Raw genomic sequence first — 144,179 nt, 5'->3', positions numbered from 1 at the left:
CTGAAGTAGGGTGTCCTGTTCTCAGCTGTAAGAGTACAAGAGATGGAACTACTGGAGAAAGTCCAGCAAAGGGCCATGTATATATCGAGGGATTTGGAGCATGACCAATAGGAGGAAGTGCTGAGAGAGCGGACGCTGTTTAGGTTTGAGAAGAGAAGGGTTGGGTCAGATCTCATTGACATGTACGAATACCTGAAGGGAGGCTCTAAAGAAGACAGAGATTGACTCTGAGGCAGTGAGCACAAACCAAAATGTGGGAGGCTGCTGCTGAAAAGAAGGAAACCTTTTCCGTGGTGAGAGTGACCAAATGCTGGTACAGGTTGTGGAGTCACCATCCCTGGAGGTATTCAGATACTGCCTCGACATTGTCCTGGACAACCAGTTCTAGGTGGCCCTGTTTGAGCAAAGGCCACCTGCAGAGGACCCTTCCAACCTCAACCACTCTGTGATTCTGTGAAATGTTTTATTTAAGAGATTGGGGCAAACTCAGTAGTGGAAGTGTCTGATTTCTTATTTTTTCTTCTGTTGCCTACTTTACTTGACAATTATTAATGAGCCATGACCTCTTCACCTGATTATTTTTACTTCGCTTCCATTAAGATGACTACACACATGCATAAACATGCACACTTCCCTGCAGATACACTACTAACACTCTTTCGCAATATTGTCCTTGAGTAGAATAATTTATACATTTTTAGAAACTTCATAAGAAAGAGGACAAAAAGAAATAGAAATGTTCTATGTCATATTACAGATTTGTTTCTACTTTTCCATAGGTCTTTTCTCATTTGGTAAGCCATTAAACCTATTATCACAAATATTATCCATCAGCCTACTTACATTATAGAAGTTAATGTATCAGCTGGTAACTAAACTTACAAAGCATATATTCAGACTTCACACCTTCAGTCTACCTGAAAAGCATCCTTAGACCAATGTGTTTTACAGATTACACAGAAAATCAGCAAGTTATGAGTGTATTCCTTTCTCCTTCTGCTGCTTTACAAATCCAACTTTAAACACTATGTTCAGCATGTAAATAAGACATTGAGTGGAAAGTGCATTTTAACTTGCATTTATATTCTCCATCTCAATGCAAAAAATGTTCTTTTGCTGAGTATTATAAACATTTGCTTATAAGAATGTACTTAATATTTATACTGGGGGAAAGGGCAGGTTGTCTGATTTTATTTTTGTAGAAAAATATAAGGGGGGGAACTGGAGCTTACCAGTTCTTTTTCTGTTACAAATATTTTTGCAACATAGCTTATGAACATTTGCATGTTTTGTTTGTATTCCCATTTGTTTTGTCATCTCTGTGCAATTCGAGTGCACATAAAATTGCTCCAACACTTTCTAAATTCACAGTATAATTTAATTTCTTGTGTAAGTTCATACATATCTCACTATGAACATTGATTACAACAAAAGGAGATGATACAAAAGATAGTGATAGGAAGGTAAGAGTATATATGAAGAATGTGACTGTGAATATTAGCTGTAGTCTATCCATATTATTGACATTATTTCTTTTTTCTGAGTACTCTAGAGAAACACAGACAAAGCTGAAGACAACCATTCATGGAGGTTTGGTATTGAACAACTTCAAAACAAACACTGATACGACAGTGGGTGTAAATATTCAATACAGTTTCACCTTTGTAAGGAACAACATGGTGTGCTGGAAAGAAAAGGAAAAAAAAACCCCACCATAACCGACTAGCAGAAAGAAAAGTAAAGTATTTAAAGTACAACAAAGGGTGAATAAGACTATAACCCAAATTTACGTGTTCTTAGTTCCATCCTTAATTATTGTCAGGGGTTTGTTAAAAAAAAACAAGGAGCAACTCAGAAATATCAGACACTGGAGAGAGGAAAACATTTAGAGGAGAAGAATGAAGATAAAGTGTTTTGATATTAAGTCAATTCAGATTCCTCATACTATCTTACATATGAGAAAGACTTCAGAAGGCTAATCTGTACTTGACAGACATTTGTCTCTTCTGCTTAAAATTACATCAATAACAGAAGGTCAACAGATTTCTTTGGCACAATTACTCGTTCTCCATTCACTTTTCCTTATAAAAGTGTTTTCTAATAGCTTTTATATGAGATAATGAATATTTTTTTCTTGCCATTTAAAGCCATTACTTCTTTTCTGATACACATAAAATATTATCCACTTCTTTGAAATAGTCTTTTATTTTCTTGAAGTCTTATATTGTATCCTTCCTAAATCTTCTCTTTATTCTGTCTTGCCTTGGAGGTCATAACCTCAAGACCTTTAATCAGTATTTATACTCTGATTGGCACTCCCACCAATTGGTACCTACTTATTATAAAGCATGGGAGAAAAAGTTTTCACATAGTATGCAATTCTATTCATGAATACTGAATTTAATAAAAGGCTAACCATATATCTTGTTGGCTACAAGAAATGTTTTAGCATAATATCCATTTTTAAAATTTTTATTTTAACAATACTGTGATGTTGATTACTTGGGATGTTGGGACTTTCGAATCCTCACTGACTTGGAGACCTGCAGAACTTTTTCATAGGCAATTGTTCCCTAATTTGTATGTGTGCAATTTATTATTTCTGCCTATGTGAGTATCTTCCACTTGTCTCTATTGAATTGCATCCTATTATTTCAAACCTACCTCCAATTTGTCAAAATTATTTTGAATTCTATTCCTGTCTTCCAAGACACTTGCAATCTCTCCTGAGCATGGTATTGTATATAAATATTTTCCATTCCAGAATGCAGGCTATTCATACTGATACTCCAGAATGGCCTCTTTAGACTGCTGAAGCAGTCCTCTTAAGAGTAGTACACGGAACAGAAAAAGAAAACTAGAGAAATGCAGTATACAAAGCAAGTGTATCAGTAGGGAAAAAAAAATAGCAGAATAAGAATCAAAACAAGTCTATACATAGACTATGCTGCAGGGGAAGAAGTGTGTCTGGATAGGTCTATCATTAAGTAAGATGATCCCTAGTAAAAATCAATAGGGATCATTTTTATTTGTTTGTTTGTTTGTTTTCATAAATACTAAATCTGCAAAGTCACCTTCAGGCATCTTTATGCAGAACAACTTTCTCTTTGTCCTGAAGATTTTGGATTATCCGTGTATATACAGATTCTTGCAAGACAAACTCACGTGTTCGAAAATTCTATGTAAATCAAAGGGAGAGCCCAGTGACTGACACAGTAATCTCTGTTTCTCCTCACCTAGTGTGACAGATCATCTGATTCTGTTTGTCTTTTCCTAGCTTTAACCTCCACAGTGAATAGATATCAAGATGTTACCTCCCTTAGCTATAACCACAGCAGTAAGGAAATATGGCAGTGCTACTTTGAATTTTATTTCTTTCCAGTCTTCTTCCTTTCCCAGTTTTGGGATATTTGCATAGCTGAAGTGGAGTACGATTGGAATGTTAATGAATTAAATGCAGAATAAATACAAATATGCTATGGTACAGTCAAGGAATAGTACTCAAGCCGGTCTTTTCTATCTCCACAGCTCTTCATTTTCCTCTCCAATCTGTAATCTTAAATGGCTTAGGTCATGTTATATTATATTGTGATAGTATCACAAACAGGTATGAAAGACTCTCTTAAATAGAGAGCAGATATAATCAGTTCTCTAAGGCTACTTAAAAACTGCCAGCATTTTGACTTGAAAAGACAGTGTATTAACATCTGTTATTCTTGTTTAGAGCTTTCCCTGATGCTTGTCTGTATATGCAGTTGTGTATGTGCCAACATGCCTGTGTGCAAAGGTGTGTGTATATGCACCCATTTTGACTTGGCTGAAGCAAAATAATACTAGTTTCACTTTATAGAAAGAAAATATAAGAAACCCTAGATCAGGATTTTGTCATCTTTCATTGACATATATATTCACTAAATACATGTGTATTCTTGTTTACATTTATAGGTTAAAGCTTTGTATTTAATTGCGTAAAACAGTATCTCTAAACTGCAGTTAAATTCTAAAATGAACAAGAGATTAATTCATTGTGATTAGAGTCCACGTCCCGAACTCCCATGCTCATAAAAAGGGATTTACATTTCACTTTTTAAAAACTGTGGGTATAAAATCTATTTTTCATCCCCAAGAATGGTGATGTTCACAGATAGTAAGATCCTAAGACTATTCTCAAATTAGTACATATTTTAATAAGTAAATGTAATTTTTATGTTTATTTGACTAATACATAGTGACTAGTTTTCTATTTTGCGTAGTCATTCTATACTGAGTTACAATGAGATTTTTTTCTAGCATGAATATATAAGATTTGGATTTAAGTTTCTTGAATGACTTAGAAAACCAATTCACCTTTGGCAATCTGTTGCATATGCTTGAATATTTTTCTATCGACATCACTTTAGTAAAGAGATGAAAAGGTAAAGGTATTAACTGCACAGAACATTTGTTTAGATTATGTAGTTATTTGCTTTACATGTAATTTTTTAATCACAATTCTCACTGAGAACAACAAACCTTTAAGAGTGAGTAACATGAGCAGTAAAGTTTTTTATTTTACTTGTTAGAATTTCATAGCAAAGAATGAACTTTTGAAACTTTGAATAAGGTAGAAGGCAGACGCAAAGAAATAGGAAGAAATATGTAATATTTCAAGTACAATTTCCTTCCTGCTGAACTACTCTTCTTATTCCTACTTTCTTTCACTTTAAAATGCTAGCTTTAGTCCTGATTTTTCTTGGATTTTAGCACAACAGAAACTTCAATAAGCCCTAAAATTTTCTTCAGTCATTAAATCAATATTGATTTTCTGTATCAGTTTTCTAAACAAAAGTGGATTTTACTACTTGTATCTGTAATTCTAAGTAGAAACAAATGGCCAACCATTTTTCTCTGTCTTTTTGATCTTTCTTTGTTATGAAACCTTTTGTAGGAAAAATATATGAGTAATTTCTGATTTGACTGTATAGTTTCAAAAGGCAATTCAGATACATTAGAAGGTTAATGCTTCCCATTTGTCTTCTGACATATTTTCCTGCCCTCTATTTGTTTCTGATTTCACATGTTATTGTTTTTCAAAATTCTGATTGGCTTCTTTCTCTCATAATACTTTATAACTCCGGTTTTGATGTCCTATGTATTTTCCTTCATATGTCCATTTAATCTCAAATAATTAATGAAAACAATCATAGCTCTCTAGATACTGATTTTGGCATGTAACCTTACTATTAGCAATCAGCTTACAAAATGTAATGCTCCTATGAGAGCACTTTCAAAAAGTCACACAATTCAATTATTCACTTCCGTAGAGCAAGAATCACAATGTGTTAATACTTTCCTATGGTGGATTTTATGTTTTGGCAAGCGATCACAGTAAGGCTGCAGCTTTCCAAAATCTGGCAAAGTAGGGGAAAGTCACCAGATGGAGTCCTCAGGTAACATACTGAAATCAATGTAGTTTATTAATACAGAAGTGTTTGGATAGACTGTGTATTAATTTCAGCCTTCAAAAGCAGACTGACAGTGGCTTGCCAGATTTTGAAGTTCACAGGAAGAGAGACGCTTGTAACTGATGAACTTATTTCACAGATTCGCCTAGATATATTTTAAAGAATGTATGGCAAGTTTATCCACCATGTGCCACTCTATTCCTCTGTCTTCCCAGCCAAATAGATAGAGTTCAGCCTAGCCATTTAAAAAGAACCCCGGCCGAATAATTACATACTCCAATCGTTCTCCATCTGCTGCTTGCTTGATCTACAAATGCCTTTTCTTGTACCAGGAAGCAAACAGCAGAAGCTCAGCTGTTCAGAATTTCCATCTGGGAAACTGCAAGTTACTATGTTCCTGTACCTGGAAGAAGAATCTATTCCTACACATTGTTAAGTATAGATTAAAATGCATAGGAAATGGAAGTAACTTAAAAATACAAATTAACTAGTTTCCACTGGACTGACACAAAAGGGCAAGCAGAAAATCATGTTGAAGATAAGCTGCCTCTGACATCTTTTTGTAAGCCAGAGCTCTGCAAGTTAAAACATGTGCTGTACCCTTGAAAGTGCGGATGATAGTTACATTATATGGTACTAGAGAATTCCAGGAAACATTTCTTAAGCTCAGGTTTATATTTTCATGTGCTCCTACATTTTTAAATGAGGGGCCTTTCTTAAAACTGCTGAGTAACACCTACATTTTAAAAGCTAGCTTTACAAGGAAGTAAAGATTGTGTGTTGGAACAAAGTAATACAAATCTGATTTATTTCAAATACATATTTGACGTAAAACAAATATCTACCACCAGAAATACAACTATATTTTTTTCTTTATGTTGTCAAAGTATGTAATGACAAAATTTTCAAAATATAAAGTTTTACAGTTTCTGCTTTTTACAATTTAATATAATTTGTTATTATTTTTTATTATGGAATATATTATCCTAATTGAAATAAATATTTTGCTTTAATTAAAAGAATATAAAGTGAGGTTATTAGTAGCAACATTGATTTTTTTTTCTGCAAAACCAGCAACTTTCCAAAAGAAATTATTTTCACAACTAAAATTTAATCTTGTTCAGAAGAACAAACTTATTTTAAAATCTACTTTGAATCTTTTAATATGTTATAGTTTGAAATATATATATGACTGCAAAGCATATGGAAGCAAAATCTTTTAGAATGAAAATTTTCTGAAGGACAGCAAAACCACAGATGTGTACACAGAAGGAAGAAAACAAAAACCCACCTGATACTCATTATGTAGAAAATAAAGCAAGACAAGACAAAAATGTAGTTGAAGTGATAAACACAGAGAAATAATATATATGTTAGATCTTATCTTTAGTAGAGTATATATTTTATGACTGATTTTTTTGTCACACTTGTGTAGACTATGCTACTCTTAAACAACCAGGAATATCATTGAATTAGCTGTCTGTGCCTGGATGTTGGTAGCAGGGGCTGCAGAAAGTGGTTTCTGTGAGGACAGGCCACAGCTGCCCTCTGCCAGGCACAGCTGATTCCAGCTGTTTCCAGCGGACTCCAGATGACCCACTGTAGGTCATGGCTGGTCTCTTCAGCCAACATGGTGGTGCCTCAGGGAAAAGAGTTTTAGGAAAGGGCAGTAAACACTGCAAAAGTCTAAGGAAGGAAGAAAAAGTATAAGAAATATTCATGTGAATACTAAGAAGGAGCAGAAATTTTTCTGGAAGCTATGTTGAGGCACATGGATGCCAGGGAGATGATTAGAGACAATATGCATGGCTCCACAGAGGGTAAATCATGCCTGGATAATCTAGTGGTCTCTTATGATGGAGTGATGGCATTGATGGATAAAGGAAGACTAACAGATGTCACCTACCTGGACTCCTGTAAGGCATTTGACAAGTTTTCACAAAACATCCTTGTTGCTAAATTGTAGATCATAGAATCATAGAATCATAGAATAACCGGTTTGGAAGATACACACTGGATCATCGAGTCCAACCATTCCTATCAAACACTAAACCATACCCCTTAGCACCTCGTCCACCCGTGCCTTAAACACCTCCAGGGAAGGTGGTGTGGGAAGGTGGGTGGTGAGATATGTGGGTTTGATTGACATACCATTTGATTGATAAGGAATTGCCTGGACAGTCAAATGGAAAGGGTGGCAGTCAATGGCTCTATGTCCAAATGAAGATCAGTGACAAGTGGTGCCCCACAAAGGTCTATAACGAGGTTGGTACTTTCAATATCTTTGTTACTGACATAGACTGAATGCACCCTCAGCAAGTTTGTGGATGACACCAAGTTGAATGGTGCAGCTGTTATACTTTAGAGAAGGGATGGTATTCATAAAGACCTTGAGAAGTGGGTCAATATAAACCTCAGGAAGGGGGTGAGACACTGGAGAAACCCAGAGATACTGTGGATGCCTCATCCCTGGAAGCATTCAGGGTCAGTTTGGAGGGTTTTTTAGCAACCTGATCTAGTGAAAGGTGTCTCTGCCTGAAGTAGAGTGCTGGAACTAGGTGATCCTTGAAGGTCCTTCCAACTGAAACTATTCCCCTGTAGCCTGTGGAAAGATTATAGTGGAGCAGGTATCCACACTGCACCTGTGGGAAAGATCTATGTTGCTGCAGGGAAATAGTGTGAGGAAGAAGGTGTATCAGAGAGAAAATGTTATGGACTGATCATAACAGTCTGTTCGGCTTCCCACCTGCACCACTTGAAAGGGGTGTGTAGAGGATTCAGGAATAAAACAGTGAAGTTTAACCCAGGAAGATGGATGGAGGAAAATGCTTTAGAGCTTTGGGTGTAGTTTTTTTTCCTTTGTTTCTCAGAATCTTACTCTTTTTTGCTTGGTAATAAATTATTTTTCCCCAAGAAGAGTATATTTTGCCTGTGACTACAACAGGTAAGTAATCTCTCTGTCTCTATCTTGACCCATGATGTTTTTTGGCTTGTTTTTTTTTGTTTGTTTTTTGTTTTATGTCCTTTCTCTGTTGAGGAGGGGCACCTAAAGACAGGCTGTATGAGAATTTGACAGCCAGCCAAGGCCAGCCCACCACAATACGGCATTTGGGACATGGTAGGCAGTATGTATAATTTCAAACTGCTTCCTGTATCAGCCTCAGTAACTCTTGCAGCAGGATGCCTGTATTGTCATGATTAGGAGAGTGCCAGCATTCCCTTTGCGAAACCTCTCTATTCAGGGGATTAGAATAACATGGTATTAAAAATTCTTTCTGAGCTGAAGCTAAGCATACAGTACTTAGGCAATAACGGCAATGCCGATGTTGTGTGAGGCTCTTGTACTATGACTACTAACATGAATTTCTCAAGCATTCAGTTCTAAAAATCTTAGTGCTAAGACTGGCAAAATTCCATGGGTACTGGTAAGACTGAGCTTTGCAGTGCCTTGCTTCCGCAGAGGAATCCACCCATCGAAGCAATGTGCCTGGGCTCCTTGTATGATATAATAGGAATTTAAAACACTCTGGAGAAGTATCTCAGCTGGCAGCATGCTGAGCAGAAAACTACCAAGCTAATCAGCAGGAGACACTGCAGAAAGAGTAACTTCTGTCTTTCAAGTTACACAGAAGGTATATTTTTAAAATAGTTGTGGTGGAAGTAACAGTATTAAAGTTGTCATTTATTCATTTGGACTTCTATAAGAAATTGCTTTTAATATGGCAATTAAATAAAACCTACTTTTTTTTTCTTAATCTTTCTTTTTTTCTAGTAAAGCAGGAATTTGGCCTCCATGGAATTTTTGTAGTAGATGGTCTCAGAAGGAATAGCTTGATAAATCAACTTTATTGCAGAAAAGATTACTTTCAAAAGTTTCCTCAAATAATTTTAATTTGAGTACATGACATGAAGTGTTGATAGGAGGTTTGTTACAGCTATTTTGTCTGTGGTTTTCTCAAAGACAATCTTTACTTTTTCTTGAACCTCTGTAGAATTCTTAAAAAAAAATTGCTTGAAGTGAAAACAAGACAAAGAAAGTTTGATTAAGGTGTTCATAAGAGTTGTTGATACATGGTGAAGGTATACTAAAGATAGTAATTAAAGTGTTCCATTAAACTTGTTCTCTGTTCGATGTCTTTCAGCTTGTCAGGAGAAATTACCGCTACAGGTGTTTTCATTTTAAGAATGAAATAAAATGATGAGGGATTAGAGAACAAAATCCTTGTGGGAATGTATCTTCTTGCTGTATTGATGTTACTGCTGTCTGCTGTGTGATGCAGCAGATGTAAATTTAGTTGCTGTATTTTTTTAACAATTTAAAGAACTAATCACTATGACAGGTAGTCTTAAATACATAATACTTGCCTTTCTGTCCTTTTAGAGTAATGTATAGAGAGTAGAACTCCTGCTGAACATTCCCAAATAGAAATAAATAATAAGAACTTCAGTCATGGCATTATGTGAAACAGTCCTTCACACATGATAAGTGCTAGGGAACAAAATATGGTATAAATAGTTTTTATGCTACTTATGTCCTGCTGCAAAAGAATAATCTACAATAGAACAACTATTAAATGTATCATAACATGTCATTTTTCTAGACTTTTTTTCTCACCTATTTGGGACCGTAAGTCACTGCTTTGATAGATATGATAAATTGGTTACAAAACTGAGAAATTATTTTGGATCAAATCCAGTTATCATTCAAGTTTTCAAAAAATAAACCGACAATTTAAAAAATCTACTACTAGCAAAATAGATGTTCTGAGGTATATGAAACACAGAGCATGCAAAGCTCAGGTTCAACAAGGTTCAGATCTCTCACAAGTTCCTGGCCAAATCTCACTGTGTCCAGCAGCTGTGCAAAGTCATGGGTAGCTATGATCATTGATTCTACTGCAGCTCTCAAAGAGACATTATGTGCCCTTTATGTTCAGAAACATATTAGCAATTAACAAAAAAGCCCAGCTCCTTCTGTGAAAGAAATAGATTGTCACAAACAAATTCCATTTCTCAGTTTGTGGTCAAACAAGTACCATGCAATTATTTGGATCCTATGTTGTTGATTGAAAATGTCACTTTCTTTTAATGTGCATCACACTTAGCTGTATGAAGACTCAGCTCCAGCCTTTGAAAAAGTGTTACTAAGCAAAATTTGGCTCTTGGCATGTTTTATACTCTGAACATCGGTCAAGCTGTGGGTTTCAAAAAAGGTAGCTTTGAAATTAATTAATGTGGACTTAATAATTAAAAAAGCAGTATCAGCACCCAGTAATTTCTGCTACATTAGTCAGTTTGCGGAGTTTATTTAGTTTATCTGAATTAATTAATTCTCCCTTCAGCACAGTCATTTATTTTCAAGGTAACTGCTGTTTTGAACTATTTAGCTATCTCAGTGAAAAGAATTCAGTATGATATTAGGGAATTATGTTGCACCTCTTTTTTATCCTAAAAGGCTCTAAGTATGGGTGGTGGCTATAATAGGAAAAAAAAAGTGACTTTTCCTAATAGAATGACATTTCCTAAAGTATATTTATGTGGTTGTGAGCAGTATATTGCACCTTGTATGGCAGAAGCCATTAAAACTGGCCCATCAAAAGGTTTGCATGTATTTCTTAGCAAAAACTAGTGTTGTTAATCTCTTTATAACTCCAGATTTCTAAAGACGGCTCCTGATTTACTGGACTTTCAGTTGTTTAACTGAAAAGAATGCAAACAGAATGAGATCTTGGCCATCCTTCAGATCTCAGGGATGTAGGACACCTAGTGCTATGTAACACTGAGCATAACATAAGACACTTGGAATTTTTCTACCAGTCAAACACATTCCTAAACGTCTCCTACCATTACAAACATTACAAAATTAACCAATAAGCTCAGAAAAATAGGAAATATAAATCTGCAGTTGTAATGCAAAGCAATAAATCGATATATCAGTGTCAGTATTGTAAGATATGGAATCTTTAGCAGGCCTTAAGTGGACTAAGGATGGAAAGTAAGTTTAAGTCTCTTTGCAGCAACTTTTCATCGAAATCTCCATGAAATACTAATTCACAAAAAAATATCCCATTAACCAATCATTTCTTGTTGATCCCAAAACAGAAGAGAGAATTGAAATGAAGATTTTAACTTCTTTACAGTTTGTTGAAACAGATTGTTCTTGCCACCAAAACAGATCTAGAAAGAGATATCCAGTCATAAACTCTGAGAATAAAAGAGGCAGAGAACAGAAAGGAAGGTGACACAGAAAGATTAATAGTATGAACATTCATACTGTCCGTTGAGGACCTAGATATAAAATGGAGGTCTTCTAAATTCTCATTTAGACATCTATTCACAATTTTAAAATACTTTCAGAATTACTAATATATTGATATATCTTTCAAAGTAACTATGAAAAACTGACTAAATTTTTGACAGCCAAAACTATTGTATCTTCATATGTGAATAATGTATTTTTCATTACTGTAATAGTAAAAAGAAAAATAAAGAAAAAACCTCAAAATTTTAAATATTTTACATATAATACATGTAATTACTTAAATTCATTCTAGAGTGCAAAAAAAAAAAAAATTGCAGTCCTTCCATATAACGGCTGACATTTTGATGTGAAAATAGTTTACCCTACAAAAAAAAAATTTAAGCGTTGTCTTGTAAAGAATGTCAATTTCATTCCTTTCAATTGATGTTTTTAGTAAACTATATAAATAACAGGTGAAATAAATTTGTGAGCTTGTCCTTGATGAAGCACAGAAGTGTTTCCATCTGGAATTGATTATGCTTAATTTTCTGGATTACAGAGGGATAGTAATCTAAAAGAAAACAGCAAATAATTGTGTTACCTTAGTTTAAGCCTGTATTATCTGTGTTATGGAAAAATGCAGATAAATAGTAGAAGATAGCTCAGCTCACATTGTACAAATAAATATTTCTTGATAGGAATGAAGTGTTCCTTTTTGGTCCACTGCCATTTTTAGTAGCTGGAAGGTTAACAGTTTCAAAGCAGTCTTAAAGAGTGAATGACATTGTTCCTTTATGTCTCTTGCAAAATACGTTGTTTAAGTGATTTTCAAATAAATTCCACATTCTAACCTTCAAGAAAGGTTAGAATTATGTTTGAGAGTAAATGTTTTCTCCTTCTGTTTTGGTTTTGTTTTAAGGACCTATATCAATAACAGAATCACATAAATGGCCCTGTACCGTAGTGAGGAAAAACATTCCAGTTCCACACTGCTAATTGAAAAGATCAGCTAGGTCACCAAGGTCATAGTACCTTGAACTATCATCACTTTGTGCATAATTTTTACCTCCTGACAAGCTTATCCACAGAGCTCCATTTACCATGAAATGTCCTATCACTGTGAGTGGGAGATCTGTTGTGAGAGATCTGATCTGATTCCCAGGACAGCTAAAAGGGGTTGAGCTGATGAGCAACATTGAGGAGAGGGAAAGGGAAAGGGAAAGGGAAAGGGAAAGGGAAAGGGAAAGGGAAAGGGAAAGGGAAAGGGAAAGGGAAAGGGAAAGGGAAAGGGAAAGGGAAAGGGAAAGGGAAAGGGAAAGGGAAAGGGAAAAACAACAGAAGAGGCATAGAAATAAAGACATGAAGAACCGATTTCCACAGAAGTATAGGATTATGATACATAATAACCACAGGTATGCCCTCATGCTCAACTTTGCTAAAATTTATCCTTCATAAACGGTTTTTGTTAGGAGCTACCAAAACCATTGCACTCTTTTTTCTTTGTTCTATTAACCTCCAGAAGGATCCAAGTTGGGACGTACTGATACTTTGGTATAGGAGGGTTCATTTCAACTTTATATCAGCTAATTATTCCCATATTAGATTATCCTTAGTGGAGGTAACGATTTAATGTGAGGGACATTAAATTCTATGGTTCCAACCTGAAATTCAGTAAAATTGTTTAGTCAGCATTTTCCCAATTCAGACTTTGAATGAGCCTAAGTGATCATAGTCATAACATTTAACTGTTCCTACAGAGATACATAACTCTGGTAATTCAGCAACTATAAAATACTGTGCTATGGTATGTCTTGTTGTCCCAGAAAATAAAGTCTTTCTGTCAGTGATTGCATTTGTGTAGTGTTAGGGGAAGGAAAACAGTTTCATGTCGATAGTCTAAGCTACCTTTCAATCCATCTAGTTAATATTAGACAGGAAAGACCCTCACAGACACCCATGTCTCCAGAGAATACACTAGAAGAAGGCGTATACCTGTTTGGGTCAGATGCAACATTTCTAATCCATTTCAAACTGCAGATAAATAATGCAATGAGGATTTATACTAACCACAGGCTTGAGTTTCCTACAGAGGTATTCCCTGGGGGTGACTTGGCTGTGGGTTTAGTATGTGAAACATAGCTAATGGGTGTATTTGAATTTCAGCCCACGCCCACACTCAAGATTTATGTTGCATAGCCTAAGTGCTACCCCAACACATCTTATGACACATTCCTAACCTGTTTTGACAACTGATGTTTAATAGCTTCATTACAATTTTACAAGCAGACATCATGGTTGACAGGGAGTTGAATGTAACCAGGCAACTAAACAGTAAAGATCTGATTTGGTGTATATCTCAGTTCATAAAAGGAAATATTACACTTCTGTGTTCAACAGTTCTTTGCAGATGTGGTTGTCTTAAACCTCCTTAAAATCCATAAAAATATCACACAAGTTTTGTATCAAGTTCTTGTATCACTAGTACAGTCCTGTGCAAAGTGCTGCCATTACTATGTATCTTCATATTTCTTAAAATTTCATGCATATTGGTATCACCAGATTTCCAGATAACAACTAATTAAATACCTGCACATTAAAAATGTTGTCATACATGTAAAGTAGACATAAAAATTATTTCTGTAGTCAATAACTTCTTCCCAATTCCTGTAGATTATGTGGATATTTTGCATATTTTTTTAAATATTTAACCATTAAATAAGGTATAGTTTTTGTGGCTCCTTGTTCCAGATTCTAAACCAACATGACTTTTTTGTTTCTTTGGTTTGAGTTGGTTTGTTTTTTTTCAAAAAATAGTGCTACAAACCCATGAAAAGAACAGAAAAGAAATTTTTGGTGGAAATACTTTCAGAGCTTCAGTCAAAGAAACTGTGACATTGTTATGTAAGAACTAAATAAATGTACCTTCTCTCTGCATTGCATACTATGAAATTCATAATTTCCAGATGGGAGTTTCAACCAGATCACTATCAGGTGTTGGAGAATGTTCAATGATGATGTGAGAAGTGTTCTCACATCACAAGACCTCCTCATCAATCCAGAATTTTAAAATCCTTTTATGTCAGGAAGCCATTGAAGTAGAACTAGATTTTTAAAAGAAGAGTTGATATATACAATAAAGTAGATGAACATATTCCACTAAAGACTAACACCACTTTTACAGTGTCATTTTTTTCACATTAAAGCATTTCAGTAGATTATGAAGGCTAAAGCCATTCCACTTAAGTCATGATAAGTGGCAACAGTTTACAGTATTTGCACCAAGATTCCTTATTAAATTTTTCAGGAAAAACATCAAGCAAACCAATAAAGGCGATCTATGCAGTTTCAGTTCTAAATGTTTTAAATGCTAGTGTACTAAAATAGAGCCCAGAATTCCAATCTGAATACTGAATTATCTCATCTAGGCAATATATAAATAACATAAGCTGAGACAGTATAAAAATGAAGGTAGTTTCTCTACCACTGCGACATGTGCAAACACAAGAAATGATTAGGGTACCGTATATAATCCCGATTGAGTTGTTTAAAAGATTATTTTACATCATCTTAGTAAAATAAGTCGTTGTACTTAGACTTTAACACTATTTCTATCCAAATCATAATGGATGAAATCATGGAAAGGGTTCAAGTGAATCTGTGTCATTTCAATTTAAACAGAAAGAAGTATACTTACGGTTACTCACAGTGTTTCATCCAAGGGAGCACCTAACAGCTTTAACAATGCACATCTGGTTAGTAAAGATGAGAAAAGCAAAAAAAAAGAAGATAAAAAAGAAAAAAAACCCAAAAACTTGGCACAGATGGAGAAGTAAAATTTTCTTGATCTTTCATCATTTTGTGCAAAAGCAAATACCTAAATATAGTTTTTTTGGGATTTTTTTATTAGGTTTAGGTCATATCCAGACATTGTGTTTTATTTTGTTATGAGATTGACCCTTTTTTTCCAGACAGGTTTTTGTTTTCACATGATAACATTATAGGAAAGAGTTCTCCACTCTAATATGCTTTGTGGAACAGTTTTTTCTTTAGTTTCATTAAAAATATTAGCTGCTTGTTCTCATTTGGAATCATCCAAGTATTACATAATAAATTTCCATTCCTATCTATATTCTGTATCTCATACACTATATCATGCACCCCTGTTATGTCTTCCCCTTTTTGCCAGCCTTAGAAGTCCAACATATTTCATGGTTTTTTGTACAAAAACTGTTTCAGACCTTTCCTCATCTATCTTTGTTGTGTGGTTTCACTGCATATACTTCTATTGCATAATATGCTATGCATATTTTACATTTATATGTTAGAAGAATAGACAGACATGAGGTCATCAGATCTGCATACAATATTCAAAGAGTAAGCATGTATTAGCTTATAATGGCATATTATGTTCTTCTCTGATTTCTCATTTGAGTAGTTTTCATAATCTGTGTTACAGAGGAGTAAAAGGAAAAATAAGAAGGCAATAAATTGTCCCACAATTTCTAGATTGATTGCACTTATCCAACAAAAATGCCAGCATTCTGCAAAACTTCCACATAAGTTTCTGCCTCTTGCAAGGGGCAGCCAAGATCTTCTTCTTCTGGCATGGATATTTATGCTTCAGTCTCTGAAATTTATAATGATTTTAATAATCCTGTACCTGTACTCTTGTCTTTACTCAGTAGCTAATAGTGGATTATTTCATGAATTAGCTAGCTCACATAAGAAAAATATAAATTTGAAGAAATCAAACCTATAAAACCTACCAGAAAATAAAACAAGATAAAACTTAACTTTCTTCAACATATAATCTCATAACAATTTAGTCAATCTTAACCAATCAGTACAAGTAGGACATTTTTTTTTTATTATCTTGGTCAGATTCCTACATAAATTTTTGAACAGAATGTGATCTGCCCTGTCCATAAGTCAGCACTGCCTCTCAATGTAGTTTCAGAATCTGTATGTTACCAGTCTCCCTGAATATTATAAAAGCTAAAACGTTTTTCCCACTGCAAAAACTTCAAAGAAGTTGAAAACTTCATTAGTCCAGACTTGTGAACTTGTGTTAATTATGCCTTCTGGCACTCTCGTCCTGAAAATATTCCTTGTCTCAACAATTTAGGCAGGACTACAGGAAGCAAATAAACAAAAATTCATCTGTCATAAAGAACAATTATACAATAGTATCTGCATATTCCACACTTCCAAAGTATCCACAACTAAAAACTTTAAAAAGAGCAACTTGAAGTTAAGAGCTATGAAAACAGACAAATTCCTAATCTAAGCTTTGGTTCACAGATTTGGAGTTCCTGGGCACAAAATATTACACTTGGAAGCAGCGTAAGTAACACATTCAAATCTGTAATCCTCAGAATATCCTGAGAAGAGATTGCTGATGCATAAGATTGCCCCAGGAAAATTCTCAAGATGCTTAATAAGATGCTGCTATGAATTACCAGGACTGTTGCCATCTTTGCATGGCTGAACTAATACACACTTGTTTTATACTTAGTCCCATTAGTTTTCGGCATTGTCATGCTTTGCTCAAGGCCTCATTTAGAATTGGAGATATTCTTTAGTACAGCTAAAATACTGGAAAAAGACAGGTCAGCACGACATTCAGCAGCTGTTTCTATTCTCATTGACACATGTGGAAGCAAGGACTGAAAAAAAGAAAGATATGATTATCCTTATTAAATACCATATCATATTTGTACTCATTCAGAAACTGGGAGACCCAGCATCAATATCCTTCTTAAGAAAACATGTTCAAACTCAAGTTCCCATCCCAAGGTGGAAGTCACTGGAAATCAACAGGTTAATTCATTACATACTTCCGAAGAACCTGTGGTGATGAGGAGTAAAGAATGCCACAGTGTTAATTCAATTTATAAAGCTTTCGATTTAAAACCAGCAATCTAGTTTTGTTTTCTAGTCATATAGGATGACTGGAAAATCAATAAGAAATAAGATTATGAGGATTCCCACAGAAATAAAAGCATTATTGTTTTTATCTGTGATAAATTTGGCAAATCAACTTTCTCTCTTTTTCTCCATAAACATTTATAGTTTTATACACTTTCTAAATCCTTCAGCTAACAAATATTTACTTTTCTGATTCTGAACAATAATCTTGAACAACTTGTATCTAGACTGTTTTTGACCATACTGTAAAAATAGTAAGCTATTCCAAGCACTTATATAGATTGCTATGTTCTTATTGTTTCCTTGGCATCCACTATTAAACACATTTAGTACTATGATACTGGGCTAGAGGTCTGGCACAACTATTCTTATAGCTTCACAGAAAATACTTTTCAACTGCCTGAAAGTATTTATTGATGCACTACAGCTGGTACCCAAAGGACAGCATTCATAGAAGCAAAAATGTGTCTTTTTTTATTTTATTTTTCTGCCTTGACAGTTTTGCTAAGTTGTTTAATTAAATATGTGCAAATTATAGGGATATTCTTTTCAGTGGGTATTGATAGATTTTATAAATCTACATCTACCATGATTGCTGTATTTGATGTATCTTTCTCCATCAGAGATAACTGGAACTGACATTCTGACTGAATGGATTCTGTCAGGATTTCCTCCACAATCTTTACCTGGTCCGATTGCCATAATCTCATTTCCCCAGAAATATCAATGGAACTTTTGGCTTGTCTTTATTAGTTGCTTTGATGAGGCCACATGATAGTTTATCAAACATTTTTAATCTTTGAAGTGATGCACTGTGAATTGGCAATCAGTACTTTTATATTTATAAATTGCAGTTAGAAATTAGTTGTTGGTTATGAGGAGCATCTGTTCTTCCTATATTTGGCATAGCTGTAATTGGGATAATGTTTGCTAACCAAAGAAGACAGGGTAGATTACAGAAGAGCAATTCTGAAACGATACTAGATGTCAAGCTGAGTTATATACCAGTTTTCAGTGTCATTGATCTTTATATGAAACCTCCATCACTCAGCAGCATCACTAGGAAATGCAACTAACCTAAGAAAAAATAATGCATATCCCTCTACCACTTTTTTTCTTCATATTATGCGTAGTAGAGAAGTGTCAAATTGCTGTATTTGTAGATGCATCCACAAAGCACACAAGTTCACCTAGTATGAAGGTTCAGAATTTAGCATATTGGTAGGCAATAAGTTTGTGTCAGCTACGAGCAGTCCAAGAATGCCTTGCTGATATTTCATTTGTTTCTTTCAATGAGAAAATTTCTTTACATTCACCATAGGTTCTCCTAAAGTAGGATTAGAAAATAATTACTATTAATAATATTATATTATTATTATATCTTATATATAATTAGTAATATATTTATATTTAAATATATTTTTTATAAATATAAAATATATATATGATATATTTTATATTTATATATATTTATATATAATATATTTATATATTTTATATATTCCTGCCCAATTAGTAATATATTTTATATATTATATATATTATATATATTTTATATATAATCAATTTTGTCTGATTAGGTGATTGATGTCACCAAGTACAAAGTAGAGAGTGTAAAGTAAGTAACAGGACCATATGTCATGCAGGTACACTAGGAAGAAAAGAAGCATTAATTACATCAGCACTACGAAATGAAATTATGAACATAAGAAGAAATTTAGGCCAGCAATTTATATCCACATTTACTTTAGAGTATATCTGTAGCTAAGCAGGAGATATTTACCGTTTTCCTTATATAGCCCATTCTGAGACTCCTTAAAATACTACCAGGTAGACACATGATAATTATGCCTTGTAGGGATGATCCCACAGACAGCTAGTCAACCTGCGATTGGTCACTTCAGATGCATCAAAATATGAGGTGGCTGGTTAGCTTAGTGATCACAGTGTAAAATGGACTATAACAGAGACTATAATAAAGGGCATCATGCACATAAAGAGTTTGTACTGGATTGACCCACAGTCCCACTGGGACTGAATCAAAGTACTGGAATGAACAATAATACTGTAGGCAGGATGAAAGTTTCAGTTCAAAGGGTATTTCAGGTATAGCCATGTGACTCTCCCACTCTAGCCTGGTTCCTACAACTCAAAACAAATCTAAGTATGAATACTGCCCAATTTGTTTATCACCTTCATCCACGTGTGAGGTAGAAAGATAAAGACTAAGTAGACAGATGTAAGTTTTCAATATCCATAGCTAAACTGATGAATGAAAAGATGTGAACAGCACTGTGTCTTACAGATACAAGCTGCCATTTTGAGTCCTAAGCTATATATACACACACTTCAAGTCTAAAAAAAACCAAAACAGAACATTTTTTGCCAAGTGACATGGTTCATACCACATAGCCAAATTTTGCTCTTTCCATTTGTCTATTATAGTGAATAGCCACATCTACAACTTCTTAATATTAACAGGATCTGAAAGGCACTTCGCTAGGAACTGTGCCAAGGTATTTTCTGGAAAAGTGCTGAGTGAAACAGACTGTAGCTTACAAGAAGTGTGATAATGATTCAGCTAATGTTTTGAGCCTCCTTTATGCAGACACCTTGATTACTCATCCCAGTCACAAACTAGTAAGTCCAGCTATAGTTTGTAACTCAACTGTAGAAATGTGAATAAAGCTTCCTTTGAAATAAAGCAAATACTGATGAAACTTCTGATCATAATGAGTTTCTGGCATTTAATACTGTAGAAGAATTAATGCTTTCTGAAACCCGTGTATCTGCGGTAGGCAAAAGTCTGTGGTCAAACGAAGGCATATGAAATCTGCTCAATAATATGGTCTAAATGGGGTGAGAACATCACAGAGAATTTCTAATTTTATTTGTAAGCATATGAGTGGAAGTACCAGCAGAGAAAAATTGCAGAAAAATAGTCATAGATAAGTGCAGAAGCCAAGTAATAGCGGTAGAATTCAGTGGGGTAGAGGGGTGAGTCCCACGTTTGAATTATTACAGAATCACTAGGTTGAAAAAGACCCACAGGATCATCGAGTCTAATCATTCCTATCAACTACTAAAACATGCTCGTCAGCACCTCATCCATCCATCTTTTAAATACTTCCAGGGAAGGTGACTCAACCACCTCCCTGGGCAGCCTGTTCTAGTGTCCAGTGACCCTTTTCCATGAATTTTTTTTTTCTGATGTCAAGCCTGAACCTCCCCTGGCGGAGCTTGAGGCCATTCCCTCTCATCCTGTCCCCTATCACTTGGGAGAAGAGGCCAGCTCATTCCTCTCTACAACCTCCTTTCAGGTAGTTATAGAGAGCAATGAGATCTCCAGTCAGCCTCCTCTTCTCCAAGCTAAACAACCCCAGCTCTCTCAGCTGCTCCTCGTAAGACTTGTTCTCCAGCCTCTTCACCAGCTTTGTTGCACTTCTCTGGACTCGTTCCAGAGCCTCAACATCCTTCTTGTGGTGAGGGGCCCAGAACTGAACACAGTATTCAAGGACCGGTCTCACCAGTGCTGAGTACAGAGGGAGAATAACCTCCCTGGACCTGCTGGTCACACTGTTTCTGATACAAACCAAGATGCCATTGGCCTTCTTGGCCACCTGGGCACACTGCTGGCTCATGTTCAGTCGGCTGTCAACCAACACCCCCAGGTCCCTCTCCTCCAGGCAGCTTTCTAGGCAGACTTCTCCTAGTCTGCAGCACTGCATAGGGTTGTTGTGCCCTAAGTGCAGGACCCGGCATTTGGCCTTGGTAAACCTCATGCTGTTGGTCTCAGCCCATGGGTCCAGCCTGTTCAGATCCCTTTGCAGAGCCTCCCTACCCTCCAGCAGATCGACACTTCAACCCAGCTTAGTGTCATCCACAAACTTACTTAGGGTGCATTCAGTCCCTTCATCCAGGTCATCGATAAAGACATTGAAGACATATCTTCTTCTGGTAGAAACAATGCACTGAGTCCTGAACTTTGACTAGCTGCTAGGGTCAAATGGGATTACATCATAATACCAGGTGTCTACCAAAACAATCTATGATTCCCCTTCTTCAGCTGGACAGGGAACAGAAAATACCACAAAGTTTCGTGGGTTGAGATAAGGAGAGATCACACAGCAATTACCATCATGGGCAAAGCAAGACTTGACTTAGGAAAATTAATTTAATTTATTGCCAAGCAAAATCAGATTAAGTTAATGAGAAATAAATCCAAAATCTGGAAATACCTTCTCCCCACTCCTCCATTCTTCCTGGGCTCAACTTTACCTCCTCCCCCTAAGTGGCACAGGGAGACTGGGAATCGAGGTTGCAGCCAGTTCATTACACATTGTCCCTGCTGATCTCTCCTCCTCACACACTTCCCATGCTCCACTGTAGAGTCCTTCCCATGGGTGACAGTCCTCCACAAACTTCTCCAATGCGAGTCCATTCTATAGGCTTCAGTTCAGTGCAAACTTTCAGGAATGGATTACTCCAGAATGGGTATGCCATGATGTCACAGATCCTAACAGCAAACCTGCTCCAGCATGGGCTTTCCATGGGGTCACAGCCTCCTTCAGTGACATACACCTGTGCAGCATGGGGTCCTCCATGGACTGCAGGTGGATATTTGCTCTGCCATTAACCTCTGTGGGCTGCAGGGGGATGACCTGCTTCACCAAGTCTTCTCCACGGTCTGCAGGGGAATCTCTGATCCAGCACCTGGAGAACCTCCTTATTCACTGTCCTTGCTGTCTGCAGAATTGTTTCTCTCATAAATTCTCAATCTTCTCTCTCAGCTGCCAACGTACAGCAGGTTTTTTTTCTTCTTAAGTGTATTGTCCCAGAGGTTCTACCCCCGGCACTATTGGCTCACCCTTGGCCAGTAGCAGGTCTATCTTGAATCTGACTGGCATTGGTTCTGCCACACATAGGGGAAGCTTCTGGAATCTTTTCACAAAAGCCACCCCAGTAGACTCCCCAGTAGCAAAAACTTGCCACACTAACCCAGTACAAGGATGATTCTTAAGCATTTTTCAAAAGCCATGGTATTTAAAAACAAGACAACAAGTGAATAGTGGAAGTTTAGTGTTCTGCCGTGAAAGTGAGCAGATTATTAATTTGAACTTTATTTAAAGTAAGATTATTACTGTAGTATATTTGCTGATTTAGGACAATTTGAATTGGAAAAAAGTGGTATCCAGAGGTCTGGTGTTATGAGTGAAAGATCCCAAAAAGTTCACATAATTTCTCTCTGTTTTCTGCCCACAGCACTGGAAACAAATATTGTTAAGTACAATACTATTTCTGTTATGATCTCTCCACTGTCCTCAAAGACTGTCATGTTTCTGGTATCAATTTCTTGTTATGTCACTTCCTTGCAATAAGTCTTTGTGCCCTTTTATATACTCAACCTGTTCATCTACATTCACAACTATGGACTTTCAAGACTGGAGGGATGACCAAGAACAATAGTTCTTCCTGAAGGTCTAGTCCTGTAGTAAGAATAAAGACTATCTTATTTCCTGAGAACCTGAGTCTACTTGTACACTAGGGTTAGACTTATTCTTTGTAAAATTTGACTTACTCTCAGTAAAATTCAAAATATCCAAATTACCTACCCCTCATGTATGCATTCCCTCATCTTGGTTTTGTTCTGCTTTATGCAAAAGACTACCACTCAGAGTCTCTGAGGAACAGGGAATGGATTGCAGCCTCAGTAAATATTAACACCAATAGAAAATATACCTGTATTATTATTATTACTAACAATTATTTCTATAAAACTGTAGGATGTGCTGTGCTTTATGAAGAAAGAAAAATGCTAAGCTGCCAAAGTTACTTAAGCTAAACAAGAGGCAAAGAAAACTACTGCAAAACAAAGCACAGAACAATTCTCGTGAAAATAGAGAAGCATTAATTTTCACAAAACAAGGAGAAATAACTTATAACATGTATTAAGGGAAGTCTTAAAAAAACCCCACAGATAAAGACAAGGTTCATTTTAATTGTACAGATGCACTATGTACAGTAGGTGATTCTTACCTCCAGTTTGACATGTTGACCTCAATTAATCTCATCTAACTTTAGGTACAAAGATATCTTTTTTATTAAAATAGATATACATCTGTAGGTTAGTCTAGTCTCAAAAAATTCCAGAAATTTTTTTTTTATTTAGATGGAAAGCCTCAGCTAATCTTAAAAATATTGTTTTACTATATTTTCTCTTTTCTTCTAATGTTTATATGCTTACACCTATATACAATAAGCACATCATACACTTCGGTCTGTATAGCAAAACAAAGAATTAACTAGGTCTATCTATCTACCTAAAAAAATGACTATGGAGGAATCTAGACTGCAAGTCCCCATACTTATCTATTATTACTCAGTCAACAATTCTGAATTTAACTCCGGCCTAGTTTAGCCAGAGTCTTCTAGAGATTTTGCTTGTATTCCAGTACATTACTACAAAACCAAAGTTTTTTTCTTGGTTTCATCCTCTAACAACATTGTTACAATTTGTTAATTAATCAATCCAACAAAATATTTGTAAGAGGTTTAACCTGTTCTTGGTACTGAAGTTGAAATTTATCCTCATCCTAAAAAGTAAATTTCTGAATATATTTCATGTTCACCATAAAGTGCATGATGCTATTTTTGCTAACCAATAAAAATTAAAAACAAATTAAAATACTTGGACACTCCAAGCTCATAATTGTGTATGCATAAATAATACATAAAGTGAACTATATGCATATATTAGATTTATTATAGCTAATAGCACTGAAAGTACTTAATCACAGTTGACTCTTCCATGGGGGTCTTTATGGGTGTAATTAAAATCATGTAAGAAGATTAGTTCTGGACTTTATTACATATGATTTTAATATACACAAGAAAAAAAAGGAGAATCTGAAGAGATTTGTGTATCTCTGATGAGTACCAAGATGCTCTACTCAGCAGTCAGCTTGCTCAAAAGAAAACATGTTATTTTGCTACTTTTTGTGAAAGTCTATAGAAGTTGCTTGTATTCCTATACTCTAGTCCTTTCCCACATGCAGACACATACTATGCACATTCCTGCACAGACTGCTTTGCAAAGATAGTAAAAAATAATCATATTAAAATTCAAGAGTGAACACATATATTTTTCAAAAATTTGAAGAAGAATCCTAGATTTTGTTCCAGGTGCGTTTCTGACAAGGCAACCATCAGTGGGATGCAATACCTGAACCACTTTCATAGTATTTTAATATTTTCTTGAAAACATTTTATAGTATTTGGTACTATGAACCCCTCCTGAAACAGCAGAGGCAAATTTTATAAGATGCTGCCATCAAAAAGATTAAGTATCATTAATAAATCTCTCCTCATTCTAAAAATGAAAGAGTCACACATGTGCATACAGAAAGATACAGACTTACTCTACATTTTTTCCAAACTAATTGGCTATGAACCAGCCTCACTTTAGAAGGTCTACAGCAATATCAGCCCAGAATATTGACTCATTAGAGCACAGAGGAACTTGCATCTGTCTGCACATATCCATACAAAAGTGCTTTCAGATATTTTCAAAATCTAATTCACACAACAGGGAAGAGTGAGGAGTATGATGTATCTGAAAAGATACCTGGATACATTTTATTGCTGGATAGGTGAGGGTAGCCAGATTTCACCAGCCTTAATCTCCTCCTGGAACCAGGCATGAAAGCCCTCTCTTTGGAAGACTGGATGTTCAGTCCTTTTTCAAGAATTCAAATAATTCCACTCCACTTCAGCCTTCTTTCTTTCCTGTAGGCCAGTGTTGGGATTCTTCTGCTCTAGCTTGTGTTTCTAAAAGTCAATGTCTTGATCCAGCTGTTTGTTTGCAATACCATTAAAAGTGTGGTTGGCTATCCTGTCTGTGTTCCTGTTGCTGTGCAAGGACATGGATTTCACACAGTTCCCAACGCATATTTATCATCCATATGTAGACGTCTTGGATACCCTCGAGCATTTGAAACAGTGATAATTTTTTTTGTGTTGGATATTTAAGTTCTGAGAAAATCACATCCAGGTTCATTTAGTTTCACCCTAAACTTGGTGTCAAAATTGGTGTCTCATGCTGTTCAAATCGATGCCACGTGACAATTATTTCTCTCCATTGATTGATTGTACAGGGAGTTTAAGGGCCCACAAATAAACACCTTTGGAGAACTTAGGATATCCAAAACATCCAAAATGCTTCAGTAGATATGTCAGAAGACCTGTGGAAAATGTACATCTGCTTGACTCTGTAGGGTATGCCTGGCAGCCAGGCCAGTTGAAGAGCATCACTAAAGACATTTGGTGAATATGTGTGTGCACTGAACTGGTCACCAGAAGAACTACCTAAGACACAGATTTCTAGCTTTAAGATATCAAAGGCAGAGTTTAGGCAACATAGGCACCTATTGCCACTATAACATCCAAGACATCCGCAAAAGCTAGCAGATATGATGCAGCTAGAGGTGAAGTGAGTTCCATGGGGCACTGAAAATGGCATAAGACTCCTGTACAGGAGTAGATGAAATGAAGATATCTTTAATGTGAAGCCTAATGGCTCCAAATTCCATTTAATAATTTGACTTTGGGATCTATCCTTAATCATTAATCCTTAATCTCCTTATCTGATGCAGTTGTAAATACCCCAGAGTACTTAGAACATCCAAAAAAGCTGGCAAATAATACAGGGAGAATACAGGAGGTATGTTCTAGGGCATTTTAAGGGACGCTAAATGATAACAGTTAGGCATGTAAAGTGTATCCCAACAAAAGCACCTGAGATGATGCTAATCCAAGGAAATCCTGATGATACCTACCAGATTCACAATATTCTTTCTGGAGCTGTGTTAAATGGTGGGTCCATGATTCATCTGATCTTGATGCAGTTTTAAAAGCAGATACTTGAAACTTCTGATCTGATTCTCCTGTAAGTAATGATCCCATTGAACTAGTCTGTAGCCTTTGAAGGTTCCATAATCAGTTTCACAAAGTGCCTGGCAGAAAATTCCTTGGCAACTGTCCACTGAGTTCATAATGCTATTCAATGATATTCTGGCAAAGAGCCCACCAGAGAGGTTCATAGTATAGATGCCCATTACCAATACCAATTTCTACGATCAACGCCTGTAGAAATTTTTCCAGTTGTGCCAACGTAGTATATGTTAGCACACTTAAAACTCTGAACTTATACCAATGTATACCATGCTAACATTTTGTACTGAATTAAGCATGGCTTTTTGGTTTACCTAATGTTTTTTTTCTAGGCAGCAAAAGAAATTACTGTTCTGTGAATGAGAAGATATTTCAGAAACTCTGTGGAGTACTCTTTGTAAAGCAAGAAAAAGGCAAAACTAAACAATTTGTAAGTATAGTTTTCTGAACTGAGATCTTTTGCCACAAAGCTTGGTGAGAAAGATGTTTAAAAAACACTGCTTTTGTATCTGATAGAAAGGAAAATCTAATAAGGAAAGATAACATAAGAGATGCTTTGTATTCCAGCAGCTACAAATTGCACATTCCTTTTGGCATTGTAAAGTCTTCCCAAATGCTTAGAATCCATAGAAATGGCTACTGTTATTTAAATATGGAATTATACCAATTTACATTACTTTCAAACACTAACGAGTAATTTTGGTTTAAATTACTGACTTTCTAAATTTATGTGTAGACACTAAGGGTAATTATGAAGTGTATGTTATTGTGATTATAAGATTATATAATTACCATTAAAATTATTAACTGTAATTAAAAAATAAAATAATCAAAATATGTAATAACCATTCCCTACTAACTGTAGTAACATTTAGAGAATGAAATAGCAACTTTTTCAGCGTGAAATTAGACTGATATTGTGTACGTGAAAGGTTTATGTGACCTAGCTGCCTTATATAAACATTATCTTTGGTCAATATACAGAACTCAAATCTTAACAGAATCTTGAAGTGTCATCTGAGTTCCTCTGACATATCCAAGGTAAAAGATAGCTGGCAGATATAGCACAGAATCCATGAGATACCTGCAGAGAAGCTGCTTGTGACGGCTGGGGATACCATTGGCCGTTGCAAATGGTAGTATGATTACTTAGTCCATTTGCATAATTTCCCTTCATTTTGGGAACTGGAGAATGAAATATAACTTCTAACTTAACTGTAAGATTTATTCTATAGGTGTGTTTAAACAGAATCTGATATTTTACATGTTTATGTCAAGTAGGCTTTTATTTCTATTTTTCCGTTGTACCATGAGAAAGTTGGGAATATAACTTTTTATCTAGATTCAAAGAAAATAAGTATTTCTGAATATTTATATCAGAAAAGAACTATGGACTGCACTTGTTTTCAAACACTGAACAATGTTATTTGAATTGTAAAGAAGAACAAGTAAGTCTTTGAGCTGCCAGAATGCAGATCACCAGGTTGGGGCCGTGGGAAGTAAGTACGTAAATATTACCAGAAATATTAAGAATGTCAGGTGAATAAGAATTCTGTTTCACATATATAATGTCAAGAGATTCCTTAATGTATTTTAACTTTCCATCAGAGTAAAACTGGAATTTGTCATAAAGCAAACAATCTTTTGAAGTTCATGAAAGCATGTAGGGTATTTGCTTGACATTAGGAAAAGCCATATTTAATTCTTGTTTTAAATAACTTAGTGTAGACATCAAAATTTTGCTCAATTTGGGATGATTAGCTGAACCACTAAGCTTGTGGCTTTTCTGTGGAGCAGCTGTCTATAATTATTAATTTCATCCTGAAGCATAGAAAGTTTTATTGTAAATAGTATTTTCCATGAAAACCTTTTACTTCAATGAAGAAGCATATATCTTGCCAATAAAAGAAAAAGAGAGTCTTGACAAGCTGAAGTGGAAAAAGATTAGGAGAAAGGTGAAAGAAATCTCTAGCAACAGTTATAAGCAAGCAAGAAGAAATGAGTACCTGAGCTAAACATCAAAACCTTTTGGTACAGTTTAACTTCTGTTGCAATATGGATGTATTATTCCCACTGGCTAACAAACTTCTGAAGATTGACACGAACTGTGACCGGGCTGAAAGACCTTAGTTATCACAGCTCTACATGGCTAGTCTAATGATACTAACCACCTCTGCCAGAGGAACAGATGACGTTCCTATGATATTTTAATCAGATGGTGTCTGGTGAGAGTGCTTCTTCTTTCTAAGGGCTGCATTTAAGTTTCTACAGAGAATGAATCCTTTATGGAGCTCAGATGTTCTTTTATAGAAGTGGAGAGCTGGTTGTTACTGAGCATGGAGAACAGAGCAACCTGCTGAGAAAATTTAATAAGTACCACAAGATTAAGTATCATAACTGAGTTGAGTTGTAACATTTTGGGGAAATAGAAGCAATATTTCTGCTGGGCATGAAAAAAGGGTCTTTTATAAACCTTGAGGTTTCCTGTATTTTGATATAAAATGAACATACAACAGAGGAGGGAGGAATGCTAAGACAATGCTATAGATGAGTTTCATTTGAAAACATACACAAACATGTGTACACATATTGGTTTGGGTTATTAATTTTGAATTTTCAAAATTCAGTGTGCTATTCCTTGCTCCTTGTCCTCTTCCAGGGTTTGGTCTGTGTTTTTCTTTCCTTATTTTATTTGGGTTCTATGCTGAGAAGTTAAACCACCTCTTCTGTTGGTCTGTTCAGCCTGGAGAGACTGAGGGAGAACCTCATAGCAGTCTGCTGCTTCCTCACAAGGGAAGGAGGAGGAGCAGGCACTGATCTCTTCTCTCTGGTGACCAATGATAGGACCCAAGGGAATGGCAGGAGATGTGCCAGGGGAGATTGAGGCTGGATACTAGGAAAAAGTTCTTCACTCACGGGGTGGTGGCGTACTGGAACCAGCTCCCCCCGGAAGCAGTCATGGTGCCAAACCTACCAATATTCAAGAAGCATTTGGACAATGCACTCAGTCACATAATGCAGATTTTGGGGTTGTCCCGTGCAGGGATAGGAGCTGGAGTTGTGATCCTTGTGGATCCCTTCCAGCTCAAGTAATTCTGTGATTTTTTGTTTCATATTTATCCATACGTAATATACATGTATATAAATGTAAATATTTATACTTTGACAATGATTTTCTTCAGTTTCTTGATGAACACTAGACTTAGTAGTATCTGTTAAGCATTATGGGAATGGCAATATTTTAATCAGGTGTCTCATTGCTGAAGCAGACTCCTTTGTCTTTAATTATCTATGATACTACCAAGTCTAGTCTTCATTAAGAAGCTGGAGAAAATTCAACCAATCCTTTTATTCAGGAAATCTCCTTAAGTCACTATAGCTATTGCCATTGACTAGATCACCTGAAATAGTACTAATGCTAACTATATAGGATTTCCATCCTATTACAAAGCATGTCTAAATCATATAAATGTAGAGAGCTAATTCAAAGCTAGAGATAAAAGTGATCATGTATAAGCATCAGAAAGATATACCTTCAATTTTGTCAAGTTAAAAAAACTGTAAAACTCAGATTTTTTTAATCTTATTAGAACATTTCTTAAGAAACATTTTATGAATAAATGCACAAAATGAAATTGAGAGATTAATTTTTAGATAAAGAAGAAAGGAATAGTAATCAGTCTGAGTTTGTTTTAGATTTAATAAAGAAATCATTAATGGAATAACATTTTATAGAATTAAACTTTTTCACTAAGTGTTTTATAACTCTATTTAACACTTTTTATATGAAAATGAGTAGCCTTGGCATCACAGATAAAAATAGTTGAAAATATATGTTGAAAAATAATGATATATGGAAATGAAAAACACAAAAAATTCCTAATAACAGGGTTTTTTTTCAAGTTACCAAAGACCTAAAGAATACACTTGTAGTAAAAAATGGAAATTACATGGTGTATCCTTATTGATCTTGGTAAGTTACACTACAGTATCTTTCAGCAGAGAATTGCTCTACAGAGCTGAAGGGAGGGAACCTAATCAGAATTACTTTCAGATTAAGAAATGTGTAATTTTAATCTAGGGAATATGGCCATTGACAGATAAAAGAACTCATGTTTTTAATTACAGTACTCTGAAAACTTTTAAGAGAACACTTTACTTCCATTGCATTACCCTTAATAAACTGAACCAGGAAAATAATTGATGAGGTGAACTGTTCTACCAAATTACTGAATGGTTTTAGATTTACTATGCCTTTGCTCTTTTCTGTCAAGATTCTGCTATTAGCAGTCTGTGGCAGATAACAGGTTAGAATAACAAACACATAAGAATTATAACTATATTCTTATCACATTTGTTCTGCGCAGCTAACCTTGATGCTTATTTCAGAGAAAACAAACTATGCTCACAGGCTGGCAGTGATAGACTTTTTATTCTGTAAAACCTAATCAGCTATCTTTGAACTGCTGATTTGAGTAAAGTTTTCTCATTTTTGCTTATTCATGCAAAAAGCAGGAAGAACCTGAAGTTCTGGAACCTTTGAAATCCACATTTCTTCCAGGTCCTGTATAGTAAGCATCTAAAGGAATTAAATCAAAGGTAGGGGATATATAATACTCACTCTTCTGCTTAGAGGGCAGGAAAATTTCTACTAAGTGCAGTTGTATTCCTTACCATATAAAAATTAGAATTATGAAAGCTATCTCAAAGGAAGAAAGAGAAATGAAAGTAGCATAAACACAATAACAATTTTAAAGTAAATAAAAATAAGCCTACATAACTCCTCAAAAATAGTACTATTCTTGTATCAAAAAAATGACATTAAATGTAATTTTGAAAAGTAGTAGTTATTCTTTCATGGGACTGAAGCAAAATTCTCATTTATGTGTTAAATCTGAAAAAAAAAAAAATCCTAAAATGAGTATTAAGATAATAGGTAATGTCTGCATAGCAGCTATTGGTGAGATTTTGCCGAGAAAACAGATCTGAAGAACTACTTTACTATTTAGAAGATTTATGTCAAATTCTAATAGAAAGTGCTAAATTTTTAAACTGATTTTCAAATTAAGTTATTTAAACCATTTTGCTTGTAAATTCTAAGACTTTATTCATACTCAATATCAGTGTAATTTAAGGGAGTATATGGTGTACTTTAAACATAACAAGTACATTCCTGCTGTAAGTGCAAAACTAGCCTTCATTGTGAAGACACCATCAGTGCATTTCTGCTTTTGTTCTTTCCTTTGTTTAATTGACTGGGAATGCGCACAGGGGAGGAATGGAAAAGAACAAAAAACAGATACGTAGTTGATTTACATTTTAAAATGTAAAATGGTGTAAAACGACAAGTGGTTTCCCTCAGGGGCCCATATTGGGACCAGTGCTGTTTAATGTTTTCATTGATGATATAGACAGCGAGATTGAGTGCACCCTCAGCAAGTTTGAAGATGATGCCAAGCTGAGTGGTGCACTTGTCACACCAGAAGAACAGAATGTCATGCAGAGGGCCCTCAGGAGGTTCAACAAGGCCAAGTGCAAGGTCGTACACCTAGGTCAGGGTAACCTACGATTTCAATACAGGCTGGGGGACAACGTGAATGGGAGCAGCCCTGTGGAGAATGACGGGGGTGCTGGTTGATGAGAAGTTTGACAAGAGCCAGCAATGTGCACTCACAGGCCAGAGGACCAACCATATCCTAGGATGCATCAAAAGAAGCGTGGCCAGCAGGTTGAGGGAGGTGATTTTCCCCTTCCACTCTGCTCTTGTGAGGCCCTACCTGGAGTATGGTGAGGCCCCACCTGAAATACCCAAATAAGAAGGATATGGAGCTGTTGGGACGGGTCCAGGGGAGAACCATGAAGATGATCAGAGCACTGGAAAATGTCTGCTGTGAGGACAGGCTGAGAGAGTTGGGGTTATTCAGCCTGGAGAAGAGAAGGCTCCAGGGATGACTTATTATGGCCTTCCATTGCCTGAAAGGGGCCTGCAAGAAAGCTGGGGAGGGAGAAGGGCATGTGGTAATGGCTTTACACTGGAAGGGAAAAGATGTAGATTAGATACTAGGAAGTTTTTCACGATGAAGGTAATGAGGCACTGGAACAGGTTCCCCAGGGAAGTTGAGATGCTTCCTTCCAGGAGGTGTTCAAGACCAGGTTGGATGGGGCCTTGGAAGCTTGGTATAGTGTCTGGTGTCCCTGCCCATGGCAGGGTTGTTGGAACTAGATGATCTTTAACGTCCCTTCCAACCCAAACCATTTTATGATTCTGTAATTATATCTATGTATTATATCTATTATATAAATCCTAAGCAAAATCAGACTAGAAAGCTAAGAGCATTTTACTTCTGATAATATCCAGTAAAGAATAGTTAGAGATAAACAGACAACATATTGAATTCTTATTTCTTTGAATGTTCCCCTATTCTGGTTAGAAAGAGAGAAAAATAAAAGCTTTATATGTTTAATTTATTCTTTATGGATAACTTTACAGTATTTAATTTTCCTTTCATTTTTTACAGCCTTCAGTCTCTTTTCTTTTTTAACTACATGCAAAGGTATATGGGTGGTAAATTGACCAAACATAGGCACATAATTTTATTCAGAGTTAAGTTCTTTCCAATCACATTTAAACAGCCCACTCCCACAAGCCTTCATTCTTTCTTTTCACCAGTTAACTGTCATCTAAGAGAGGTGTAATTAACAGAGAGATGCAAAGACAGTGCACACCACAGAGAATAAAACACTCAAGCATAAACAGGAAAAGTGGCATTTTAATATGTACGTAGAGATTTTGTTTATATTTTAGTTATACTGTAGAATGATAAACATTTTTTATTTTATTTTATTTTATAAATGGGGTGGGAAGGAAGATAAAAAGAAATCATTGCTATAATCCTCTAGGGGTGCCTCAGGCTAGATAAATAGAAATACTTCCATCAATGTCCCCTTTCTGTCCTTAAATAATAAAAGAACTGCGATGGTAGTGTATATCGTGACTCAGAACATGTGTCGTGCACAAATAATAGGTCATCACTTTTAGAGAGAGAGACTCATAACAGAGATACAACAGCTGGTATCCTAGACAATGCATCTTAAAATGAGAAAGGAAAAAAAAGTACTTGATAGTATTTGCAGAATTGCTTGAATAAAAGAAGTTTCAATTTTCCACGAGGCGTCACCAAAGTCTTTATACAGAAAGTTTCTACAACTTACAGAAGACATGAAAACTGAGTGGTGTATTGCATTTATTATGAAGGCACTTTGTGTGCAAAGTTGGGATGTTTGATGTTTAACTGATCTAGAAAGCCACATTTGTTAAAGGAACCACTAACACTGTGTTTGTGCTCTGAATAACGTGGAGTAATTTAGTCACTGGAAAGGTGGTTTTGATGTGCATAATCTGCACTTTATGTTTCAATTAGCAAGACTCTGTGACAACTACATACTGTAATAGGTCCTGTACTGCTGTATAGAATAGAAATATGTCAACATCCACTTTTATTTAGTAAATTGAATGATGAAACTAAAGACTTTTTTGAAAACCAAGGAGTTCAGTTAATTTTAAAAGCTGGGCAAGGCTTTGATTTTAACCAAATAACAGAAGGCGGACAGCGAGTGAAAGATTAGAAGTGTGTTCCCCTGTGCTGTCTGACTGTTACAATATTTGGTGTGCGTCTGTTATCTAACTGAAGCAGTTACGTAGCAACTTAGGTGTTCTTACCATAAAATCACATTCAAATACATAGATTTGGTTTACTCACCTTCACATAATACTGACAATAAGTAAGAACTAGCAAGTACAAATTCTTCTCACCTCTCTACTTCTATGCAGAAATTGTATCAGTAAGCTTCAGTTTGGTCTTCCACTGATATTCATCGATTTTACATGAAGTAGTTAACACATGATTTTTTAAAATATAATAAACATAATAAGCAGAAGCTCTTACCTCAGGATCTAGGAAGATCACAACAATTAAAAATTATTGAAGTAAATATATAAGAAAATTAGGCATCTATTTAAAATGTATGATTGTATTCAGTCAAGTCTAGATGATAATTCTCTATACATTTAATTGGTGATCGCAGTGGTTGTCTATCAATATAAATGTATTGAAATAAGCCATCAGGATACTCTGGGAACTTTTTTTTTTTGAAAAAAAAGAAAAAGAAAGAGAAGTAAATCTTGGCCTGTTTTAGCATTTTTTTAGAATGTTTTTAACTTTAAAGAGAAAGAAGTTATACCACAATCCTGAAAAAGCTCTAACTTCTTTATTCCTTCAGAACAGCAAGTTCTTGTTTTATCCATGTGCACAGAAGCTTGTAAGTACCTGTCAGTCCAGCTGTCTGTCCAGAAAAATATGTATACCTGTATATAAGATCCTACTTATGTACTCACAACATGTTGTTGCATGTCCCATTTTAAAATTTTGCTTGTTTTTCTTGTGTCTTTTTTTCATTATTTTTTTTCTTATTTTTCCTGTTTTAGAATAAAAACCCCAAAACTATTTTTATACATTCTGCACCTCTTGAGAAGAAGGTTACTTTGCTGCCTTATTTTTCTTTTCTTCTGGATCAATAATCATTCACCTGGGACTTCAGGTAAAATCTTCCTTTTAACCTCTAAAGTCACAGAGGGACTGCCACATCTGAACAAATACAGCCTCTTGGGAATGTAAACAGATTCTTAGATTCTCATTATCTCTTTATTTTCCTAGCTTGACTGATTTTGCCCATGGTAGTGGGAAATGAGATCTCAAGATCTTTTAGAATTTGTTCAACTCTTTATTCAAAATGCCATGACCTAAAGCACAGAACAGCACTTACTTAAAAACGCCTGAAAATTACTTACCTTATGGTACATATGACTCTTTAAAACATTTTCTTAAAGAGTCTTTACTGTTTGCGCATCTGTCCAAGACTGTTTTCCTCATGAACTACAATTTCTACCATACAGTAAGCCTTTGACACCTCTTAGTACATTAAAAAAAAAAAAAAATCAAAGTAGGAAGAAAGCTCAAGGAAGTAGTTATTGTAAGAAAAAACATTCTTATTTCTTTAAGTGACAGACCAGAGAAATTCCTTCTCTGTTAAGCAGTATATAATTCTTTCAGCAAGTTTTAGGTTAACTTCATTTGAAGAAAAATTACAGGACAAGCCCATTAAACTAAAGCAGATCTGCAGTTCTAGACCGAAAGCATAGGGAACTTGGCAGAGAGACCTGGTAATGGAACCTGGAGGGGATAGTCTAAACCCACAGTTTGACAATATCAAACCCACAAATATTTCAGAGAGAGTTCATGAATAGTATCTCCCTCTCTGAATGTGTTTTTAAATTACATTTGCTGTCAGACCTTTGGTACAAGACAGTATGTTTTAAAAGACCTTATAACCAGTTTATAGGAATATCACAGGACAAAGAGGCCATGAAAGTAGGAAATATTCCAATGACTACCGTAACTTTTTGAAATGTGCATTGTTTGCAGTATATTTTACTTTATGTTTGAAAAATCAGATATGAAAATTATCTTTGAAAGACATTGGACTCAATGATCTAAGAGGTCTTTTCCAACCTAGTGATTCTAGTGATTCTATGACATGAGGGATTTAGAAGAAATATACCATAATTCTCTCTTCACTACTACTTCTTTCTTTTTACCTGGCTCTTGAAGAAAATACTGGGCATTTGGACCCAGATTCCTTTTGTGCAATTGGAAAAAAATACTTTAAATTAGAACCTTAGTCATAATTTTCTCCAAAGAGAGTAAAAATTTTTCAGAAATGACAGCTAGAATTGGATATGAATTGAATATAGAATTGGAATTAATATGTTATAGTCTTTCAATGACTGTAGTAATAGCTTATGGTGACTGCAGTCCTAAAAATAGGATAGAGAGAGTCTAGAAACACCTGAATCAGATATCTGAATGGCATAGAATAAGCACCACCTGGGTGAAAGCACCATTTTCCCTTTTGCTGTGTTTGTCAAACAGAAACTAGCGATCTTGCCTATATGTGGTCAATTGACCTGATAAACTCATTTTTAGTTTGAAATTCTATTAAACTTTGTCACCAAGAGGTGATCTGTTACTTTATGCATTTGAGGAAATGCAAGCTGGTTACAGTATTCCAGAAAAACGAAACCTGGATATAAGAATTACCAAAGTCGCCTTTTTTTCCGTCTTCTTCGAGGAAAAGGACAGGGATATGTGGAAATAGCTAGATCCTGACTACTGTCAAGGAAGTTTCATACATCATCATCACAAGGAACAGAAATAAGGGTGTCTTCAACAATAATATTGTTTCCTCTTGAAAATACTACCATTGTCCTCCACGTGTGCATGTTTCAGGACCTCTTTTTCCCCTGTACATGTGGAGACTCCTCTCATAGCCCTCAGCCTGGCCATTTTTATTTCCTTCAATTGTTACATTTTCATTCTTGTAGATATTTTGAGAGTAGTTCTTTGTGAAGTAGTTCTTACCCTGTAGATCTCTGTGTGATTCTCCTCCCCTTTTGCTGCAACGTTTTCAAACTTTCAGCTTTCCAGAGGCAACTATTGTACAAGAGTTCATAAAGGTGTGGAAAAGTAAGTGTAAGAATTGAATACATACAGGATGGTTTCCTGAGGAGAAAATACCTGATTGTCTGACATGCAGAAACTACAGGGATATGTAGATACACAGATTTGTATATCTCAGTGGTGTTTATCTCTTTAATGCATGGCAAACTTAACATTGCAGAGGCACAACACAGTGTATATATCTCATGACACAGTGTATACATAAACCAAAAATACTTTTGAACTATAAAAATCATCTAATTCTTTAAACTGATTAGAATGAAAAGGTATTGCTATGATAAGAATTGAATATGTTTGTGTGATAGTTCAGGCTGGAAGGATATCTGGAAGTCTGTGGCTGAAAACAGTGTTAGCTTTGAGTTTGGATCATTTACTCAGGGCTTCATTCAGTCTCAATAATCAGTTGTAGTCTTGTGCTATTTTAACAACTCTTTTGATCAAATAGAAAGTAATTTCCAATTGAATCTGGTTAAATTTTTTAACTCAATAAAGTTACAGAGAAATATAATTTGTAAAGTTTAATACTAGAATCCAGAAAGCCATAAAATGGGCTTGGACATAACCTGGTATACCAGCATTATGAATTTGAGCTGCACAACTATCAGAAACATTGTATCTTTTAAATTTAGTTCTGCAGAGATTCATGTATGAGCACAATCTTCTATCTAACGCAGCCATGGAGAAGTCATTTGTAATAAATGGCTGGGTTGTCCCAGATGCCTTGTATTTTAAAGTCTGGTGCTTTATTACTTAAGTACTCATGCGTGTTATTCTCTTTCCCTCTGAATTGTCAGTGAACTTGAGAAATAAATCCATTCAAATGGAAAACAATTTACAGCATAAATAATAAGCAGTTTTTCATCTGAAAACAGGTAAAATATGTCATCTATTGTATTAGTAGTTATGAAATTTCTTTTCTTTTTCTGACATTTTAATACACTTTCCTGGTCAAAAATCCAAGAGTCTAAAAAAGACAAGAAAAATATCAGATCAGAAACTAGAACAGGTTGCTTTCTTAAGGTGTTGAATATCTAAGCTAGATTAATGAGTAAAGAGGTTAATGCTCCACTCTAAAAATACAAAATAATCAGAACTCAACTTCAGATTTCAACACAGTGTAACCAAAACAATAATACTATTGTGTAAAGAAGTCTAGGAGTCAGAGTATTTCCGTGACTCTACTGAAGCTTGATATGCAGGATTTTGTTGACATGGCAGTGAAACTGAGTGTAAAATCCTTCTTTAAACGTGTATAGGATGGAATTGACCCTACCAACATAAGATTTCTGCTAAGTAGATATCCATATGAACTAATCATACAGGCTCCGTTAAGAATTAAAGAGGAATTTTCAGGATGTACTTGATTTGACTTATCTTAAACTTCTACCTCAGTAGTAGAAAAAAGTGTTATCTGGAAAAAGTCTTCAATCCAGACTCATGACAAAACCAAAACAATCTCCACAGTGGATGCATTTGGGTTTAATTCTCTCTCTCTTTCTCTCTCACCTCCAATTCTCTACACATGGACACCCCAAACAAAACCCCAACAAAAATCAGCACAAAATAATTAGAGGGTTTTTTCCTGATTTTTAGAAGATGTTTACTGCTTTGTATGTAACTACCATTTAAACATGAATTTGTGTTTTTAATATATGTACTATTCTTTTCTGTTCTGTCCTCATGAATGTTAAAGATTTCTGCTGGCAGCTATTAATACAAAGGCTCACACATTTAAAAAAAAAACTCATGCTAGTCACATTGTGGTATAGGTACATAGAATTCAACTCCAAACTAAAAATGAGTATTTGGAAAGTGACTCAAACTTGGAATCTAGTGATTGCCATATTAGATCTCCAGTGACTCCACTCATTTCTAAGTTCGTGAAGATTAGAAAACATTTTTATTATACTGAAACTCTTAGCAGTGTGCTTTTTTTCCATGGGAGTCTAATTTGTTTGTTTCTCAGCCACAAGAAACAATATGTATGCAAGTTGTTTAAACAGTTTCATTATATTTATATTGGAACAAATGTCTGTGTACACCTGAGTGATGCTTTGCTTCAGAAAAACATAATACCTTCCATCATACCTCATAAAACAGGATGTGTAATATGGGTTACAAAGCTGAGTAACACCATGGAGGTTCATAAATTTATTCAGCGACTACTGATTCTGTGGTATATCCTGTTAATATCAACCTGCTATTGTATGATATGGAAATCAAATATAATTGTTCAAATTAAAAATAATTCCTAGATCTGGCCCAGTAAAAAGTCAGCTCTTTACACCCACTCAGATATATTTATTACAAATGCATGTATAAATATATATAATATTAATATAGATTTTATAATGTGCATTAATAATTAATTAGCAGTTGCTGATATTAAAATGTAATATTAAGTGAAATAATCCTAGAAAAGCCAGATCAAATGCAAGCCAATACAAAAATCTCTAGTTATATCAAACATTCTGAGCCAGGAAGCATACTGTAATGTCAAATGTCATTAAATACCTTTTTTTCCTCACTGTGAATAAACTATAAGCAGGAAAACATTAAAAGATAATTATTGATCAGAAAGGCTAAAATGAATTGAGTGCAAAATCTATTAATTTACATATAGGTAGGCTAATAAAAGCACATTGCATTTGTTTATCATGTATGTATCGTTATGTAGTAAAGTTCATCTCCTATTCATGTAAATGAATTTACATCACCTATTAGTATTGACATTTTTTTCCTCTCTTCTCAGATCCAGTAAAGGTATTATTATGTAAGTCAGATGAAATTACATTCCATAGAAAATATATTGCTTCAAATAGATAAAATCTAAGTACAAAATTTCTGTCACACATGAAATTCAATGATTGTACACTGGAAGATGGAAAAACTTTCTTCATTTTTTCTTTTTCCAACTCTCAGTAATGTTTTCATCATTATCACTTTAATTTTCAAACATGTTCTCTGATACATTAAAGTGTTAAAGCTCATTAAAGCAGCTTTTTAAAATCACACTTTTGTGTAAACATTGATGCTGTTCAGAAATTAACCAAAAACATCATTAAATTAACCTTCATGTCATGTTATGTAACTTTAAGGCTCCTGAAAATAAGAAGCTTAGGCTGAAAAACAGAATGCATGTCAACAGAGAAAAAGATGTGCTTCCAGGGCACAAGTTTTAGTATGGGATGTGTCTGTCTTCCTAGAGAGATCTCTTTTCATCTGTTTTATAGGAAGCATGGACACCTAGTTTAGGGTAACTTCTTATCTTTCAGGTATCTGATGTTATCATGCTGAGGACACATAACCTGTTTGGAACAACACATTAGGTTTAGGCATTTATATCTTCAGCTCACGTCACTGTCTACTTACTTGTGACTGTTTACAACACAAGTTACTCCCTCTTCAAGGAGAGTGACCATTCTGTTTCAGAAAAGCAGTAGTCTGCCTTACACTGGCTCAAAGTTTGGGTGGCTTCCCACCAGATTAATTGACTATGCAAGATGATACTGATGTTTTTTTAACGAATCCTCATTCATAAATCACAGTCCAGCTGTTTTTCACAGTAGGATGACATATTACTGAAGAGCTATTACCAGGCTGGCACCTGCCCTCGTCACTTTACATTTTACAAAGTCATTTTGATTACAGCTACTTTCATTTATTTTTTAAGTCGTGTACATGCAGAAATGATATGCAGATGACCAGAAAGGTCTTCTGAATACTCAACTATTTCTAGTCATATTATGTAGGTCAAGGAACTATACATATGTAAAACTCTTTGCAAATACTCAAAAATCCTTGCTATACCCAAAAAATAATGAGTAAAACAGAACAGTTTAACATAGAAATTAGTCAAAGACTTCATTAATTGCTGTTTAATTATTGCTTTTGTATATTACCAGTAATTGATAAACAACTGATTCACTTGCCAATGATTTTTTTATATCAACTTAAGCAGCTTGCAATCTTAAGGTTTAAAGTGCATATTTAAAATTGAATACTTCCTTTTATGATCTCTTTTACAACTTTACATTTTACATGGAAGACAGAAGAATCTGGGGCTTTTGTAATCCCTAACAACTATCTTTATAGTTCATCACATGACTTTTTTTCTTATGTACATACATGAAGGACTAAAGTTATCCCACCTAATACTAGAAAACTAAGCTTTACATTTGTAACGTAGTCAGTGAAGAAAGGCACATATCTCTAAGTGATCTAGAGTCACGAAACATCAAATAGTTCTTTGATATTATATCAGCTAGAAAAGAACTGTAGGCATTCTTGCTTGGAGCTCATCATTAGACAAAAAGAACATAAGCCAAGCATTTGTAAACCTGCATCTAGGCTGCAGGACATGTGAGATTCATTCTCCTGACAGGTGAGATTTGCTCTCCTAACCAAAGCAGATAAAAACAGACACAATTTGGATCACTCCTGACTGAGCGCCAAAGGTATTTTTACAAGAAAATCGCAGAAAGGAACAAGGAAGCTGCAGACTTGATTTTGACTTACAGTCATTTTACAGTATCCTGACAGTATAATACACATTAAAGAAACCCATAACTAGTGTTCTGTCTTATGCCAGCAGGCAGATAAACACCACACAGCTGTTCACTCACTCCACTGAGAGTAGGATGTTGGAGAGAATTTGAATAAAGTTAAGACACATGGGTTGAGATAAAGACAATAGGACAGAAAAGAAAGGGCTAGTAACAATAACAATAGCAATAATAACAATAATGCACAAAACTAGTAATGCACAATGCAATTACTTACCACCCACTGAATAATGCACAGGCTGTTCTCAAGCAGCAGCTGCCACCCCACAGATTTTTTTGTTCAGCATGATGTCATAGAGTATGGAATATCCCTTTGGCCAGTTTGGGTCAGCTGTCCTGACTATATACTCAATTTTCCACCAAAAAAAATGAACAAGCATAATTTTATTTTTTTATAAATCCTTGATAATAAACACATTTTTGCGAAATATGTGCACAATACAATATGATTTCTAAAAAGAAGAATCCCAAAACTCCTTACAGCCCACTTGCATAAGTATGTAAACACTTTATATTGTTTAATTCTTATAGTGGAATCCTCTCAATCAGTAGAGTCTTGTTTAACTTCACAGTGAACAGAAAATTGCAGGAGGACTATTTTTATTATTATTTCAAGTAATTTAGACAACAATTGCACCTAGTCATTTACCACTGTTATTTTCTTTCAGTTTAGAAGAAAAATAGTTTGACCTACAATACAGATTCTCTTGGTATTTTGTCAAATTTATTTTATGCCAGCAGCAGTCACTGATTTTAATTGAATGGAAACAACAGCTCTCATCCTCTGTGTCACATTGCTGGATTTTGAATCACTGAATTTCAATCTGGTTTCACGGGGACCTGCCAAGTGTGGCTTATGCCAACCTCTGAGTCTCCTTGCTAGACTCCTTTCCAGGGCAGCATTGTTTGCCTTTTGTCTGCTCGCTGATTAAATTGACACCATTTTACCTTTTGTGACTCCTGTGTCATTTTCTGTTGACAGCATCTGGTAATGGTAACAGACCAGTGTCCTTGTGGAAGGGGCAGAAACCATTGATTGGCTGGGTGTATTAATGCAGACCCATTAAAAGTCATGCAGACGCGGCTTTGTGCTAACTGTCAGACGAATAGGGGCTAGTGAGAGATGCTATTAACCACAGATAACAGTCAGCACCCTCTATTCACTAGCAATGTCACTTTGTACCCTTTGAGGAACAGATAGCAGATTTTTTTAAAGCAATTCTTCCCCTCCTGCACACATCTTGAACTGAAGATATTTAAGGGAGAAGGGTGAAAATAGTGTTGCAATTAGGCTGATGATGGTAGGATGCTCATATAATTTCCAGGGAGCTGAAACACTTAATACAATCCATCTGCATTTCACAGCTAAAATCTCTTTAGGACAAGAAGATAGGCCCTACTGACATGAGAGGTTAAATGTTTACCATGGATAGGGAATTTATAATTGCCTTTTCAGAAATGAATGATTGGAAGTGGTTACAAGAAACACCTGGCTATATAAGTCCTATTCATAACACACAAGAGAGATGTAATAACTATGTCAAATCCTCCTACTATGATAATTTTAAATGGGATAGAAAAATGAAAATATAAAACCTTAAATTAAGAACTTTACAAAATACCTGCATTTAAAAATAAAGTGTCTAAGAAATGCAGAATGTTTTTTGTTTAAGTTTATATGCTGAACATGAAGCACTTATGCAGTTCCACCTCTGTTCAGCAATAGACTTGTTTTTGTCATATTTTCAAGATTTACATGCAAATTCCATTGTTTTTTCTAGATTAAGGAATTCAACAAGGGTTAAAGTAGAAACTACAGTGGGAAATTTGTCTTCCTTCATTTTAATGAATAACATAAACTAACCAATGTAATCTGAATTTTCATCAGCATTCCAAAAATGTAACTGTCCTTATATTTTCCCTAGAAATTGAGCACTTCATCCTGGTTCTAAGTTATCCTATGTACAAATTTAAATGCTGATAAGAGGTCAACATTTGTGAGAAGATGTTATATTGTATACAGAGATACACTAGCTCATGCACAATGCCACATCAAAGCAACTGTGGCTTCCACAATATTGCTGTCTTGCATCCAGCACCTCTAAGTACTACTGGAATAAATTCAGCCTGTCTGCATCCACCCTTTTAAACATTTACTATTTCTTGCAACATGCTGCAGGAGCTGCTGTGAAATGCAAATCCCCATTGATTCTTGTAAAATAAGGAGGATCCATATATACATAAGCAGGACCTACAAATAAGTACTGTCATATGATTAAACCAAAAGATGGTATGTGTTGTATATTATTATGAGGACAATTAAAATGACACCTGCTGTGACATTACACATGCACTATTCCATAAACTCAGTAGAATGATATTTACTTTATTGAGTGCTTTTCTTCCCAACAGTTATTGTTTTGCTCCACTATTGCAAAGTGCTGCCTGCTTAGGTTATTATTCACTACCTATGGTCCCCAGAAAGATCTTTCCCATTATGAACAGTAAAATAGTTTTCCTTTTTTTTTTTAATGTAAATACAGATTTTTTTTTTTATATGTGGTAATGAAAAATCAAAACAAAAGAAATACTATATCCTTTGCATTTTTATTCCCCACAATAAGATTGATTCCAGTATAGACAGGGTGCCTTGCCATTTATCAGAAAAATATGTGGCAATATACTGCAGTTCTGTATACATGATCATAGACTATTACTAGACTATTACTAGAACACTATTGTAGAAGAGCTCTTTGATATGCAGCAGCTCAACAGAAGGGATTCTCAAATGAGAATTCAGTGGTATGCATATAGACTGAACATGTATGTGAAAAAGCAAGAATTCAGAGAATAATTTTAAGTAAACTACATCATTAACCAGGCCTTTGCATGTTGATGTTTTTTGCTGCTGTGTTTTAAATACGCCTTTAGATATCTAAAAATAGATATACGTACAATAATAAGGATATTGAAACATTGTTTGGATGTTTGGATGTCATAAATGAAATAGCATCTGGTTGCAATCATAACTGACATAGAACTATCAAACTAGCTCCTGATGTCTGCTTTTGTTGCTGTGCTTCCAACTTCAAGAGAATAGTGATATCTATGACACTCAGAGGCTGCTGTAATTAAACTCTGTCCATCTGTGCAGAAGATTTTATAATTTTTTAAGGAATAGAAATTTTTCAGTATTTCTACATCTTTATTTTAACTTGTCAAGGAATATATTGTCCTGTGTATCTTTCAAGAACGATTTGTAAGGAAGTTTCTTTCAGCAACTACCTTCAGCACTTTAAGGTTAACTAGATTTATTTTTTCCCTTTAAAACACCTATGTGCATACTGCAAGATGCTTCTTTCATAAGAATTAGTAGTAGTACTAGAACATAAAGTAGGGCAGAAAACTTTTTTATTTTCCCTTTCTTCTCCAGCATTAAATATTCTATACCAAAAGTGTAGGCAGTGAAACTACACTAGAGCTAGAGGTCAATGAATTGTAAAGACTGAAGAAGACATGGGAAAAAAAGAGTTTATAGTCTCAGCAGATAACAGCATTTCACTTTTTGAGTGAGAAATCAAGTCAAGAAAGATGTATTGCTGCTTTCAACAAATGTAGCAAAAGATATTTTGCAGTCATGAGTTGGTAGATACATACAGAAAGTCCTCAAAAAGACAGAAAACACTTTTGGACCTCAAATAAGAGTGTATGTATGCCAAATAATTTTCAATGAGCCTTTAAAGGAAAAAAATACAAATCAAGATTTGGAAACTACCCAGAAAGTAGTGCTGCCTGGAGAATGATAATTCCATTTTCCCAGAAACTTTTAAGGTCTCAGTATCTGTTTAATCTTATATTTGAAAACAAAACAAAACAAAACAAAACAAAACAAAACAAAACAAAACAAAACAAAACAAAACAAAACACACAAATAAGAAAACAAATAAAACCACCACCTCACTCAAAGAAAAAAAGAAGTGTTATATCAATAGTCAGTGCCAGCAATGTAAGATGTTACCCTATAAAACATCTTTCTGAGCTTCCTGTCTACATAATTCAGTTCAACACCTTATACTATGTCATTCAGTCTTTTGCTTCTTTTTGTAGTAAAATAGATTCAGGAAAAAATAGAAAGATTCTTACATCAAAGGAGAAAGGCATTTTCCTAATGAGAAGATTAGAATCAGTTGAAAAATGTGACGGCTCTTTTGTTGAGCAAAGAAGTGATGGACAGGGATCTTTCAAAAAATCAGAAATAAATCTATTTTAACATTTCTAAATACTTTGTCAATAAGGTAATGCATTCCTGAATATAGGTGTTTGAAATTCATTAGCAGATAGCCATCAGTCTGTGAATTGTTTGGAGGTCTATAAAGATTTTTTCCTACATCACTAACCCATTTGTGCTCGCTGCTTCTGTGTGCTGACTGGCACTCCAAACTTCAGCTGCTGCTTATTGTTGCAGCTGGTTTTGAGTTCTTCACAAGATGAAGTTTTGCACAGCTGCTGGTGTCATCATCCATCTGCCACTAGCTCTTGGAGCCTTGTGTAGTTGGTCACTTCCTCCACATAATTCAGTAAAGGGAAGGAGGAATTAATGTGAAAGAATTTTATTATCTGAAGACTGGGAGCTACAGCCATCACTGGTTTGTCATTCTGTATCCTACTTATCAAAAGGCCACGCAGCTAATGAGAAACCAGAATTTATAATGAAATATGCACAATCAATTACAAGCTGGAAATTATGTCCCTAATTTTTAAATAAATAACCAAAAATAAGTGAGGTATTTTTAAAAATAATTTTCATAAGCAATCTACAGGAAGAATTACTGACATCAGTTCCCAGCAACTGATTTAATCTATCTATTTAATCACATTTTCTCTTCATATTTTAGGAAAGTGTATTCCACTGAGGTCTCACTAGTTATTCTGCACTGTAGTTGAACATGTTTTTAATATCATCTATAAAGTAAAGGTATTTATAACAGTTTTTCAGGTATGCTGTATTCTGGTAAATTAGTAGAACCTGAAAGTACAGTAAAAAGTACAAGAATTAAAAAAAACAATTCCCATTGGATCCTCAGGATATTTTGGATTTATTAAATTACATCACAATATGGCAAGAGGTGAGAGAGTTGAGTTAAAAAAACCAACATAGACAAAGAAGGAATTTAGGAACGCAAAATTAGGTTTAAGCTTCCTTCATTTACTTACAGAAATATAAGCTGACACTTTACTAAAGGCTGCTGTACTTCATAAAATTATAAGCTTAGAAGGGAACCCAAAAGATAAGGTTTTCCATCAAGTAGATTTAGTCCCTACTAGCACATGTTTGTCTGCCTTTCAGTTAAAGAGGCTTTTAAATCCCTGGAATAATCCATTCTGGGGTTTAACATTTAAATTACAATTTTTTTCCTGGTGCCCATATTTCCTTGGTGCAATTAAACTTCACTACTTCTTGGCCTATACTGCTTGGAATAAAGAAAAGAAAATTCTTATGTTCTGTCTTACAGATGGCCTTTCAGGAAGCTGTTTACAACATTCAATCCTGACCCTTTCTTTTCTCTTTTTAAATTGCATGTTGCAATTTGTTCAGGGTTTCCTCATTCCATCCCGTAGAACAAACATTTGATGTTTAATTAATCTTTTAACTCTTTCAAGATTATTCACAGTTGCCACACTATTTCTAGAAATGAGGGGCCCAAAACTGGAAGTAGTATTCCTACTAACATTGTAGTACACAGAAAGCAGAGAAATTGTTTTGTATCTTCCAATTTACACTTTGTGGTTTCATCTATTATGTCAACGTTTTTATTATCACCTTGCCCAATTTGAATAATATTTTACTAAAATTAAGTTATATGTTACCTTCCTTTCTTCTTTGTTTACAATACCTCCATCATTTTATATATAGAAATGGTTTGATTCCTAGTAAATACATATTGACTGTAATTCATCTTGTTTCCTCATAGGTGTCTCCAAACATTTCTTTCAGTATTTGTCCTGGGTGTCAAAGTTAAACTAACAGGTGTACAATTCCCTACTTCCTTTTTTTTGAATATGAGACAAAACTGCTTTCCTCCAGACTTTTGATAGAACATTATGTAATTTCAAAAAGAGTTTGTGAGTTCTTAAAAATAATTGCTTATAGTTCTCAGATTCTATTATCTTAAATAATGTGTGCTGAAACTCAGTCCCAGACAATCTGAAAATCTGTAATTAATTGAAATTCTCTTTAACCAGTTCTTATTTATTCAAGGATGAAATCTGATCTTGTGCTGATGTTGTTGACAGACTGCATTAACCACATGGTAATAGCCACGATTTTTGTTAAAACAAATAGAAGCCCCCACAACTTCCCATCCACATATCTGCTACTAAATAGGGCATGGAACACCTATTGTTCACATTGATAGTTGCTTACATGTTGTTTGGCGCTGGTTTTGCTCACCATGCATGAGGCAATATGAAGGCGCAATTCAGTAATTTAAATGTAATTTGAATAAGACTGTACTAAATTTGATTCTCAGTTTTCTACAGTTACCCCAAACTATTGTAGGAAGTTTTACACTGTCCATCCCCACTACATACCTCACCCTTATAACATACATTGTAGCCAACAGTGCATATCTTCAGGCTGTGTCTATAAATTCATCTATGCATCAGACTAGTCTCAGTCACTGGAACATTATTCTCTGTGATCACAAACTGCTGGAAAATCCTCTAGCAGGGTTTTGGTGCATTCCAGCTAGCCCTGGCCATTCCTGAGCACAACCTGGGAGCTGTAACTTTCCTGGAGCCAAGTCTGATAGAGAATTCACCATCATCCAGAGTTTTGGAAGCTCAGTTTGCAAGCTATGCATAAGCTTTATGGTTTCTGTTGATATCAGTGCCAGGAAATATTCTTGGCCATGTTTACTTTGCTGTTGTAGATACAGCCTTAGTTTCCCACTGCAACAGGGTCTTTGTATTATATCAGATCCAGAACTAAGTGCTGTATATTACTTATGTGGCCAGCTTGTTAGTGAAAACCAGAGAACATTTACTGGCTCATTTTAATTAACAGTCTTTTATTTAATTGCTTAACTTTTGTTATGTATTTCCATCCTTAAATTTTCTTATCAATAAGACATTTCCCATTTTGTTTGAGTTCAGTTAAAAGTGTGTATTGTAACCACATTTGTCACTTAGAAAAGTTCAAACTTTCCTCTACAAGGTGACGTAGCATGTGGGAAATCATTCATACATTTTCTTCCTTCTCTTCAAGCCTGCCCTCTTCTTTCAATTCTATTGTTTTTCCTCTTTCCAGTTCTGAAGACTATGAATGTAAACATCTCATATTTAGTCTACTTAACTAGATTCCACCTCTATATTCCCAATCAGTTCTTCTGTATTATTTAGAATAAAATCTATTAATTAGAAGATTTTTTCTGTGCCTTCTATACAACTAAATTGTTATTAATGCCTTCCAAGAATCTGTGAATCAGTATGGCCAGGGGATTCATCTCATCCAGCTGTTGAATCAACAATGCAAACTAAGAAATCTTTCTGTGTCATTCAAAGATTCAATTATAGTCAATGGAGAAAAAAATAAGCACTTGGAGTACATCATTCATCTGCTGCATACAAAGTGAGGACTGCTGTTACTCATCAATCAGGCCAATCAATTGAGGGAATAATTTTGTTGAGGGAATGGATTTGGTCTATTCACCAATTGAATCTTAAAAGAACTACAGCTGTTTTCACCACAGAATTTGTGAAATGACTTTTCAGTACACATAACTCTAGATTGCTCATTGAAAAACAGTTAAACAATTTAGGATTTTCATCCTATTGTATCATATAATAACTTTTATTTACCTTGTTTTTCTCTTAAGTGTCATTGTACAGAGACACTGATCACATTTATCTTTGTTCAAATTTGTATATTCACATACTTTTAAAAAAATTGATGGTGACTGTTATTGTTCTGGTTCTCTCATATGTTACACCATTAAGTTTAAAACATTCTAGTTACAACATTTCTGGAAATGGTTTAATAGGTTTTTAAACAGCTGAACATTTTTGTTGTCCTAAATGTCTACAGTGGAAAAGAGTACTTGATTTTCATTTGAGAAAATGCCAACTGTGAAAGCAGGCAATAAAAGCAATTATCCAAGGGGGCTTTGACTTTTATTTTTAACTATTTGCTAATGAATCTACCACCCACAGCCTTCTCTGTGGGTGTATGTGCATGCATAGGACATCTTTCAGGGCTGCTCAAATACTTCTACTAAGATAGCATAGGAATAATGATTTTTATTTGCTTATTCTTTTATTCTCCTGATCTATCCATTAGAAGTTCTTTAAAAAATCACAAAATATACTATATGTTGAGATTAGGAATTCTAGAATGCTTCTGTCTTTTTATTAAATGAAGACTTATGTAGCCTGTAGTTGAGGAAAGCTTATCTAAATAAAATCAGAAATTTGTCTATTCAGTAACAGACTTTTGTCCAATGGCAGTGGATCAGCACTCCTCAGCCTTTCTAAATTTGCTGTGTATATTTGGCCTGTTAGAAATTTTTACCAAGTTACAACACTCTACTATATGAGGTGCTCTTCTAAAATGATAAGTTTTAGTAGCTAAATAGCACTCCAGTATTTAAGTTCCGCATTGATTTAATAAGTGTTGGCATTTTTATAGGCTGGCATTTTAAATGGTATGCTAGATCAGGTACTGATACCTGGATTGGTGGGAAAGAAATGACAATAAATATTGTTATTTTCACTTGTCACATTACCAAGAAACTACAAGAAAGTCTACGTCACTAGCAGATATCTCTAATCATCTAAGAAGAATAAAACAGTACCATGATAAGTGAGACTTAAAGGAAAAATTTCCAAAAGTTTTAAATCTCACTGTTAATATGTATTTCTACCTATAATAAATGTAACCCTATGAAAATAATAGACAAAAAATAGACCAAAATCAGAAAAAGTCAAGATGGCTATAAACTAGTTGCAGAAGTCACTGAATGAGATTATATGGTCCATGTTATATAAGAGATCAGACTAAATGACTGTGAAATTTTCTGAATTTACAAAAATAGACGTTGTCTTCTATAGAATAGAATTATAATTTCCTAAAAATATTTCCTATTTCCCTCACTGAAAGTTTCTTGTTTTCAGACCTTAAGACAGCAATTGATAACTTTTTTTCCTTATACCTTCCATCTTTGAGTATATTATTATTTTTTTTGTTAAAAGAGTGTGTGAATTCATGTACTGGACTACTGATTGGCCATCCTGCTTCATTGTTTTAGTGGGATGACCATGGCCAGCTGCCAAATTCCCACCGAGCTGCTAGCGCACTCCTTACCACTTCAACATGACAGGAGGAGAAAATTAGACTAAAAATCTCTTAAGGTGAAGAAGGGCACACCCCTTGCCAGTTATTATCACAGGTAAAACTGACTCAACTCCGAGAATACTCAATTTATTGATAGTTTACAACAGAATAGGATGGTGAGAAACAAAGACAAAAACTGAAACACATTCTCCTGTGCACACCTTCTTCCCTAGTTCAACCTCACTCTTTTATTCCTGAATCCTCTACCTCCCCCTCTAAATTGACACAGGGGAGATGGGGAGGGAGATTGTCCATAACAGTTTCTCCCTGCTGTTCCTTCATCCTCATGCTTCTTTCCTGCTCCACCATGGGTCTTTCCTGTGGGTTGCAGCTTCCTTCATGGTATAATCATCTGTTGCAGTGTGGGGTCCTTCACAGATACCTGCTCCACTGTGGCCCTTCATTGGCTGCAAGGGAATCTTCTCTCAACTACGTGAAGCACCTACTCTCCACCCCCTCACTCAGCATCTATACCCCATGCAGTCATTAAAATCTTCGCTAACTGTTTTGAAGTGTTCTAGATTATTTATCTTTTTAGAATGACCTGACTAATGAGAGATGAGACTTGGGATGCCACTGGAGCTCAGAAAAAAAGTACCATTTCTTTGTCTTCTTACATTTAGCTGTTGTCAAATATTGTTTTTCCAGTGTTATGGCTATTCCATTCTGTTCTTATGGTTAATAGCAGGATGTGATGTAGTTAATTAGCACATGTTCTGCAGTCCTTTTAAACCATCGTTGTATTTAAATAAAGTAAAGTGAGTAAATGAAAATAAAGAATTGTGATGGATTGCCTAACTCAGAAATATCGTGCCTCAGTTCATTTGAAGCATTGCCATAGTTCGAAGTGCGGATTAGTATAAAAGATAATAATGATTGTATCTCAAAAATCTATTGAAAATGAAGAAGTGCATTTTATATTTTATATATCAATGTCTGCAAATTCTGCAGTTTTGCAGTTTGTAGATAGCTGGACTTGTAGAAAAAATCACTGTAATCTGTATCACAGTATAGAAAAAAAACTCTAAAACCAAACAAATTTATTTAAATTTATCTACAGACTGGATCTTCCCAGTAAAATTGTGAGTTTGTTTTCTCTGAACAAATGAGTCTGAAACTTTTCACAGAGATTCAATTTTCCTTTTTTTTTTTTTACCATAATTTTATAGCAAGTATTTCACCAATTCAGATGCGAATTTTAAGGTGAATATATCCACATGGGACAGAACTCAATTATGTATCAGTTTTACTTGTTATTCCTACACAGTTTATATGTTACTTGAAGTTATTTTCTGTTTCTATATCCCTGCAAACTAGAAATACACTTTTTTTCTTTTGCCGAAGTACATAACTTCTTTCCACGTGATTTTTTTTAAATTACGCATTTTTATTGTATACTGGGATTTGGAGCATGCTAGACCCCAGCATGCACCAATGGAAATAATAATTCCATCAGGAGATGCCATACTAGTAGCCAGTGGAAATATAGTTGGAATCCAGCTTGCTTGTATGGCTAGAGCATTATAATAATACTGCTGATGAAGAGACGTTTTCATCAGGCAATAAAAAGCTACAAGATGCCAGTGGGCTCACTGTTCTAGAGAATGTAATAATAAAACTAGTGCAAAATAAGTAATTTAACTTTAGACTATTAAAATTATACGTGAAAATATCATTTGCTGTCTTAGAATGCACATAGTAGAAAAGGACCAGCTTCTTCATTACTAACTTAAAAACATTCTGTTGCTTGGTTGCTATAGCAATCCCCTGTCAAGATATTTTTCCTGACTTTTCTAAAGTTCATATCCATGGTTTTGCAGATTCAGAGACTGCATTTGTATAAAATAGCTCCATCTTCCAGAAAACTGTTTTTGCCAACAGTTTATGTTGCTTCATGACTTGGCTTCACCAATACCACTGCTACTGCTTTATAAAATTCTCAGACTCATTTTTTTCACTTTTTTAAAATATACTTTTTCCCCATAAGGATGAAAAATACTACTGCAGAGTTATAACATAGCTTTTCTTGGTCATTTTTTTTTCATTGTACCAGTGGTTTTTGCCACTATGCTATAACCTGAAACAATTTGTCTATCCCTTACTTTTTTGCCTTTTCCTTCCTCTTCCTTTCATGCCTCTGGAAGCCAGATTGTACCTTGTCACACTTTGAACAGTACTGTAGTTATCTGATCTAGTGCTTATCCAGTGAATTTACATTGCACAGTGAATGGAAGCATACTGCCACAATATCCTTAAGTCAATAAAATCCCAGGAGTAAAAATGAACTCTGTTCTCCCATTAGACTGAGCTTGTTGTCTAATGGGAAAACAGCATCTATTTTATAACTATTTCAGGAAGCCTAATAAGAAGCTCACTATAAAAGAAATAGTTCTGAAAGTATGAACATATCTGAACTGAAAGTACTTATCAAAAACTGATTCTTATTTTCTGTGTGAAACTGGCATTTCTTTCAGTGTTTCTCTCTATTATTTCACCCTCATGGAATTTCTACTTTTCATGGATCATAAATCCATATGATTGCGCAGATCATCTGGGTGCCTTGGTAAGTCTGAAACCACAAAAATTGGGTTAGCTAGCTTTACTTAGGCTGTTATAAAATGTATTTGAAGCCAACAGAAGTCTTTTAGGAGATAGCTGTGAGCAGTTCCAATATCATAAGCTTTCAATCAGTTACTCAGTTTAAGGTTACTTCTAAAGGTCCTTTGGATTCACTTTTTGTTGATAGACTTTTTCATATTTTTCATATTTCAGCTTGTCAGTAGTTCACACTATAATATGATGGTTTGAAAATGTGTTCCCTGAACTCATATATCAGATTATTACTCTGAATTTGAAAGCAAAACATGACATTTTCTTAGATAACAAAGGAAGGGTCCTACATTATTGGACAAATCTGTCAGTGCCCTGTGTTAAACAGGAGTCTGGAAACACATTGTGATTGTTGCAAGGCATCATTGACGTGTTGAAATTATAGATATCGAAGCATCTATTTTTCAATTACAATCATAGCCAGTTTTACTTACCATTTACAAATATGAATAGACTTCTCCACTGAAATGAAGCAAAAATGAATAACTCTTATGCAGATCTGTATACACTTCTCTACAAAGTGTTGACAACCCACTTATCTACATTAGAGGACTGTGAAATGATCTCACTATTTTTCCAGCATACTAAAGAACATCCTATTGACTTCAGTTAATATATGTTTCAATGAATATTCAGTGCTCCTAAGAAGTTATTAATTTCTCTTTCAAACAGGTTGATCTATAGATGGGCAACATAAAAGCACAGTATTAGCATTTCTTGATGAAAATAAACTAATTGGGAGATATTCACAGGAGAAATATACAAAGGCTCAAAACTAAACAATTTATTAAAATCTCAGTAAAGCAGAGGGTTTCTAAAGTTTACAGTATTATTTTCTAGGTTACTTGTGATTTTATTATGCCTTTAAATGTTAACTATTGACTCAATATTCTGAGGGGACAGACTGAATTGTCCTTCCACATGGATTTTTGCTGAAGAATTTCAGATTAATTTATATACAGAAAGAACTCTGGTATCATCAATGGATATCTGTATTGCACTTTGTACTAGAATTACACGTGATATTTATACACGCTTAGGTTTTTATATACCAACTGGATCTTATGTGAGTTTTTGTTTTGTAGTACCTGAATATCAACGTATTCAACTGCTCAGACTTTAAATCATTAAAAAAAAACAATGAAATTCTTAGTTTCTATTCCCAAACTGCATTGATGTTTCCAGGTTACTGATTCTTTATACACAAAGTCATGGTATAATATTCAAGAGGGAAAATGATAGGATTAATATAGGACAAACTAACAGCTTATAGGCAGAAACACAAATTCTCTTAAGCTGAATAAACAGCTAACAGAACAAGCCATAATAAAGTGAAACAGGATGTTACCTTGTAAAATGAACTTGAACCCTGAGCAATTTTGAACAAAATTGATTGTTCTGCTTGAGGAAAAGGAAGCAGAGGGGAAAAATGCTACAAGAAACATGCTTCAGACCAAGATATAAGTCAAAATGCTGGGCGGGGAGAGAGAAGTACAACAGATGCTAGACACACTGTGCCAGCTCCCTGAACTACATGCTTGTGCAACGTAAGAAATCCGAGATACAGAAGATGTTCAGATCCCTCAGAAATGACTTAATGTAAGATTACACAAAAAAAATTCAGTGCAAACTATAATTCACAGTCCATACTCACTAGGAAATATGTACCACTGTGAAGTTTTCTTCTGTAATATAATGTCCTCAGAATTCCATTAGCACTTAACTTTGCATTCACTAATTCTCTGAATCGTCAATTAAAATAAAACCTACCCCTACATATGTCCTTAAAGTATATCTGTCTCCTATAAACACTCGGAGAACTTAATTTAGGAATACAATGTTAGGCATACACATACATACATATATTTATATACACACAGACACACACACATATAAAGCAACAAACTAAGCTGTACTTCTTTCTGCTGTTCAACTCTGCCTAAATACACATGCTTCAAAAATTAAACCTTTTGTTTAAAATTACCTTTCCTTTCAGAATCTGTGAATACCTTGTCATTCTTTCATTGTGTGATATACTTACGAGATTAATGAACCATTGTGGTTCTTTTTTTATTATCACCTCCATTGTATTTTTGATGTATTATTTAAAAATTTTAAACATGGTACTTGAAAATCTCTTTTTTTCTAGACAAAATTCTTATTGTCCTCTTTCCTATGAAAAAAAATGGATTTACAAGTCAAAGCTATTTAATCTTCATTCATTTAATCTTCATATCCCAAAATAGGATATAATTGTAGTGTTAGTAAACTGAAGGAAACAACTATGAGAAAGCAATGAGCTTGATGAATATGAATTATGAAAATTCTAAAATAAGATTGTACACATGGGATGGGAGAAATGATGATAAGAAATGCAACCAGCTAGTCAGAGTGCAAATTAAAGCTCTGATTTATATAATGTTTGAAGATGATATTATTGTATCTCAGCCTACAGTTCCAATCAACATTGCTCCCAGCTCTGATATGATGGCAGCAAATCTGAAGATAGACTTTCAAGAAGAAAATACATAAGAACAGAACATTAGATTTTTTTTTAAGTCAATAATACAAATTCTTCATTCCACATACATGAAAGAATTGAAGTTGGGAAAAGATCTAGAATTAAACAAAGGTACAATTGATATCAACAGGCACTACATAGATTAAAGGAGAAAAGTTGCAAAAAAATCTGAATTAAGTGATAGGACAGGGTGCAAGTTCTCAACGATGTTGCTTGTAGGTAACTAAATTTAATTTCAACACTGCTAATTACCTGAATTCTTCTGTGCTTCTTCTTGCACATACATTTATTTAAAACTATAATTATTTATATATTACTGAAAAATTGTTGCAAACTTAATAAAAGGTGGGTATTAATAGCAGCATTACAATGCACATTCATATAATGTATAAATTCAGAACCAGATACTTCACATCTCCTTTTAATATGTTCCTTGATTTCCAGCAGTGATCCCCTGAAGGCATACTCATTCAAGTTATGAACTTTCAACATCATTTATCTATAAAGAGAATATTTTTTTCTTCAATGTATGCAACCCATCATTTTAGCTGTTCTCATAAAAGAGTTTGGGATCATCGTTAGGAGAAAAGTGAAGGGAGAAACACTTGTACATGTAGCAGATGGAAGATTTATGCTCTTGTAAACCACACCTGGTATCTCTGTTAGAGGTAGCATTTCAGAAAGTCATAGAGATTTTACCATTTTTATGCAGGGTAAACCAGGTAGAAAAATGATCTATTTCCTTATTACTTTGAAATTTTATGTGTAAAATAAAGAAGTGGTTGCTTAAATACTGGTGTTTTCTAGATTTTTAATAGGTTGGTTGATAAGCTTTATTTTCTCTTTCTATTCTTCTTGCTTTATACTGCTGAACATAAATCACTATTTTGTGGTACGTAAGACTCACAGTGCATAATTACATATTTATTAGTAAAACCCATATCAACATTGTGTTCACTTGGGTCATTCTGTTTCTTATTAGTCTTTTTTCCTTCTCCATTTTCTTCCCTTCTATACTTTATCCTCTTATATGGAGATGAAATTCTGGTGCACACATATTAGGTAAGATTTACTTCAGCTGGCTACACAGAGAATATTAGTGCCATTTCTGGTGTTGGGCATTTTTTTGTCTGTCCTTCACTTTCTGTTTTAGAACTATACAGATCTCCTGAAAGCACTGTGGCCTAAGTGTCATACCTGTGAGATGGCTTGTGTACTCTAGGGCAAGTAAAATTGCAGTATGTGCCTACATTTAAGTCAAGCTTTTGAATTTATGGTCACTACAGTCACTGAGACTCAAACAATTTGTTTAAATGTGTTCATCTCGTGCCATTTACGAATCCTCCAGCTGCCACACCAGGAAGATATAGGTCTACTTTATGTACCATCTGTCACTTTTGTGTGGTTGTCTTGGATATTCTTACATATCTCAAATGGCACCATGAGCCTATATTTAGGCAATTGAATAAGCCAATACAGCCTAGAAAGCTGTTCAGCTGACTACATTTACGTGCCTCCTAAAGGCTAAGCTGAATAATTCCTTAGATTTCCTCAGCTCTGCTTTAACAGAGACTTGATTCATTTTCCAAACTACGCACACAATCCATTTGAAATGCTTTCTCGTGTCCTGTTAGGCCTCAAGTGCTAGTCTGGGACTACACAGGTCTCCCATGAAGGTCTTTTGTTAAATCTGCTAGCTCTCTACAGACACCTTAAACATCATTAAAGATCTCATTTGACACTAAATACCTGTATGCAGCAAGTAAACAAAGTTACAGATCCTCTCACACTAGAGCTCACATGTCCACACATACATGTGGACTGCTATACTATAGTTGCTCAGTTCTAGTTCTTACACCTAAGTGTTAGAGTGGCATAGGGAACTCACTCCAGTCTGCTTTTGTTGGTGCTAAACGATACACACTTTTCTGAAGGTCTCATGTCGTAACTGGTAGCCCAATGGGATATTTCAGCTACTCCAGGATGAATTATCAAATGCCAATAGAGATCTATGTTCAGGCAAAAAAACCACACAACCTAAAAAACCAAGTCAAACCAAAAAAAACCCCAAATCCAGTCCCATCTTCTTATACAGACAATACCAAACTGAGGAGATCTGTTGATATCCTAGAGATAAGGCTGCTAATCAAATGGACCGCAAAAGGTTGAAGATACTGTGAATAGAAACCTTATGTAGTTCAACAAGGACAAAAGCAAAATTCTGTACCTGGGTTGGAATAACAAGTCAAACTAGGAAACATCTTGCTAGAAAGCACCTTTACACATCCTGGTGGACAGCAAATTGAACAATGAGGAAAATGTACTGTTGTAGCAAAGAAGATAAACAACAAACTGGCAGGTATTAGTAAAACTCTAGGCAGCAAGTCAACAGAAGTGATTAGTTTTTTCTGTTTGCCACTTTTGAGAATGCATCTAGAGCAGTGATTCCAATAGACACCATAGCAATTAGAGATCTGATGCACAACATATAAGGATAGAAAGAAGGCTAGAGGGGATCCATCTGGTGTCTTCAGTTGTTTGAAAAGCATTTATTGGGAAAATAGGATCATGGTCTTCAGAGTTGTACAGCAAAAAGACAACAATCAGTGGAGAAAGTTGCAGCACGTTAGATAATAAAAGAAGGCTCTTTACAGTGAGAGCAGTCAAAGTCTGGTAAAAATTGCCCAGAACTGCTGAGGAATCTCCATGCTTGGAGATACCCCAAACTCAACTGGACAAGATCCTGATGCAGATACTCTAACTTCAAAGTCAAATCTTGCTAAGAAGAAATTTAAATCAGATGACTTTCCCCGACTTTTCATCCCTGTAATTATTAAATTATTCTAAAACTCTTGAATCTCATGGTGCAAACCCAATCCTACAAAGGAATTTTTAAAGTGTGAACTGTCATTTTTTCACATGACGCTGGTGGAAGAAAATTAATCAGATTCACCTTTCCCTCCTTCTCATACGTAGCTTAGAAACAGGTGAGGCACTCAGCAAATATTTTTCTTATTTATTTACAGGGAGAACATCCTGCCTTGATATGTGTACTGTTTATGACAAAACATGAAAGAAGAAGGGAAAGATATGTATTTATCTCTCTTTTGGTTTGTTTTCTTTTTTTTCTTTTTTTTCTTTTTGAAAGGAATTTAAAGACTAATGCAATCATCAGGGACAGTCAAATTGGGTTTGAAGTCCTGTCTAACTAATATGATATCCTTCAATGCTAGGTTCACCCACCTAGTGGATGAAGAAAAGGCAGTGAATATATTTTTTCATCTGTACTATAGTAGGGCTTTTGGCACTGTCCCTCAAAACATCATTCTGGACAGCTACCTGTGGGATAAGAGGGTTCATGGTGCTCTACGTGAAAAACTGGCTGAAAGGAAGAGTTTAGAGGGTCGTAGTGAATGGGACTACATCTGTCTGGCAACTTCTCACCAGCAGTGTTCCTCAGGGTTCAATTCTAGGGCCAGTCCTGTGCAATACATTTATCAATGATCTGGATGCAGGAGTTGAATGCACCATTATCTATTGACTCTTTTGAGGGACAGGAGGCTTTGCAGAGGGATCTGGACAGATCAGAGCATTGAGCTATGATTAATGGAATGAAACTCAAATGCCAGATTCTACATACACAGTGGAGTAGTGCCAGGGCATAGGTATAAATTGGGAGAGGAGTGGCTAGAGGGAAGCCCTGCAGAAAGGGATCTTGGAGTGTTGATTGACAGCAGGCTCAATATGAGTCATCAGTTTGCCTCAGCAGCCAGGATGACAAACCATGTCCTGAGGTGCATCAAACTGAGCAGAATCATGTGGCAAAAAGGGTTGATTATCCTGTTGTATTCAGTACTGGTGCAGCCTCACCTTGAATACTCTGTGCAGTTCTGGTCCCCGTAATTTAAGAAGGTTGTGAAGGCCCTTGAACTCATCCAGAGGAGAGCAATAAATCTGGTGGAAGGACAGGAAGGAATGTCCCATGAGGAGCAGCTAAGGACTTTGGGCTTGTCTAGTTTAGAGAAAAAGAGGCTGAGATTGCTTCCTATATCTTCCTGAGGATGGGAAATGGAGAAGGAGCTGCTGCTGTCTTCTCTCTGGTATCCTCTGATAGGATGTGTAGAAATGGTTCCAAGCTGTGGAAGGGGAGATTTAGACTGGACATTAGGAAGTATTTATTTACTGAGAAGATGGTGAAACAGCGGAACAGGCTTCCTAGAGAACTGATAAATGACCCAAGCCTGCCAGTGTTTAAGAGGCATTTGAACAATGCCCTTAAAAACATGCTTTAACTTTTGGTAAACCCTGAATTGGTCAGCTATGAATTGGTCAGGTAGTCGGACTGATTGTTGTAGGTGTCTTCCTATTGAAATAGTTTTGTCTATTTTATTCTAGTCTGGTCTGTTTATCCTTACCTCAACAATCCTGTACTTGTGTTTAGGTTTATTAGGAAAGATGCACTCATATTTTTTCTGTAAGTTGTAATGATTTTTTTTTTTTTTCAATACAAGAAAAAAATAATTCCTCAGAATTTTGGTGACTATCATTTGAAGAAGGTATTTTTGAGATTCCATTAAACCATTGAGTTATTTGTTTTCTACTTTTTGGTGTTAAATTCATAAATCGCTGTAATTTAGGCTTAACTCCAACTAGTACCATTGACAGATGGGAGCATATTCTAGCAGTACTTAACTCAGTTGCACCTGAATGACGTTATAATGCTCTCTTACTTCCCAATCACAGTAGGGATACCTTTCCATGATTATTGCAGCTAGATTTCCTAAATGTAAGACTCTTGTAAGGGTGAAGTGTTATCATCCTCACAAAGTTCAAGATGTTAATTCTAAGAAAGAGTATCAGTAAACTACATTGTTTGGCACTCAAAGCAGGAATAAGTAATCAGCTAGGAAGGATGTTAGATTCCTATGTACTGTACAATTGTATAGTAAAGGACCATAAAAGAAAAAACAACTTTGGGGTTTGGTTGAGTTAGCAGAGACAAATCTTGCAGGACATTAAAGATGACTCAGTCCTAAGCTTTTCTCTGTAAATTGTTTGGGTGGAATAAGATGTTTCAAATCAAAATTATGGAGGTTCTTGATATCATGAAGATGCAGCCCAATACTTTTCAGATCCACAGGGTAGGGCAACATCGTCATTATTGGTTTATATAGCAATACTTTACGAGCTATGTCTCAGATTTTTCAGTAGGATTGAAAAAGTTGGCATCAATCCATACAGTTATTACTAATCTTGTAGGGGATTTTTTAATTTCTTCCATTTTAACCTATAGTAGACAGTGTCCATTTGGTTTCTTAGCCTGAAGCTCTCAGTTTAAAATAGAAGAAAACACTGGTCAGATATTGGCCTTGCTGACTCTGAAATTTACTTTCTAATTTGAAATACTAGAGTCTGAATACCTTAACATTACATTTGCTGTAACTATGTCATTAGGATTTGATGTTTGATCTTTGGAGCAAGTAGTTATTAGAGCAGGAAGAGTAGTTAAGTATTTGATTAAGTATATGATACTAAGTATTTCATTACTAGTAGTAACTTTAGCTAACAGTGCTTAAAGCATGAATGTAGCTGAGAAGAATTAGAAACAGCTTTATGTACAATTGCTCACCTTTATAAGTTCACACTTCACTGTCTAGGCATATTCTCTAGTACTTGCACAGAATATGGTAGTTGAACACAAATTCTAGACAGTAAACTCATAAATTGAATATTTATATACAACAAATAAAGAAACATGCATTCGTTGCAAAACCAAACCATTTCTTTATTCTAAAATATTTATTCAATTTTTGTTTATTTTCCCTAGCAGCAAGAATACCATGCATAGAGTCAACTTGTTCTTTACATTCAGTGCATTTTTATTCTGAACTTTATGATCAATCATGGCCCACCTTTTAATACTGCAAAAAACTTTTGAGACCTGACAGTTCATTAAATTTTTTAAAAATAACAGGTACAGTACTCCTTCAGTTAACTTTCTGTCTTTCATAAATACCTAAAAGAGAGTCCTTATTTTCTGAAAGGATTTGGAGTTTACCAGAGCCTACATGGTGCATTGTCCTATTGTAAATGAAATACCCTTCTGCTCCATGCAAGTTTAGACATCTTTCTATATTTTGTAAATATAAATGGTATTGTGAAGTATAAATGATTCAATTTCCCAAATGTTTTGGAGATGTACAGAAGATATGCAAAGGAAACACTATCCTTAGGGGAATGAAACAAGGACATGACATGAGTCATAGACATGATGAAATTCACTTCTGAATTTCAGACATCTGAACATGGACATCTACAGCTATCTGAGATAACCTGTCATATCTTGCCCATAACAACTTTCTCTCTTGTCCTGTTATGATGCACCATTCAGTGTGTGATAGATAAAATCTATCTGAACTTAAGGTTCCAAGTTATTCTATGTAAAGGATTTTAGAAATTAGTAGGAAAATTTAATATGCCTTTTTTAGCTCCCAGAAAGAGGTACTGTTCTCCTAAGTTTAGTTTGAGTAAACAGGTGATATACTGGGGTGGTATCCATATTAAATTTGTCATGTCTGTTTGGAAAGAAGTCATAAAGGCAAAGATCTTCTTGGGAAAAATAAAAACCTTAAAAATATTTAAATTAAGAGAGGAGCTTGGCATATGAAGAAATTATTCCTGATAGGAGGTAAATTGAAGAAGAAAAGTTATCAAATAGCTATATGTTGCTATCTTTTTCTTTTCCATCTATTTTTCTCCTTCATCTTCACTCATGAAATGAAGTACATGACTTGAGCACATGAAGGATTCCCTAAATTCACCAGATTTTTACACAGGTACTGGATTTGCAGCTTTACTCTGTTCTTTGTTTCTCAACAAACAACTCAAATGGCATAATGAATGTTAATGTCAGAGTGAAAGCTAACAGAATAATGAATCCAATGTACCTGGCTGTATGTAAAAGTAAAAAGACTCTTTTTTGCTCTTTTTCCCACAATCAATGTTTATGCCTTTTATCTCCAACCCAGAATTTTAATAATTTTGCACAACACGGTTACTTACAAAGAAAAGTTTTTTAGATCAGCATGAATCTTAATCTCAACATATTTTAGATGTATACAACTTCATCTGAAGAACAAAAAAAACCCATGAAATATATGTAACTACCAGTATCATTATACAGATACATTTTTCAATTTTTCTTAAAATTACGAAAGAATGACTTTACAGAGACATATGTTAAATATGGAATATGGAACTGAGCAGAAAAAAAAAGGGTTTCACTAACTTTCATTTTGCTACTTTAAAAACAGAACATTCCTTCTGTATTATTATTAAATATCTCAGAAATATTAAAGAAATACTGAAAATTTGAAACAGCTATAGGTTTCAAAAATATTTAAGGGCAGCCCTTCCTCATTTTTTTGTCTCTATTTTAGTAGTATATTTGTTATATTAAGCTAGACAACTAAAACAAGATTAGACATGCATGTTACACTTAGCTGAGGAAGGAATAAGTCTTCTGATGCTGAAAAGATGCCAGGAATATAGGAGAATGCATGTTTTTCAATCATACTTCTGACAACTGAAGAATGAAAATGCTTCTTGAAAGAGCTATTTTAGGGAACAGTAATCGTCCATGATCTCATAAAGCAGACATTCACTGATAGCAAATGATCCTTCCTCGCATCTTCTCATCAGTGCTGTCCTGGAACAAATAAGAAAGCCAATGCAAACATCACCTGGTGTTTAGTCTACCAGCAAATCAATATAATTCTTGCTCTTAGGATTTTCATAGAACTTCCCAAAGACTGAAACACTGACAACTAGAATAGTTCTCTTCCCAAAGTTACGAAAGACCAGTCAAGCCTTTTAAGAAAGAGAGGAATATCATATATCATATATGGAGAATTTTCCATTTAGTTAAGAGTTGAAAAGCACAATGTGCAATAATAGTCTCATCCTAAATATCTGCCTACTGGGCCAAACGTTCCGACTCCATAAAATAGCTCTGCAGTCAATTGTAGACAAAATGTGTGTTAAGTAAGAATTCAATATATATTCAGCATAATATCAAACTGTTCAATTTGCAGTCACATGTACTGTTATCAATCTACATTTTGGGCCTAAAATTAAAAGCCAAGTTGTCCACCTCACTGCATCTAGATGAGGAAACTTCAAAATTCTTCCCTGCTTCTTTTCTTTCCTTGCTTCCAGTCCTCAATAGAAGTGGACTTCTCCAACACACTGGACTCCCCTGTACTGCATGTATATATGGTTTTCTCAAGGTTGCTAGATATACTGAGGCTAAACAGAACTATGGCATCCAAAGATTGCCAGTCTGGATGAGTGGTATCCTCATCATGTTGAGACACACCTCAGAAACCATGGACATCAACCATGAATACCGAGGTTTACACAGAAGAGCAAATGCCTATGATTAGACAGAATATCAGCTCTTTCATGAACTTTGCAGTTGTCTTTTTTCTGCCAGACTACCAGTACCACAGGAATATTTCCTCAAGTAGCAACTGAGTAGTTCTGATTCTTTAACGAATTTATAACTACCCACAGTGTTTTAGATAAGTGGAATAAATTCTATCAATATGTATTTGAGCTTTTAAAGAAGATTTTGAGATTTCTTTGCAAAGCACTCCTTTTTTGACAAATTAACTCAAGGAGTCCACCAGCCTACTATACCTATACCACTTTTTAAAGAATTTATCACTAAAAATGAGTAACAGGAAGAATAACATTATAATTATATGATTTAATTTGAATTTATCTTAGATAGAATAGAATTAATTTTTCTTTCATCTGAACCATCTGCAGTTTGCAAAAGTAAGATCCCTAAAACTTGTGGAGAACAAGTGTCATGAAAAATTTGCTGGTTTGCTTAGATGGCATTTTCTAGGTATTCAAAAATCGCCTTTATTAAAAAAAGTAGTTTGCATACTGAGCAACACAAATTGTGCAGGTTAAAATTTAGAATTTTGTAGATATGATAGGTCATCTTAGCATCTTTGGAATAGCAGCAAGTTAAGTATTGTATAAAAGAAGAACATAAAGAAACAATCGTATTGGTCTTTTCATGAAGGAAGCATTGTTTGATTACTGGCTAATAAAAGTCATTTTGTAATGTAATCCAAACATATTTGTGCATCTTTAAATATTCATACAAAGCTAACCATAGCTGAAATGCTCAACATCTTACTCTTGAGGTAAATTTGGCCTTGATTTTTTTTCTGATACAAAGGTCTCCTCTCTTCTAACTAAATAAAAAAGTTCTATTTTTATTATGCAGAGTATTCATAGCACTCTTGCAAAGGCAATTTCAGTTCTCTCCCTTCTTGATAAAATTAGTTTGATCAGGCATAATTAAATTAGCATTATTTATTGTACATGCAGTGTAAAATAAATGGATCCATTAATAAATAAGTACATCAAACGTCTAATCGTATGAACTGCACTGTATTATACATTTCAGCTTAAGCAGAGATACATTGTTTTCATCTTTAAAAGGTTCATATTTTTCTCTTTTATTCAGCAGTCATTAGACATAGCTCTAATACCAGCCCTTTTCTTTTGAATCCCTCCATTTCCATCATGTATACACACTCCAGAGTTTTGTAGTGTATGCTTACCTTACAGGTGAAGCTTATCACTAATAAGCTTAATTGAAAAAACAAAGCCTGACCTCATTTAAAATTAAAGAAAAATATAGATTCACACCTGAAAAAAACCAGACTTTGAATTTCCAAACAGTTTATAGAAAGAAGAAACACATTCTTAAAATTTTCTTCTTCAGAGGCAAGACAAAGGCAACGAGGAAGACTGAATTACAGTGACAAAGCCTAATATTAGATATTTTCTCTTCTCTTGTTGTTGAAGTTCTGCTATGAATTTTTAATATAAACACACACAACAAGTATAAGTTTATCCTGAAATTGCTTTATTTTCATCAATAAGGCAAATGAGAAATTGGTTGGGAAGAGCTGAGCATAAGTAGGTATCTGGTAAAACATACAAATATTTCCAACTGTAGTGAAGAGTCTCCTTACACTTTCCTCTGTAATATATATGTGCAGTCTGACACACACAAAAACCTAAAAACCAAATTAGACTGCCAGTAACTTTTTTATTTAACAAATAAAGAAATATCAACCATGATCACTTTCAAAACAGTCCTCTTCTGAGTTGAGACACAGCTGCATACAATGCTGCCAATGTTCAAAGAAATTCTGCAGATCATTTTCTGTAAGGCTGTGGAGAATATCTGTCATTTCTGCCTTCACATCTTCTACAAAACAAAAAATGGGTTCCTTGGAGCACTGACGTGATCTTCGGGAAGAGACAGAAATTGCAGGGAGCCGGGTCTGGTGAACAGGACGAGTGCACAAGCACAGCAATGATGTTATTAACTAACTCTTCTCCCAAGTGACAGGGGACAGGATGAGAAGGAATGGCCTCAAGCTCCACCAGGGGAGATTTAGGCTGGACATTAGGAAAAAATTTTTCACAGAAAGGGTCATTGGGCACTGGAACAGGCTGCCCAGGGAGGTGGTTGAGTCACATTCCCTGGAGGTGTTTAAGGCACGGGTGGACAAGGTGATGAGGGGCATGGTTTAGTGTTTGATAGGAATGGTTGGACTCGATGACCCTGTGGGTCTTTTCCAACCTGGTGATTCTATGATTCTAAAAACAGTTTCACAGACAAAGCATTGTGGAGTAGCATGTTGTCTTGATATTAACTCATTCAGTCTTACACACTGACATTTTTTGGCTGAGACTAAAGAAAATACTTATTTTTTAACTCATGTCAACTCATACTGAGTGAAACAATTGAGTTGAGCCTGGCCACACTGTGACAGGTTAGAATATGTTCTATAACCACTATTTTGTCTGTCCCCTCCTACTTTTTATTCGCAAGCTATAGGATTAGTCTCGTGGGTTTTGTGTCAAATACTGTGTGTGTGTGTGAGAGACCCTGTGGGAACATAAAGATGCACAAATTGTGTGTGTCTGTGCATACATTATGTCTGTATCTGTATATATGCACATGAGTGTGTGGGACAGAAGCAAAGTTCCCAAGGTAGATTTTTTGCTAGATATTACTTCTTCCACCAACCACCCGCCCCTTTTTTTTAATCTGATGTCTGTAGATTTATAGATCAAGTCAAAATGTTGTTCTAGTCATATCAACAAATGGCTAGCATACTCTTCCTTTTCATGAAATTAATTTTTTATTAGATCTTCATGCTATGGATAAAAGAGAAATCAAACAGTATTTTTCATGGTATTTCTCTGTGCGCAATCCTGTCATATGAAAATCTCACATGTCTACGAAAATGAATAAAATTCTTTGTCACCTCTCCTTATGTAACAGATATATCCATGAGTAATTTTTATTTTCCATTTTCCAAATTATGTCAGCTACCATTATCTTTGTCTTTAACAGTACAGCTTATCCTTATCCTGATTGTTGCTTTATCAATATTCTTGAAACAAGATGGTTACCTTGTATCTTCCATTGAATACTTTAATTCTATGTAAATCATATATTGGAGTACAACAATTTAAAAAAAAATATTACTTCATAGAAACAAGAAATTCTTCCAATTAGCTTCATTATGTCTTATCCTTCAAGTAAACTTCTTTTTGAAAATGTCCATCGGAGATTAGGTATTTTATCATTTTCAAATGTTTTTTACATCCCAAGATACATTAAAAAAAAAAACCTAAAACCGGAAAACAAGAAACAGGAAGTGAAGTTACAAAACCAAAACAATGATGTATGTGACTTAAATTATTATGCCTAAGCCAAAACTTGCCCATTATCTTTCAAAAATATGCATCAAGGAGAAAAATATTTGTATTTCTTTTTGTGGTATTTCATACATCATTGTAAGAGAGACTATTTTTCTCAGGCAACCTCAAATAAAAATCTTTTTTCATGGAAACGGAAATTCTTAAATAAAAGATGTACATTGATCAGTTATCTGAAGATTATTAATTCTCAAGGGCAAATAATTTTATTTTTTTTAATCTCTGGGAATATTCTTCATATTAAATCTTGCATACAGAGTTTAGCTTATAAATTAGTTCAGGACATTGTAAAGGTCTGAAAACTGAACTCCAAATATATCCTTTGAATATTTCTGTCAGGTAGAATGGATTGGGTCACCCAAAAATGCAAACTGTGGAAAGGGGCAAGAGCTGTACCAAGAGAGGAGCAGTTTCAGCTGCTGATTTTTACAGTAATTTGTACTTTTTCCTGCCTGTAGGCAGCCTGATAACCCAGTAAGAGATGAAGCATTTAAAGTATAAGGCCAATGGACAAAACCCAGACTACTCTGTGTAATTCCCAGTAGTCGCTTAAATCTAGTACTGCTATGGGACATCAAATAATGAGCTCTGCTGCCCTCAGAAAACAGTATCAACTTAGAAAATCAGAGAGGAGTAGTAACTAAGTTTCTTCATGTGTTTCTTGTGACCCCAAACTCCTAGAATGAATGTAAAATGAAGGTCTAAACATCTACAAAAGTATAGGCTATATTTTCTAATTCAATCCTACACTGCAGGACAGCAAAAAGGTGACAGGGCACATAGTAATAACTTTAGGAGGTGATACATTAAATCTAATTTCCATAGATCTGCAGAAAACAAATGTTTCAAATGTTTTATTAACAAAAAAAAGTTCTATATTTTCAAATTAGTTTTGTACCGTAGCAAAAGTTCGTATAATAAATAAGATCTTGTGCTACTTTGCACTTTTAGGAATAATAAATACAGAAAATAAAAGTAAAAATGTAATACTTCATTGAATTTGAGAACTCATTTTCAAAATAAATGAAATTAATGAATTTATGTAATACAAAAAGCTTCAGGAACTTGGTTAGCTTAATCTCTTTAAAAGTCAGGACTTCGCAGAGATAATTTTCATTGTGCTTAATTAGTAAGTGATTACACAAGCAGATTGCAGGGCAAATATGAGGGTGGATTAATGTATGGTAGCTGAAGAGTAGGAGATGAGCAGCTGCTCTTGAAACACAAGACAGCCTTAAGCTGACTGCTGCCACTGTATGTGCTGAACAAAACTAACTCTTTTTTTTTGCATTTAATATTGTATAGAAGGCAGGACAGAAGAAAGGAGGGAAGGATAGGATGTTGGGCATGAAAGGAGGACACTGTCAAGTACACACTGCTTAAAAGCAGTTGATCTGAGACAAAAAAATTTAACATACAGTGGGGTGTATTTTAAATCTATGCCGATGAAAGGTACTAGAGGAAGAATATAACTTCCTTAAAATGACAGGCATTTCACTTGGTAATTATTCAGTATAACAGTCAGACTTTTGCATAACTAGCTGACATCTGGAGAGCACATTCATTACCTGCTGTTTCTTTAATCTTTATCAAATACCGATCACCACTGAGTTACCAGGGCAGGGAAATGGAGGACAAGGGAAGGGTGGGGGCAGGCATCCCAAAATTGAGATACTAATGCTTGTGTTCCAATAAGATACTCTATTCTCTTTCTTTTCAACATGGTAAGGATGATGTTTCCATATTAAACTGTCTTCATATGAACATTTCATTTTTTTTACCTTATTTTTTTACTCATTTCTTTCCTAGTGCAGAGGTCTCTGTGACTGCCTTGCCTTAAGTTAGAAATTAATATGTAGTCTTCTAAAATATCAATAAAGTTGACATAAAACCTTTTTTGTTGTCTAGGATAGAAAGGAGAAAGAATGTGGCCTCGGGGCAATATACTATGCCTAAAGGCTCATGGAGTATGCTGTCACACATCACATTCATATATTATTACATTGTGTCTATTGACATTATTCCCTTGGGATTTTCATAGGCTTTTGAATATGATCTTTAAGATTGCTCACATTTTAGCTAGTGCATGCTAATATACTACTGCTATAATACTCATGGGTAGGCCAAAAATGCAAGTCTTTCTTACGCTGGCTAGTAAGAGCGTCAAATTACCAACCTAAACCAAGTGAAAGGGAATGCTAATTAAAAGGGCAGGATATGTTCCAGTTGTTCTAATCAAAGAGAGCTTAATCCCTTCATAAGCTGGCTGGCTTTGTTGGAGGAAATTCTGAACAACCTTGTTACTTTTGATAACTCTAAGCCACTGACTCATGGCCCCTTGACAGCTAGCTGAGCATGTAATAACATTTCTCTGTATTTGGGGACTGGCTTAGCTGGCTTTATAATAGATTATTGTGGATGTTAAAGTGAAATGTTAGTCTTTCTTTAAAGCTCTGTATTCCCTGGTAATTAAGGTTATAAAAAGGACACTCAACACAATGCAGCTTCAAGGTCGCCAAATATGGATACAAAAGTCTTCAGTTTGTGTAAATAAGGTATTAGCCATCAATTTATTCTGCAATGCTAATAACTGAAAGATGGTTCTTCTATTACTAGCAAATGACAAATTCACTGAAAGCTATTTTAAAGTGCAAACAAGTGCTTTCACTTCAATTAGAAGACCCAATAAATTGTAAGTATTTTTACTAGAAGACAGTAAAGGTGGAAATACATTGGAAAAACAAAATGAAAAAAGTAACAAAACTGTCAGGGAAGCAGAACACTACCAGACAAAGCACAATCAAATGACATTGCACAACTACATCTACAGAAGTAAAGGTTACATTGTGTAACAAAAGCCTTAGCAAAATCTCAGGTTTTAGCATAGCACATCTAGGGGAACTATGAAAACTAGGATTGCATTTTAACTTTCAGGACAGTGATGCTTAATTGTAGTTTATATTTTCCAGTCTGTGTATTCCACTGCAAACGTAAAAGCTTGAAGAAGGGAGTAGTCTGTAATTTAAGTATTAAATTACTGACAGATAAAAGAGTAGGAGAAGACCTACATAGGTTAAGAATGCAAACCTCTATAAAAACAGGTTAAAAATAAAGATTTTAAAAAAAAAAAAATGTTGTCTCTGGCATTTTGGTAAGAAATGATGGGGCAATGAAAAAGGTGAGATTATATCCAAAGGCAGCCACTAGGAATGGCTTGTCTAAAAGCGCTCTCATAAGTTGGTGTGCACTTGCATTTATTAGAAGACTATAGCTTAGGGTTTTTTGACAGAGACAGCATAAGAAATTCCTTTTTGGTTTTGCCCTGATCAGAAAACTGATGCTACCTTTCAGACCTGCTAATTCAATTGTCTTTTTGACAGTACACTGAGAGAAAAGTGTGAAATTACTTAACAGAAAATGGCTCCAAACATACACACACTAATAAATCATATAAGCACAATGTAGAATGCAAGCTAAACAAAGAAAACATCAGATTACTAGAATGGAAACCTTTATCATTATAAAGAAAGCAGGCAACCAATTGGAGAAGTTTGTCCAGAGGGAGTGTGGGGGTTTTCAAGACTTAATTGCTTAAAATCCTGAAGAACCTGATAGGCCCTTCAGCAGACCCTGTGCTGCCAGCTTGACCCAGAATACTACTGAGGTCCCACCCAACACTTAAATATTTCCTCAGAGTGGAGTTGCTTCTCTAAGAAAGTAAGCAATTTCTAAGCCTTTGATCGTTGCTACAAACACTGTCTAACACTATTTTGGCGAATGAAGACAAAAATTACATGTCTGGCAGATATATAAAGTTATATCTGTTATATCTCTTGTTCTGCTCTAAATTACTTCAACCAAGCAGATTAAGCTACACAAGGAAAAATGTTGTTATGCAGAACAGAATAGATGTAGTTACTCTCAGAACTGCATGTAAAAAGTAAGCATCTCATTTTTTGAATACGCTAAAAGGAAAAGGTACAGCTGCATGTTGTGAAGGGCTCAGTCTTCTTGGTATGTTTGTTCTTAAAATAACTGTTAGATTGACTCCTTCAGGGGATCTGGAGTCCACCTGTTTTTGAAATCTTATTTGAGACTAGAAGTCAAACAAGCAAACTGCTCTGTTAGTCAGCCAAATTACAGGAGTAGGATACAGCAGCAGATTAAAACACCTGAAGTTTGATGTCACTATATGTGCTGACACATGTACATATGTGTTTTCCATATTTCCCATTCACTACTTGCCCTACCTTGAGCTCCAGAGCACTTTTCTCTTCCTTCTGGAGGATTTCAACTGATTTGATGCCCTGTAGCCAGGTAAATACAGGTTGCTGCTTTCTCCACTGCTCATCTTCATAAATATTCTAATAAAATATTAAGCATGTAGATACTTAAAACGTAGCCTATGAAAATTTATCATACATATGCAGTACAGTATAAAGTAATATAGTTGTCCTCATCTATCAAATTGCATGAATCAAGAATTTTCTTTGCTTAGATTAACGAAAAACTTTTTGAATGGAGAACATCAGAAAGTGTTTCTCTACATCAATTGAAGTTACTATACATTCCAAATTATTAATCCATTGTATAGTTCTAATTATAGTTGTGCATTTCTAAGTTCTCTCAGTGTAGGCGTTTCCCATTTTACACTGAAAAAAAAAGAATCCCAGTCTGAATTGCTCACAGCAGCACATAAATTTACCAGGCTTGTGGTCATTTGAAAATGTAATGTCAGGTAGGATCCCGAAACAGATACAGCTTATATGATATCAAGAGCCAAGCCCTCAACTTCTATAACAGTCATTTCATCACTGACTTTGTTAGAGGAAAATCAGTTTATACTAACTGGATATTTGACAGGAATTCTGTGAAAATTATTTACATGGGTTTTTATTTTTGCAGTAGTTTTTATGTCTTTTGATATTGTATTAGAAGTATAAGCATTAGATTACAATTACTAATAAAACCAACACTTGGCAAGATAATAGAATATTCACTCTAAGGAGTTTATGAAGAATTAAATGATTCACTTAGTACATAATTGTTGTCTACATAATCTTCATAATTTATACTTATGACCCAGGTATTCATTAGTCAGTTAATAACAATTTTTTTTACCCCTGGGAAATTAATCAAGAAATAAAGAGACAAACAACGAAATAATAGAATCATAGAATAACCAGGTTGGAAGAGACCAATCCAGATCATTGAGTGCAACCTATTCCTATCAAACACTAAACCATGCCCCTTAGCACCTCGTCCACCCATGCCTTAAACACCTCCAGGGAAAGTGACTCAACCACCTCCCTGGGCAGCCTGTTCCAGTGCCCAATGACCCTTTCTGTGAAGAATTTTTTCCTAGTAATGAAATAGTAATGAAAAGTTCCTACAGATTTAAGTTTTCCTAAAGGCACGGGCACAATAATTATTAATTATTTCTAGCGCTTTAGCCTGTGTGAGTTTGCACAAAAAATTCAGAAAACCTGAATAAGAAACCAGAAAGCAACAAAAGATGTTTTTGGGAGTTTTGCTTAGCCATTCTTCTAGAGTCTTATGAAACCTTTAAGGCCTATGCATGTATCACTTCCTTTCCATTACTATACTGAAGTCAAATGCCTGCTGTCTGTCCTACTCGCTGTTATTGGAGTTCCTGATCTTATTGCTCTCCTCTGATTGCTTCTTGTACTTGTCTCTAGAGATATGGTTGCAATTTCTTCGATTTTTTTCAAAAAACATAAAAATACAAAACATTTAGAATTTCCTTTCTGTGGGATTTTACAGATGGCTCCAACACATTTTCCTTTAACTATGCAATTAATGACCCATAACATTTTTGTTCTGCATCAAGATGTAACAGGAATATAAGAATTATATAAACTTATTATGTGTAGTATATTTAATAGAATTATATTTTGCACCTTGAACTAACTACATTTTTATTGTCAGTTCCCAAGAGAAAAATAGCATGGCATCAAATGTAAGCATGAAGAGGGCTACATTTCCGTTGCATATAAATTTTGAACTCTGGGTTTTGACACAGCAACTTGCTGATTACACAACATTATGTTAGTCATGACAATCTGTTAGTTCAGCTGAACTAATTAAAGAAATTTAATATAATTATATAAGCATACATATAAACATAGATGTAAATATTTATGAGACTCAAATTTCATTAATTATTCTTTTTAAAGCCAATCACCCAAAGAGTTTTGACTGCTGAGAAATTAATAAGCAAAAGATGCATCATAGCAAGACTTAGCCTCTCTCGAGAAGCAGCAGTTAACACTATTCTCTGTTAAACATGGAGTCCAGTCCTAGGAACAAACCTCCACCATTCCTGCAGGGTAATAGAAAATGGCATGCCTTCACAACCAAGTCAAGTTCTTACTGCTTTCCAGTGAAGGAGGAAAGATCCCCACACTCATCTAGGAAACAGTAATTGATGACAATCAATTGTATCCCAGTTGTTTCTCAGGTACACGTATCTTTCTGTTATGAAAATACCCTTCAGTACATTGTGACCGTTTCTCTTTGACCCTATACATTCCAGTGTTTCAAGGAACCATTTAGGATAAATCTAGGATGTAGCAATTCTATAGTCAGTGGCACAAAGTCTATAGAGTATGCAATTTTTTTTTTTTTATCTTAATCACTTGTTGGTACAAAGGAGAAATAGATTTCTTTATTTGTACATTTTTGTTTCAACTCATCCCTCCTTTTCTTTTGTGAAAAGCATTTAGTTTAAAGTCAATCCTTTATTTGTATATTATGGCTATGCCTAGAAGCCAACGAGGATGATTTTCTGTAACATTAGAAACATTAGAAACAATCCATTTTCTGAGAAGATGATGTTTTTCTGTTATCCTGCCAGCCATCCACTGTCAACCCTTTTCTTTCCTTCTCATTTTCTCTAGTCTCTTTTCCTCCTTACTATATCTTCCACAATACTTTCCACATACTTAATTTCTTTCAAATGCTAGCTAGTTCAAAGGGATGGTTCTCATCCTGGTATTTCCTTCTGTCTTTTAACTACATAGAGTACAGTGTGTAAAAGATTAAAACAGATCTGTTTCACGTTCTTTCTCAAAACTCTCCTTGATTCCTCAGATAGTATGGGAAATTATTACAGTGTTGTGCAGTAATGAAGCTTAGAGTAACTCCATTTTGTATAACAACTTACTCCAATAGGTGCATGTTACATGCACTGTTCTCAAAATGCTTCATAGATTGAACCTTTTAGAGAGAGCAGGCATTTCTCCAGTTAATGTCTGGCAACCAACATGGTTCAGGCATATGGTTGCTCAGAATGGGGCAGTTTTGGAGATATGAAGAGGCACAACTCTATGAATTTGTATTTGTGGAATTTAGCCACATTCTGAAATTTAGGTGGCAGTCATCTTTTGGGATAAGAAAGGAATGAATTTTGCACAATCTTTCTAAACAAGAAGTTTAACTCTTACTTGCCTCATTAAAAATAACACAACAATGAAAGATTCAGTATAATCACTCAGAAAAATCTCTGGTTTGTAGCATTCAGAATTTATTTTTAAAGTACTGGCAGTCCTGTTGGAACCAGAAAACAGTAGAAATATTATGTTATTAGACTAAAAGCTTCCTTTCCTATGATTTACAGAAAGATTTCTCAAGCAAAATGTCTGAATAAACAGAATACAAGAATAAAAAATAAAACCTGTGAACCTTTCTCACATAACCTATAATTAAAACAACCTGCTATCTGCAAACTCATTATAGTGAAGAAAGTGGGCAGTCTTAATTCCTAACCAAGTAGTATAAATGCAAGTGTAGTTATTAACATTAAACAGGAATGATACCCTTGAGTGAAGAAGGAGCAATCAGTAACAAAGGATAGTAATAATACAACAATCGTGTTATCATCAAATGATGACTGCTTAATCATGATGGATTAAAGAATTGCAACATTTTATTACTTCTTATCCCTCCTGCAGTAACATTACAGCGGCAATCATGCCATTTTTTTCCTGTAAATTTGGCACCTGCTGACTTAAAGTCATTTATATGATGTTGTTAAGTTGGTTTCTTAATGCAGGTGCTAAGTTATCATTAACACACTTAATGACCACAAGGAATATGAAATTGGATCAATTGAAAGAGAGGGTTAGCCCTCCCACAATTTCTAATCACATGTGGACAACCACTAATGAATTGGAGCTCTCTTGGGTATCTATTCTGAAAATCAAATCTTCTAGACAGTTAATCAATTGAGATAGATATCAAATGAGCTTATGCTCTACTGGATCCCACTGCATTACTGCTACTTAGAGAAAAAGAGGCCAAGTGAAAAAGAAGTAGTGGTGGAAAGTAAGTTTAAAGATGATTATCTGCAGTAATGTATAGTAAATAATTATGTTTAGTGCTATTCCTGAAATATTACGTATGTTTGAATAGAAAGACTTTTTAGAGTTTCTTTCTGCTGATATTTTCCATGTAAAAATAAAAACAAAAGTCCACAAGCAAGCAAGATCTGTTCCATTGCTCTCAGATCTTGGAAACTAATAGTGCCATGAAATAGCTGTGGGCTAAATATCTTTTCTGGAACAAACACAGCAAATTATTTTTTTTTTTTTTGCTTCCAAAATATCTACTATCCCATATTGCCAGATGTGCACAACTTTACTAATGCCAGCACTATAGCAAACATTTTCTTATTTCCAGACTTAAACATATGTGACAAAAAGGAGTATGTCCTGATTTAAGGAAAATAAAATGAAAAACACATAAGACCTATAAACCCCAAAATCCCTCTGAGATTAAAAATATTTTAGCACTTTATCTCAGACTGTAGTCTAAGAGTGAATGCTAATTAGAGATGCTGAGTTGTGCTTTTAAGGTTTGCTACTCATATACTACTTTATCTTCTGGCCTGAAAGTAAGTGTTTTGTCAGTATGTTGCCTCTGTAAAACCAGATTTTTAAAGAAAAACTTATTTCAGCAATTTCACGTATACAGACAACTAGAAAGCAGTAATTACTTGTGCCCCACATGTGGGCTGTCTCAAACCTCACTCTATTACACCACTTTCCACCAGGGATATAGCTCCAGTCTCGTTCAGCTTATTTTTTCTATTAGTATATAAGAAATGCCAACCAAAAGTCTGAAAAAGAAAATGTGGTGGATGAACTGGCTGTGCAGAGATGATACACCCAAACCATTCCACATGAAAAACCTTCTAATCTCTGTAGAGCTTTGGCTCTACAAATCCCCATTTTTGGAAGACTGACTAGCACTGAAAATTACTTGGTGAAGGGAAACTCAGGAGTACACAAATAAGATATCCCCAAAAGAACATATGACTTTGCTTTTCAGCCAAGACTATGCTACTCAGCAAAAAGTCAAAATGCAGCTCCAGATGGCAGCTTTTCAGATTTGAAAGACAAAGATATTTCTCAAACATGTTGTAGGAGCTGCCTACTGTCTAACAGAATGGATCTTTAGACTTTCAGAACTAACACTACTGCTTGATCTAGATAACAATGAACCTTTAATTACTTAAGTAAGTTATTAAATAACAAAATTGATACCATTCTGATTCATATTCCATAAATAACTGAAGTTTTTAACAGCTTTCAGTCAATAATAGAGTCTTCCTTCGTTACTGAAGATAATGAAGATGCAGCCATTGTTTTTCTAAACTGTCTTTCTGGGAACAACACTTAGATCCAGACGAGTTTTTGCTGCCACCAATCACTGTATATTTTAATGAAAATCTAAAATTAAAATCTAAAAATGAGGAATTAATTACTCTTGTTTCCTCAATATCTGAAGTCAAATCATGCATAAGACTTGTTGGAATTAGTAATTAATACCTGCATTGTGAAAGCATACTGATATTCAGCATATTGAAGGCAACACATACATATCCAGTATCAGTAGTATAATTTCCTTGAGGCATAAATTTTACTGTGTGACCCAATGAGTAAAAGTCACATATTATCAGAAAGTTTGTGTTTCTCACCTGGATTACATAGTTAATACCACTTTTGTTTAATAAACTACAAAGATAACCGTAGCAGGGTACTCTACTCATCTCTTTATCTCTATAGATATTTCTTTGACAAAAGGTATTCCTGTAGGTAAGACTGTTGTTACTCACAGACTTTTTGTCAGTGTGGGCCATAAAGGAACACAGGTCTTGATGTTCAGATACCACAATGAGTTATTATCTCTTTAAGGCCAATAGTAAAGAATGCATGCTGTAATGACATGGTGCAATATATATGCATTCATGCTCACGCCTTTACTAGACACATAGAAATGAATGAATATAATTATATTTCCCAAATAATTTTTCTTCTGTTTCCTGACCTCTGGTTTCCTAGCTGAGGATTAGCATTTGTTTGCTTTATAATTTTTCATCTGGCTTTTTTACAGGAAGTTATCCACAGTCATTCTAGTCACGTTTTTCTTGTACTCTTTCTATTATTTGCTTAATCTAATTAGTGTTCACAGTTAATGCAATCGCCATTAGTGAGCGTGAGTTTAAATAACCTGCAGAACTTCCTGCAGCTGAGTCTTTTCAACGTCTGGTTAAATCTGGCTTTGTGTGGCTATCGCTACTGAAAGGTCATTGTTACCCATCATTTCAGCTTGTCCATTCTTTCTAATCTCCTTCTCTGACAAGATCCTCATGAAATCATGCCCAGATGAAGGATATGAGACATAGAGAGAAATTAGAAAAACCGATCTTTAGAAATAGTTATTGTGAGGCAAGGGGCAGGAGGGGTATATGGCAAGAGCAACAAATGCTCTACTGACTCCAATTCCTTCTTGCCTTCCTTACCTCTGTTTAAAGAAATGAGCAAAACAGACATGCTAAAAGTAGAAATGGCGTCATCTCAGTTTCTCCTTCCAGGATGTTTCAAGGTCACAGACAAGATAATGAAAAAGAAATGCCTAGAAGGGTCCAACTGACTCTCAATAGAAACTACAGTCTAAAAATTACATTACTGAGGTCTAAAGGTTTTCCTTTTAAGCATTTAAAAACCATGAAAAAGTACATTATCATAAAATATTATAAATACACAATCATGGTTACAGAGAGCAATGGACTTAAGAAGGAGCCTAAACTTTCATTATAGGGACAGTAAAACCGTAATCTACATTCTGCAATGGTAATTAACTGTGGATATTTGATACCCTAAAGAGACATGATGAGTTTCTAAGGTATGCTCTACTTTGAAATATATATTTTATTATCTTTATTGAATACTTACATTGGTAAGTAATAGTTTATTCCTTCAAAGCTAATCTCCATTTCCCAGAAACAAAGTGACAATGATATCCATTGCAGCTGAAAACATAGTATTCATTACAGGCAACAAATAACAACAGTCCTTGCAACAGGAATTTGGTAGAATTTAAACATCACAGTCTAAATTTGTTAGTTCTGAGCATCTTCCCCCTTAATTCAAAGTCCCCTAACCTATATTAGTGCTTTCACTTTATTACTGATGATTATCTCTCTATTAAATCTGCACCTCTGCATATATCTCAGATGGATTTATGAGTCATAGAATCATATAGAATCACCAGGTTGGAAAATACCACTTGGATCATCGAGTCCAACCATGAGTCTGTATAGAACAAGGCCTAATATGATTCATAACCCACAAATTGCACGCCAAGACTGGACCAAAAGGAGATTATTTCAATGTCTGTTATAATTACATGTTAGGACATTTTCTGAGGGAGCATAAATTAATACAGGCTATATTCTCTCAGAGGGAATGAGAGAGAGAGAAAGTTGCTTTTTGGTCTGCTTTCACTGAAACAATTCACAAACAGACCTTTGAGTAGAAACCAGAACTAGAAATTCCTAGCCACATTTTAATAGAAATGTTGGGGGGGGTAGTCTTTGGTTGTAAGATTTTGGGGAGGTAAGGAGAGGGAGTAGCTTAGTTTTTGGTTGTTAGGGTGGGGTTTTTTTTGAGAGAAGATTTCAGGTCATCAATTTTAAGTGTCAGTCCTGTTGGCAACAAGTTAGCTGGGGTTGTTTAGCCTGGAGAAGAGGAGGCTGAGGGGAGACCTCATTGCTCTCTATAACTACCTGAAAGGAGGTTGTAGAGAGGAGGGTGCTGGCCTCTTCTCCCAAGTGACAGGGGACAGGACAAGAGGGAATGGCCTCAAGCTCTGCCAGGGGAGGTTTAGGCTAGACGTTAGGAAAAAATTTTCACAGAAAGGGTCATTGGGCACTGGAACAAGCTGCCCAGGGAGGTGGTTGAGTCACCTTCCCTGGAGGTGTTTAAGGCATGGGTGGATGAGGTGCTAAGGGGCATGATTTAGTGTTTGATAGGAATGGTTGGACTCGATGATCCGGTGGGTCTCTTCCAACCTGGTTATTCTATGATTCTATGATTCTATGATTCTATGATTCTATGATTCTAAGTTAGGAAGAGTTGCAGTGCTGCCTCTGTCTTTTTTTTCTTGAATGGTTTTCCAGATTCCATTTTGTGGTACCTGTCCATGCTTGTATTCCACATAGGTGTTTAGACACTTAAATCAGAGACATTAATACCACTTCAGGCAAACATACTTGTTAGTTCTATTTATTAGTCTGTAGTATAAAGAATAGATAGTAATTTTAATGAAAAACATCTATCTAACTACCAGGACAATTTTCATATACTAAATGCTGTAGTTTGCTTTTAAATATCTTTAAATAACAGCCATTAATATTCTATGAGAAGAGAACAAGAACATAGGTAATTTTTTTTGAAGTTGCATCTAATTTGCATCCTCCAGTTTAGGAGGAGGTTTGTGGCACGTAAAATACAATAACATAATGTACACTAAATATTAAGATCAGGACAAGCTGGATGACAGAGGAAAAATATTTTTTTTAATTTTAGATTTATATGTGATTCTCTGCTCTTATAGCTTGATATTCACTAGCAGAAATTTTGCACTTGCAAAATAACTGCTAGAACTAGCCTTTCATCTTACCAACAACATTCTCAAGACAGTCCTTAACTGCAAGAAATTATAGATTGCAAGAGATTTGCTTTACTTTGAGTCACAAACAATAGCTTCTGAAATTTCAATCTCATTTAATGTGAGAAATTTTGTCCTACATTCTGAGACAGGGTGCTTCTATCTATATAAATGTAATCTCATTAATTGAAGTATCTGTCTGACACAGCAATTGATTAAAGTTACAAATCAGAGCCTGGCAAAATTCTCCATTGTGCACCACTAGATGGAAGTTTGCCAAGGGATATCTAACTGCCCATCAAGGAATTAGGAATTTGTAAATGTTGAGACAGGTGAATACTAAGTGGGTACGAAAGTATGAAGGGAGGATTTATTTTTAAATGGTTTAAACACTAAGAATTATAATAATCATAGGCAATACTATTACATTTTGTTCTTTCAAGGTTATCATATACATTTATCACTATATTAAGCTGCAAAAAATATCCCAATCTATTTTATCACAAGGTAAACAGGTAAAATTAACTGGATATGGGTTTTTTCCCCTAAATAAATTTTACTTTGTTCTCTTGTTTCACAGAAATCTATAATCAAGCACAAAACAAAGCAATTCTTCCCATTTCACCTATTACTTCACTCTAAGAAATCTAGAAACCTCTAGCTGATTTGCTTTTTGTCTCCATTTTCTTTACTGTTACATTTTCTTTTCCTATGATTCACTCCTTGGCTATGATATGCCAGAGATTACTTTGCTGAGGTATCAGCAAAGAAGCAATATAATCACATTACTTTCCCAAGGAGAAATTCAGAAAAAAAAGAAAAGGCAAAAATGGGTACAAATTGAGAACTCTTAGATTATAGAAGTTATAAAAGTTATTTGGGTGTGTACTTGTTTATAGATTTTACAGCCAGAAGAGATGACTGCCTTAATCTATTCTGATGTCTTGTACAACCAATCCTATTTGAATTATATCTGAAAATTCCTTTATCAATTTCATATCTTTACAGATAGTTTTTTAGGAAAAGCTGGCTTACATAGGTTAAAGTCTTCATGTGAGAGAAACCTGCGCATCCAAAACTAGATTGTCCTATTGGTTAAAAAAAATATTGTCTTTTAGTTCTATTCTAAATTTATCTAGCTTTACTTTACCAGTGGGACAAAATCAAAAACAAAAGAACCAACAGGACCCTTGTGGTTGGTGTATTCTACAGGCTACCCAATCAAGGAAAACTGACTGATGAAGTCTTCTTCCTCCAACTATGGGAGTCTTCATGCTTGCAAGCTCTCATCCTACTCAGGGACTTCAACCACCCCAACATATGCTGGGAAAGTAGCACAGCAAGCTCTAGGCAATCTAGGAGACTCCTGGAGTTCATTGAGGTTAACTTCTTAGTCCAGCTGATAGAGACCCCCAACCAAGGGGATGCAATACTGCACCCAATAGTCACTAATAAAAGCAAACTCATCAGTGACATTAGGATCGGGGGCAACCTGGGCTGCAATAATCATACACTGGTGGAGTTCAAGGTTCTGAGGGATGTGGGACAGGTGAGGAGTATAGTCAGGATACTAAATTTCAAGAAAGCAGACTTCCAGCTCTTCAAGGAATTATTCAGTAGGATCCCCTGGGATATGGTCCTCTGAGACAAGGGAGCAGAACAGAGCTGGAAAATATTGAAGGATGCTTTCCATAAAGCACAAGAGTGCTCAGTCGCCAGATGTAGAAAATCAGGCAGGGAAGGGAAGAGACCAGCATGGCTGAATTGAGACCTGCTAGTTAAACCAAAGAAGAAGAGGGAACTACACAGGTAGTGCAAGGAGGAACTGGTAACCTGGGAAGAGTATAGGGATGCTGCCTAGTTGTGAATGGATGGGGTCAGGAAGTCCAAGGCGCAGCTGGAGCTGAACTTGGCAAGGGAAGTGAAGACTAACAAGAAGAGCTTCTACAAGTACATCAATCAGAAACTGAAGGTTAAAGATAATGTACCCCCACAGATTGTTGAAAATGGTGAACTCTTATCAACAGAAGAGGAGAAGGCTGAGGTACTCAACAAAATTTTTGCCTCAGTCTTCACCGATAACTGCTCTCCTCACTCCTCCTGGGTCATGGGACAATAAGATGGTGACCAGGAGGGTACGCCCCTCCCCCTGTAGAGGAGGATCAGCTTCATGACCACCAGAGGAACCTGAACACATATAAGTCTATGGTACCTGATGAATCCCAGAGTCCTGAGGGAATTGGCTGATGTGATTGCCAAGCCACTCTCCATGATATTTGAAAAGTCATGGCAATCAGGAGAAGTCCCTGATGACTGGAAGAAGAGTAATATTGTTCTTGTTTTTAAAAAGGGTAGAAAAGACAACCCAGATAACCACCAACCTGTCAGCCTCACCTATGTGCCTGGGAAGATCGGGGAACAGATCATCCTAGAAGACATGTTAAAGCACATGGAGGACATTGAGGTGATTAATGGCAGACAGCATGGATTCACTGGTGGCAAATTCTGTATGACAAACTTAGTGGACTTCCATTAAAAAAGTTATTATTGCATTGTCATCTCTTGTCAGTCATACAGTTATTAACTGTGGTGTTATCACTGGCTTTCCAATGAATGTCCATATGGTCAAATTATCTTTCTAGGTATAGAGATATACCACTTACATTTGCATGTAAGTCTGCATAATAATGAAACTGACCTTCAACATTTGACAAACATACTAAGAGTAAGCCGGAAGAATGCGTAAAACAAAACCGCAGTATTAACAGAAACAGAAAATCACTAATGAAATTACAATAATAATTTTTTAAAATTAAATAAAACAAAAAATAATTATGAATAAAAGTACTTTCTGCAATCTGTTCAAAATAGTAATTTTACTATAGGGAATGCACGTGACTTTAATGTTTACACAGTGCTATGTGACTGCTTAGCCTCATATAAATATATGTATTTGCACACCCACATATATAAGCATTTATATACGAAAACATATATTATGTACCTGGAAAAGTTTTAATGCTATGAAACCTTGTACTATCATTTAGCATGCATTATCTTAATAAAGTCTGAACCTTGCAGAGGGAGACATATTCTAAAAGTTCTGTGAATCGTTCAACTTCCAGATGTACTTCCTTCACGTATCAGTAAATTCCTAGTGTCATGCTGTCAAACTCTGGAAGGTTGTGTTAGGATTAAACACTCCAACACAGGCTTTTACATAGGACGGAAAGCTCATCTAACCTGACAGTACTTTAGAAGTAATCACTCTGATTTGTCAAAGATTGTACATGTCAAGACATTGCATTATTTAAAAATGAAGTTAAAGACAAAAAAAAAAAACAACAAAAAACCCCCAAACCAATATTTATGATCAAATTTGAACTGTGAAAATGAAGAGAGACATAAAATAAGACAGCAACAAAGTCTCATATTACACATCATTTATGACTTAGAATTTAGCTTTAATCCTTAGCAACATATTAACACAAACTGGACTGGGAAAGATTTAGGCTAGACATAAGGAAGAATTTCTTCACCATGAGAGTGGTGAAGCATTGGAACAGTCTGCTGCTGGAACTTGTGGCTGCCTAAAGCCTGGAGATGCTCAAGGCCAGGTTGGATGGGGCCTTGGGCAGCCTTATGGTCAGTGGAATGTCTCTGCCAATGGCAGAGCCGTTGGAACTAGATGACCTATAGGGTCCCTTCTAACCCTAATTATTCTGTCATTCTATGATTCTGTGATCCTATGATCCTGAATCCTATTCAAACTGAAGAAGGAAATTATAAGGAAAGACGACGCATTTCAGCAACATTTGTCAGTGAAAGATAGTTTATCATCTATTAGCTCATTGTAGTTAGAATCATAGAATCATAGAATAACCAGGTTGGAAGAGACCCACCGGATCATTGAGTCCAACCATTCCTATCAAACACTAAACCATGCCCCTCTGCACATCGTCCACCCGTGCCTTAAACACCTCCAGGGAAAGTGACCAAACCACCTCCCTGGGCAGCTTGTTCCAGTGCCCAATGACCCTTTCTGTGAAAATTTTTTTCCTAATGTCCAGCCTAAACCTCCCCTGGCAGAGCTTGAGGCCATTCCCTCTTGTCCTGTCCCCTGTCACTTGGGAGAAAAGGCCAGCACCCTCCTCTCTACAACCTCCTTTCAGGTAGTTATAGAGAGCAATGAGGTCTCCCCTCAGCTTCCTCTTCTCCAGGCTAAACAACCCCAGCTCTCTCAGCAGTTCCTCATAAGGCCTGTTCTCCAGCCCCTTCACCAGCTTTGTTGCTCTTCTCTGGACTCTCTCCAGAGCCTCAACATCCTTCTTGTGGTGAGGGGCCCAGAACTGAACACAGTATTCAGGAGCGGTCTCACCAGTGCCGAGTACAGAGGGAGAATAACCTCCCTGCACCTGCTGGTCACACCGTTTCTGATACAAGCCAAGTTGCCATTGGCCTTCTTGGCCACCTGGGCACACTGCTGGCTCATATTCAGTTGGCTGTCAACCAACACCACCAGGTCCTTCTCCTCCAGGCAGCTTTCTAGCCAGACTTCTCCTAGTCTGTGGCACTGCATAGGGTTGTTGTGCCCCAAGTGCAGGACCCGGCATTTGGCCTTGTTAAACCTCATGCCATTGGTCTCAGCCCAGCGGTCCAGCATGTTCAGATCCCTTTGCAGAGCCTCCCTACCCTCCAGCAGATCGACACTTCCACCCAGCTCAGTGTCGTCCGCAAACTTGCTAAGGGTGCACTCAATGCCTTCATCCAGGTCATTGAAAAAGACATTGAACAGGGCTGGACCCAGCACTGAGCCCTGGGGAACCCCACTTGTCACTGGCCTCCAGCTGGATTTCACACCATTTCCCACCACTCTCTGGGCCCGGCCATCCAACCAGTTTTCCACCCAGGAGAGTGTGCGCCTGTCCAGGCCAGAGGCTGACAGTTTCTCAAGCAGAATGCTGTGAGAAACTGTGTCAAAGGCTTTACTGAAGTCCAGGAAGACCATGTCCACAGCCTTTCCCTCAGCCGAGTCACTTTGTCATAGAAGGCGATCAGGTTAGTCTGGCAAGACCTGCCTTTTGTGAAACCATGTTGACCCAATAGGGACTGTATGGTCTCCCTAGTCCTCCTTTTATTATTTATATATTTACAGAAAGATTTTTTGTAATCTTTCACAGACTTTGCCAATCTGATTTCTAGTTGAGCCTTAGTCCTTCTGATTTTTTCTCTACACAATCTCACTTCCCTGCTGTACTCCACCCAAGTGGCCTGTCCCCTCTTCCAGAGCCCATAAACGTTTCTCTTCTTCTTGATATCACTCAAGATCTCTCTGTTCAACCAAGATGGTTTTCTCCCCTGCCAGCCTTTTTCCCGGGACGTGGGGATGGCTTTCTCCTGAGCTGCTAGGATTTCCGTTTTGAAGAGCTCCCAGCCCTCATGGGCTCCCTTGCCCTTAAGTACTATCTTCCATGAGACTCTGCCAACCAGCCTTCTGAAGAGTTCAAAGTCTGCCCTCTGGAAATTTAATGCTACTGTCCTACTAACCACCCTCTTCACTTCACCTAGAACAGAAAACTGTATCATCTCATGATCGCTTTGTCCTAGGCGTCCACCTACTGCCACATCCCCCACAAGGCCTTCTCTGTTCACAAACAGCAGGTCCAGGAGGGCACCCTCCCTTGTTGGTTCATTCACCAACTGTGCAAGGAAGTTGTCTTCCATGCACTCCAGGAACCTCCTAGACTGCTTCCTTTCTGCTCTATTGTACTTCCAGCAAATATCAGGAAGATTGAAATCTCCCACAAGAACAAGAGGCATTGATCTAGAAATTAACCCCAGCTGTTTATAGAAGAGCTCATCAGCTGCTTCTCCTTGGCTGGGTGGTCTGTAACAGACTCCCATCACAAAATCTACCTTCTGGTGGGCTCCTCTGATTTTAACCCACAGGCCCTCAATCTCCTCATCACCACAATCCATCTCAACAGTGTCCAAGTCCTCCCTTACAAAGAAGGCTACCTCGCCTCCTCTCCTACCCTTCCTATCCCGACTGAAGAGTTTGTACCCCACCATAGCTGCACTCCAGTTATATGAGTCGTCCCACCACATTTCCGTGATGGCAACAACATCATAGGCTCCTTGCCCTATGACAGCTTCCAGCTCTTCCTTCTTATTCCCCATGCTGCGTGCATTGGTGTAAATGCAGTTCACCTGAGCTGCCGAGCCTTCAGCCCTCTTAGAGGGAACAGAGTTCGTTCCCAATTGCCTGGTAACTGGAGTAGCTAGCTCCAGAGTGCCCGTATCTCCCTTAGCACCCCCAGGCGTGTTCTCCTCCACTTTTTGTGTGGTGATGTTCTGGTGGTCCTCACCAGCACACCCTCTCCTAATCACCATTGCCCCACGTCCAGGCTCATTCCTGTCTAGCCTGGGCTCAACCCCCTCCCCCTTCACATCTAGTTTAAAGTTCGATTTATGAGCTTAGCTAGGTTTCTATCAAGGGCTTTAGCCCCCCTAGGAGACACACGTGTCCCATCCTTACCAACAGAGCCTGAGGGTGCATGAGCCACCCCATGATCAAAGAAGCCAAAGCCCCTCTCCTCACACCAGGCTCGGAGCCAGGCATTAATCGAATTCTTCTTCTTGACTTCCTGCTCCTCTCTATTTAGCCTTGGGATGGAGCAGAATACTATTTGTGCCCCAGAGCCCTCCATCATTTTCCCAATGGCCCTGAAGTCTTCCTTGATGTCTTTGGTCTTTTTGTTTATTAGATCATCATTACGAGTTTGGACTACTATCAGAAGATAGTAGTCTGTCTTGTGGACCACGGAAGGAAGTTTTCTAGCTACCTCCTTCACTGATGCCCCTGGTAAGCAGCAGACCTCTTGGTGGAGTGGGTCCAGTCTGCAAATAGGTCCCTCTGTTCCTTTTAGGAGGGAGTCCCCTACAACAATCACCCTCATCTTCTTCTTAATGGAGGATGTTTTTATCTTTTTCTGAGGATGGTGCGGCCTAGGGAAGGATTCTAGGCTGTGGGAGCCATCATCCTCATCCTCAGGGTTGGATTCCACCTGCAACACACGGTACTTGTTCACCAGGGGGATCTGGGGTTTTGCTGTCTGGTTGAGGGGAACAGGTTTCCTTCATCTGGAAGGAACTTGCTGCCATTCCCCATCTCTTTTAACGCCAACCGTGCAGTTCGCAGGTGGATGATGTTTGGACATACCAGCTCCAGCAGGCTGCTGAGTCTTTAATTGTAAAGAAAGTTGTTCCATCTGTGTACAAACCCAGGAGTTAGAGGAGCAAAATGAGGCTCCCATGATACAAGAGGAGGTGGTCAGAGCCTTGCTTGCCCAGCTAGACACACACAAGTCTGTGGGGCCGGATCAGATACATCGAAGGGTATTAAATGAGCTGGTGGATGTGGTGGCCAAACCCCTTTCCATCATCTTCCAACAGTCCTGGAAGACTGGGGAAGTTCCACTGGACTGGAGGCTGGCCCATCCACAAGAAGGGATGCAGGGAGGATCCAGGGAACTACAGGCCTGTCAGTCTGACCTCAGTGCCAGGGAAAGTCATGGAACAGGTGATCTTGAGTGCCATCATGAAGCACATGCAAGAGAACCGGGTGATCAGGCCCAGTCAACATGGGTTCACAAAAGGCAGGTCTTGCCAGACTAACCTGATCGCCTTCTATGACAAAGTGACTCGGCTGCTGGATGAGGGAAAGGCTGTGGACATGGTCTTCCTGGACTTCAGTAAAGCCTTTGACACAGTTTCTCACAGCATTCTGCTTGAGAAACTGTCAGCCTCTGGCCTGGACAGGCGCACACTCTCCTGGGTGGAAAACTGGTTGGATGGCCGGGCCCAGAGAGTGGTGGGAAATGGTGTGAAATCCAGCTGGAGGCCAGTGACAAGTGGGGTTCCCCAGGGCTCAGTGCTGGGTCCAGCCCTGTTCAATGTCTTTTTCAATGACCTGGATGAAGGCGTTGAGTGCACCCTTAGCAAGTTTGCGGACGACACTGAGCTGGGTGGAAGTGTGGATCTGCTGGAGGGTAGGGAGGCTCTGCAAAGGGATCTGAACATGCTGGACCGCTGGGCTGAGACCAATGGCATGAGGTTTAACAAGGCCAAATGCCGGGTCCTGCACTTGGGGCACAACAACCCTATGCAGTGCCACAGACTAGGAGAAGTCTGGCTAGAAAGCTGCCAGGAGGAGAAAGATCTGGGAGTGTTGGTTGACAGCCAACTGAACATGAGCCAGCAGTGTGCCCAGGTGGCCAAGAAGGCCAATGGCATCTTGGCTTGTATCAGAAATGGTGTGACCAGCAGGTCCAGGGAGGTTATCCTCCCTCTGTACTCGGCACTGGTGAGACCACTCCTCAAATACTGTGTTCAGTTCCGGGCCCCTCACCACAAGAAGGAAGTTGAGGCTCTGGAGCGAGTCCAGAGAAGAGCAGTGAAGCTGGTGAAGGGGCTGGAGAACAGGCCTTATGAGGAGCGGCTGAGAGAGCTGGGGTTGTTTAGCCTGGAGAAGAGGAAGCTGAGGGGAGACCTCATTGCTCTCTACAACTACCTGAAAGGAGGTTGTAGAGGGGAGGGTGCTGGCCTCTTCTCCCAAGTGACAGGGGACAGGATGAGAGGGAATGGCCTCAAGCTCCACCAGGGGAGGTTTAGGCTGGACATTAGGAAAAAAATTTTCACAGAAAGGGTCATTGGGCACTGGAACAAGCTGCCCAGGGAGGTGGTTTGGTCACTTTCCCTGGAGGTGTTTAAGGCACGGGTGGACGATGTGCAGAGAGGCATGGTTTAGTGTTTGATAGGAATGCTTGGACTCAGTGACCTGATGGGTCTTTTCCAACTTGGTGATTGTATCATTCTATGATTCTGTGATTCTTTTAAAAAAAAACCTAAACTACCCAATCAGATTTTCTTAACTGTGTTTGTAAGATCACACTCCGGCCTGCACAGTAAAAAAGGTGGGATAAAAGATTCTTTTGATTTCCATGCAGCAGATCGGAGACCGAAAAATCTCTCAGGGTAAATTCAAATGAAATATTTATTTTGGTGCACTCTGAGTTGCAACTTTTCAAAGTTGCAAAACCAGTTTCTACCTCTAATTTTGTCTCCAGTGCTTCAAACATCTCTTTCAATGCTTCATTTTCTCTCCTAATTTTCTGTCTATGAGATTCACCTTTCTGAGTAGCTACCCATGCGGCTACCAGAATTCCAAAAATTACCAATTCTAAAAATAACAATAGGGGGCAATAGAAATCAGGCATGCTCCAGGTCACCATAATTTCTACACTGGAAGTTACAATTTAATTTTCAGCTTTCCAGTTGTTATCCTTTCAGCACAATTTTACTCTGCTACCACTTTTCACAGCCATCCTGTCTGTGATGCCAATAATGTTTCATCCTACTCCTAACACCAGTAATATTAGGGCCCATCCTGACCTGCTCAGTTAAAACTTCTCAAAGCTGCAGAATACATCCCAATATCTTCAAGTCACAATATGATACTTTGAACACAGACAAAGTTATTAAACAAATTACAAGACAACTTGGATTCGATCTGATATACCTTAGTGCAAGGAAAAAAGGTTAAGTAAGTTAAATCAGAGAAGGAGAGAAAAAGAATTCTCAGGGGAAAAAGGAAAATTAATACCACTCCAGTGGGGGTAACAGGTTCCTCAGGAAAATGTGGTCCATCCGGCAGCAGTTCTTCAGGAATTCTTCCACCTCTTATGTGGCAGGCTGACTGGGACAGTTAGTCCATCCACATGTGTGGACAAGGGAGCGGTGCCTGCTGCTACACCTCCCCATTTCATTGTTAACCAGAAGCTATAGAAAAGCTCCTCAGGTGTACACAGACCTACACTCGACACTGTTTAAGACAGAACAAATACAAATAAAGGAGTCATTCTTTACAATGTTATTTTCTTCCCAATATCTCTTTTTTTTGCAAGGCCTCCTCTGTTTCTAAAGATAAGGTTAGTTTTGTATAAACAAACACAGCTGTGCTAGTTACACACTGATTCTCAGTCTCAGATGAGAAGTAACTTATTTGAAAGTAGTTAGCTCTCTTGCAAGGTTCTGTTTGCTCTCCAAATAGTAAAATGCTTAAGTATATGCTAGGTGTGTATGTAATCATGTTGACTATGGGCCATTGTGCTTTATCAAGAACTTTGGTCTGTTGAAGTATTTTTTTAGTTCTATGTACTCAACTAAGTAATTTAGATGACAAACTCCTTTTCACTCTAGCTAATCTGAGTTAACCAAAAGAATCCCTGACTGAACTCAATACTGTTTGTAAAAATCTTACTGCAGTAATGACAGTAGCACAGACTCCCATCTTGTGCTTTTGTAACTTAAGTACATTAAAATTAAACTATATAAAATATTTAGACATACAGATTGATTCAAGTGCTCAAACATGAGTATGGAGTGCCTTTTGAGACATACTAGGGTAGCCAAATAACCATACAGGGCTATTATATTTGACAGAGGACATGCAAGACAATTGCAGTCTTGTGAATCAGCAACAAAAGACATAAACAAATACCCTAGGATTTCTCACATTATGGTAGACAGTTAAATTAAAGCAACTGAATGGAACTTCTGGTATTTGCATTCAGATGAAATTTCTCCTTGTGCTCCATTGGTTCTATTGGCTGATTATAATGGGAGCTTAGACTCATAATTAGTATAAGGGTTCCTACCCTATAGATTTCATATTTGTGAAGCTGAAGCAGTCTCCCAGTCTAGGTGGGAAATTGTTGGAATATTTATTTTATTTCCTTATTTTACCTACTTTCAGTTTCATTGATCACTTCATAACAGAAGGCTTTTTCATTGGCTACCTTCCTGCCTAGAAATCCAATCATTTGTTTCTTAGAGAAAAGGTCAATCTGTCATGAAGACACAGTCTTAAAAGTCCTGCAAGTTCTCTTTGTTCTCCACACTGGAAAAGAGACTGGTTCCAACAGTGGCTTCTGGTTTGCCTTCACATAGACCCCAAAATAACCAGTTGGAAAGAGGCTAAAGAAAGGGCTGGGAAGAATAGCTGTCCCTGGAATAATACAGTGTGATTTGTATTCAATCTAGCACAGTGTTAATACAGACCAAAGTAAGCCAGTTTGAAGTCCACAGGAAAATAGGAAGAGAGAGCAGGTGAGGTGACAGATGTCAAAACTATAAGACAGGAGGAATAAGGATCAATACTGAGGCAAGCATGACAGGACCCCTGACTGGACAAATGAAATTGGTTTTGTGTAATAACTAACAGCCTACTAAGGATAAAAATCAAGGACAGGAGAATGGAGAAGAAAACAGAATAAAAAGGCCTTGACCTAACAACATAAAGAAACAAAGCAATAAAAAATAAGCTTTGTTTGTTTGTAATAGATTATGAGTATAATCCATGTAGTCTTATATTACTTACCAGGTGGCATAGTGTGTTATTCTGCCTTTGCTTGAGAGTATCATTGTTACCTGGAGTAGCTATTCACTCTCAGTCCAAAGGTGGCCTTTTTCAGCTCCTTATAAGTGTCACTGAGCCCAGAAGGTGTTCTTTGATTGGCTAGTCCCCATAATAGATGGTGAGCTTACCTTCAAGCTGCTGGTGTTGTATAGGGGAGACCTGCAACTAATATGTAGCATGTGTAACACCAAAACCAAGATTTCCTTTGCTGGAAACAAAGGCAAGGTGAGCAGTGGTTCACTCCAGTGTCATTTTGGATATGGATGGGTGTAATTGTAATGCTAGGGCTAGGACTAGGAGTCTGGGATTTTTATACTCTTCCCATGAAGAAGTTTAAAGGTAGTTTAAATGTAGTTTTCAAAAACTAACAAGTTCATGACAATCTGAAAACAATTTTCAGATGCAAATATGCCATTGAAGGTGACTAGAATATGACAGGTAGACCTAGAGATAACAATTGTCTTTTAAAAGTGATCCTAAATTTATTTTAGAGAAGGTTATTATCCCTCAGAAATGTTAGCTTGGGCTTTTTCAGATCTGGAATGCCTTATCAGCATTTTTTTAACTCCACTAAACAAAATAAAAATTGGCTAGACCAGTACAGTCAAAATAATACTTGCAAATTTCACTCTTATTTCTTTTTGTAATTGGATTATCAAGGTTTCCTAATTTTCAAGTTTATTTGACTGATGTCCTTTTGTATGCATTAATTGCCTAGTTTTTGTGAATGTCTGTAATATGAATGAGATTTTTTTTGTGTTAAATTCTCAGTAAAAATGCAGAGAAATTGTGAACAATTTTTAAAATTTGAAGTAATTCAATAATTATTCTTTCTCTGTAATGACCGATGGTCAATACTGGTAATTCTGCAAGGTCTGACAAGGTCTGTCTGTAGACCACATTCAGATCTTGCATGCTTTGGGACTTCCTTTAAAAACTATTTTTCGAAACTGCAGTAAAAAAAAAAAATTCCACTAATTAGCTGTCCTGGCCAGTATGGATGCAGTATCACACACCTAAGGAAAAGAAAAATAAGCATACATCAAAACTGGATTTACAGAGTAGGCAAGGCTGAGAAATATCTGTAATTTAAATGAGCGAAGAATGGACATAAATACACTTTCCATATAGGCTCAGATAAAAGCCATTTTTCAACTCACAATTTATGGAAATAAAATGTTATTGCTACTGTATTGTGGTAGGGTCTCAATAGTGGTGTTCTTTATCATTCCACTCAATTCCAAAGCAGCCTTATTTTGGGAGTCTTAAATTTTCTATACTTACCAAAGATGCATCGTTAACATGGAAGCAGATTAGTTAAATTATTCCTCACTGACTCTTAACATAGTCAGAGTAACACCATCCCTAATCAGGGCAGGCCCTCATTGATTCTTTTTATATTTTAATATTTCAGTTCAGAGATACTCAATAGGCCCCATAGAGCTGTTTCTTTCACCTTGGCAGTAATGCAGCAATACGTGTCTAATACCTTTTTTGCTGTCATAGGACTGGTCTGGTCCTCAGTTGCTGATCCACAATTATCCGAGGCTTTCATAGGCTCATGCCCTATTTCCAGTTCTGTGCGGAGGTTTTAGATACATTAAAGCATGCAAATTAATACCTGAACCACTGTTTTTCCACTAACTTTTAAGCCCTTTGGTTTATAAAGCTGTATCTTTATTTTCTTTATGTGTTATTCAGCAGTCTTAACATACTACAGATTTCTAGGCTTTATGGTAATACGAGAATAAATTATTATGATTAATAACAAAGAAGAAAATTATAATAAGTAATGAAAATAATATTAATGATAGTAATAGCAAACATAACGAGATAAGGAAGAGAAGATAATTTATTCATATAAACAATGTGTCTGCATATACATGAATCATAGAATCACCAGATTGGAAGAGACCCACCGGATCATCGAGTCCAACCATTCCCACCAATCTCTAAACCATGCCCCTCAGTACCCACACCTTAAATACCTCCAGGGAAGGGGACTCAACCACCTCCCTGGGCAGAACATTCCATTGCCTAACGACCCTTTCAGTGAAAAATTATTTCCTTATGTTGAGCCTGAACCTCCCCTGGAGGAGCTTGAGGCCATTCCCTCTTGTCCTGTCCCCTGTCACTTGGGAGAAAAGGCCAGCACCCTCCTCTCTACAACCTCCTTTCAGGTAGTTGTAGAGAGCAATGAGGTCTCGCCTCAGCCTCCTCTTCTCAAGGCTAAACAACCCCAGCTCTCTCAGCCGCTCCTCATAAGGCCTGTTCTCCATCCCCTTCTCCAGCTTTGTCGCACTTCTCTGGACTCTCTCCAGAGCCTCAACATCCTTCTTGTGGTGAGGGGCCCAGAACTGAACACAGGATTCGAGGAGCGGTCTCACCAGTGCTGAGTACAGAGGGAGAATAACCTCCCTGCACCTGCTGGTCACACCGTTTCTGATACAAGCCAAGATGCCATTGGCCTTCTTGGCCACCTGGGCACACTGCTGGCTCATGTTCAGTCGGCTGTCAACCAACACCACCAGGTCCTTCTCCTCCAGGCAGCTTTCTAGCCAGACTTCTCCTAGTCTGTAGCACTGCATAGGATTGTTGTGCCCCAAATGCAGGACCCAGCATTTGGCCTCGTTTAACCTCATGCCATTGGTCTCAGCCCATGGGTCCAGCCTGTTCAGGTCCCTTTGCAGAGCCTCCCTACCCTCCAGCAGATCCACACTTCCATCCAGCTCAGTGTCGTCTGCAAACTTGCTAAAGGTGCACTCGATGCTTTCATCCAGGTCATTGAAAAAGACATTGAACAGGGCTGGACCCAACACTGAGCCCTGGGGAACCCCACTTGTAACTGGCCTCCAGCTGGAGTTAACTCCATTTCCCACCACTCCCTGGGCCCGGCCATCCAACCAGTTTTCCACCCAGGAGAGTGTGCCCTTATCCAGTCCACAGGCTGACGATTTCCGAGAAGCAAGATAGCGCTATGAAGTACAATATATGTGAACGTAGTATCTGAAATACATAATCATGAGAAATCACACTAAAGTTTCTTGGATTCAAGTGTGATCTTAATCAAACTATTTGCTATTGATCTGTCATCTAAATCAAACTCAGCACATTAAACAGAGGGAATTCCCATGACTACAGACTGTTCTGAATGAAGACACCGCAGCAGTATTTCAGTTCTGTTTATCTTTGTCATCATCTCCTGTCTTTATTACACACCGGAGAAACACTGAAAAAAAGGCAAAACTTAAGAAAAATAACTTAAGAAGTTAGGAAAATATTCATTTTCTTTTCCTTTCCTTTTCCAGCTGAATGGAATAGAGAAGGCTTCAGCACTATATCTGCTGCCATCATTTTAACTGGGCCTGTAGCACTAGCACTAGGGTCAATATTTTTAAACTGAAAGAGGGTAGGTTTAGATCAGACATAAGGAAGACATTCTTTATAAGGGCAGTGAGACTGGTACAGATTGCCCAGAGAAGCTGAGGATTCCCCCCATGCCTGGAATTCCTTATGGTCAGATTGAATGGGGCTTTAAGTAACAGAAGTCTGAGCATCCAAACTTCTTAAAGAAGGTGGCCTATAAGCTCTAGGCTCCTTTATGAAAGAGTGACCTTGACACTAAGCGGCTGTGCAAAGATCACCAGTTATACAAAATCATAGAATCATAGAATAACCAAGTTGGAAGAGACCCACCAGATCATCGAGTCCAATCATTCCTATCAAACACTAAACCATGCCCCTTAGCACCTCGTCCACCTATCCCTTAAACACCTCCAGGGAAGGTGACCAAACCACCTCCATGGGCAGCCTGTTCCAGTGCCAAATGACCCTTTCTGTGAAAAATTTTTTCCTAATGTCCAGCCTAAACCTCCCCTGGTGGAGCTTGAGGCCATTCCCTCTTGTCCTGTCCCCTGTCACTTGGGAGAAGAGGCCAGCACCCTCCTCTCAGGTAGTTATAGAGAGCAATGAGGTCTCCCCTCAGCCTCCTCTTCTCCAGGCTAAATAACCCCAGCTCTCTCAGCCGTTCCTCATAAGGCCTGTAAGAGAGTGAAATAGAGAGGCCAGAGAGAGAGTGAAATAAGTTCGGTGAGGTAAGATTCATCTCAGCTGTTTGAAAGAGTTTTGCAAGGCTATGTATTTTTTTTTTAATTGGTTGAAGAAATTAACACTGTAAAGTAGAAGACTAAACTAAGAATGCACAGTAGTTTCAATTTCAGCTCTCAGGGAAGATTTTTATATAAGATTAAGTCACTTAGGGCATATCGGGTGCCTATGAAGTCTAGGAAGCATTTATGGATTGCAGTCCTGAATTCAGGCTTATAATTAACATTTCATGCAGTAAATTGTCTTAAAATGCTATCCTATTGGTACACATTCACCTAAGCCCTGGAATGTACCATTTTAAGCATATTACAACTTTTCTTTCAGAAACTTTTGTTTTAGAGTACAGAGCTGCTAGAAATGCCCAGAGGCAAGTGCCACAAACAGTAGTTAATTTGGAATCAAAAAATCTGACCCTGTAATTACGTTATCATGCATTCAGAACAGACAGGAGTCATGAGAACTACAGCACTCACAGTTTGTTCCTTTCAAAAATGCTGCCAAAATAAGAAGTGATGGTGTCCAGATTTTCCAAAATAGCCTTCCAACTGGTTCTCTTCTATAAACAAGTACTTAATCTTTAATCTTTAACTGTTGCAATACTTTTGTAAAGTCTTTTTTTCCTTCTTTGTTTATAAATACTTCAAGAATATGGGTTGTTTGGCTTAGCTGTAATCTGCTAGGATCCAGAATTAAACTGTAATATGCTGGAAAATATATAATAATTGAGAAGGAAGGGGGAGGGAAAATAAAAAGTCTGCAAATGGAATCCTCCGTATGACTGCTGAATCAATCTAACAGCAAAAGGCAGAATTTAGTCATGTGACTTTGAACAGTAACCAGGAATTGTTTAGCAATAGTTGCCTATGGCTGACAATGTCTTTAAAAAATATTATTGTTATCTCTGTGTCTTTACCTGCATGCTACCTAACTCAAGGTCGTTAGAATGTAGATCTGGTTCCTATTAGATTAATAAAATGAAATATATACCCTTGTAGGAAATTACCTAGCAAATGAGTTCCTTCAAACTCTAGTGTCAGGAGAAATATTTCACTCCAAGGCATAAGAGATAAACACCTGTTAACAAACTGCAGTTAATGCTAGTACTTTAACTTTCACTGACAGCATCCCTAAACAGTGCTCAGAGAACCGAGATTCAACTGATTAAGAAAAAATAAGAAGAAATGAATGGATTGGGACTCTCATAGCACAACAGAATTGATTATTATTACCCTTAGAGTTCTGTATTATACATATATGAAACTTCATGTGATCAAATATGCTGCTAGATAAGGATACTAAACCTGAGTATGTTTATCACTGTATCAGACCTCAGTACAAAACTGGAAATAAGAATCAGTGCATTAGCAGCTATCATATCATTTCCATCTACCAATACAATGCAGTATTCAGTAACGCTTCTTTTCCTGTCTTATTTAACAGGAATTTGTAATGTGCACCTTGTTTAGGTTGTTCCATTTTTTCACATTGCAAAAGCATTTTCACTATTGTCATTAGTTTTATTTGCCCTCCCATCTTTGAATTTCAAATACTCAGGGCTTGTGTTTTCTTTTTTTTTTTCACCCAAGGACAGTCTTTATTCTTTGTAATTCTTATTGCGATGGCCTTTTAATAAATGGTTTAATTGTCCATACCAGTTTAGGGAATCTGATTCTCCAACTACTTGCCAACTCATTTAATTATTTTTGTTCTATGATTGCGAATATTTAGGTAAGCTGGGGACTGGGAGTCAGAGATTTGATTTCTGGGCAGTTCTGCTTTATTTGCTTTAGATTGCCCTCATATTTTTTGTTTTATCAGAACCTGGGGTGCATTATTTCTATTTTCCATTATTATCTGTAATGACTACCATTCAATATTTACTTTAACCTTTAATATTACATGCTTTTATCCCCATAAATATATTTAAAATGCATCACAAGTTAATTTTAGCTAAAACATTTTCCTGGAAGATAATATAGAGATTATTACTATTTGTACAAATACATACAACACATTTGGGGAATTCAATGGTAGTGAAAGAAGAAACACAGACTATTTCTTTAAAGTAGAACTAATTAAAGATCATAATAATGTATACAGCTCCTCAGGGGAAATCTATCTGACAGATATAGTCATGTGTAGACTTAGCATATTAAAAATATTCTTACCATTAATTTAAGATAAAAGGGCAAGGAAAGTCTGTGTATTTATGTACTATAAAAAATGTACACTGTGTAGGGTAAAAATCACATAAACTGTCATTTGTTTGATATTAATAAAAATGTGAATGTGTTATTGGATGGGCAGTAATTCCTTTTAAAATCTATTCTGCATTGTCCAGTCTGCTCTGTTTTATTTCAAAATGTAACATTTTCATAATTATAAGTAAATTGTTTGTTCACTTAATTTCTGCTTTCTATTACATGAATACCTATCCAACATAAAAAAATCACTTATGGGACTGTAGCAATTCAGACCATTGGTCTTTGTTATAATTTCATCCTTACATTTACCTTTACATCATTTAAAAAGACACTTTCAGAGCCTTTCTGAGATTATGAAATGAAAGGACCACACTTCATTACATCTAGGCATGCAGCCCACTAAGTGAAAGAAAAAAAAACAAACCAAATTTAAATACTCATAATTAGAATTTAAGAAATTGTGGAAAATTAACTAAACTGTATGACAAGAATCAGATTACTAAAGAATTCATTTTATTGCACATATTACATAAAGTTTCATAAGGAGGCATATATTTCATAAAGACCTGGAATAATAGAATAAAACATTATTTTGTAATATGCTACAGTATCTGAAATATCATTTATTTAAGGCTAGTCCATGAATGAGAGAAATCTGTTTGAAATTTTACATAAACCAAACTGATGTGATACTAGTGAGTTCAGAAAAACACCTGGAAATTATTGCAGCACTTATATCAACATCTTTAAATCAATGAATATCTTTATTCTTATCACTGGTGGTCTTTTAAGGTTTACTTCAGACCCTCATCTGCTAGTGGATGACCACACTTCAGTACTATTTAGTCAGTTTTTCTTGGCCTCATGTCTGAAAGGGTGTATTTTCTCCAATTATATTATCATCACGTCTGATAGGAGGGCCCTGCCTGGCTATAATTAGAAAAAAGGAAGCAAGACACATAAAACAGCTTAGTTGTTGAATGGAGCTTCTACTTAAGGGTGCATGACAGCAATGCTTTGAGAAGTACCATAAAATCTAGATTCATTCCATCTACATAAACAGTGAGCTAAGAATTATACTTACTGAATATTCCTTTTAAAGTAAGTGAAGACAGATTTCCTTTCAAGAGATGGCAGAACTTGGATAATTGTTTTCACTCTCTGGACATTTTAAGCTGGATGTCTTTAGGCTGAGCATTACCATGGCACTCACTTCTATGTCACATGAGACACTAGAGAGTCCCAAACTAAATTAAGGCTAGACTCAAAACTGTAGATCAGTTAACCTCTGAAGTAAGACACTAACTGAATATAATTAAGAGGAGTGAGTCTGGGACCTGACTAATTTAAGTCTGCCCATACAGTTCAGTGCCTAGCTGGATTATCCTTTCTGAGGAACAGTTTTTTACCTAAGCAGTGTTTTTTGAATAGTGATTGAATAGGATCGGATTAAAAACTCTTCATTACAAACAAGGAACTAGGAAAATACTCTCAATGTAAGGGTGAAATTGATCCCGTATTTTGTCTGAAGCAGAACGCTAGGCAATGAATTTCTCTCTCATTAAAAAAAAAAAATCCTAGCAAGAAGAAATTCAAGCAAGAAGAAAATCAAGCATTTAACGAGTTTAGCACCATTTAAAATGCTTTAGAGTATTCCCTTTGGCATTCAGTATCTGCTTGCCACAAGGCTTGTGCTATGTATAAATCCTGTGCAGGCATTCAAGACATTTTCAGGCATGTAAAATCACTCTAGATGACTATAGTTAGACAACTAAATCGAACCTCCCATTTTGAATGAATGTTTTCTTTAACATAAACATGCATACATCTGTTATTTCCTGGCTTTTAATTTTGTTAAAAATAATTAAGCCAGCATAGAAACTTTGTACTTTTTGACTCTGTTTTCTCTAAAATTTAGCCTAAAGATAATGAACTAATGGTGCCAAATTTAGTGAACTAGAGATTCAGCCAAAAGCATGGGATCTTTAATGACTGAGTTCTCACCAAGAACAAATTAATTCCTTCTTGTTTCTGCAATGAATAAGAAAACACACAAATCTCACAGAACACATGTCAAACAGTTTCTGAAGGTAATAAACACTTTTCTTCACTCTTGTATCCACTTCTTCAGAAAATTTTAATCACCAGAGGAATGGAAAATTGTTACTTTAACATCAAAGTATTCCACCAGGCCCAGGCTTTACTTCAAAATCTATTTTTTCTTAAAAAAGGATCTAATAGTCAAGTGGAGGCAATGACTAGGGAAATAGTTCTTTGACCACTAAAAAAGGTCAGTTTTATATATATAGGATAGTGCATCCAATTCCATATATGATGCATGACTGCCCTGTAGTGGTTTTGTCTGTTTTCAGAACAGCTTATCTTGTGAAAGATGACATGCATGCTCCCTCATCAGGAGTCAGTAGAGCCAGTTTAATGAAGGTGAAAGTATGTGTGTTGCAGTTGGGCAAGCTTTTTAATATTGCTGCCAAGAAGACAGAAAAACCTAAAAATTCTGTATTGGTTTTTCAAAACAAGTCATAGCAACAAGAAAATCAACATCTGTTGTATGTTTTTCCTTTGTTTCTTCTAATCGATCCAGCAAATCTTTGCCAAACATTTGCACAGTGTGCCATCTAGAAATGTCACTTGAGGGTGAAAAGAGTGTCACTTTATAAGTAAATGTCATTTTGCAAGTAAATAGCATTGAGTAGGAAAAGAAAAATGACACTGAAAAAAGAAGCTCAGTGGCTAAATGGCTGATGATCCAAACAAGAAGCAGAGCACATAATGAAGATTCCACTTGATTTATACCCCAACTATCTGATTTTCTGATAACAGTACCTGGTAAAGCAGCCTGATAGTGTGGGCTTCTGAATCATCTCAACACTGCATCACTGAACATCTGCAACACTGCAACAAGTGTTTGCAACAAGGTTTCCACCTTACACTCCCCTTTTCAGTTCTTTCTTTTCATTTCACTAACTCAATGACAGAAGACTCTTGGGTTTTGTAATGTTATCAAATAACCTCTCCCACATTGTCCTATTCTTGTCTCTCCTTTTGCTCCTTTCGTTGGTGGACCTTAAATAGTTTGCACAAACTTGTAAAGAATCATGTAAATTAGAAGTTTCTATCGATCTCAATATGTCATCTTAATCTCCCTCTCCTCTGTCCCCGTCTGTTTCTTTAAAGTACCATCTGACACATCTAGCTTTTCTTCTACTTTTTCAGACCTTCTTCTTAGGCTAATTGGTGCAGATTTTAGAAACAAGTACTTTTAAATTCTCAAAGTGGAATTACTGTCAGTATTATTCAGAAGAAAGGAATAAGTCTGGAAAGGTGCTAGCAACACATACACTAAGAAATAGAATCATAGTTAGGGCAAAGTTAGTCTGTAGCTATACTAAGGAAAAAATATTTATCTGCAATACTTGAAGAGATATGTAGAGATGTGGAGGATCTACCTTCACACCAGATTTTCCCTAAGAATGCCAGTCCTGTATTTAGCAGTTTCCACACAAATACTAAAATCAATACATCTGCCTTGTGATTCTGTTTTCTGACAACCAGCCTTCCAGATTTCCATTTAGTACTACAAATTTGTCTTTCTTTGTATCTCCCACTTAAGTCTTTCCAGTCTTTAAACAGAAGTGAAATTTTCTCATAACTAGGGAGTGATGTAATCCAAGATTCTCCTCTTCCCCAAACTACTTATAGTAGTTTTTAATTGAATGGAATAATTTTTTTAAAAGATCTTTTTGTGTCAAACTCTATCTCCTTCTTTATTAAAAGTTAGCAGCAGAAGACTGAAGTAGTACGCCTTCTTCCTCCAACAGTTTCTGTCATCTCTTCTTGCCTTGAATGTCAAGCAGAGAAGGCAACTTACAGAGTTTGTATTTTTCTTCTGTGCCCTCTTTTAAGGTTACATTAATAATATACTTAACTAGGAAATTTTGCTTTCTTTAAGTTTTATTCCAGAATCTGTCATTTGGCTCACTTTGAACAGCGTACACATGGTATAGTTTGATTGCCCAAGGGGAAACCATATAACTGGCGAATGAGAAAGAGGCTAGGAGAACTGTAGGTCTCTACATAAACAAAACACACTAAATATTTAGTGCTGTTAGTGGCATTCCCAAATTACACATCTGATCTTTTGATTTTGACCAGACAGAAGATGGAAAAGATGTGCAACATTCAGAAGAGGACTATTCTCCTTTATAAATCTGTACAAAAGCTGCAAAAAGTCCACGCAGTAAAATACTGAATGAAATATATTGCTGCTTAGGTCCTTACAAATGTCAATTTATTTCTAGTATGGATGATAGGCAATTTGAAGACCAAATAAGTCAGGCTGTAAGTTGTCTTATTTCTCTGCTTCAGGAGGATTTTTACTTTATTCTGACAATTCTGTAAACTTACTTGTAAAGTCATCCAAGCCTTCAGAAGCAGGGAGCTAAGATCAGATACATTAAAAAAAAAGATCATAGAACCACCAGGTTGGAAAAGACACATCTTATCATTGACTCTTGCCATTCCTATGAAATACTAAGCCATACCCCTCAGCACTACGTCCACGCGTCCCTTAAACACCTCCAGGAAGGTGACTCAACCACCTCCCTGGGTAGCCTGTTTCAGTGCCCAATGACCCTTTCCGTGAAATTTTTTTTCCTAATGTCCAGCCTAAACCTCCCCTGGTGGAGCTTGAGGCCATTCTCTCTTGTCCTGTCCCTTGTCACTTGGAAGAAGAGGCCAGCACCCTCCTCTCTACAACCTCCTTTCAGGTAGTTGTAGAGAGCAATGAGGTCTCACCTCAGCCTCCTCTTCTCCAGGCTAAACAACCCCAGCTCTCTCAGCCGCTCCTCATAAGGCCTGTCCTCCAGCCCCTTCACCAGCTTTGTTGCTCTTCTCTGGACTCACTCCAGAGCTTCAACATCCTTCTTGTGGTGAGGGGCCCAGAACTGAACACAGTATTCAAGGAGCGGTCTCACCAGTGCTGAGTACAGAGGGAGAATAACATCCCTGGACCTGCTGGTCACGCCGTTTCTGATACAAGCCAAGATGCCATTGGCCTTCTTGGCCACCTGGGCACACTGCTGGCTCATGTTCAGTCGGCTGTCAACTAACACCCCCAGGTCTTTCTCCTCCTGACAGCTTTCTAGACAGACTTCTCCTAGTCTGTAGCACTGCATAGGGTTGTTGTGCCCCAAGTGCAGGACTCGGCATTTGTCCTTGTTAAACCTCATGCCATTAGACTCAGCCCAGCAGTCCAGCCTGTTCAGATCCCTTTGCAGAGCCTCCCTACCCTCCAGCAGATCGACACTTCCACCCAGCTCAGTGTCGCCTGCAAACTTGCTAAGGGTGCACTCGATGCCTTCATCCAGATCATTGATGAAGACATTGAACAGGGCTGGACCCAGCACTGAGCTCTTGGGGACACCACTTGTAACTGGCCTCCAGCTGGATTTCACACCATTTCCCACCACTCTCTGGGCCCGGCCATCCAACCAGTTTTCCACCCAGGAGAGTGTGCGCCTGTCCAGGCCAGAGGCTGACAGTTTCTCAAGCAGAATGCTGTGAGAAACTGTGTCAAAGGCTTTGCTGAAGTCCAGGAAGACCACATCCACAGCCTTTCCCTCATCCAGCAGCCGAGTCACTTCGTCATATAAGGCGATCAGGTTAGTCTGGCAAGACCTGCCTTTTGTGAACCCATGTTGACTGGGCCTGATCACACGGTTCTCTTGCATGTGCTTCATGATGGCACTCAAGATCACCTGTTCCATGACTTTCCCTGGCACTGAGGTCAGACTGACAGGCCTGTAGTTCCCTGGATCCTCCCTGCGACCCTTCTCGTAGATGGGCACAACATCAGCCAGCCTCCAGTCCAGTGGAACTTCCCCAGTCTTCCAGGACTGTTGGAAGATGATGGAAAGGGGTTTGGCCAGCACATCTGCCAGCTCATTTAATACCCTTGGATGAATCCCATCTGGCCCCATAGGCTTTTGTGTGTCTAGCTGGGCAGCAAGTGTCTAACCACCTCCTCTTGTATCACGGGAGCCTCATTCTGCTCCTCTAACTCCTGGGTTTGTATATGTTTTATTAAGCACATTTAGAAATGAGCTTTAAACAATTTGCTGAATGTCATATAGGATTCTTATTTAGATTCACCTAGGTCCTAATTTTGAATATTATTTCAGTCTTTTTACATAATATACAAGGGTGTAATCCTCCACTATTGGTGACAATAATGGGTTTCTGGGTTATCCTCCTTCAGTATTACTTGAATATTTCTGTTAACACTGCAGGTAAAAGACTTGCCCTCTAGAGGATAATGTATTGTTCATTTCTGATAGAGACTACTAAAAAGAAAGAAATACTTGCAATCTGCTTTCAGTAATGGTTTCATCTTGGTTTCATGACAAGATCCAAAGTGTTGATTTTATTTTGAATAGCTGTTAACTTAGTGGTTTTCAAACTTGTAACTCCCCTTTCTCTCTCTAACTAATGTTTTGTTGAAGAGTTTAATTTTTTTAATAACATTTGAATGCATAATATGTAAGCAGTATCCACTTTAATTTCATAACATGAAAACATAAAATATAGAGCAGAAGATAACTTCTTTAAAGCTTACTGTATTTTGAAATGTAAAATTTGAAATTATGGTGGAAAATATTTTAACCATCTGGCATTGTTTGCCTTAAAAATCCCTTTGCTGTTAGCAGGTGCTGTTAAACCTAAACATATATCAGGGAAATAATATGGATCATTATAAAAGTTATAGTTAGCATATGCACTAAGCATTCATAGCTGAGAAATATGAATGTATTTCCAAGTCTATGATTTAGTTTTGGTCCTCAAAGCCCGATAAGACATCAATTTTACTGCTACTCTATGTAACCCTTGTTTACTGCCAAATTAGGAATGTCACCTGATACCAATTCAAATTACATTATACTAGCAAGCAACATAGAAATGTATTCTTGTTTACAACTTCAGCCCTAAGTTCACATAGCATTTCAAGTATATGCCACTACATCAGTTTGAGAACTACCCATACACCTTCATCTGCCTGTACAGGTAGAAATGGTTATTGAGGAATAGTAGCATATAAAATGAAAAGGATGAAAATGTACCATGGTCTAAAACACGGTATTAGTGCCTTCTTCTGACAGCCACATGATAGTTAATTAACACTGTCAGAAAACAAATTTAATATCATTATTTGTAATCAGGAACTTCTTAAGACAATCAGAAACACAGCATTTAATATGTAAAATTTAATTGATGCTATGTAAGCACTGTTCAGTAATAGCTAAAACATCCTTGCATTTATTAACTCTGTTTTCATCCCAGATCCAAAACATAATCTCATACAAGCTACTACTACTAAAACCCCAAGCCTCTGCTTCAGACAAAATCAGTATGGAAGGCAAGGTTGTTTTTATGGACATGTTTGTAATTTATTAGTTTCTGACTAAATTTGTTGGGTAAAACCTTACTATAAATCTCAAACACTGAAAATCAAGTTGAGTGGCTTCTTAAAAGAGAAACAGTAGCTTCTCTTCTCAATATTTTTTATACTGCTAACAGGATGAAAAATAAAAAAAAGCAAAAGATAATCACTATATCATCTAATAGATTTGTAGAAGAACTCAGCAGCAGCTGAGAATCAAGGACTACATCCATTACCCTTAATCCGTATGAAATAGTTATCTAAATTTTATCCTGTAGTGAACAGAGGAAAACAAGAAATCAGGAAAGTGATCTATGCTATCATCAGAAAAGTGTCATAGGGGAGGAATTATCTGGTGCAAGTTACATTCTCTACATAATCAGCGGGGGAAAGAAAAGAAACATCTATAAAACAGTGTATCATTGTATCTTAAGTACCTGAGATAGCTGAGGAAATTTATACTCTGACAGTTATTATATCTCTGCATTGTTTATAACTGCAGCTTAGACAATGAGCTGAGAATAGGACATCTCGTGGAGATGTGCTGAAGCAACAAATACTGTACTAATTGCTTTTATTGTCAAGGACAACACACTGTGACCAGGCATATACAATATTAACACTTAAAATTTAATTCTCCATAATGTCTGGGTTTTTTGTTTGCTTTATTTTTATCTTCTTTATGCTACCATGCTCCATATAATATGTTGTATACTCACCTGAATGAAGGTCGCCTTTATCTGAGTTTTTGTACTATCTTATCCTCGGGAATGATCTTCATTTTTAAGTAATACATATATTGTTGCTGTCCTCACTATTCTTTCTGCTGCCTCTATTAGACTACAGTTCATATCCCACTGCTTTCTGTACTGCACCTTCTCTACATTGCGGCCATTACTACAGAGCACATCAGTCTTCAGAAGACAGCTGGAAAAGCTTATTCACAACCATCAATCTTCTCTTGAGAACTAATTGGTGATCAACTTGCAGTGGTAAGTATATTCTCATAATGATCTACTATTTGGTAAAGTACACCGTGCCACTGGACAGCTCTCCTCTGTGCTCCAGGCACACCAGAAATCCCCTTTGCTTTGTGTCATCACACCAAATCCAAATACTCCATTAACATGAAATAATATACTATTTTCATTGAAAAAAACCCTCCTTAAATGGTGATGCCATCTATTTTATTGCAGGAACATTCTCATTCTAATTCTAATGCCACGTTACTTTATGAGCATGTAAACATCTAAAAGATTCTCTTGAAAAGGTTTCTGTCATCTTTAGTTACGGCATATAGTCACTTTGTAAATTGGTACATTTATGCCTTTGTTTCTGCATAAAAGATTTTCTGTTTATGTGTTTGTACAAAGCTTGTAATTTTATATTGCCCATTTATATTTATTTTTATTTTCTATTGCTAGATTTTATCATTATATATATTTCATATTTATTTATTAGTTTTAAAATTGCATTTATATTTATACTCATATTCATATTTATATTTATATTGCCTAGGGAATTGGAGACTCCATCCCTGGAGGTGTTCAAAAAACATGTAGGCACTGCACTTTGTGACATGGTTTAGTAGGCACAGTGGTGTTAGGCTGACAGTTGGACTGGATGATCTATGAGGCTTTTTCCAAGACCCTTAAGATTCCATGATTCCATTATGGTGTAATACGATGTATTTGATAATGTCAAATACATAGGAAACTGGAGTTTTAGTTATACTGATTTTTAGTTAGACTGATTTTTGTCTTTCTCAAATTAAACTCATGGAATCACTCAAACATGCTAATTATTGCTGAGAGAAGTTATTAAATAGGATTTAGCTGACATCTACAAACAGTAATATAAAACTACAAAAGATGCATTTCTTCAATGTGCAGCATAGGTTTTACCTGTTAGTTACAATATTTGCATAATGATATTGCATTATCTTGTCATCTTGATCATCAAAAGCTAAGCTGTGCATACAAAAGAAACCAATAGGAAAAAACAGTTTTATCAAATTACTTATTCACTAAAAGTGGTGTTCTCAACAGAATGTCTTTAAGATTAATATATCTGTAAAGAAAATACTCTTTCTTTGTACTAAACCAAAACATGCATAATAGTGCAAAGAAGACTCTTTAGAAAAACTTAATTGAAGATAAACCTTTTCACATTACAGTGTGTTCTTGACAATTAGGTTTCACACAAAACCTTTCTGTGATTAATCTAAAATTTTAAGCTAAAGAAGTACCGTATAATTGCTTATTATCATGAGCCTCTTACAAAATCTTAAGGGAGAATATAATTTGTACAAACATATGCTACTTCTAAGATTACTAAATATTTCTTAGGGGAAAATGGTGAAAACATTAATGAATAATAACAACAGATAATTTCATTACAATTAACACAGACATAAGAATTTTTTTTCCATATCAGAAATGTTAATCGCCACTATGTATATGAGAAGCAGTGATTTAGAAATGTTGCTTGTCTCACACGTTTAAAGAGTTATTCAACCTGGCAAAAAATGTATTGTGAATCATAAGATTTATCTCTTTTTTAGACTTTAAGAATATTCACATGTATACAGAGAAAATAATCGTGTCTTTTAAAAAAAGTTGAATTTCACATAGTTTTTTTATTAAAATAAGTTAACAAAATGCATGGTATGAAGTTTAAATTTTTGCATAATTTAATAAAATGTAAATACAGAAATGAATAAGGAAAAAGGCAGAAAATAACACTCCCTGAAGTCACAAGAATAAGAAATATAGGTGTAACACGTGTTACTAGGAAAATTGCCTTGTACTACCTGGTTGTATTTCCTACCTTTTTCACTTACTAGAACAAATGTAAGATTGTAAAAAATCATTTGAAGCAAATTGTGTCAGACTACACTATCAACATTTGCTTCCATTTTGTTTTATAGTAAAAGGTAACCTCCCATATATCACTTGATAACCAATACATAGGATCAATTTTTTTTCTTAACATGTCAGCAATTTTTTCCTTAAGCAAAGGAAACTTTCCCTAGTAGGAAAACACAGAAATATAAGAAAGATTTTCTATATCGATGGTCAATTTTTTAAAAATTTGTTTTGTTACTTAACAACAGTAAATTCTACATACTATTTAAAAGTTTAATTATTTTTCATGCGTTTAAAAGGCATTAACAGCATTAATACATTTTAGTCAGTTAGAGACTGGGTTGAATCCATCTACTTCTGCCATGTGTTTTAAGACTGAAAAATTTTTTCATGCGTGATAAAGAACAGACCAGAGCTGCAAAAGTAGGAATTTACAGGAAAAGTAGGCCTTCAGTTCATTAAAAGTTGAGAAGCTTTAGAAGGTTGCTTAATATACTTTTGGTTACAATTGTCTCTCAGTGTGCGAGACCTATGAAAGCCTTCACTGTATGTAAATCTAGTTGTCTTCTATTGATTTATCTAAAACGATGAACTGTCTTTGACAGTGAAAGTGTCTCAGGCAGTTGCTGTTACTATTGGTTTTGTTGCTGTTATTATTATTATTGTTCTTGGATAAGCTAGGTTCCTGTCTTTATCTCCAATTCTAAGAAGATATTCCATCATCTATGTACTACAGTTCCAAGAAGATTTTTCATTGAAAAAGAAAGGAGATTAGGAAAATGCTAAATCAACTTTTTTCTTACTGAAATGCACCCTAAAATATTCTTGAAAATTTTCACTATTCAGATGCTCTAGTATTAAGACAGATAGACCAATAAGAGGTGCAAAATAATTTAATGCTATAAATTCTGCAAGGAGTCTACTAGAGTACCAGTCAATACATGGCCTATTATGAGCGTGAATGACAAAATGACCCTTTATTTTTTTTTTAAATCTGTCTCACCACCCAATTCTTTTACTTTACTTATTTAAACTGGTTTCTAAATCATGAAATGCAACCATTTATCCATATTGTAGCCTTAAGTTTCTGGAAACTTGTAACCTTAACTTTAGTGATAATCCTTCTTAGTTACTTTGGGAGTATGTCCTCATCAGTGAGGTCACTATTTCTTCCTACACTCAAGTCACCTTCACCTCTTGTTTGTCTTTGCAAAACAGCCCTCCTTCTTTTGCTGCTGCTTGACACTAAATCCCAGTCCTACAGTGTTACAACTATATATGCAGTTATAAGATGAGAAATATCTCAACCAGAATTTAACTTTTACAAAGACAGAGTAGTTAAATTACCAAGAAACAATACTATCTCATTTTGCAGTTAGAGAACTGAAGCATAGGCTCAGAAACTATTTAAGCAATGTCTGCCATGAACTAAATCCAAGAACCTTAAAGATCAGGACATTTAAACTGTTTACATGTACCAGAATTATAGATCCATTTTGTCAGAACATTTAAGGCTATGATGATTTTTATTTTCTTTTCCTTTTCCCCGATCATCTCACATCTGCACCAAATGCATTGCTAACATCTAAAAGCAGGGTTTGGTTACTGTACTAAAATATTTTTGTAAATATTAATCACTGTTCAAAAATGTTCCTTATTTACTTTCAATCTTACAAATACTTTAACTTAGCTTTTTAAATCATACAGAATGAAACAGCAATTGGGAAAAGGACTCCAGAGATCTCATGACTCAGAATGCCATACTCAGAATGCCATGACTCAGAATGCCATACAAAACAACAAATTTTCATGTATAATATAACATCTCAAGTAAGTCATTAATTTGGGCTTCAACAAGGAGCCGTGTCTCTTGAATAACAAAACATCTCCATAACTTGTAGCAAATGTAAAGAAAAAGTCAGCATGCACTTGTTTCCTAAGAGACAATTGCTTTTTTTTTTATGTCATCGCTCATTAATTTGTAGATTTTTACTTTCTTCAGTCAACATGACTCAGTAAAGATTTTAAAGATTCTGTAGTCTTTTGTCTTGCTACTTTTCAGCAAGACCTTTAAACAGTTCTAGAGCTTCAGAATAAGAACTTTACCTTTTTTTTTAACAATATAATGAGGCAGTTAATGGTATTGTGTGGGGGGGGCATGATATTTATATTGCAAGAGGGGCATCTGTATGCTGCTATAGACCTGTGTGAGAACACGAGGTCTCATAATTTTTTGTAGACAGCAATGGTCCAGTCTCACTTCCCTTTGTATCCATTTATGCCTCCTTGTACCTGATAGACTGAAAACAGTAAGTAGAGATGACATTGTCTGGACCATTTAAGACTTTATGTACATCAAATGTATTTTAGAATTGTATATATGTCACAGTTATTTTAAATCAATGGCTTATAGGCATATTAGACTATCACAGTAATATTTTATTTGTTTCAATATATTATCAAGTAACTTGTAGTATATTGCAGTTTATTGTGTCTTTGGTCATAGCACCTATTGCTCCTCACTTCACTATTTACATGGGTTTGTATAGTTTTTATTCCATTTCTTCAATTTCTTTCTTGTTTTGTATATAATAATATTATAGTAATTTTAAAAAGTACCAAAATAAGTGTACTGTGGACTGTGGATATTTGACTTTATTGTCTTCTATTGTTTCAATAATTTAGCACTGTTGCTTTAGTCACTGGCTAAATTTCAATCTAGATCAGGCAAAATCTATTCCATGTCAGCTGTTAATATAGTGGTTTAGAAATGCAATCATTTACTAAGTCCTAAATCTTCCCGTTTTGTCTCCATTCTGCAGCATGCTTGGGAGATTTCCCAATTAATACCAGAGAGGTTGAAATAGGTTGAAATCAAATCATCCACAAGCACAATCTTGTTAACCTAACTTGCCCTCCTTATCTCTTCATACAAGTTTTCATTTCCGTTCCTGTTTCCTGTCCTCAGAGGTTTATTATACGGTATACCTGTCATATAATCAGTTTAATACTCCTGTGTATAAGGTAGCTTATTTCCTGAAGATTTCAATTCATTTCTTCATGTGCTTCATTTTTCCTAACTTGTAAGAGCATAATAAAACCTTAACAAAAACAATCTTTCTTAGGAAACTTTCTGCCATCAGAGAATACTCTAAGTAGTATTAGGTGATTATATGGGGTATAGATGATTTTCCCTAAACAGTATTGCCTTTAGAATGGATCTAGGAAATCATGCTGTTCTAAATTTTCTGGGAAAATATCTAGCTTTTAGATTAGATTAAAATACTTATTGAGATGAAATCTCACAAAAATACCCTCGAACTTGTGAACTGAGTAGAGGTCTAAACACACAGAAGCTCACAACTACAACTCCCTTGAACATTCTCAAAACAAAAAAGACTTTCATATGTAATACTTTCATTTTGCAGATGAGGTGTTTGTTTGTTTTTCCACATGTGGATAGATATACTTGCAAATACAAAAAGCCAGTGTTACAAAAATTGCTATTTAAATAGCATTTTGATAAATATTAGTAGCCAGTTTTGTCATCCACTATGATAAAATGCAAGACAGGCACACAAAAAACTGATTGATTTCAAATACTCTTTGGCAACATTCCATCAGAAATATACAGCCATTTCTGTACATATGATTAGTACTTAAGCACTTATTTCCTTTCCCTTTCCAGCTATGAGAACGGAATTTAGTTTCCTATGAGAATGCCAGCTTTTAACCTTTCCAGATACAGCAATTAAGCACAGCTCAAAATGGATTAAAGCAAGAAAAGACTATAGAGAAAAAGACTATGCCTATAATCCTTCAGATATCTTCTTTTATTCTGACCTTGCTTTATTTTCAAACACCTCAAAATGGTAAAGAAAAAGGGCCAAATCCCACCTCTGTATTATATGCATTTCTCATTATAGTTTACTTGAAGGCCGAATTGAGAACCAAATTTATTACAGTAAAATATGTTCAGATTTGATGTAGGACACCTCCCTTTCTCCTCAGGTATTATTTCTTATATATAATAAAGATCTCTCTTCTGGTAATACCTCGTCTTCTATCTTTTCACATGAATTCCCTGACTTTTCCTGTGTCTATTTCTGTTATTTTCATTGTCCATTTCTAATATCTATGTACATAGCTTCTTTGCATCTGTTTCTTCACTTTCTAGACTGCTTTGCTTTCTATTCTTGTTTTCTTTCCAGCCGTTCTAGAGTCCACAGTAGAACTGTAAAAGCTCATCCTTGTAGAATCCCAGATGTCTTTATTTTCTGCTAGTTACTTGTTAATTTTAATTAGTAGTATTTTTAGTTGCCCTAGGACTGAAAAACAGTCATGCTTAGGTTCCGAAGCATTTGTTACATGTGCAACTCTAAAATGTAATTGATGTATTTTGTGTATTTAATGAACTATAAACATTTTTAATAGTATATGTTTAAAAAATGGACTAAAGTGGAAGTTCCTACTCCCAATAATTACCTTTAACACAGTACCTCCTAAGCCCTCACGAAATCACCAGTTATTCCATGAATACAAAAAGACATGAAGCAATATGCCCCTCACCACATGAAGGATGTTGAGGCTCTGGAGCGAGTCCAGAGAAGAGCAACAAAGCTGGTGAAGGGGCTGGAGAACAGGCCTTATGAGGAATGGCTGAGAGAGCTGGGGTTGTTTAGCCTGGAGAAGAGGAGGCTGAGGGGAGACCTCATTGCTCTCTATAGCTACCTGAAAGGAGGTTGTAGAGAGGAGGGTGCTGGCCTCTTCTCCCAAGTGACAAGGGACAGGAGAAGAAGGAATGGCCTCAAGCTCCACCAGGGGAGGTTTAGGCTGGACATTAGGAAAAAATTCTTCACAGAAAGGGTCATTGGGCACTGAAACAGGCTGCCCAGGGAGGTGGTTGAGTCACCTTCCCTGGTGGTGTTTAAGGCACAGGTGGATGAGGTGCTGAGGTGCATGGTTTAGTGTTTGATAGGAATGGTTGGACTTGATGATCCAGTGGGTCTCTTCCAACCTGGTTATTCTATGATTCTATGACTCTAATAGCTGTACATTATACAAAATAGTGTTTGTGTAGTATTCCGTTATTACTTTTTGGTCATTTAAATTTTTACATATGTAATATATGTGTGTATAAATATAAAATTTTCTGTTGCAAACAAGAATTTCTTCCCATCTAGAGAAGGCAGTTAAGGAAGATAGAAAATTTCTGAGATTTCTGGTGCAGTTATTCCAAAGATGCATTTCTTCTCTCAGTAGACAGCACCAATTGGCAGAATTAATGTTTCATCTGTTACACCAACTCAATTTCTCAGACAACAGATAATTAGCTAGGCTCTACTTCTAGATGATTATTTCTGTCTTCTGAGGAATCTCAAGCTATAATGGACAAAATGTCATGAATAATGAGGAAGTACATTGCTGAAAGCTATATCACTAAACGTAAAAATATGTTGTCCCTTGTCTTTATCGAAGAAGGAAAGATTTTTATGCATTAGTGTTTTCAGTTCTGTTTCATCTTTTTCTTAAGAGAAAATGTTCACATCACCTAGAAAATTAAAAGCCTAAGATAAGGATATATAATGCTCACCTTATATCTGAAGAAGAAACTGAAATAAAAGAAGTGATGCCATTTTAAACATCCTCTGTATGCTTAGACAAAGTTTGTTGTTTAACAGTGCATGAAGATTTTTTAACCTCTGAAATGACATGTTATAAAGTTATAATTATATTAGATGACTCATACTTATGTAATTACCTTGGGATATTACATTGTATTTCCAAGAATATGTTTTTACTAAGTGCTGCCTATTGAGTTTATTCACATTATTTCATAGATATGGATTAGGCTTTTATATTGCCTAAGTGAGATGCTTGAAGTACAGAAATAGGCTCCTTCACCACATGCTGCAAGGTGTCTACACTGCACAGTATCCCCTAAATCACTGCATGTTTTAAATACACCACAGAAAAGGTGGAATACTTTCCCTCACATTCGTCTGAAATAACAAACAGCAGGAATATATTTGTGTTCAAAGAGGTTTCCACAGAGGCTGGTACTGAGTAAGCAGCAAATGAAGCCAAGCCAATGGCAATTATTAGGATTACACTCTGTTGAGTCCTTGTTGCCATGTAGCATATGAGTTTTATTTGGAATTGCTTGCAAGCTTGGAGACTTAGGGGGGAATTCAGCAAGACAGAGACGTTTATTACTGGAAATACATGCCACTGGAAACTCCTCTCAATGATCAACTAATTCAGCACCCGAGATAACCTAGGTGTTCTGTAAAGGAGTTTGTGTGCGACATACAGATACTGAGATCCTAATGTTATAGGTCCTAGGTACATTTAACACAGTTTCCATGTCCATAAGTGTTTTAAAGAAAATGAAAGAAAAAAAATTCTGGCAATATCTTAATAACTGATCCATTTGTCTAAAAGCTTTTCTATGCAACAGAAGCATGGGTGCATCCAGAGGATGACTAACACAGGGTTATACTCTTAAATTAAATGAAACATGCCATAAATGTGGGTGGTGGACTGCTGGATAATACCCCATGATAATCCATATACAAACCTGAGCAATTTCAATGTGACTATGCCAGGATGCTGCACTGTCCACCTGTTCCTTCAGGGCTGGATTGACAGAAGCAGAGCAGCTGGAGGGCACTAGGGGCAGCCCCTGCCCCAGGCATCATGAACTTCTATGGAGATGAGGACAGACCAAGTCTGGGCAAGGACATGGACCATGGGCAGGCCTGGCTCAGCAGCGCCCATGGCCAGGCAGAGCAGGGTTGTGGGCATATGCAGACTAGCCCTGCTGTGGGCTTGAAATGGGTCTTGGGCCATGGGTACAGTTGAGGGATCCCTGTGGTATGGGCAGGGGCAGTGTAGACTTTGAGTGCCCTCAGGGCCCCGACAATATTGTGGATCTAAGGCTATCTTGCTAAAATGGCTGAGTTTTCAATGTTCTTCTAACACTGTTAAGTAAACCAACACTAATGTGTTCATAAAATTGCCTAACTGAAAATGCAAACTACTCAAATAAGGGTGATGTCAATGAAGCAGCAGGACATTTGATGGAGGGCCAAGTGATGATGGAGAACAACTGGAACTCAACCGGCACAGTCCTTTTTTTATATCTCAAACAGAAGTGTTGTCATTGCTCATGAGTGCCAAATAGACAGGTGGCAAAACACGTATTTTACTACAGCCCACAAGATGAATGTAAGCCATAAGGAGAATGTGTAAGTTAATATCTCGAAATAAAGAAAGATTGTCTAAAACTCACTCTCCCATGCTGTAAATGTGAAATGTGAAGGCTACTAGGCATCTCCTTCTTCCTTCTGTCTCTTTACACTTCTTCTTTACATATCCAACCTCCAAACACCTAGTAACATAGTATACCAAAATTAAGACCCTAAATATGTGGTATGCAAAAGATAGACCCCTGAAGCACCATCATACCCTAGACGTTAATCCACAATTGTGAAATATTTAGTGACTATCTGAGATTTTATTTTCTCAAAACCTCCTGTATTCACAAGTGTTTGGGTTTTTTTCTGAATTATTATTCTGTTAAATGATCAACAAATAAAATTTTTATTTCAATGGAAAGGAGAATTAAGAAGCGCTCTGATGCCACAGCTGAGATACTTAATAATATATGAGTGTTTTGTAGTCTAATAGTCTAATGCTTTTGTAATGGCCTCAGGCTTTGCGTTCTTTTGTCTTTATGTCTTACACTTATGAAATGGAGAACATCCTTTGTTGAACACTTTCTTTGCTAAGAAATGCTTTCAGATGGTGCTCAGTACAAACATCAAGCATGTTGTCTTTTGCTGATTATACCCTGGATTTTTTTTTTAATTATGATTATTTTTTCATTATTTTGTATTTTTTATTCCTTGGATTCCAGACAAGTAAACAGAATTGCATTGTATGCTGCAAAGTAGCCTCAGACTTGTTTCTGACTAGAGATTAAAAGAAATGCCAAGAACATGAATGGAGCCTTTCTTTTTTCTTTGTTGTTCTTGTTAAAGATGTTTTCCATGATATATCCTTTTTCTTTTGAATTTTCCATCCTATTTTGGAAACAGTTGTGCACATTGAGGTCCATTCTATGTTGTCCTGGGCCCCATGAATTGTTGGATGATGGTTTTAGATGTAACTAGCAGTGCTAATTATGAAGTTATAGTGCCTAGTGAAGCACACTGAATACTGTGCAAGTTTAACAACAAGTACTCTTTTTGTAGCCACTAAGCTTATTTATTTCATTTCTTGCTCATAAATTTTCAAAATGGCATGCAAGGATTTTAGTACTGTGTCTCCCATTGGCTTTGATGGGAATCACGTAACTAAAAGTCATTGCATAGATTCAAAAACATAGCTGCTATTGAAAGTTATTATATGACAGGTAGTCAAAATGCATACCATACACAAAACAATTCTATATAATTAGAAATAAAATAGAAAATTTTAGATATGATCGAGACAACAAGCAACAAATATAATAAAAAACCTCCATATTTAAAAATACATTTTCATTTGGTGAAAAATATTCCACTGACTTTAAGACAAATTAGAGGATCTGATCCATAGGTTTATGTGTCTGCAGACACTTATTCACTAAAATGATGACTTTGTAAATATGTAATTAATTTATTCCATAGGTCTATTTCTTAAGTCTTTAAATTTAAGATCATTAATTTTACAAATAATGTTTCACATAAGGTTTTTACAGTCTGACATTTGTATCAGTTTCTGATTCTTCATTTTTAGTTAGCTCAGGATTATACTTTGTACCACAGGCTATGCTAACAGGCATAACGCAACTACTTGAATATCCAGTTAGTGATATATCCAGCACTGTAATTTGGACATATAAAGTCTATTTAATAACTTTCAAAATATACATCTCTAATATTGATATCTACCTAAAGAATTTAAGTTGACCCTTATATCTCACACTTCTTTTTCAGTTATTGTAGATTATCTTGCTTTTAGATTTTTTTTTTTTTATTTCCCTTTTAGGGTAATGACCTTATAGACAGGGAATATGACAAATTTTTCTTTTAAGTTTTTCAGAATAAAAACATTTGTAAAGGACAAATTTTTAGGAGAAAGATGACTGCTAAATAGCAAAAATACAGCATGTCTCAAAGATACTTAAAAAAAAAATATTAAAACCCTCTGCTCATGCAAATGTTCCTATTCTTTCTGATCATATCTGTACTTACCTGAAATGGCAAATCCCTAGAGCTTAAAAGTCGAGAAGATTTGCCAGACTTGGCTATTTGTGTAACTATATTATCTTTTTAGGTAGATTGAGCTCAGGCTACATTTATGCTACCCATGATTTCTCTCTGTTATTTTATTAGGAAAAAAAATCAGCATCTGCCCAAGAAGAATTTAAATGGTCTGTCTCTTAATGCCGGTATGTTACACTGTTACAAGGACAACCAACACAAGCAGGCTGCCACATCAGAAAGGGAGCAGTGAGACACATCCACAGAACGTGGGGAAAATAATTGATAACACAATTAGAGCAACTAAGAATCACCTGGTCAAATGTGAATGTCTACTTTAGGATGAGATGAATTGCTTTCTGAAGTCCACTGGCTGTACTGATGAGTTAAAACCATCCAGAGCAGGACAACCTCAGACAAGTGCTAAGATCTTGTGGAGTCAGGTCAGTGCAAAGTCTATGGCCTCCTAGTACTAATGTCAAAATTATATTTACTGGGATGCACCATAATTTATGTCCTCAACTGAAAAAAAGGCATTAAATCTGTGAACTGAGCAGTAACTGAGTCAGTAGAAGCATCTGAATTACGCATTACTCTAAACAATGTAGTATTAATCCAAGCCGATGTGAAAACGTGATGAATGCTGGAAGCTTCAAACGCCAGGTGGCAATTTAAAATCTGGTCACTTTAATGACCTGACAGTAGGCACACAACCTGATGTGTACACCATCAGAATTCAATACTGACAGATTTTTCTGTAATTTTTAAATTTTGTGTTTTATGAAAACCTTTCCATAACTCAAATTTATTTGTTTGTTTGTTTATGTGACCTGCTGAAGACAGCATCTTTGCAGGATAATTCATATTAGCAGTATCATTTTTAATTAATATTTCTTTGACTCCTTGCTTCTTTGAGGGTTTATACACATTTCCTAATGATGCTTAATATGGTTATTAGTAGTTCTCATTCTTTAAAATATTTTGTTAAAATTTCAATATCCAACCTTCCAGATCCAAAGATGCATTAAATATATGAAGACATTAAACATATCACTTAATCCAATCCAAGAATGCATTTTATAGAAAGCAACTTTAAGCTCTTTCACCATAACAATTTGAGACTTTAAACAGAACAGATTCAAATAATACTTTAGTCAATTTTTAAGCTCCCATCACGTGATCACTAAGAGAATGAATTAGACGTACTTTAGACATAGGGGTGGTAGGTACATACTATTGATACATTAGGGAAGAAATTTAGAACTTCATTGTTCTGTTGATAGAAAATAACTCAGCTGAAAAATACTTTGCTTGTATAATTGTTAAAGAAAAAAACAGCAAAACATACTGGTTACTTCCTGTAATCTTGGAGTTTCACAGTTCATTGGGCACTCCTCTTTGCTTTTCATTGTCATTTCTTAATTGGCAAGTAATATAAATATTTTGTAACACATTTTGCATAACTGTTTGGTTATTGGAGAGACGTAATCATCATTCCTTATTTCAGTGGGGGATATCCACAGGTTTTCAGATTTCAGCATTAGCTTTTTTTTCTGAAGTAGAACATCTAGACTTAATTTTCTGGGCTTGCAATATATGTGTTTATGATTACTAAATATTCCTTTTACATATTCCTTGGTTATATATTGCATTTTTAATTTTTATTCAGAATTAAGGTAGTTTTCAGTTATGTGTTTAACTTTCTGATGTATACCAGTGAAGAACATATTTTCACCATGAGAAAATAAAGTTAAACACAGCATATCTTTCCATGTTATATATCTTATTTAGTTATATAACATAGAGAGTGAGTAAGACAGAGAGAAAGTAAGACAGAGAGTGAGTAAGACAGAGAGAAAGTAAGACAGAAAGAAAGTAAGACAGATACAACTGTGGACCCTACATGAAGCAGACTGTGCAGGTTTTCTTCAAGTGAATGCATTGATTTCAAACCATACCCGTATTTTTGCCTTTTTTCCCCACTTTTTTTTTTTGATAAGTTGCCATAATTACATATTTCTTTCCTAAGGAAAGGTTTATTTTTCATAATATTGGAAGAATATTTAGGTCATCATAAATCCATATGTTCCAGGTAATGCCCCTTAATTTATTAGAAATGAGAAAGCATCTAGATAGTGTGAGTCAAATCTTCTGCTATACACCAGATTTTCAAGTCCTCAACTGCTTATTTCAAGGTTGTGTTTATTGTTACAGATCAAAGAATTTCACTATTGAGTAGAAAATACTTAAAGTCTTAGTTTCCTGTAAAGTGCTCTAAAAAATTTCACCAATTATACATCTTCTCCTTTGACTTTCTGTTCACAGAAAGACAACCATCCAAATAATGACCCTAGATTAATCAAAGTAATGGACTGACTTTTGGCAACAACCTATGAGAATCCAAATTGTGCTGTGGATAGTGCAATGTACGTTAACAGGAGACTCCAGGTGTCACTGGTCTTAATTAGTACACACAAAATTTATGTATTTGTTGTGCCTGAGAAGCCTATTTGTTTTAGTATCCTTAAACTAACCTGAAAGCTTTTTTCATTCATTTCTCTCTCTTATCCTTTGCATCTTTTTTGTTGTTGTGGGGGGTGGTGGTGGTATATCTCTGGTGTTACCTTCCATCAGTTGCATACTATTTAATTTGTTAATAGAATGTCTTAAAGTGTGGATTTCAAGTGTGATATCTGTTTTCTTGCATTTTATTTCAGATAAGACTGCCAGATGAGTCTTTACTGAGAATTAATCATGCTTTTCAGAAGTGACTAATAAAAGATACCCTTCCATCTCATTGGAGAAGTGATAGTCAATCATGTTTTGGTGTTCACCTTGAATCTTGTTACTATTTCACATTGTGGTATCAGCACCACAACAATAAAACATTAAACAAATGCAGTATATGGGCATCTCATTATTTATTATTGATAATGACCCACACCTCCCCAAACACTACTTCATGCGATGACTCCTGAAAAAGTCATCCCATATCAACCACCTTCAAAACTGACCTCTGTTGATCTCTAATGCCTGAGGTATCTTGTAAACTGTATCTGTCATAATAATGACTTGCATTTACAACTGTTTCTGTAGGAAACTGTCATTCTGACAATGGTGGGGAAGTTAAAAGAATTGTGGTACACTACTTTCTCAACAACAGGACCAAAGTTTTATCTGACTAGACTAAAATAAATTTAAATTTAACACCCTTTCTATTAAAATATAAATTTATCCAAATATCACTGAAGATAGAACTGAGGAATGGAAGAATTAAAACAGAGACAAGAAAAAGAAAGAGATAACACATGGTTTAAAATAAAATAAATAAAAATACATTCCAGCTCTGACTGCCTTGAGAGAAGCAGAGAGAAAAAATTGGATCACTGGCCAATTGTTAGAGCAGTTACTATTTCCTCAGTGACACTTAGATGCTGCAGTGATGTATGTTATTATAAGAACTAGAAACTAGCAAGCTAGCTAGAAGCAATTAAAATAATGTATGACCTGACTTCAATAGCAGAATTAGATCTTGAGTCAGTAGGTGTCTGATTAGAATTTTTTAATACGTCTGTTTAAAATTTATGTTTAAATTTATGTTAATTGGTTTTTGCACTGTTTTGTTATTAAAAGATGATTGTGAATAAGGTTAGCACATTTAAATTCTGTATTAAGGGTCAGCTCATGGTCATTTTGCAGAAAGCAAGTGAGAACTCTTTAAGATTTTGATTCTGAACAAAATGTAGCATTAGAGTCAAGATACTAAGAGAGAAATCCAGTGCATCTAATTTGGCAGTGAGGCAATCCAGGCCACCTAAGGTAAATTTCTAAGTTTTCAAGTAAGCTAATATAGATATATGTGTATTTTGTAGACCTACGAAGTGAAATCCAGGATATCTTAGTCAGCTGCTTACCTCTTTTCATTATACACATATTATGATCACCAGAGGATGACTCAGTATAATCTTGCTTAATGTAGGTTAGATATCCTTCAGATGATTACAAGCCTAGACAGACCTAGACACATGTCTCAATCCAGATGGGATTACATGGACTGATTCCCATTTATGTGTTACAGTGCAGTGGCTATGACAATAATCTGAAATGGGGGAAAAGACAACCCTGAAACACAGATGATCTACTCAGTTGATATTTAATTATATTTTTAATGTGCCATACTTCAAACAGAAGCCAATGAAAGACACTTACCACCGAGAACTAAGCGGAGTGCTTAATGGCTATCGCACTCGATGGAAGATAAGTACATTTCCCAGTAAATGACTCCAGAGAGTGAAATGTCTAAATGCTCACATATTCCTAAAGACAGTCAACACTGAAAAAGAACTTGTCTAGCTGTATTGCATTGCATGGAAACTATGTCTGACATAAATACATTCTGAAGATCTTATTGTCTAAGGAGTCATGATCTGCTAAGACATGTGAGTGTAAAGGCTGAGTCATTTACTGATTTGTCTGTCTTAAACATTGTTTGAATGTAGGGCTGCCTGCCTGCCCCTGAGGACATTGTTCTGCCTTGGTCAATGAGGAGGAGGGAAAGAGTTTGCAGCAGCAGTCACTCCTGCTCCCCAAAGACCAGTCATAGAATATCATCTGAGGTCTGGCTATCTTTACTTTTTGTTCATGGTGTTGATCCTGAGCCAACTGCTATAGCAAAGGGGTGAAGCATGGCAGTGGGTGCTGCCACCCACCTAACTGCCCTGGAACTGCTGGACCCTCCCAAATGAGCTTCTGCAAACATATGGCAAGACCACCCCTCATGCTGATGAGCACACAAGTGCTTTCAAGAAGCCACGTGGTGCACACCCATCACTCCAATCAGACCAGCCTGGACCATGCGGTCTGAAAGAAGCTGCTGTTGGAGCTGCTACTGGAGAAACCATGTGGTCCCAAGAAACTGCTGCTGCCTGTTGGAATGGTGACCATTTTTCCTCTGGTGAGGAAATTTTCCAATGGTGACTTTTTTCCTCTCCCTCTCTCCTTTCCTCTCCCCATCTCTCTCTCTCTCTCACACACACACACTTATCTTACTGTGTCTTAATTTTCTGGAATTGGTGTGTGTCAAATCAAATCCAAGTGACCCTGGCTGTGTTCCAGGTATCAGACTGTAATCTCACTAGACTGAAATCTATTTTCACAATTTTGGGAAGTAGCTCCCCACAACTTGACTATTGATGCCATGAAAAGGCTAAACTGAATAATCAATGCCAATTTGATTATTAAGCAGGTATTGCTTTAATACATAATACAATGTCTGACACACAGGGAATCACTTCACCTAATGTTTGTGTCCATTGAGGCTGGTTACAGGACTTTTGTACTGGTTAAACATACATATTCATATAGACTCTGAGAAACACTGAAATATTCCAGGATATATTGGTTAAACATACATGGAACTCATTATCATATATTATCATCCACTCTCATATGTCATCACAGTTCCTTTGTGTCTTCAGCATCCTCTGATGCTCTTTATCTTATCTCCTTCCTCATTGTGTCCTCTTGGTGAGCTCATCTCTGTCCTTTGTTCCTGCTGTGGGACTGTTTTTGTTTCAACTAGTAAACAAGCTAAACTCCTGTTGCAATCACATTCTTTCTTACTACAAGCTGGGCAAGATTTGATTCTTCTTCTTCTTGAAGGTTTATTCTGTCCTTCACTATGCACTTGTGTATTTTGGTCTGTTTATTTTGGTTGTGACCGAAAAATATTGCTTTTTTTATTTCATCATAGGAGTGACCTTTTTGGCCCCCAGATTGTCACACAGATAAACAGACCATCTTTTTTTTTGTGCAGGTGAAAAGAATGCCCAAACATGAGTGTGTAGCTCATGGACTGGGGTATAAAAATGGCGCATCACAATGGGGCATCATTATTTTAAAATATATTTATTTGATATTCCTCAAAGCTTAACCTCTGCAAATTCGTTACAAACCAAAAATTATTTATTGCTGTTGACTACTTTATACTCCTGAGAATGTCACGGTGGAAGTTCGAGGTCTGATAATCCACAGTAGTCAGCCAACGTTAACTTAATTGCCTAGCACAATTCTGCTCCTGACAATAAGAGCTCCCAGAAACACAGCCAAAGCTCTGATCGGGGGATATCAACTACAACAGACCATTTTCAAGGGGAAGTATGATTGGAACAGTGTTTGGATCCCTTAGTGCAATGCACTCTTCCAAAACTATCTCAGTAGATTATGCATGAAGCATATGATTTCATTTTCATACCATAAATACACCACTCTGTTAAACTGTATTATTATAACATTATTTAAACATTTTACATCAAAAAACATGCACAGAATAGTGTCTTATGGGAATGTGGGCTTCATCTGTGATATAAAGGAGAACCAGAATGAATCTAGTAAGTGATAATGCATCCAAAGTGCCTTAGCCCTCTGATAATATGCTGTAAGCTTTGTTGGTGAAAGTCATGTATTTCCATAGAAGCTCTGAGACAGGAACTGATGCCTGACACTCTCTTATTTTGAAATACAAGCATAGCCTTTGTCTCTGGACTCAGTCAAGTGTTATCATCAGTAGTATGCATTAATCCATTTCCACTTTTAATGGAAGTATGCTTGTCAATTCACATGGTCCCACAGGATTCAGTATACAGAGGGGCTTTACAATGAAAGTAGCTCATTGCTTCTTCAGACAGGAAGGTGTTTATCTTTCAGTGGGTAATGATTTCATAATAGCTGAGTCAAGTTTAAGACACGATAGTTTACCTACCGAAGGACTCTTAGGATTTCTAAAGTGGTCAGGTCATTAAATAACCTAAGGTGATATAACTAAATAAGCAAAAGACAATTTTTTTTAAAAAGAAAGATATCAGCTCCAAGAAAAGGATACAATACAGCAGTAAGCCTAATTTGCCAAAAGTCTGCATTTGCAACACAGGGTAATTTGCATAATGGATTTGGGTAAACACCAACAATAAATCAATTGTGTATAGAAAAGGTAAGTGAAAGGTTTGTCGTCTGATTTTACTTTAAGGAAAGATAATATGTTTAAAAAAATATTTCTGTCATATCTGCCACTTGGTTGTACATTATATCTTTCAGATTTCCCAATAAATATTTTCATTTTTTTATAACAGGTCTTGAGATAAGGATGACTTTAATCTTAAAACAGAGTAATGCTTTAACTTTCTAAATTTTTGGGTGTAGACTAAACTATGCATGTATCACCTACATTTCAACATGTTTTTGAACAGAGTATCCAAATGCTGAGAGGATATTTCTCAATTTAAGAAATATGGCTTGGGGGCTGGTGTGATTTGAATCATTAATTACTCTAGTGTCTGATGATAATGATCTGATTAAATCCAGGGAGCATGCTGGATGTCTGACAGTCACAAGTAGGGATGTGGTCAATAACAGCCTAGCAATAAAGGTTTTAGATATCAACCATTCATGAGCTCAGTGGTAGCATTAAAGATATCAATATCAATGAAAGAACATACACAGGCATCTAAAAATCTTTGCAGCTTCGCCTTAGAATGTGCTGCGTGTTCTGAAGAAAATGTGTACAGATTAATTTTAATATGTATAAAATAGCTATTGTTAATTTTATATTTTTTCTTATTTCATTTTATTATATATGCACTATTCTGGCAATGTAGCATTGATTCAGCAGGTTCCAAGTACAAGACATATTCACAACCCACACTGACATTTTAGAAAAAAAAATGGTCCAAAGGAAGTGTTAATATGGGTTATATCTGTGCCTATTATACTTAATTCACTAGAGTAATCAAAATCTGCAGTTTTCATCTTAAAATACATTCACATTTTATGCATTTGAAAGATTTACTTAAGTGACATGTAAGGCTAAGATGGGTACTGTGAATGCATATAAGGTACGGTGTTGGAAATATGCTATAAATTGCCAAGATTGAGTTTCAATAATAAGAATACAGCTGGTCTGAAAATCAGGGAGAGTTTGGGAAAGAAATTGGTGCTCTGTGATCACAGATGAAGCTACATATCATAAAACATGTTCTGTCACATACACATTTCTGATACGTCTAAAATACTCTGATACGTCTAAAATACTCTGATAATGCCAAGTTTTATGCCATGTCTTTCTCTCTCTCATATGCTATATAATTTTATTTTTATTTTATTGTAATAAATTCATTAGTTTCATCTTCTAAGTCTCCAGATTAGGATTATCTCGACGCTTGGAAATTCATAGTCCGAAATGGGCAAGTGTGTCCTCTAATTTAGGAATCTTCACTAGAAATCATAATTAGGCAGAAAGAAAGGAGGTTTCTGTCTTCCAGATATCCTTCAATGGCAGGCAGTTCAATAAGAATGACTGTCAAAAGATAGGGACTAAGGCATCCTCCACATTGCCTCAAGAAAAGCTGAGCTAAAGTTATGAGCTATGACTTTTTTTCCTTGCATCCACATCTTCTATCAGTGTGCTTGGAAATTCTGGTGACAGAAGGGAAGTCTAACCTGATGACTATAGATTAGAAGGTGAGACTGCATCTCCAACAGTCTCTAGGCGGAGGTCTGAGATGATCCACACTTTTATTATGGCTTGTCTTTAATATCAAACCTGTGCAAAGTTTTATCTTGTGCCTTGTACCCTTGTTGTGTACTCGTATAGCTGTGACAGAACACAAAAAAATTATGCTACAGAAATGGATTATCAGTTTACTGTGAGGAGTAAAAATCAACGCTTTATAAATGCAAATAACCAAAGACATAATCACAAATATTTAGCTTTTAAAAATACATATTAAATTTTAAAAATAATTGTCTAGTAAAATACTTGCAAGTCATAACAGTTTCAGAATGATGAGACAGATGATATCACTGATTTAAGTAGTTATCATAACACCTAATTTGGAGAATAAAAGAATTGTTTAAAGGGTTAAGAACCATTTCCCCCCACCCCCCAGAAAAGTAAGTACCAGCTTTGCAGCAAGCCACGGTATTCCTATGTTAGTTTTCACATCACCATTATGTCAACAGCAAAATGTAGAAAGAACAGTCTTGAAACTAAAGCATACTTGCCTCCAGACTGCAACGAACTGGATTCCTAAGAGAAAGAAAGCAAACACTAGTTCTGTTACTCAATTTTAGAAGTCCACTGACTTGTAGTGTGACATATGAATTGTATTAAGAAACATAGATACGTGTGGTGTTACAGTGTCAGGTGCCTAAATTGTAGACAAATATATTTATAAACAGGATTATTGACTCAATATATCACGCACTAATTTGAAATTTTCCCCCATGTGGGCTGATAGGGAAAAACTTACAACAGATATTCATTCCTTTAAGATTGCTCCAGTCCTTCCCTTCACATGTTTTTATTTAGTCAGATATTACATGTTTTTGAACACAGAGATGTTTTTCCTTACAGCCTGAAAAACAAACAAACAAACAAACAAAAATTAACTTTGATAGTTTCTTTGTTTCTGCAGGCACTGAAGAGTCAATGGCTTTGCTGAATACGTTAAGCGAGGACTGCTGTTTTTAAGAATGACGTTCTGCTTGTCTTGGACTCCTGGAGTTGTACAAATGAGGTCCCAATCAGCTGAATTTTCCTCTTCTTAGTACACTTTTGACAAGGTATTGAGGCAAGAATCTGTCCAGGATGGTCTATAGTTTTGGCATAGCAGTTTAAATAACTGTAGAATTGGCATGACACCTTACATGTATTATAAAAAAAAACCCCAGAGATTGTCATATGGGAAATCAATGGCCACTACATTTAAGTAGGTACATGGCATGATTATCTACATACTGCATTGTCACAGGCAGATTGTTTTCCTGTTCTCATATGGTTGGCAACTTAGCTAAAAGAAAGCATAAATAAGAAAGGTCACAATAAGCTACAAATCTGAAATGCCCACAAACTGCATCAGAATCACAGAAGTTTATAACAAACACATTTTAGCTTTCTATCTCCCATGTACAATTCCATCATATTACTGACATTTGCTAACTGAATTACAGGACCTGAGGAATTAATGTCCTAATTCTCTACCTATCTGCTCTTATTACCCAGATTGAATCCCTGTCTGTTCACCTAAATCTGTCTGCCAAAGCACACAGCATAATTGCTGTGTAAAATGCATCATAGTCTATTGTTAATTTTCCTCCTTTGGAGATTACACTACAAATTCCAGCATCATTAAAGCGCTTAGACTCTTATTTATTTGTAAAAACTGGTTATTCTGAGAATGGATATAAAGTGCTCTTTGGAGGAAAAAAAAAAAGAGTAATTTTATTTAAAATATATATAAAAAAATTAGAATTATTTAGCTAGAAACATAGGACTGACTTAACTGCTGAGAAAAATAAGGATTGTTTAAAAGATTTTCTTAAAAATTAGGAAGATAAATATTATTTTATGCTACTGATGATTTTTCAGTGCTTTTCCAGAGTGCAGGCCAGCAATAGGAAGTGAAATTCAAACCTTCAAGAAGGTTCACCTATCCATTGATTATCAGGCCAGAAAGGTTGACTAGAGTATCTAGTATCTAGTATCTCATGTATAACATAACATTTCACGCAGTTAGTCTTGGTTTGAACTGAATAACTTGTGTTTGCTTGCAGTAGTTATCATAATTTAGCCTTGGAGACTACAGATATGGATCAAATCTAAAAATGGAAAGTCCTTATTAGAGGCTTAATTTGCAAAGTCTTTTGATAGGCTTCTTGAAATGCTCATCTTAGTAACTGAAAATCTTTTAATCTTTCTGCCTTTTTATGTAATAGAACAATGTTAGAACAAGAAATCACAAGTTCCTACTAGGGATCCTGGAAGAAAATGTACAGATCTGTGGTAACCAGCCTTAGATTAACAGAAAATTACTGTATTTCTACATATAATACTAATAAACTTATTGCTTAAAAATACATGTTTCTGCAATTTCTGTGGCACAGACTGTTCATCGCAGTGCATTGATTAGTCACATCATTATTTCATTTGAGCAAGTTAATATAGATGTAGTTTAAACACATCTAGATCTTTAAATGTATATTTTAATTATTTTGTTCAATACTAGTCATATATGGATATACCAGAAAAAAAATCTGCTGTATTTGAGAAGTGAAAACAAAGTTTGAAATTCAGGCATAGGACTTTGTTTAAATAAAGATCACAAAATATTATCATTTTAGAGTTGCATTTTTTTGAGGAAAATATATTAAAATGAACAATCTATAAGTCAGACATAAAAGGATTAGTTCTACTCCGCTCTTTAACTGGATAGCTTCACACTAAAAGAGATAAATAAAAAATTCAGGAACACTTTAAACATACAAAATAAAATTCTATTTTGATTTCTTTAGCTGAAACTCCTTCATAGATTCATGATTTGGGACTAGGTTCAAAGATGATGGGAGTCTTTCTTTAGGTTCTGGTTTCACAAAGGTAAATGAGTGACAATATTCGTAACAATGAAATTTTAATCTAGGTTGTTGATAGCTTCAGGACAAGAGAAATTATTTTTAAGTTTCTAGACACTGTGGTTAAAATATTTTAACAGCAGTTTACAAAATCTTAGAACATCTAAGCTCTCACCTTAATCTGGCCTTGAACCCAAGCTCTTATTTAAACAAAAACTGGATTCTAGCATCATCTAATTGACCCATCTTTTGACACGGCTGATTTCAGCTCAGTTATGTGCTATAACCACATTTATTTAAAACTCCCGCTGCTTTTAAATAAGTGTTTAGTAATGACACTGACTGTAGTGAAGCATGTACCATCTGGCCATGATATTTTGGCTATATTCATGTAATATATTTCCATTCCTTCAGCAAAACTGTAATAGCATACTCTTCTTAATAAAGAATACACGTGTTTTAACTCTGTATGTCATGTAAACCTTGCAGTATGTTTACATTGAATAAAATAAGAGCTCATGCTATTAATCATTCAAGTATATTTTTTCCTCTTTTAAGATGAAAGTCCTGTTAAAAGATCGACATATTCTATTGGAGCAACACTTTTAGAACATATTGTGGAAGTTCGTTTAACAAGTTCTTGCTGATCCTCTCATTAGGGACCAGGTGAAAGTGAAAGAGTTTTTCACCATACTATTTTGCATGCAGCTGTTAGCTCTCTCTGATAATTGACACACTATTTCAAAACAACTTCTTCTGGCTTTCCTGGACAACAGGCAATCTTTCTGAAATGATCTCTAGAAAATAGATAAGCTATTTGAAACTGTAAAATTAAGGTTTCCATGACAATCTGCAACAGACGCTAAGATACAGAAAAAGAATTCAGGAAACTAATTCTGGTGTAGGTCTCCATATACTTTAGATGACAAGTAACTCTCTGAATACAGACTATCTGGAGTCTTTTAGCGCTGTTTAGCTGATTCTTATCCAGACTAGGTCATCAGTAATATTTTTCAGTGATAAAGCGATGCTTGAATAAAAATTGAGAACTTAGTCTTAATAAATACTTAAGGAACACAAAGTTGTTCAGTGTGCTGAACTTATAAAGATTCTCAAATTTAGATGAATAGAGCTGAAACAATAGTTAAGCTTTGAGTCCTCAGATCATGGCACTTCTTAAAGTTTAAGCTTCATAATGAGTAACGTGTAGAAGTGAATCAGATTGGTATTTATGTTTTCAGAAGCACACATTCATCTTCTAAGTCAAAGGAAAAAATAAAAATCTCATTCAAGGAAAAAACTACAACTTATGAAAACTGCTGTGTTCCAGCTACAAAACTGGCATTCTTCCACTGCATCAGACATGTGCTTTTCCAGAAAATGGAAAGAGGTTTTACAGAGACTACAGTATCTAAGTGGTAAAAAATCAGTGGGTGCCTTCCATGACTTTTTTTGTTACAAAGAGAGGATGTGTGGATGAAAGTAATGCAATTGCATTCTACATACACATACCAGTATATTTATTGGAGGGAAGTTTAGAGAAGAATATCTGCAATTGAAATTTCAAAGATGCAAAGACTGTAAAAAGAGTAAGTAAGGTTTCCTGTGAGGAATCTATCAGTCATTTAACATCTCAAATGTAATCTAAGCAGGTGAAGCTGAGTAGAGTAAATTCTGAGTAAAATGAAGGAACACATGCACAAGTATCTACACAACACAGTTGTCTTGGCTCAGTGTCTACACAAATGACCATTTTGCACCTTCATTTTATCATAGTTGGCTTTATTATTTTGATTTAATGGTTAATGTTACTTTAAAAGAATACTAAAATAAATATTTGTGTAGCATAAAAAGAGGAAAAGTATGTAACGATGTATTTTGTGATTGATCATGGTAAAACAGTGGCAAAGTTAGATGTATTTTGTTATTAATCATGATAAACCAGTGGCAAAGTACTAAAGTGCAACTTGGCTTATTTGGCATAATGAGTTCATGAAAGTGGTTGGCACCAACTAGAATGCCTGAAGAGCGTATCAAAAAACACTTAAGAATCTGTAACTACTAAAGCTTCACTCCCTCACTGACTATAAAACTCTGATTAAAAAATTATTTTAAAATGTTTTGGGAGAAAACTCGTGTCATGTTTCCTCTCAGGATTTTAGCAGGTTTTGTTGTTTTTTTTTTTTCAGGTAACATCTCGTACTTGCTTATGTCCTAGGATTTATTGACAATGTTGGCTGTTCTATTTTGTTGCTATAGAAGACCATATTGCAAAGTATTTGTGCTTGTTTGCAACCTTATACTGCACATAATTCTCAGCTATCTCTTCTCTCCCTTGCTAGTTTTACATTGCTATCTTCTCCTGGCCCAGTCAATGCAATGGGTCAATGCACTTCTCCCTTCTGAGCTGTACACAATCTGGCCTGGCTCCCCTCATCACCTGCAGCCTACTATGATATTCAGACACTATCTTCCCGGGATGTCAGACAGATCTCTTTCAGCTCCTTGTAGCCTGGCTGATAGACTATGTCTATGCTTCTAAGAAGGAAGCCAGAGATTTCCTTATCACTAGGGCATTGTTACAACAACTTAGTTCAGCTAAGACTAGGTCAGAAGAATTCTGAGCATTCTGAGGACTGTCAAGTCAGTACAAACATTATTGTCTTTTATTAGAAATGGAAATACACATTTTTAAGTATCACATAATCACAGAATCACTGGACTGGAAAAGACCTCCAGGATCTTTGAGTCCAACTATTCCTATCAACCACTAAACCACTCCCCTGAGCACCTCATCCACCTGTCTTTTAAATACCGCCAGCCACTTTCCTAGGCAGCCTGTTCCAGTGCCAAATATACATGAAATCACCAGTGGTTTTATCAATAATATGTTTTAGAAACTTGCTAAATATAGAAGCTTTGATTTTATGCACAGCACATAAAAGCTTGATCTAAAGAATTTGTCTATTTAGATATTAATTTACATATTTTGTAGTTTGAAATATTTGGACAAAAGTAGCCTAAATTACTGAACAAAAATCTCATAGAAATGAAAAACATTAATTTCTGTTTTCTATATCTATAAAGCAATTTTAGGTTTATTTCCGACTAATATAGGATATAGAATATAGAACTTATTATAGAACTTACATAGTTCTATAATATAGAACTTAAACATTTATTTGGAAGCACTGGGTAAAAAGAAACATTAACAAAGCCTTCAGTCAAATATTTTAAGTGTCACAGAAAATGCGAAGTTAACCTCGACAGCAGCAATGTAATATCTCATGTGTATGCATATTATAGAATCCTCTGTCATGTGTGACTATAGGACATTCCTCTTACAGTGAAAGTGTCACAGAAATATAGAAATCTCCATTTTGAAGGAAAATATCTTTGAAATTCCTCAAAGGGAAAACTGAAATCACCCTGCAGAGATCTCCAGGAAGCAATTCCAGACTTTCTACAGAAGATAGGAGCTATAAAGAAGGGAAAGTGTAACATTAACCTTTTATCTGGAGCTACTATATGATATATCAGAGGAAAACTCACGGCAGTTTGGCAAAAAACAGTGGCCTATAAATTCAATGCTGAGAGATTAAATTAGTCATAGAAAGCATAAGGCTGTAAGTGTGCTAAAAATCAACGTAAATAGCCATAAATTAGCATGTAAAACAATATGATTATAAAAGATGGCATTGTGTTAGAAATGCTATTCATTGTGATTTCATATATCAGTGTTGTTAAAGATATTACAAAGACTGGTAGCTTCAGGTTGATACTATTTCCAAGATAAAGCCTTCCCATGAGAAGTCTTTATGGTAAGATCTAGTATACATACAAAAAGCCCCAAAATAACAAAGTCAAATGATATCGCTTAATAGACACTTTAATGTAAAGAAAACTTCCAAAATGTAAACTTTCAAGTGTGGGGTTTTTCACAATGTTTAATAGTTTAAAATTTTAATATCAAGATTGTACAACCTGAAAATGTATAATGGTTTTCTTAGTATTTTCTTAACTGATTTTTTCTCCAGATGGATCTCTAGGTTACTGAAAATTACAAAATCATAATGCAGCTTGTGTAATTTGTGTACAGATGTTCTTACATGTGCAACTGTATACCTGTCCCTCTTCAATGAGGTATGAACCCAAAGGGCTTTGAATGTAGCGTTATAAATATATCAGTCTGGGGAAATGTATTGATCAGTGCTCCAACTGCATAGGGCACTTCTTTTTGTTAGCTACTTATGAAAGTTATACTACAAAGTGAAATAATTTTAATATACACAATTATTTTCAGTGTTTTATCAATACAGTATACTCATTATATCATGAAACACTGTACACGACAATTTTTTCTATACATCAGAATAGAGAGATTATCTCAAAGATCAAATTACAAAAAATATAACATTTCAGAGGAAAACAAAGAAAAGGAAGGGAGACAGGGAGGGATGGAAGGAAGGAAGGAAGGAGGGAAGGAAGGAAGGAAGGAAGCAAGCAAGCAAGCAAGCAAGCAAGAAAGCAAGCAAAAGTAAAGAAGACCTGGAACCTGTAGCAGCAATTGAAAGCAAATGAGAGCCATCACTATTATACAGGGAAGGTAAGAGAAATGTTAGTGTCTTTGCATATACAATAACTCTTAAGGCTTTTCTCAACACTGCATAATCCAATATTCAGAAAAGATTTTACTTCACAATTTAAAGCTCTCCATGGAGAAAACTGATAGATGTGATTTTGAACAGACACAGACTATATTTATGGCTAAAACTATACTCAGATTTAACAAAAAAATATTCAGTCATTAAAAACATTAGATTGCAAACAGGAATTTATAATTACTAAAAATATTACTTGATAAGTGACAAATTTATGGTGTGCATTGATCACAAACTCCTTCCAGCACAAAGTAATATGAAGGACACAAATCATAGTATTGTGAAGTGACATGTTTCCATGCAATCAAATGTATTAAACTGTCAGCCAGCACTTATAAAAAAAATCTGACTTCTGAAGCTACTTGTTTTGATTCTTATTTCCTTTCAGCAAGTAGCGAGGAAGAAGGCCAAACCAATAGCAGATATTTTTCCACAGCCTCCCTACCTATGAAATAGAGCAGAGGGAGGAGTAGGTAAGCATACCTATTCCAGATTTTCTACCTACATAACATGAGCAGGAATGTGTAAGTCCATAGCGTCAGTGATGTGGAACAAAAAGACATACCTGTATCCACTAAGTGTTGCAGAAAGAAAAGCTACTGTTTGTATGCTCAGATAAGGCCAGAAGGTGAGAAATATATTTGCAATTACAATGGACCTTTTCTTCCAAAAAATGCTTCCTACTCTTTCAAAGAGCAATGTAGACTGAAGTAAAATTGTTATTAGCATTTCCATTAAGTGTTATATTGCATCACAAATCACACAACAAATAATTAAGTGCTAATATCAGAAATAAATTAACCATTTCTCCTCTCTCTCATGCCAGATTTATGATTTGGAGGTTTAAATACAGCATCTGGACTTCCTTTTCGTTTTGAATTGGTCTATCAGAATAGAAAAATAACTCCGTTTGGTAATAGCCAAGAAAGTCAAGCTATTTACTCCTTCCTAATTACACTAGTTTTTTGTAACTGCTGGTCAATTTTTCCTTATCACAGGAAATGAAAGTTTTGGGTTAGTTAGTTTCATTTGCATTCTTATTTATTTATTATTGCTACTATTTTCTTCTTGGTACAGAATCCTGAATTCATTCATTTCTATTGTTAGAAATTACTCAGAACTTTAATTTACATAAAAAGAAATGAAATAACATTTGATGTGATATCTTTTACCTCATTACCTGTTCTGGGTTCCTTTTGTTTCCTCATTTGCTTGATTTTTTTTCCCCCAAGCTGTCTTTATTGTGCCTGAACCACGTCCTTGTTTCCAGTGTCTGCTATGCAACACTAATATCCCTCAACCCAGTAGGACAGGCCTGGGAGTCTGATGTTGTATTTACTGCATGAGCAACAACCTAATTAAGTCGTGCTTTAGAAATATCATCAGTGCTTTGTTGCCACTACTGCACTTGAGCATGTATCACATTGTTCTGGCATTCACGTTGGGAGAATTGCTTTGTAGTTTGTCTTGTTTCTGGAACACAACTGGCTAAGGACCCCGGAATAAATTGTTTGTATTGCACAACTGGGGATAGTGCTCTCAGATCCAAAAATGTGCACTAAAGAGTCAGGATTAGGACCAAAGTTCTTTCAAGGCAATAAAAAACCTGATTCAGAACTAGACTTACTTCATTTTCATTGACATTGCCTATGCCTGACATAGGAGATTATATTTGTCTTTCCCCATACTACAGTAATACAGAAAAAACAGGATAAAACTCCGTCTTCCATTTCTCTTTATATGTAGAGCTAGGGAAGACAGGAAAATAGAGAAGAAAGTACTTTATATTCTATGAAAGCTGGACCAGCATTTTCTGTTCTATTCAGTTGCCTTGTACTCTGTGTGGTTTACTTACTTGCACCACATAGGTGCAAGTGAAATAATTTGGCCTTAATTATCCATTAGTTTTCAGCTAGTGTGATTATTTGTACTTTATGAAGTAAGTACGAAATGAGTGTGAACTAAGATTAAAAAATATAGTCCTTAGATAAAGTGAACAGACCACAGTGCTAGAAGTATCCAAGTGCCAGAGCCTTAATTAAGGAAGTCTACAGGTATTGTTCAAAGATTACTTAAATGGAATGTTATTATACAATAGTTATTTGGGAAAATTTATGGTTATTGGAAACAAGGATGAACAAAACCCACAGGGTTCCTAGCACTGTAAACCCACAATTGCTAACAATATAGACAGCAATAAAAGGTTTCAGAAAGTAGAGTTTAAACTAGATGTTGTTACCTTCAGAAATAATTTTGTACAGTTAATATTTCTTCATATATAATTAAATAAAATATTTGAAAAGTCTACTGAAGATTTCTGGTCTAAAGTCTTTTAATGGTTTTGCTGATTCTTTACATGTTATTGTTCCAGTTGGAATATTAGCCTTACAGAATCACAGAATCACAGAATGGTTTCAGTAGAAGGTATAAAGGTCAATTTAAATTATTTGCCTTATGTCTTAAACATTTTCTTAAAATGAAACTGTTGCATGTATGAGAAAGGGTAGCTTAACATACTGCTGCCCCAGTGACAGGAAGGTATGCTTAGAGAAGGGAGGGGGCTTTGTGCCTTGTGAATAAGTGAAAACTACTGAATCACTCTGAGCTGAAAAGGGAAAAATACATTTGACTGCACCTGCACACCCATAGAGTTCAAGCAGTGGTTGATCTAGCAAGGGTCTTTTGAGTCATGAGTGATCCCTAAAGGCCCCAGATCCAATGCAGGAACCTTCCAAAAGGGACTTCTACACATATGCTACTTCCAATTTTTTCCAATCAGGGATATCACACCCTTACAGCAACAGCCTTCCTCTGTGCACTTTGTTTGATACTTGGGAACAGAACTTTATCTATAAATAACCCAAATCAAAAAGCACATGTGTGTGCCCACTGCTCCATGGACCACAACTGCTGGAGAGATCTTTGCTGGATTCATTTGAGCAGTGACTGTCTTTCCATCCTATTCCTCTTTTCCTGCTGTTTTTCTTTTTTCTCTCTCCATCCTTAACCTCTCTTCAAATCTACCTCACTTTTTCTCAGCACTTTTGGGTGACTTTGTATACAGCTTTGAGCTGCTGCTATTTGTAAAAAACAATCTTTTGCCAAGTTCTTGTTGTAATTGTTATAACTTTGACTGAGTTCAAAGTAAAGATTGAAATTTTGATTAAACCTCTGAAGTGATTGTCATCACTTTGTTGCTACCCTGCAAAGATCACCTACCCCCTGGTCTTTCTGAGCAGGAGCAGAACAATGGAGAAAGACCCTTTAGAGAACATCTAGTACAACAGCCTGCTGTAAACTGGGACAACTTTCACTAGATTAAGTTGCTCAAATACTTGTCCTAACTGACCTTGAACATTTGCAATGATGGGCCATCGACAACTTACTGACAATTGTCTTACTGACAATTAATAGTGCTGGGTAACAGCCTATATGCTGGCACACCCCAGGATGGGTGAGAGTGGGGTGCAGATGTGGATTTACTGGGAAAACTCCTAGCTGGACGAGCCACCGAATCAGGAACCTGCAGCGTGGGTAAGTGGGTCTGGGATCTGGTCAGGGGTACTGGGCAGGCAGAGGACCTTAGTGATGCTCAGGGAATCATGAATGTGTCTGTGCTTGTGAACCTGGAGAGTGTGGTGTGTGTTGCACTAATGATGTTCTGCCTCTGCCAGCCCAAGCAGAAGAGGGAGAAGGGTTGTGGCTGTCTTTGCCAATGTCTGGGGGAGTCCTAAGTGTGGGATACAGCTGGAGGCACTGCCTTGTGTGTGGCCACACGTACAGCCACTGCTGTGGCCATGTCCTTATCCTCTGTGGGTGGGTGTGTCCGTGTGTGTGTCTGATACACACTCAGCCTCAGTACTGCAGCAGCTTCGCTAATGTAAATGGGAAAGGGCCAGCAATGTCCCTCAGCATGGGAAGAGACACTGGGTTCCTGGGAAGCACGTTGCGCTCCAGTAGCTGAACAGGAGGATCCTAGCAGCTGGAGTAGGTGGCTGCTCCTAACTTCTCTTAGCAATTTAATTCCAAATCTGATTGGGTTCTGGCAATAGTAATTCTTTCCCTAAAAGACCACTGTGACCAAATAAATAAATACTTGTCCAAATTCATCTTTTAAATTAAAACACAGTTTGATCTTTCTCTTAGGAGGCTGAATTTAGTAAAACAAATATTAGGCCCCACCAAAAATATTCGTAAGTCTAAAGACGCTCCAGTTTTCACAGTGACCAGAGAATCATATCTACACATGTTTGTGACTGATGTAAAAATCATGAGCATGGTGTAGTGATCTGATCCCAGGTTCTCTTCCTTCCATAACCATGTTTTCACAAGTAAATTGAAGAGTTAGACCCTTACTTGCTCAGTTTTCTCCACAATTTCTTCTAGCCAGTATTTCAAACTCATCAGAATAGACAGAGAAATATTTTCTTGAGATTGCTATTGAGCTTATGTTTAGGAGAAGTACCTGAGGAACAAAACCTGCAATCGGCTTTAAGGTAAAGCTGTTGGAAAGGTCCTCAGCTTTTTCCTTATTGTTAGAAACTGCTAATATCACTACAAAATGTAGTGCATTCTCAGGATACTAACTACAAGAAGATGACTGTCTTCTTCTTTATGTAGGTATCACCTTTCTTCCTATCTGGATGGTCTACACTCTCTAAAGATGTCATTATTTCTCTGGTGACTGTGGAAAAAGAAGAGATTTCTGTACACATAATATTTAGATGGTGAAAATCTGATAGGTAATGACAAGGATTTAATCCTAATGTTTTCAGTCTTTAGTAGCTGAGTTTACTGCAGTTCAGTAAACAGAATTTCCTACATGTGATTGCTCACTATAATTTATAAAAAAGGCTAAAAGCCCTGCAGAATCATGTCATTTGTCCAATGTCTCAAGAGTCAGGTAAATGTGTAATGGCCCTGTTATCACAGAATAATTTAAACTGCCTCAGGTAGCATTTTTGTTACCAAGCATGTTATCAGACAGAGTTAATCATTGAGATCTTTTTTTTTTTTTCCTTTGGTATGTCTTGGAGATCACCACATCACCCTGATGTTTCAATACATATTAAATATGTTACAATGTTACATCCATTCTTTTGTATCAGCCTTTATTCCTTAAGGCATAACATTTGTATTTAATATTAACTATCACTAGATTGTCTTTCAAACTGGCTTTTAACAAGGAGGACTGTTTAGGGAAATTGGGACCCATGCAAACAGGATTACCTTAATGATTTCTGCAATTGTTTCCCTTAGAGTTTTGAATATTCTGCTGCCTGTCTCTTGCCATAATAGCAAAGCAACCATATTCATATAAGTAGAACTTCTGTGTACAGAAACTATATGCCAAAAAAAGACTTATTTCTGTTAGCAAATTTGCACAATTTCTCCATGTAAGATTAGTTAAGCCAACAAAATATCTGGTTTTAACAGCTCAAAAATTTTGTTCCAAAATGTCTGTAAAAGCAAAATTTTACAGTATAATCTAGGTCTGAGTTTCCTATCCAGATTATACCACAAATACTTTCTATGGAAAACATTACATAATAATTTAAAAAAAATAAGCTATGTAATGCTAAATTATGATATTTTTTCCCGTTCTTTCATTAGATCTTCTGGTTGTAGAAATATCCTCAGTCTCCTTAAGAATAACTTCAGTCTTTCCTTGACTTGAATTTATTTAATGTAACTTACACCTTCTACACTGCAGAAATCTCTGTCTGAGCTGATATCTCTGGAATCTTTTTGTACTTAATGAAAGGAAATAGCCATGTACATCATGTAATATCTTTTACTTGGTTTACATTTCTAAATTAGGTCTGTACATTAAGAGTACCTATTTCTCTTTTTTAGACTAAGGTGGGAGACTAACTCAGAGCCATTTACACTCTTATTTTATCATATGATGTTCCTACCTTTTAACAAATGTTATATCCACCTATTCTGTATTCACGATGTCAGTTCTATAAAGAAAGGATAGCTGTCTCAGTATGTGTTTGTACCATAAGAAAACTAATAAGGCCTTGGTCCATGACAAACATTTTTAGGGTAATAATAACACAGTGATAAGTAGTACTAATACTAAAAAAAAAAATACGCATGGAAAAATATCCTCTTCTGTAAAGTATACTGGGATGCAGGATCTGGGAAAAATAAGCCGACATAGATTATGATAACAAGATGTCTGAAATTCTCAATGGCATAAGTAAATACAATTGTTAATGGGATTTATCGAAACAGATAAATGCTATCAAAAACAGTGTAAAGCAGTTTTTTTGTCATGGATCTGAAAAACACTTGTTAGGATTTTCTATCAAAAATTTCTATTTCTGTAATATCATATCTGTATTTCTTTAGGAAACTGTATTCTTATGTCAACAAGCCTATGGGGCATTTCTGTAAAGAAAGAGATTCTAAAAAGAAATGCAGTTTTGAAAATTGTTATTGCTTTTTTTTTCAGATTTTTTCATCATTTCACCTTTATATTTGGGCAAAAGCATGAAAACAAATCTCTTAAATAGGAGAATTTTATATGTTCAAGTATTCCTAGGTAACTATTTTCCAGAATCACAGAATCACAGAATAACCAGGTTGGAAGAGACCCACTGGATCATTGAGTCCAACCATTAACCCTCGAGTTAACCATCGAGTCCACCTAAGTAGTCATGTCAAAGTACTATGCTTCTCTGAGGCATAAAAGCAGAATTTTTTTTAGCTAACAGTGTTTTGTTTCATACTGTATAAACAGGATACAACCATTTTTCATTGTAAGTACTTATTTCATAGGTACTATAACAACAGTAGATTTAAATATTTTAGTATCAGCACTTAAATATTTATGTTTGCATATAAAAATATGAGGTTGATTTCATGATATTAACAATCATTTTGCAATGGCAACACTATTTCCACTTTGATATACGATTCTAAATATTTTACCTATGTAAGGTTTACCAGAAAATATAACTGCTATTAACTGCAATGTTAACCTTATGATGGTAACTTACCCTTTGTACGCCTCATGATTTGTGAATCCTGAACATTTTTGATCTCTTACCCATAATGTAGCGCCAATAGTACTGTAGGGTATTTTGAAGCATTAGTTTTAAGGACACACAACAGCAATTGCTATAATTATGTGCTTGTATTTTTTTTTCCTTTTCTGTTTTACTTCTAATGTTCCTGAACAAATCTCTTGGATGAATTCAAACAAGCACTAGGGAATGTTTGCAAAGCTTTTATAGTGTACTTTAAGAAGCTACATATTTTTCTGTTTTCAGAGAGAGCTGTGCCCTGGAGGAGAGATCCTTCAGAGATAAGAAGAAAGGGAACACAAGGACTTAGAAAAAAAAGTTTTGCAAATGTGGAGAATGATTAGTACAAAGGAAGGAGGAGGAGGCATCTGTTGATTAAACGTTTTTTAGAGATAATTAAGTGCAATCATCCAGAAATAACAAACATTACACATCCTTTGCAGGCACACATGGCTTCCTTGAAAATAAGAGAGAATTAAACAGAGCTACAAAATAATCAGCAGCTTGGGGCCAGTCAAAACTGTGCCACTCAGATGACCTTCCGGATTTTGTACAAGTTTTTACAAAGTAGTAGTAGAAACCAGGTGCTGAGTGTCAAATTAGAACAGCCTAAATATAGATGTAGGAAATTGAAATGAGGCAATCCTTTTCAAAACTCTCACTTAACTTTTCATTTCTCAAGCAATCAATTAATATTCACTGTTAATGTTACAAAATTCCATTTACTTCTGTCATTCTCACCTCAAGAAACTCACATCTGTTTTCCTAAACAGGTTAGATATTTTTATAAAGAATGTATTGTTCGTAGAAGCTTCTGATATTTTATCTAATATGACAGATGTATGAAGATGAGTTCAAGGACAAGATGAGCTGCAGTTCAGAAGAGTGATGTTCTGTGAACTGCAGAGTTAGTGCTACTACACATCTTAAAGAGCAAAGAATAAACAGAAAGTTAAGTTAGTGTAATTTATGCTTATGCAAGTCTTTGATGCTAGGCTCTGTCTTTTGCTCTTGTGGGTCACAGAGAACACCAGCAACAGAACTGGGAAAAGGAGGTAGAAAAAAATATCCAACAAAACCATTTATACTTATACAATTTCTATATGTAATGCTAATCTCGGATTAGGTTCTATGAAGAGAGACATTGTTGTGTTTTGGCTAGAATATCATCAGTGGATGTGTTTGACCAAGGTAGACATGGTGGAGATGTCTGGTCTGCAGTAAGTCTTTACTGAATCTTTTCCTGATGGGCATCTTATAAGGTAGTATGATGGGCTGACCTCAGCTGGCTGCCAGGTGCTCACCAAGTAGCTCATTAATCCTCCATCAACAGGACTGACGGAGAAACTACAACAAAGTTCTCGTGGGTCAGGATAAGGACAGGCAGATTTTTTACCAATTACCATAACAGACAAAACAGACTTAACTTGGGATATTAATTTAATTTATTGCTAGTTAAACAGGATAAGATAATGAGAAATGGGAACAAATTCCCCCCACCCCTCTCTTCATCCCATGTTCAACTTTACTGTCAATTCTTCTACCTCCTCCCCCTCAGCAACACAGGAGGACAGGGATTAGGGGTCGAGTTCAGTTCATATCACTTCATCTCTGCTCCTCCTCCCTCCTCACACTCTTTTGTTCAGTGGGTGTTCCAACCCATAGGAGACAGTCCTTCATGAACTTCTCCAATGTAGGTCCTTCCCACGAGCTGCAGGTCTTCATGAACTGCTTGAGTACAAGTCCTTTCCTTGGCATGCAGTCCTTCAGGAACAGACTGCTCCAGCATGGGTCTTGCAAAGGGTCACATGTCCTGCTAGAAAATCTGCTGCAGCATGTGCTCCACAACACGAGTTATAGTTTGTGCCAGGAGTCTACGCCAGTGTGGGCTGTCCAAGAGCTGCAACTTCCCGCAGGATACATTAACTATTCTGGCATTGAATGATCCTCAGACTGCTGTGTAGGTAAATGCTTGATTGTGATCCTCTGTGGACTGCAGGGGTACAGCCTGCTTTACCATGGTCTTCATCATGGGCTGCAGGGAAGTCTGCTCCAACATCTGGAGCATCTCTTCACCCTCTTTCTTCATTAATCTTGGTATACACAGGGCTATTTGTCTCACATCTCACACCTCTCTCTCTAAGCTACTGTTACACAGCTGTATTTTTACCCTTTCTTAAATAGGTTATCACTGAGTCATTACTAACATTGCTGATTGTCTCAGCTTTGGCCAGCAGCAGAGCGAGCTCGGAGCCAGCTGGAAGTGGCTCAGTCCTATATCAGAGCAGTTTCTGGTGTCTTCTCACAGAAGCCACCCTTTTAGCCCACACACCTCTGCTACCAAAACCTTGCCACATAAACCATATACAGAGAGCTAAAACCTCAACAGGTTGGACTGAGCAGGTGAATTTATGAGCCAGGCCACTGCTGTTATTAGAGATGACTAAAGCACGAAGAATCAGCGGCCCATGTAAACTCTGTTTAGCAAGGCTGAAGGAATGGCCATACTGATAGCAGTAAGCTACAGAAGAACTTTTCTCATATAGGTAGGTTGGCCAGAATCAAATCAGTATTCTATTAATTTATTTGCTTGTTTAGTTTAAATTTGTCCATTGAAAAATTGGAAATAAAAGTAGTGCTCTTAAGGAAGCTGTGTATTTTGCTACAAGAATTTACAGAAAATCTCA

This window comes from Phaenicophaeus curvirostris, chromosome 1, assembly GCF_032191515.1.
Source record: "Phaenicophaeus curvirostris isolate KB17595 chromosome 1, BPBGC_Pcur_1.0, whole genome shotgun sequence".
Taxonomy (NCBI): Eukaryota; Metazoa; Chordata; class Aves; order Cuculiformes; family Cuculidae; genus Phaenicophaeus; species Phaenicophaeus curvirostris.
Note: the sequence above shows the minus strand (reverse complement) of the source record.